Source organism: Neolamprologus brichardi, chromosome 12 (assembly GCF_056152115.1).
Source record: "Neolamprologus brichardi isolate AB-2024 chromosome 12, ASM5615211v1, whole genome shotgun sequence".
In the NCBI taxonomy this organism is placed as follows: Eukaryota; Metazoa; Chordata; class Actinopteri; order Cichliformes; family Cichlidae; genus Neolamprologus; species Neolamprologus brichardi.
In genome coordinates this window covers 22467523-22600787 of record NC_142115.1, presented here as the reverse complement: position 1 = coordinate 22600787, position 133265 = coordinate 22467523, and the positions used below count along the sequence as shown (strand labels likewise).

Genomic DNA, 133265 nt, shown 5'->3' with positions numbered 1-133265 from the left:
GACCTTACACACACACACACACACACACACACACACAATCACATATGCACATGCTTATGTCACGGAACAAATGTTTTCATTTCTCTTGTATAAAGAAAGAAAGCAGGATGGTGACAGACCACAAGTCCGTGAGTGTCTCTTACGTGTACGAGCGCTCTGTCACTTGTCCTCGCGAGTAAAGACAACTGCAGTGTTTGTGTTTTCTAACTCAAGTGTCTCAGCTGAAGAATTGCGGGGTGATTTTAAGAAATCCCCTCACAGAGCCCCTTTTTACCTCAAACTAAACTTGTGGGAGTCATTTTATTTTTTAAAGAATTTTAAGACAGGCCTTTTTAAATTTATATCACCTTAAACTCTACACTTTAAAATAAAATAGTTTAGCAGCCCTGTGCTTTTTTCATGTAACTTAGAGTATATTTATTGCAATATATGATGAATGATGTTTTGATTTGGGCTTAAATTAAAAGTTAATTCTTTATTTCACATTGGGTGGAGAAACTTAGTTTCCCACTGTCTCCCTGGAAAATCCTGCTAGAGATCTGGGTCAATTAAACACTATCCACTTATATAAAAATAAAACACTTAGAATTTGGGTATATATGACAACATGCTACTGAAGTCATCCTCCAAATGTATTTACTTATTAATTAATGTTTTGATCCTGTACTGTCTGGCAGCTTTTACAGTCAAAATTCTGATCTGAATGTAGTGTTGTGCCAAACACACTCGGGTTTTCCAACATGAGCTTTATAAATGTTCTATAGACTGCTTTTGCTCATGTATGTATTTCTTTTAGCTGTTTATTTATTCATTTCTATTAGTGTTAGTTCAATTATTTTACTATATGTGTCATAGTATCCTCCACATGTATATGTCTGTGAAGGTTCTCAGTCAATCTGGGACTCCCCACCATTTGACCTTAGAACTGAAGAAGCTTCTCGGATGAGAGGTGAAACGTCTTCAAGTAACTTAAAGAAGTCCAGACGCTTTTCTTTGCAAGCTCCTTTGACTCCACATGTATAATTACTTTAGTAGAGGTAAGCCCAAACTATAGGCTTACCTTTTATTTTATATTGGAGTTGCCTGCTATAGTTTTATATTGTGTTTTAGGTCAAAGTTAAATGGAGCTGCTTAAACAGCTTAATAGCCCAATGTATGAGAATGTATATACAATATTCCTTTAGTTGCTTTCGAACCCATATCAACATATCCATAGTATTTTGCATATTCAGAATCATGAAGAGATACTTATACAAATGCTTAACCAAATCCTTTGTAACCAAATGCGATCAAGCTGATACTGTTTTCCGTTTTATTGTATATTGCTTCTTATTGGACTTTCTGTTGAACTACGTGCAAAAGTTATTAAGTTCAAGTTAAGTTCAACTTTTATTCGCCACATGCAGTGGCAGGTTGCCCTGCAGAGGAATGAACCCGCCCCCCCCCCGACCTTACACACACATGCTGGGCTATAGGAGGACAGCATGAGAACAGGAAACAAAAAAAAACTCCTCTGCACAGAAAGCACATAAATGTCCACAGTACAACATTATAGAGCACGTGTCCAGCAACAGGGTTGGGTAGGGGATAAGGAGTAATCCCAGGCAACACAGCAGCCATCCTGCCACTGCGCCGTCTCACCAGCGTATACATTTTACGTCAGATAAAAACTTTGTTCGCAAGATTCAGATAATTATTTAATAAAAGCTAGATATTTTAAATGAGAATAAGAAAGTATTTCTTTGTGCCCCCCTTTCCCTGTTAATGCCCTACCTGGCCCCCTGGCAACACTTTGCTAGACCCGCCCCTGCACAGTTACCAGCTGTCAGCTACTCAGAAAAGGATCCTGGTGTTACTTGTCTCTCAGAAACAGTTCATAACTTCCCTTCAACTCATTCATGTCAACTAAAAGGTGAACCTGTTTCTCCATCACCTGTTCAGCTCTGATGATTCAGTAAGGACATCTCCTGGTTTCATCTTCATGTTTCCCTCTCACCACATATCCAAACCAACATCATGACCAGCAGCTTTACAGCTGTGGCTCCAGCAAACATCAGCTGATACTAGAAATTAATATTAAATTAATTCTAACAACAGCTGATCAAGCTTAAACGTGCTGCTGTTGTTTAGCACGACATCCGCTGGTTTCCTGTTTCTGGCGCAAAGTGGGCGATAAACAAACAAGATCATCAGCTGATCATTGATCAGTTTCATGATTGAAGTAGAAAGGGGGGGGGGGGGGGGGAGAGAGAGCGAGAGAAGAGAAGAGGCAGCTGTGCAGCGTAAAGACAGAATAACTCCAGCTGTGTGTCTTTTCCATTCTAGCTAAAGTCCGGGACAAACTGCATCTCTTCTCAGCTCAATACGAAACGAGTAATATTTTCTCTGAATGAGGGACCATTCCATTTTTAAGGAGCCGTTGGCAGCTCTACTAACTAACCTTATGAATAAAATAAAGTTCACTATCATTAACATCATAGCAACCGAACAGCTGTATAAAAACGTTATGCTAGCTCACGCAGTTCAAGTTATTGTAACTGACTGTAAAAAGTTAGCACAACGAAAATAAACTCCACCTAAACTTGGTTTATATCTGACCCAGATAGACTGCAGGTCATAACAGCTGGGTTGAACAGCTGGTTCCACTTTCTTAATTCTCCGATAAGCCAGGGCCAAGCCAGCTCCGATCAGCAAGAACCCTGTTGAATCCAGAATCCTCCATGTCTGCCACCTGTCCATCGTGTATCCGGCAGGGAAAGTCCCTCCAGGGCACTCGGGCTCTCCCGAGCCCAGACTTCTGTTGAGAAAAGGGTGTCAAGAGCATTCAGAGACCAGTTGATCAAATCCATAATTCTCTTTTAGGTTTTAGAGAACAGACTGTGAGAGAGTGTTCCAGGGAAAGTAATACACACAAGAGGCTAAGCAAGGACACAAGAGGCTAAACAGTAATTGTTCTAACAAGAAAACTTGTGAACAGTAGTGGTTTTAGATACGGGCCACACGGGCGGTTGCCCGGGGCGGCATCACGGGCATCAGTAAAAAAAAAAAAAAAAATTGCTTGTACTCATGCTGCCCCGACATCATGCGAGCGCATATTGGGAATGGCATAGGCAGTAGCGGTTTTAGATACGGGCGACACGGGCGGTTGCCCGGGGCGGCATTGTGGTGGGGGCGGCATCACCGGCATCGGCAAAAAAAAATAAATGCTCGTACTCATGCTGCCCCGACGTCAGCCAGCGCATATGGGGAATGGCATAAGCACCGATCGGTTTTCTATCGCCCATTTGCTGGGAGTAAGGGCGCCCTGCTGCTTGCGGCACAGGGAGGAGAGGGCGGGGCGGCGGGGGATTTTCTGACCGGCTGGAGCAGCATCTAATAACCAGCTCGCAAAATATAACAAAATAAAAACAAACCAACAAACACGAAAACACCAGACATCATGATACAGATCTAATTTGCACCGATGTTTTTTCGAAATTCTATACACGAAAAGTGAGCGCGAGAGCCCTCGGTGCGCCTGCTCGCTGCTGAAGTCAAAGTAAACTTTATTGTCATCTCCGCTACAGTCCAGTATATAGAGAGACGAGACGACTAGGCTCCAGTTACAGCAGTGCAAATAAACAAACAATAAATATAAGAAGAGTAAGAAAATAAATACACACTTTAGGACTCGGGGCAAAGGGATCAATAACAATTTAAAATTTAAAATTTACAGTTTGATGATTTAAAGTCTCACACACAAGCCGTCGAAAGGGGAGTGCTGCGCCAGAGGGGGTGTTCGCCCAGGGCGCCTAACAGGCTAGGACCGCCACTGCTTGTGAACTTAATGTTTGATGATAAAGTGAAGACTACTCAGTAGCCTTTTGAATATACAGTATACAGCTAAGATACTGAACAGGACCTGAGGAGCCGAGCTTGACGGATAGACCGCCCACAGGGGTGAGTGGGGAATTATATATATATATATATAAATATATATAAAATAAATGACAGTTTCCAGGTTTTATGTTTCAGTTCTTTAATCCACTCCTGAACTTTTGAACCAGCCAGGAGCACAAAAGCTGAAGGCCATGGTGTTTCAGGAATACTGGTGACTGTAGCATTATGAAAATTACAGTGATAACACATCTAACATCATGAGATAATATAGCTATATAGTAAGTTTCTACAAAGAGCAGAACATCTGCACAAAACACAAGGCCACAAACATTCATAATATTCCCAAAAGGTTGATTCTGTTCATCTGGATGGAGAAACGTTTCATCATTCAACATAATATTATTACTTATTCTGTTAGGTGACTTTTATCAAATTAATTTTCTTTTAAGCTTTCCATTTAAAAGTGTGTCTGGGGATCTTTCACTTGCTGGGTGAATATGTAAACAATACACTCCAGAGCCGCTAAAGCAGAGACTGAATCTGCACAGCAAAATCATTAAGGCAGTATTAGACAGCTGACAGTTTTCAACTACTGACTTTTTTTCCTCTTTGTTGCATAAGCATTGCAGGTATCAGATATTTGATTGCATTCATTTGCATTTTAAGCTCCTTTTACAACCTTCCACTTTTTCTAAAGCCTCATGTTGCAACCGCAGCTTCATCATTGTTAGTTTCTGTTTTCATTGTCACATTTATTTCATTCAAACTGCCTTTGTGGAAATTAAGCAGTTCAGTAGCAGCGTTTGCAGCAGACACAGCCAACAAAACCGTCAGTATGCATTTCTCCACCAATCAGTTATTTCTGAATCCATCGTTAACACTAGAAATCATACGTCATTGCTCAGACAACATAGATATTACAAGGGCAGAGAGCGCCCCCAGTGGACAGGTCAAATAGTCCCTCCACTCGGTGCTTTAGTCATTGCACATGAAGAGCGAAAATTTCATTTCATTTAATTGCATAGTTCAGTAATCAGTTTAAACAACCCGAGCACGAAGCAAAGCATTTAACATGCACACACAAACAGAAGGGGAAAATAAGGTGTCAACTTATCCTCTCTGCATGCCACCACACCGTGAAACAACTGATGTTTCTCGCCTTCATTAAAAACCTTAATGTGACATAAGCATAAACCTTAAACCCAGGAATAGATGTGCAACACAACATATAAAGGTTTATAATACTGGGAAATCCCTATATCCCAGTACCACTGTTAAGATACTGACTCTGTTATGTATTTTCTGTTTATCTATGGTCATTTGATAAACAAAATGTTTTTGTTATTATATTTATATATATCTTATTTTCACCTGGTGGGGAGTAGTATGTGTGTGATACTAGAGCTCTAACAGAGCCTGAGGGTCCTGTCAGTATCTTGGCTGCTCCTAGGATTGCATTCTTCTGGATAGGGACCTGATGTTCAAACTGGAATCTGCTGGAGCCACTCTTCCAATTTGGTTACCGCTCTTAATGCTCCCATTACCACTGGGACCACATCTTCCAGCTGCCTACTGGAAGCACCATATCTATCGCAACTACAGTCCTCTGCTCCTTGTCAACTACCTGCAGGCGCGCCTCCAGAGGAGAGTAAGGCAAGTCCAGAGGAGTCAGCTGAAAGGGACGAACAGGTTGATTAAGTTGATTAACACCTATGTTGTGAAGATTGTCAAATATCTGGGAGCAGACAGAAGCGGCTGACATCAAGACAAGAAAGCTCCTTACTTTGCATGGAGGGCTTCACCCCAAATCCAGCATCCTGAGACTGTAAGCTAAGCAGAAGGAAGGAGGCTAAGGACTGTGAGCATCAGAACCACTATTCAAGGTAAAAGAAAACTGGTCCATGAGAAGTAATAGCAGGCTTTGGAAACAGCTGAAATACTGTGCAGGATCTTTTAACTCCCAGGCCTCTGGTTGAGGACCTGAGCTTGAAGGATAAAGACCACCAAAAGGCCAAGTGAGGAATTCATATATAAATGTACATACCATATATCAGGGACGTTGCTTGGATGTCTGAATTTTTTTGGATTTAAAGTGTTAACAGCACCTTTTTATAAAAATAAGTTATTTATTATTTTTTTAATTTCTGTTTTCATTTTGCAGTACTTTGTTTTTTGAGTATTTTAATAATTACTTTTCTTTTACACCATTTTTGGGGTTTCACTGTATTCATCGACACTGACTTACTCTTTCCTACAAACTATTCTGTGTAGCGTTTTCAAATGTAAACTAGATTTCATTGAACATGAAACACAACATAATACATGAACCTCTATCATTTTCCTCTTATTGTGGCACAAGAGCAACAAATTGTAACCAGAGAAATTACAGAAAATGCACTCAAGAGATGGGTTCATATTTATGAAATAACATTAGCGGCACAGTCCTCACATTATTGTCAATGGAATGATGAATTCACCTATTGTTAATGTTACAACAGTAATATGCACTGTATACATATACAGTGCATATCTTTTACTAGATTACAATTTGATATCGCACGGACATAATAACCTCAGATCTTTTACTGGGCATCATGAGGTCGGCTCTGAGCAGCTATGTGATTTTATGTTTACACCATCGCAGAGCTGTGAATTTTTCTCTGTCCCCCTGATGTTCTCAATAACTTTGTTATGAGTGATGAATTTGTTTGTTGTTTCAGCCTACATGAGAAAATTAATGGATGTGTGACTGAGTGTGAGAAGTGTGTGAATCTGTGGCTCAGTGTGTCAGAGGTGGCGGCATTAACTTTCCTTCTCGACCTCCTCTCACGTCACCTGTGCCCTCGTCACTTTCAGAAAGATTTAGAATGGCTGAAGTGTTTTAGCGAACAAATCATCACCAGATTTACTTGCTTTACAGCAAGAGGTGGGAAGTAATGAAGTAAAAATATTTTGTTACAGTACTTAAGTAGACCCTTCAGGTATCTGTACTTTACTTGAGTATTTAGTAAACAGTTTTTAATGAACACTTTTGACAGTGTTACATTGTTAACAGTAATCTAGTCAGTTTTAAAGATTAACAATGACTAACACTCAGCAGTGTTAATTTTCTAACACTGGAAAATAACTAAAAATGCTAGTATTAGTCCAGTGTTAGAAATTAAATTAAATTAAGATTTAAACAACATTTGTATTCCTGCGTACTAATATAATTTTTATATTACATTATATTAGATGGCACAATTGTCCTTCACGGAGCTACTTTTTACTTTCTTACTTTAAAGACATTTCACAGCCTGTACTTTTCACTTTTACTTCTACTGTGTGTTTAGTGCAAGTATCAGTAGCTCTGCTTAAGTCCACCTCTGTTTGCAGCACAGCTGCTGAAGTCCCACACGTTGTTGAATTCTGCTTGTCGGACCAACCAGCACAGACACTGGTGTCAAGGTGGACCTCCTGGAGGGATGCTCAGCTGTGATTGGTTCCTCACATGTGACTAGTGGTTATGATACTGTAAAATTTGGTATCCTCTTGAAAACCAAGGAAAATAGGTAACTTTAACTTTTTTGGGGGCACTATAGTGGACATAGTGACTAGGTTGGGTTTCAGGAGGATACCTATCCAATAACAAGTAAATACAGGGCCAGTATTACCATTACCAGTACTGATACTGTCAACTTATAAAGGCAGCTTATGTAAGGGGAAGTAATACTTCATTACTTATGAGATGAACATATTTTAATGACCACTAAATCACTGTGATTTCTACAATCAATTATTAGCTACCACAGCAAAACACAGCTTTGAGCTTTTCATACCTTTTGAAACTTCGTTTTTTGAAGACCTGGAATTTCGTCTCTCTTTAAATCACTTGGATCAACCTCTGTTTTTAAAATGTGTTATAAACTAAAACAAGGAGACCTCACAGTCACCACACTGAACTCAGGTTCAGGGTTATTGAAATTGCAGGTGTGCAAATGTACACTTCAAGCGTCCAAGTGATGAGGAAATATGTTACCATACTTTTTTTTTATAATGTTACAGTAATTCTTCTGCAGAAATACCCTTCTCACTCTCTGCTATGTGACTAAATCTCACAGAGTAGAGACCAAAACCAATCAAAAATCCAAGTAACCCCATTAACGTCTGAGCAGATTTAAACATTTTCCACAACTCTACACATTGTTCCAGAAGAAGATGAATATGAGGGAAAAATATAAATATGTAAATATGTCTAAAATATTTAAAAATATACATATATTACGTACTTTATAAGATTTAAAATTATTGCAACCCTGCAATCTCTAAAGCTTGCCCATTCAGCAAACCAACAATACACACACACACACACACACACACACACTTTAGGTAACCCAACTATTCCCAGTAGACGGTGCAACAGTGACTTGTCCCATTATTAATTTATTCGATAATTTTTTCAGGTGAGCTCTGATCATTACAATACTTCAAACAAATCCGTGATATTTGAACTACAGAAAACGTTCTGCAAATTTTCTGCAGATACAAAAAACACAGCCAATATCAACCATCACAGTTATATTAAATTTTGACCTGATAATGTGGTTGTATGATGTAAGCCACTAGAGCGGGAAGTCAGACACATCCTGTGCCCCCAATCTTCCTTGTGGCTGCAGCTGAAACTATTTTATCTCTTTTACTCCACAGCTGGTCGGCTCATACAGCCTACTCTGTGACATGTACAAAGACATAAGTATTGGATTATTTACCACTTTTATTTAGGCTCATAGTAAGAATTATTTAAGACTGGACACAGATGATGATAGCAGTGAAGACAAAACAGTGACGTGTTTGACTGCCCTTAACTGAATTGTAAATAAGCAGTTAAGGGAGCACATGACCCAGGCGTTAACCTCACTGAGAATCTTGGGATGTGCTTTGTGTAGAAACACACAGACTCACTATCAAGATACACAACTGGGAAAAAAATCAGTGTAAATCTGGATGGAAATAAATGTCAAGACCCTACACACTAAGGTTGCTAAAACAATGTCTCGGCAAGTGTATCATAAAAACTGAACGTGATCCGACAAAACGGAATTCTAGCACATACTATGATCTTGAGTTTTACTTAGTTCACATAAATGAAGGTGCCTTGTTCTACAGATTTGTCAGTGCTCATTTAACAATGGGTTAGCTTGATATCACACTATGTGCTCTATGAAGTGGGAGTGTGGCTGAAATGTGAAACTTTTTGTATAGAAAACAGAAAGAAATGACAGTTAAACCCAAATTCTACAGCATAGTCTCAATCATCTTGTATGTTGGGGCTATTCTAGCGCATACTAAAATCTGGAGTTCAGTTTTATCAGCATAATATCATGGGGTTAATCACCTTCTTTGAAGGTAAACTGTTGTTTAGGATCAATGTCCCGTTCAAGATTTTAGGGGGATCCTAAAAAATTGTTTTAAAAAAACTTTAACTTGTTTCAAAAATGGTACTTGGTTATTTAAGCCTTCACTTTGGCCATCCTGCAAAAAAAAAAAAAAAAAAAAAAAAGAATAGAAAAAGGAGAGATAGGCTTATTTGAGCACATAATATAATAACAACAACATTACTGAGCAGCCTAAAAATTTAGTCATTCTGTTTAATCTTTCATTTTCACTTCACCTTCACTTTGTGCTCCTGATGACACACTAGCTTTAAACACCATTCCCTCTCATTGGTGAAGTGACTCAACAAAAGCTGCAGTTTCTTACCGTTCGGCACAATGAGAAGCCGTGATGACCCAGCGGGTGTTAATCAGAGCGCCTCTGCAGGTCATGCCCCCCTGAACAGAGTCTATCTGGACACGATACAACCTGTCCTCTTTACAGGATACTCCCCCAACAATCCTCTTCTCAATGTCTCCTGATGCACAACCTGACACGAGGAGGGAGAGATGGGTGAAAAGTGCACTCGTGCTAAATAATTTCTTGCTTTTAAAAACGTGAACGTAGACAAGAATATGAAGGAAAACAACTCACCAGCGAGCACAAAAACAAAGTCAAAGGGAAGCATCATCATGGTCCCTCTGGATGTGGATCACTTCAGGTGACCAAAAGTCTGATCCCGCGTCTTTTTTATAGCATGAACCAAGTGGTGTGAGATGCCTAATATGGCAGTCAAATGTACCGTTAGGTGGGAGTTGAGAAGATAGGAGAAATGGGAAGGAGTGTACTAAAATACAGGGTAGCGGGGTTTTGCATACCAGGTCTACCTGTGACCATTTTGTTATTGTCACAGTTATAATAACTGCTTGCTGATATGAGTTATAATTTTGCAAAACGTCTTAAAGGGCACCTGCTATTACATCAACTTTCATCTTTTTAATTTAAGACCACGGGAATAACTTTGATGCTTCACAGTTAAAAACATCCATACATCCCATATATTTTGATATAATTATTTTATTCAGGGTTGCAGGTTTGAAGTACATTTGCATAATGATGAAATTAGCACCACTGAGAAACAATGGGCTGTGAGGTCAGTTTCTTGATCATTGACATGCAAATTGTCATGACCATTTATCAATAACCACTGATCAATGACTGAAAGAGTCACTTGAACACACACACACACACACATACACACAGCTCTGATAGCTGTTAAACTACTGCAATATCGCAAACAAATGAAGAGGTTAAACACTAACAGTTTCTGTGTAATGTTTGAACTACAGAAAGTGTTCTGCTGCAGTGCTTCCCAAGATACAGACACACCCAATATCAAGATTCACACATACTTTACACTTTATATTGAAATTTGACCTGATAATGTGGTTATTTAATGTGAACCAATAGAGCGAGGAAGTCAGATATGTCCTGTGCCCCCAATCTTCATTGTGGCTGCAGCTGACACAGTTTTAGTTCAACTGTTTTTTCCCACTCACTGTGTTTGTGTGCACCGTGTGATGGTTGCAGGTGTGCTCAGCTCACCTCAGCTGTCTCTTGTAGGGACTTTCTATAAGGCTCATCAGAGGAACAGCTCAGGTCAAGTGTTTTAGAGGCAAGGTTTGGACATGTGTGGAGGAGGGATAGTGGATGAATCATGTTAATGATAGAGCTGCTAGGCACTTGGGGGAAAAAAGACCAGGGAGAAAATTCATGGATGTAGTCAAGAAGGACATGCAGGAGATTGGTGCAAAGGAAGGGATAGGATGAGCTGGAGGCAGATAATTCCCTTGTGGCGATCTCTAAAGAGATAAGCTGAAAGAAAAGATATAGGAGTTGAAATTCTGTGAGATGTTGAGAATTCTTTTTGGTTTGTTTGTTTATAGTAAATGGGAAAAGACTTTAGTGAGTGCTTTCTTTTAATGTTAACACAACACAACCTTGTGGGTTAGAGAGCTGACCTGTTATGATAAGCATTCAGCACGGCATTCCAATGCAAACCTACACCACTAGAGAGCGCAACACACCCACAGTTAGGCTTCATGTGACCGTAGATGCCGTCAGCCACAGGTACAACAAAAGTGTACAAATTAGGTTAAAAAAAAAGTCCAACCACCAAGAATGCAAATATACCATATTACGGTATATGCATAATAATTACATTTGTGGATACACCATACAAATTCAAAGTGCCAGTCATCCAGTTTAGTGATCCTCAACTTACACTTTTACAGTACAGCGTAACCCCTGTCCCCATGCACAGGTGGGGACAGGGGTTACGAAATCAATATCAATAGAAGAATCAATAGAAGAAGAAATCAATACATTTTTATGTTTATCTAGCGAGTGTAAGATTGTTTGGGATGTGATCACTCCACCAACCTTCATGGCATGCTGACACATTTCCTGACCTTACTTTACTTTCTGAATCAGTAACAGTAACATAGTCTTAAAACATAGTTTAAACATGCTCCAAGATGAAGCAAAGTTTACACTGGATTTTAATGAAAAAAAAAACAACTATAAAGAATATATTTAATGCTTCCACAGGAATTAAGAGGGAACATATCAGCCATCTGTTGTTACTGAAATGTGCTTAATTAATTAATCATCATCAAGTGTGACCATCTGCACAAAAATGTCATTTTTGGGAGTTTGCTGGTCTGGAGTATTCACTATAATCTTCCCAGGATGGGACACCCCAGCAAATTTACCCCAAGGTCAGACTGCACAAAAGCTACATCGCAGAAACTAGAGATCTCAATCAGCATGTTAAAGTTAATGACAGCACATTTAGAAAAAGACTGAACAAGAAAGACTTGTTTGAAGGTTTTGTCGGTCATGTTAAATTTAATTGCGAACACATTTAAGCGCCTTTTCTTCCAATCTTGAGGCGACTGCTGTTGTGATTGGCATTATATAAATAAAATGTAACAGATGAATTCAACTGGGCCTTGGCACAGCTAGAAGCATTGCTCACCAGGCTTCGGTAGGCGTGTGCAAAGTTTAGAGATCATAGAAGTATGGAGGCACCAACACATGCATCGTCTTAGTAGCGAACAATAACACTTTGAAATCAATTCTAAGACTGAATGGTAGTCAGTTTAAGGAACATACGTGATCTTGCTGGCATGTGCCAGATAAAAGCGGAATTACAGCATTTTGGATGAGCAGCCTCCGACTCACCAATGACAGACGGGCACATAAAAAGAAAAGAAAAAAAAGACTGCGGCTGCTTTCAGCCATGTGGCATATGGTCGCCTGCTCATTCGACTGAGCTAAACCAGCACCAAAATCAATACTTTTCTAATCAGTAGCTGATTGTGTGCACTTTCATCTTAAATAAGCTTATTGCATGTGTTTTTTTCCACTAGCTTAAACCTATAACTAAATATGTATGCATGTTTACAGTGAAGTTTTCTCCAAAGCCCTTCTGCAGCTTCACCCAGATCTGCAGACACAACTGTCCTGATGGAGACACAAGCTGGGACACATTCTTCAAGTTTGCCACACTGCAAGATGAGGTGAACTCCAGCTAGGTTGTTTGTTGCATTCAAATTCGTCTTTTGTGCCGCAAGCTGTTTCTCTAAATGTATAAACCAACCTTTGTAAATGTTATGTAAAGGTTAAAGAGCAGTGGACCAAGGACAGCAGCTTGAGGAACCCCTTCCTAAAGTTTTATTTCTGCAAGTCTAAAACTACTAATTGAAGCACATAAACATCAGTCTTACAATTTGAGAACCTGGCTTGTTAAACAAACTCAATCATGAGGCCTTCGACTTAAAATATTTTGATGAGCAGTGTTAAAGGCAGCAGTGAGACTGAGAAGAGTTACGACTAAAACGCTCCGTGAGTCATTCTCAATCTTCAAGCTTTAAATAAGAGCCGTGATTAGTTCTGAAACCTGACTGGTACTTATCTAAAGATATTCATTCAATTTTTTATGAACATTTTTTCAAATATTTTGCTGAGGAAAGAAAGATTAGAAATAGGTTTATAATTAGTTCTTTTTTGTTGAGTAGTGGTGCGATTAGAGCACTTTTGAATGAAACAGGGAAAATGGAAGCCTGTAAAGAGCTGATCATTTTTACTGAAGGATTTACACCTGTAAACTTTCATATGATTTGAGCTTTGTGACATATTACTCCCTCATGAAAATGTATCAATAGAGGAAATAAAAACATTTTTATTGTCAATAAAGGCAATGATTTTTTTAAAAAATCTTTCACAAATTTGTTCAGCAGTTCAGAATAAAATAAAATGCAAATTCCAACAAATCAAATTTTAATAAAAGTTAATCTAATTAATAAAAATCATAAAACATTCTCTCTCAGGCTACACATACTTTTGAGTTCAGTAAACAAAACTTCCTGAAAACAATGCAGTAGTTATCAAGGATTGCAAAGTTAGACGCTGAAACAAACAATAAAAAACATAAATATAATAACACAATCAAAAAAAAAAAAAATCTGTAACGTAAGTTCCCTGCAGATGGGCCAAAAGGGAGACAACAAGGCAGCAAAATTGCATTGATTAGTTTTGAGGAGTGCTGCTGCAGGAGTGATGTTGACTTATGTTCAAGCATGAGATAGTGCTGCTGCCTATCGACTATCATCTCTTAGTCCATGTTGCTAAAAGGATCAAAGCTATTTGATCTAGAATTTGAAATGAACAGTTGCTTCCCAAGCTCTGCACCTTCTGATTAGGTCAAGAATTTCATAATGACACTTTTTTTTTTTTTTAATATTTCAGTCATTTCAAGAAATCATGTAACTGATTTTAGACGGAAAATTATAGAGTAGACAAACTCCATCTATGGACAATGTTGTTGTATCCGAGAAGCTTTTAGTTTACCTGTGTGTGCTTCAGAGCTTGAGAAACAACTACAGGTCATACATTCCTCCACATATATTCAGTCTGTGCTTCTGCACTGAAGCTAATGCATTTAAGTGTAAAATGAAGACCACATTAATTTGGCGGCTGCACACTTTCTACCAAAAGGCAGATCGTGTGCTTTACAATCAACAGAACAAAACGATGGTACAGGATATTTTAGGTGCTTGAATTGAAAATAGAAGTTTCTGTGGGCTGAATAACACCAGCAGTCAAACCCATCGTCACACCAGGCAGATGAATGTCACTGCGTTAGAAACCTATTGTACTTTAACCACTCAAAGAAAGAAAAAAAAATTCAAATTGGCAAATGAAAAGTAGCCTAGGAAGAGAAATTTGCACTGCACGCGTCGGGATACTTGTAATGATAACCACGGTGTTATGAAAATTACAGTGATTACACTTCTAACACTGCCTATAATTGCAGCTCTTTAGTCAATTTTTCTATAGAGAGCAGAGCGCAGACAAACCTGCATACAACAAAAGGCAGAAAATAATCTGGATATAATTACACCTGACATCTAGCTAACATTACTTGACATTTGCCTAACTGCTTCCAAATTAGTGCAGGAGAAATAAAGCTTGAGGCGCCATCCCCGCTCCATGGAAATGCCCTTCATAATGTAACAGCAATTGTCAGACCCCCCCTTCGACTTACAGACATAATGCACAGTCCATTTAGCCCCGCAGACCAAAGACAGTCAAAATGTTAACCTATGATCAGGTAAAGAATGTACTACGTGTCAGCATTTTCCAGCAATTCCATTTCATTATAATTTAAAACTCACACGTTTGACATTATGACACGCTGTGATTGAAAATGTAGCTCCGAACAGTTTGATAATGGCGCTTTAGAACTAACATAATTATTAGCATATCTTGACCTCAAAATCATTTCTATGAGTGAGTTAAGGCTTTGTTCAACGTGCTGTTGAATCTTGTAGAGCGGCGGCCAGATGGAGCAATTCTGTGACAGAAATTACTCAGATCTTTAAACTTGTTGCAGCTTTTCAAACCTTAAAACCACTGAAAACTAGACAAACAGTGAAAGTCAACACGTCATTACAATGTTTGAATTCCAGGTATTCAGTTTTTCCAAGTCGACAGTCTTGAGACTTGAGTTAAATAGTAGATGATAAGAAAATATCAAATTAAAAGATTAAAGAAAGTCATCCAGGAAGCTACTTTTAACCAGTTTTTCATACAGTGAATTCTATTTGATGTTTATTTTCCCCCGAGCTGCTTGAACCTGTACAGCATTGTGGATGTAAAGCAGATCCTGTTTCCCCAATCTGATATCCGGCATCCTTCTCAAGCTGTGCCCTGCAACAAAAATACATTCAGAAAAAGATGCATCAGTGAACGAATGTGCCAACTGTTTCCTTAACTGTCTTTACTTCAGTATGCATGATGCACTGAGCTTTTCATTTTCATCTTGGTACTTATTTACTGATTTATTACTACATGCTGCTGTATCAGACTTTAGTTCCCAAGTGTAGCTTTTCCTTTTTATGTTTATTCATGGTTTTGTTTCTGAAGTAAAATGACTGGGCCTGGCTCCAGCCTGTCCATCTCCCACACTCATCACCACAGGATATTTACATAGAACTGTATCATATTTTCTCTGCTTTGTTGCTGGCTGCTTTCCTGATTCTGCTGAGCTCAGTCTGGATGCAGGGGGTTGTCTTTCAAAATAATTATTAGTCTCTCACTTTCTGAACTTCTTGACATGTACAGTTTTGCCAAGAAGTTAATATGCAGACCTTCAGCTTTAATCCAAGGAGTTTAACAAAAGTACTGTGAACTGTTCAGAACATACAGTCATTTTTATACATCATCTCCCATTTTTAAAGGCTGAAAAGCAACTGGATGATTGGCTGATCAACAGCTTCAGGGCCTGGTGACGCCAGTTTCCTTGTTATTCTACAAATAATTAAGCAAATATGAGTTTATTCTAAGTGTTGAACTTGGATATGGTAACTGTTCAACTTTAACTCTAAATATGAGGTTCATACAGATGCTGAAGCAAGTGAAGGAGTCCATCATTAGGTTAAAACCCTTAAGGAAGGCCAGATCAATAACTCCAGATGTCTCATCTTTGTAATTTGTAGTGGAGTAATACAGAATGGGTGGATGCTAAATAGTCGTTAAACTCATAAAATTAAGTAAACATGAAGAAAATCACATTCATATTGCTCTCTGAACAAAAACGTGTGCTTGATAGGACATTATTTCAGCAATTACACTGCATATCGTGTTGAGTCAGTGTTTTTTTCATCACGAGTATGTGAATGATACGGAGCAAGACAACAGTGTGTGTGTCTGAGTGTATACCTTAGATTTGAGCTAGCTCAGCTTGTTTGTCTGCTTCAGGCTCCCCTTCATTCTCATCATCTCCATTGTAGTCAGCCAGTTCATCCTCCATGACCTTGTCTACCAACAAGTACAACATGGTTATTAAAAAGAAACAAGAACTTTGTAAAATGACAACGTACATTTATTTTTGTAATGATCACTATTACCGGCCAATATGGCCTCAAAGTTAGATCATGATATTGAAAAAAAATGTCTAATTACAAAATAAATACAGAAATAAAATAAAAATACTGAACAACGCTTTGATGCCTGCAGCTTGGCATGGAGCGTTATATCCAGTGACACTTCAGAAGTCGTATTTTATCCAGAAATTTAAAGTAAAAAATAACTGCATAATACTTCTGTCTGAGAATAACTAAAGCGTTATAACTCTTCAGTAACAGCACAGTATTGTATAAAAAAGGAAAATATTTTCTAACTGGAATGTTGTATCTTTACTCAGGCTTTTTTAGCAAGTTGCTTACAGGCCTTCTTTCCCCGTGTATGAGCACATGCAGTCTTTGCTCTTCCACATCACCAGCTGCTACTTCTCCTTCTTGGTAGTACTCAAAAGTGCATTTTGCCTCAAATGAAGAAACAGTGTGTAGTGTTTCCAGTTTTTTGTGTTTTTTTTGTTTTTTTATACATATTTTGCAAAGTACTGTGCTTTAGTAAAAGTTGCTGAAGTAGCTTCCTTATTAGTTACTAAATCACCAGGGAAGGCTGACAATCAGCTACAGGGTTCATACACATTTTTCAGGGTCAAATTCAAGCACTTTTTAAGCACATTCAAGGTCAATTTTCAAGCTTTTCCAGCACGTTACCAAAAAAGAAGAAAGCATGTTTCACTTTGCATCACCTCAGTAAGACCTTGTAAAAATTTAAACAAATCATCTTAGGTCGACTTAAATGTCTTTTGTTCCCCTTTTGTTAAAAGAGAAAAATGCAGCACACAAAAATAGTGAAAAAGGAAATGGTTGCCTTACATGCATATAGTGTACAAACTCAAAAAACACATTCCTCTTAAAAATTAAGATGTGCAAATGTGAACAAATCAACTTGTTAGAGACCTTCATCTCCACTGTAAATAAACAACCCAGAAAACAAGAAAACTGCACCAAACACCAACAAATTAATGTCTTCTCATCAGATATTGAAGCTTCTTTCCTGTGTGACATAAAAAAATAGGAGACAGATGTTTGTTTGTTCTTTTGTTCTTTTTAACTAGTTAAGCACCCACGCCCAGAAAAATGGTAAATGGCCTGTATTTGTATAGCGCTTTACTAGTCCCTAAGAACCCCAAAGCACTTTACCCGTTCAGTCATCCACCCATTCACGCACACATTCACACACTGGTGATGGCAAGCTACATTGTAGCTACAGCCACCCTGGGGCGCACTGACAGAGGCAAGGCTGCCAGATACTGGCGCCACCGGGCCCTCTGACCACCACCAGTAGGCAACGGGTGAAGTGTCTTGCTCAAGGACACAAGGACTGAGACTGTCCAAGCTGGGGCGTGGTTTGGGAAAATAAATTAGTATTTAGCTGAAGTGTATTTTATTTATGTTAGTTCTTTTTTTTTAACTTGTAGTTCTAAATTGGAAGATTATTGTAATTTTGCAATATACAAATAAAATTATAATTTGTTATTTTTTCATTGCTCAAAATAAGCGTCATACTCGCGGAAGCCGGTGTACCCGGCGAAACGCTGTGCATTTATCGAGACTTTCAACCCCAGATAGGCCAATTATGGATCTTCGGCTCTTTGGGTCTTAAAGGTTGCTGACCCCTGCTTTAGATGAACAGAGTTTTTTAATTAAATACATATTCTTTAATAAATGTTCTCTTTTATAAAAAAGTAGGATAATTAAAAAAAACTTTTATTATAGCTCTATTGTGTAGAAAAAAAACTGTCTTGTTTTCTGTTGTCTGTTATATAATATTAGGGATGTTTGTGACAATTAATTTCTTAATCGGCTGGACTAACCAATAGTCCACAACTAGGAAACACTGAAATTTTAAGTTAAGTTTGAAAACAGTTAAAAAAAAAAAATACCCCATTCCAAAATGTCTTGTGACAATCTCATTGGCTTAGGGAGTGATGATGTCATAGGGAGATCTTAAGAATCTTAAGTCCTTTGATGTTTTTCCTTAAGTAGGGGTGAGAAACAGCAAGTTTTAGTTCGTTTTAGCAGCATCTGTGTTTGCAGCCTACAAAACGTTCACCACAGAAACATTTGGAAAGATTTTCGAAGTAATCGTATAAAAACTCCAACATGTTTCCAGGAAAAAAACAACCAATTCAAAAAGATTACGCCGCCTCTCCTTCCTGGCGTGGCCGGCCAATTTCCCCAAATGGCGTCTCATCCTTCCAAAGGGAATTAAAGGAGAGTAGGAAGGAAAACTACCTTCTCCAGAAAAAAATGCAACAAATTGAAGAAGCGAAACTTCAACTGGAGGACAAGTGTAGACGAATGGAAGCCCAAAATAAAGAGCTGGAAGACAGACAACAGCGCCAACCGGACATAAAAATTATTAATGAGGGCTGGGGAATCAAGTTTGCTCAGACCCGAGAGCAGATTGTGCACCTCATTAAAAAAAACAAGCAAAAGAGTGCAGAACTAAAAGAAATGACCAACCAGCTCCAAGACAAGAAAACGATGACTGATAAGATAGAATGGGAGCTCCAATACATGAACCGAAGGAATCAGCACCTCCAAAGACAGCTCCATGAAGCTGCGGAAGAAAAGAAAGAATTCCTCCAACAGAAGGAAGAGCATGACAAAAAGCAAAGAGACATGCAGCACGAACTGAAGAGCATGCAGGAAAAATACCAAATGCTGAAAGAAAGCCTGGATGAAACACTGCGCCAAAATAAAGACCTCCTTCAACAGAAAGAGCAACAACAAGAAAGACTGAAAGAAGGAAAACGTATCGTCCAGGACTTTGAGTCTAAAAATCTAAAACTGCAAGAGTTTTGTAATCAGCTGGAGGACAAAGCAACTAAAGTGGAAGAAGAAAAGGACAAACTGGAGAAACGGTGCTCGCAGATGCAGAAAAGGATCGAGCAAAATGCAAGAAACAACTCAGAGCTCGTTAAGGGGATTTTGGTGGAATTCAATAACTTGAAGCGTGAAAACACTCAAATGCAGGCACAAAAACAACAACAAGACAAAATACATGAAGACCTGCAGCTCACGCTCCAAGAAATCCAGAAAAAAAATGAGCAGTTAGAAGACAAGCACAAAGACATACAACAGAGAAATGCAGACATGCACAAGGACAAGCTGATACAGGAGGCAACATCCAAACAACTCAAAGACAAGCTTGAAGAACAACAAGCAACATTAGAAGAGGTGGAACAAAGATGTGAGAAACTTGAAAAGCAAAACACAGAAACAATTGATGAGTTGAGAAATCTCATCCTGGAGAAAAAAGCGCTCGTGGAAAAGTGCATGAAAAAAAAGAAAAAATGGTTCCACTTGTTCCGGAGGAGAGACGCTACTGCTTCCTCACCTGATGTAGCCTCGTCTTGCTCCACCTCTGTTAACCCCCCCAACCAGTCCCGGCAGTTGACTGTCCCCTGGTTCTGCCGGAGGTTTCTGCCCGTTTAAAGGCAGTTTTTCCTCCCCACTGTCGCCAAGTGCTTGCTCAGGGGGGATTGTTGGGGTTTTCTCTCCTCTGCCTTTATTCTTCATTTACTTGTTTAAATTCTTTCATTATTACTTCATTTTACCTTTTTTCTTCATTTACTTGTTTAACTTCTTTCATTATTACTTCATTTTACCTTTTTTCTTCATTTACTTGTTTAACTTCTTTCATTATTACTTCATTTTACCTTTTTCTTCATTTACTTGTTTAACTTCTTTCATTATTACTTCATTTTACCTTTTTTCTTCATTTACTTGTTTAACTTCTTTCATTATTACTTCGTTTTACCTTTTTTCTTCATTTACTTGTTTAACTTCTTTCATTATTACTTTGTTTTACCTTGTTTCTTTGTTTACTTGCTTGTTTAACTTTTTTCAACTTATCTAAATAATAAACCCATTGAATTTATCTTTTGAGTATTTTTCATCTCATCTTTCGGTAATTTTTCCAAAACATTTTCAAACATTCAGATCTGTCTTTTATTTTCTTCTTGAAACTTCATAAATCAGGGTTCATACACCTTTTTCAGGGTCAAATTCAAGCACTTCTTAAGCACTTTCAAGGTCCCTTTTCAAGCTTTTCCAGCACATTGATGCTTCTTTCCTGTGTGACATGAAATAGGAGATGTTTGTTTGTTGTTTCTTTGTTTTTTAAGTTAATTCCCAATGAAACTGTTTTATTGCTAACTACGTTGCTGTCTGTATTATTGCTGAAGTCCTAAATGATCACCTTTAAAGTGTTTGTGCTAATAACATCATGTACAGTCAGACAGGCATGGAGAACAGCACTGACTGGGAGAGACTTTGAATAGATCACATAGTTCAATTCAACATACTATAATAAGTATCTACTTAAAATCTATTGAATTTATCATCCGTCATATTATCACGTACAATTCAAAATTGTATTTTGTTCATCTCCCTTAAATAAACAGGCAGCCTTAAAGTATGAAATATTCATATACAAATACACATAAATGTGTGTACTGTCTCAGTGGCTGATTGTGCCCCACAGGCCTCAGTGTGAGCTTGAAGACATTCACAATGTTTAAGTAGTTTAATGTGCAGGTGCTGACCAGAAACACATTTTGAATGAAAGCCGGGGAACTTTGGTAGCACAGAAACAAGTGGCTATTCTTTGTGACCATATGGATCGGTCCCTCATATTACCATTATTTCACCCAAAGGCACCAAGTTAGCTGCAGCAATACACACAAATATAAACAGTACTTGGCGACAACTTTGCTTTTAGCCTTTAACCCTCTGGGGTCCAGGGAATAATTGGACGTTTTTGACTATATTTCACCTTTGGCAAGATAAAGTGTTTTTAATCTGTTAGTTTCTCATTTCGACATACTGTATCAGCACAATTTATCTAAATTCAGACAAAATTTAAAATACGAGTAGAAAGTGATATTTTTGACTGTAAAAACCACCAAATCAACCAAATCATTTTCAGAAATTCAAATGCAAATAGATGGACTGGTTCTTATATAGCGCTTTTCTACTCTTCTGAGCACTCAAAGCGCTTTACACAACTTGTGCATTCACCCATTCACACCCATTCACACAAGCACATTTCTCTAGGTGCTTTCTAGATAACATTCACACACATTCATACTCCGATGGATGCATCGGAGAGCAATTTGGGGTTAGTATCTTGCCCAAGGATATTTGGCATGCAGACTAGGGGAAGCCAGGAATCGAACCACCAACCTTCCGATCAGTAGATGACCTGCTCTACCACCTGAGCTACAGCCAGAAATTGTACATTTTTAAATAAATTGTCAGTTTTGCAAACAACAAAGTTATATGGTACCATTTACCTAAAAATGCAGCCAAGGCTCAGTTTTTTATATAACTACTTAAAACTACTTTACAGAAGAATCAGCTGTTCTGCATCAGATAAGAAGGCACAAAAATGATTTATGCAACTCCAAAAAATAGTTTGTTGTCCACTATAACACAGATGAGAACAGCACAGGGATAAACCTGCAGGTCTGACAGCAGGTGTGTCACTCAGCGTTTACACTGCAATCTGCCTTTGGTGGCTTTTTTGCAGCAACTGTGACGTTCACTAGTAGAACTGACACACAAAACAAAACAACAATTACATTACACACTAACTACACAAGACAACACACTAACTTGAGACTCCAAACACGGCAAACGTCACAAACCTCTCACGTATCAAAACTCTCTCTCTCTCTCTCTCTTTCGCTCACTCTCTCTCTCTCGCCGGTTACTCCTAAAACTTCCCTCTCTTCCCAAACAACCAGATGCCACATGTTGCCATATCATTTTTTGATTGGTCGACATGGTACATTTTTCCACCAATAGGGATGGAGTGTTTTTTCTTTTTCTTTTTTCCACTCACAGGTAAAGCGTGTTTGCTAACGCTCTCCTTAGAAAATAGTTTTTACCGTTTCTTTCCGGAGTAAACGCCACTGTTTTATTCAGAAATAAAACAAACACTGGTTTTACGTGGCCTATCAACACAATTTAACAACTGGTATACAGTTTGAAGTCCGCACGTTCAACCCAAGTTGAAATGGAGACTCTGGGTCCGTCGACCCCAGAGGGTTAATCAGAAAGCCTTAAGTTGGCTAGTTATGTATCAGGCTAATGTTTAAAGCTTTCACTTGAGTAAATTAACTCATATCACTGCTAATTAATGTTAGCTAAGTTCACAGCATATTCCATAATAGCGCTGCCATACTGCATCACACTCAGTGCATTTCAATCATTTCTCCAGCGAGTTTGATAGCAAAACAACAATCATAATTTTTTTAAAAATAGCATCTGTAACGTACGCGTACTGGAAAATTATTTACTAGCACTCACCTATCATGCGACTGGAGAGCGCAAACTCCGCCATTGTCGTTTTCCGACAACACTCATTACACCTACCTGTACAACCTACAGGTATGTTAGCGCACTCATCGTGCAGGGTCACACGTTGAAACAGACACAAGGCAACCAGGCAGGGAAATGTTGCTTTTACATTTTGCAACTCATTTTATTTCTCTATCTGATAGGAAAACTATTAAATCAGATAGTTGTTTGTGGTGAATGAAATACAGCTACACTTTCAAGCACTTTTAAGCACACCACATCTGAAATTCAAGCACTTTTCAAACCTTGAAAAGACAACATTAAAATTCAAGCATTTTCAAGGATTTCAAGCACCCGTACGAACCCTGCAGCTATTGCCTGTGCTTGTTCTGTTGTTGTGCTTGCTAGAGAACATAAATATAGCTATAGTGATTATATTGCGATATGACATTTTACTTTGCATAAAAATTTATACTAGGACTGCCAAGGGCTATACAATAAAGTTTGACTGAAGGACAGTGGTTATCTCTGGCATTCAGAATCATCCTTCCTACTGACATAAAGCCTGTCGAGACCAGAATGCGCTCACTCTCTAAATGCTTATTTGACACACATACCTATATTTTCATCCTGTTTGTTCTCCTGTGGTTTTTCTAAATCTTCTCCACCCACGACTTGTTCATCTGCGTCGTACTCTTCTGGTTCCTGAGGTTTCTGACCAGCTTGAGTTTCATCGGCCTTTCCTTGACCAATCAGCATCCCTTCCATTCCAGGGTCAGCTTCTGAAAGAACAAATCACAGATAGAATAAAATACATTTTAAAAAAAAGGTATAAAAGATGTCAAAATATAACCATATAAAACAAGTGCATTGTTTTTGCTGAAAAGCCAATAAGAATAGCCTAAAATCTACAGATAGATAATCTCTTGCTACTCAGTCAATGAGGTTGTTGGTAAAACATGCTGGCGAGTTTTCTCACACACACTCCAAGTTATAAATATATTAGCAAAAGAAATTATTATCATTAACTAAAACTAATCTTAAAAACTAAAACTAGATGTGGATTAACCTTATAGTTAACTCAAATAACAAAAAACACATGTTTGAAAAACATTTAAATGAACTGATTTTCCTGAATCTTGTCTCTAACATATTCCCTCCATAGACTAATAAATAAAAGACTAAAGCTAACACAGAAACTAAGCATTTTCAAACAGTTAAAAACTAAACTGAAATAAGAAAATCAACTCTGGATGCTAACTAAAATTAAAATTCTAAATGAAATAATAAAATCATAATTAGAAAATGAAAAACTATAATATAACACTGTTGCTTTCATACATGTGCACATGTACAGCAGCTTTTGTGGAGCGATCAGCACCAATATTGTGACACTGTAGGAAGAAGTTTTTAAAAAAATTACCTCTAATAAAAACGCTGTTACATAACGAAGAGGTTCTGTTCACTAAACTGAAGAGTTTTCTCAAATTTTAAAAACAGTAAGAGGAAGTGCTCAGTTAGTACTGGTTTGGGCCCTGTGGTAAAGTCTTTCCACTAAACAACAGGACGTGTGATTGCCAGGCAGGAAAACACAGCTGCTAATACATTAAATGTGTGTGACTATCCAAATTATTTACCTTCTGTCTGAGGATCTTCTTCATGAGCATTGATCGCCTCATTCTCTTTGTCTTCAATCAGATTATTCTCCAAAAGTTTACCAGTCTCTCCTTCCACCTCATCTGCATTGTCAGCTCCTTCTTGTGGCTGTTTGTCTTCCTGTTTCAATGCAGCAGTTGCATGAACAGACTCTGGCCCTGCTTTGGAGAGATCCTTTGATGTAGGCTGCTCCACTGGAGCGCTGGGAACTAGAAAAAAAAATAACAAAAAGCAAGTGCAATGTGAGGTTGTCCACTAACTATGCTTAGACACACAATATGTACAAGTGTATATTTCAGTTAAGCAGACTATTTATGTTTTTTGTCTTACTTATATCCACCATTATTTCATTTGTCAGTAGTTCATGGACTTTATTTCCTTTGGGTTGAGAGAGACTTGGTGTTTGGCTTGAAGCAGTTGCTGGAATTCCATCAGACAGGGCCTTGACTGATTTGTTGATTTCCACTGCTCCAACATTTTCCTGCTAAGAAATTAATATAAAATTCTGTGTCACAGCTCCATAGCTCTTGCCATGCAGAATTAGAGGGTTTTTCTTTTTTGCCTGGATGTGCAAACAAACATGAGCAAAAGGAACTTAAATTTCCCCATTTGCATGTAAAAACAGTAGTGACGATAATCACGTATGATAGGAAAGTGTTTTAAGACATTAAGATTTTACCTTGTCCTGATTAACATAACGGGGTTGGTGACAAAAAAACGGTGCTTTTAAAAAAAAGAAAAGAATCAGGTCCACCCCTCTGCCCAAGTCTCAATCATGTCGAAAGACTAGTGACTTTGCATCCTTTCACACGCTTTGCTGCTTAACAGAAAAGCCAAACCCACCTGTGAGGAGACAGGTGTATGGATGAGCTTCTGCATTTTCTTCTCAGCTTCAAGTTTAGCGGCAGCCACTCTCTCATTGCACAGCTCTTTCTGGGACAGCACCTGGGCGTTACACTGGGTCCTACATACACAACACACAGACGGTAAACAGTAGCATATTATAGTGACATGTGCAGTGATCATACCTTCTTTACAAACAGATGCATACAAATATAAGTGTGTACTAAAAATAATAATAATAATAAAAATAATAATGATGAATCATTTTCTTACATGTCATACATAAGTTTGTTATTAAGTGTGTTGATGTTGCCTTGGCAACTCTGCAGCTCTTTCTCAAGTTTCCCCAGAGCATCATTCAGCCAACTCAGCTGACCTACAGTACACACAAAGACACACATACACATACATGAAATTAACTTCACAGTTTTGTAGCGGCCATGTGATGGTTGTTAAGTCAACGCAACACTTAAAACAAATAAAGGGGCAGAAGCTAAACATTACGTTACCTTTGAGTTCCTGTATGGTTTTTGCACTGGAGGAAATGTTCTGCTGCAGTGTGGCCTAAACACAAACACACAACGCATGTCAATACTCACTTATCACACTTATTTATAGTTCATATGAAATTTTTCCCTGATAAAATGTTTATGTGGTGTGAATTGCAACAGTGAGTAAATCAGAAAAGTGTGTTCATTGCCCACAGATTCCCTTGTGACAATAGCTGATAGACAGCACCTCTGAGGTGGCGTTTGTGCACATAAAGGTTTTTTTGTCACCAGTTTTGTTTGTGTGCACCTTGTGTTGGCTGCAGGAGATCTCAGCTCCCTCCAGCTTGCTCTTATAGAGACTTTGTATGTTGCTGATCTGATCCTTTTGTTTCTCGATCACCTGTTCGAACTCCTTCTTCTTCTTCATCTCGTCTGCTCCACGTCGCACCTGGCCCTCCAGCTCATACAGTTTAGTCTGTGTCACATGAAGCAAGATCAGTATCACGTTACTGCTTTTTATATAGGCCACTTATTTAGAATTTGTCATGGGTCATGATAACATCCATATGAAGAGAACAAAATGACAGAAACGTCCTGGTTCAGATTGAGTCTTTAAGGGTTAACTATGCATATAGATATATATAGTTATACGTGCATGTTTTACCTTATTTCCTGTGTCAATTAAGCTAAAACAAGAGTCTTTCTTACCTTATTTGACAGAAATGTCTTGCCATTTAATGCAATATATTAAACAACAATAAAAACTGGACTGAAAAAAAAAACTAATTATTTGTCACCCTTACATACTTCAGATCATCAAATGTTAAAATTTGATAAAGATGCAGTTTTAAAATGATCAATTAACTGAGATTAACCACATTTTTAGGAATACTGATTCAACTGATTCAATGTTACTATTCACTATTCACTGTCAGACCTGTTGAATTAAGAAATCAGTTAAATAGAACCTATCTGACAAAGCGAAGTAGGCTAAAATATCTCAAGAAGCAACACATGTCGCAATCTAAAGAAAACTCAAAAACTCTTAACGGATGAAATACAAAGTCACTGACATCTATCAATCTGAAAAGTGTTACAAAGCCATGTCTAAGTGAAACACAGTGAGAGCCATTATCCACAATTGAAGAAAACTTGGAACAGTGGTGAACCTTCCCAGGAGTGGCCAGCCTACCAACATTAAAATGGTAAACATTACTCCAAGAGCGCCTTAAAGTTCATCCAGGAGGTCATAAAGGAACCCAGAACAACATCTAAAGAACTGCAGGTCTCACTTGCTTCAGTTAAGAGTTCATAATTCAATAGTAAGAAAGAGAGTGAGCAAAAATGGCATCCATGCTTGAGTTAAATAGTGAAAAGAAAATCACAATTAAAAAAAATAAATAAATTTAAAAAAAATCACTCAAAGGCTCTTCTTACATTTGCCAAAAGAACATCTTGATGACTTTCAGGAAAATATTCTGGAATACTTTATAATATGAACTGTGACTAAGGGTGTCAATACCCTGTTAAATCAAGCCTGACCTGTTACCCTGTTATTTTAGAGTACTTACCTTTAAGTATTTAAGTACTTAAAGGTAAGAACACTTGAATAATGGGGTAACAAGTCAGGTTTTCATGGGAAACAAAAATAATTACACTTTAATTACATTTAAGTACTATGTAAGTAATTTTAAGCAATTTGTAAGTAATTTTAGGTAATGCAAGAGTGAAGTTAATTAGTATTGCCTAACATCAGGTATTTTACAGGGAAGACGAAATAATTACATTTTAACCTCCTAGGACCTGGCTTTCACATATGTGGACATCACACTTTTGGTTATTTAAACCCAAATATTCAATTTTGCTCTACAAGGGCCTGATATCCACGTACGAGGACATTATACTGCTACTGTTCTGTTGAAATTTTAAACAAATATCCTCATTTGTGGCTCTCATTTTTCTTAGAAACAAAAATCTGGTAAAAATAAATAAATAAATAAAAATTGGTAATTCTTTGTTTTTAGATTCATTGGGCCCCGATGTAAGTAAATTTAAGCACTGCATAAATTATGGGTATTTTACAGAAAAGGAAATACAGCAAGAAATGTATATGTACTGTATAAATAATTGCATGTGTTGCATAGCTTCCTGGTAATTGTGTGTGAAAGAAAAAAGAATAAAGTTATAATTGGTGCAATCATTACAAGGTCACAAAGGCCTCCAAATTATGATAGTATTTATACTTTTTTTTTAAGTCGGTAAGCGAGAACAGTTCTTGGCACATTTATATTGGTAAAATAAAACACATGTAACACAACATCAAAGTAAGGACTATTAAAGAAAGATGTAAAAACAAACAAACATGTAAGCACGCAAAAGAAATAAGAAATGAGGAAGAGTTTGAATACTTTTTAACCCACCTCAAGCTCCAGGTTGCGGGAGCTGGACACCCAGTAGTTAAAGCCCAGAACCAAGATACAGGCGATCAGAGCGGCAATCATAAGAGGCGGTGACCTTACTCCACGACGCCCGTTCCCCAGCCCACCCATTGCTGTCTACCAACTGAAAACACACAAAGCACAGCCACGGTTAGCACACTTCCCCACACTTTATTTTCAAACTGCATCTTTTAAATACATCTTTTCTGTGCATTTCTGGCAAAAAGGTGGTGGTTTTGCAAGTTGGTTGCAGACACGTGAAAAAAAAAAGCTCGCTGTCGCTTGTTGCAGCTTTTGTGTCAGCAAAAACACAAAAAGCTTACACAGGAAATGTTATTTGCACATACATACAGACAACAGTATGTTGAGTGATTCTATTGGAAACAACACATACACAGCTTTGGTGTTATGTTTACAAATATTACACACCTGTACGGTGTCACACTAAACATACCCAGCACCACAAACAGCAAAAAATGTCCTCCAAAGTGGTGACTCAGTTAAAATGTTTTTAATTGGGAGGGGGAAAAACAAGCTAGAAGGACATTCCCAAGGACCAACGGGAGCTAAAATGCAACAACTACACATCAAAGAGCAGCATTACACATCACCGACGAAGTGCCGTATTGTCTAGTTTGTAATACATACTGTCGACGTAAATAATATGCGGATTCCTGCTTTTCGTGTTTCTCCTTCGTCAAACAAATGACCCAAGGATTGCAAAGGCGCAAAGAACTGTTTAACGTGTAACAAAATTAACGACCAGCAAACCTTCAATTTAACATCACGTTAGAAAAATCTGACGGCTACTACTAAATCAAAGCACAGGCCTGGAGCCAGGGTATACCTGTGCTGTGTTTGGCAGTATACATCAGAGCCACCCGTATCGTGACGGTGGCGATAACACGGAACTCGAAAAAAAAGGGGTCCATCGTATAATTGATTAGGTAAATTCAGGTCAACAGAAAGCAGGAATACTAACTTCGAATTTTTTATGTATATTGTTTATTAAATGTGTGACAAAGCTACATAAACGTGTAAAGAAATGGCCACATTTGTCTGTTTTTAAATTTGGGCCAATGCTAAAAGAAGAAGCGAAGGAACTCAACGTTGCAAGCTAACGCTAACATTGTTAGCAGCGCTGTTCCTTCACAGTTGCTGTTACCGTTTTTAGGTCGCTTAGCTAAAACTAGCAGCCGAACCTACTTACCGGATATGTCTGCCTGTCAGAAATCAGAGCCAATTTTATGAGGCGATATATGGAGTGACACCTCGTAATATATTCCAACAGCTTTTGTAGACGTTTTGTAACGTTGGACGATTAGCTTGTATCCATCATTGCCACACAGACAGCTCAGTCTGTGTGCTCTGCCTGCTGCCTAGGACTGAAACGTTCAAGTACCTCCCCTGACTGCTGTAAAAACAAATCATATTTAGTTTCACATAAATAAATTAATAGACAACAAAATCCCCCTAAAGCCCCAATTTAAGTATTTTGTAATATCAATTAAAAAACACAAATTATTACTTTTGGCTGCTGTCAAGTAATAAATACTGACAGACTGGTACTCTAGGCTACTTTAAGATCTAAGAATATGTGTTTTACGAAGTGCCTAGGAAGGCATCACCGGTAACGGTCTAACAATTAGAGGTTGATTAACGTAAGATTAACGTGTCATATCATGTTAAATAAGATTTAAATAATAAATGTAGGTATATTAAAAATACTAATACATATAAAAATAATTAAAAATCAAACAATAAAATATTATATTATTTATAGATAAACTAATGTAAGCAGGATAGGGATTTCTTTACCCAGCCTTTCTTTCTTTCTTGGGCATGATCTGAAGTATGAGTTTTATCATTTAAGTGGGAATTGTATGGGGTTAGAACGATGCCACCTTAAAATAAAACTGAAAAAAAAATATTGAAACTGAAAAAAAATATTGTAAATGAAATAAATGTACTGAAACATTTTGTATTGAAAGTGAAAAAAAATGATAGTAATAAAAGATTAATTGAAACTGTAAAATTTTTCACTTTCAATATTTTTTTTTTCCAGTACTATTTTAAGGTGGCATCGTTCTAACTTCATAGGACTGGTGTTGTTTTTTGGTCATGCAAGAGAGTGCTACAACTTTTCTCTGTCTATTTTGAGTTACATTTTAGTGTAATTTTGTTTTTTCTTGTGAATTGTCTTTCTTTTCTATGGTTTAATGGTTTTGAAACTTAATGAAAATGTTCATGACAAAAAAGAAACAAACTAATAATTATAATTATAATTATAATTTATCCCATTTGTCTTTTGACTTCTTTTGAATATTTTTTTTTTAAATGATACATGTGATATTTTAAAATTAAACAACATTTGTCTTGTTCAGATTGCATTAATTGATTTTTCAAGTTGACAAACTTTATGATTATGGCTAATTATAACATAAATATGGAGTCAATGCATATATTTCAACAAGAGATGTAAGATGGTGTGTTGAGAAGTATTTTCAGAAACTGATGAAGAAAAAATGAAATGGGGGACAGATGAAGTTAAGTTAGTGGATCAGGAAGTGCAGAGAAGTAATAAGGAGGAAGTGAGAGGAGCTATCAAGAGAATGGAAACAGGAAAGGTCCAGATGACATACCTGTGGAGGTATGGAGAAGTCAGAGACAGAGGGCAATGGACTTTAACTTGATTGTTTAATACAATTTCAGAGGATGCCTGAAGAATGGAGAACTGCACGGTACTTCAAGAACAAGGATAATGTGAAGAGCTGTATTAACTACAAGAATAATGGTAATAAGCCATAGCATGAAGCCAGAGTGCTTCATGTGCTATGTTCACCTTAAGAGTGTTGATGGAGATGTATAGAGAGGGTCATAAGAAGTTGCACTCTCTCAGCACTTACGATAAGGTTTCAAGAGAGGAATTTTGGTACTCCACGGGGAAGTCAAGAGTGGTAAAGTATATGAGCGTGGTGCAGGACATGTATGAAGACAGCGAGACAGTGGTGAGTTGTGTGGTAGAAGTGACAGATGGGTTCAAACTAAGGGTGGGCCTGACTCACAGATTCAGCGCTGAGCCCTTTCTTGTTTTTAATGATGATGGGCAGGACTTATGTTTGCAGACAACATTGTGCTCTATTGTTAGAGCAGGTGGAAGAATGCCTAGAGAGGTGGTGGTATGCATTGCACTAGCAAAAGTCAGGGGCCCAAGGTGGACATGGCAGAGCTGAAGATCCTCGAACTGGGAGGGACCAGGATGAGAAAAGAGTAGATGAGAGGAACAGCTCAGGTTGAGTGGTGTGGAGAAAAGGTTAGAGAGGCAATGTTTTTGAAAGGGAAAGTGGATATATTGGACAAATTATGTCATTAGGACATGCAGAGGGCTGCAAAAAATACACGTAAAAAACCCCCAAAAACAAAACTCTGTACACTCATGGAGTTACAGTATAAACCTCTCTCCATATATTTGCAAACAATTGTCTTGCAATAATTATCTATTTAAAAGAGAAAAAAAAAACAACCCTCAGGTCATAAAATAAAATAAACATTGTGACATTTGAAAAAAGTGCTATAAAGGACATCTTGGGATGCTGCTTTATATATTTTAGGCCACTCAAAATCCAACAGCAGATAAAGTACATGCAAAAACATTATGTTTTATTTATACAATAACAATTGAACAGTTCAAAATTGTATAAATAGATGCCTGGAGACGGCACCACATGAAAATGACGCTATTTAGCAGATACAGTTGAAAACAACTTTAAACATGTTTATGTTTTTGATATATTCTCTTTGACATTTTGCTTTAGGCACAGAAATTGAATTTCAAATTAAATAAATATAAAATCTATGCACATACTATGAGCTCTGTTATCCACCAATTTTATTATAAAACATAACAATATCAAGCATGCATTTACACATGTGTTAAGTTCTTACTGTTACTGATCGCTATGAATACCACCAAAAATGCTTGTGATATAAACCCTTTATTAAAGTTATATTTTACATCTATTAAACATCTTTACTTTTTTTTTTCTTATGAGTGAATTATCTGCATTCAGACTTCCCTTTGAAGAAAATGTACCATTTGAATCATTTATTCTATTTACAGCACATATTAGCTTTTTGATTTCCCTCCAGGTCCTTCATGCGTCACACGTCGTCAAACACGCCCTTCACTGGAGGTGACAGAGTGAGGTAACTTCCTGCTGTGGATCTACAGCATTAAACACAGTGACACAGTGCGACACAGAGGGACTGTTAGCATTCTTTTAAAACACAATATTATTCAGATTTATTTTAACACTAACCAACAATATTCTTGGTACTGAATGACATCATACCTTCTGTTGAGCGACTCGTCATCACTGGAGTCTTCCTGCAGTAAGCCCGTCTGCTGCTCGTCGGCCTTTTCGTTTCTTCTGGTAAATGTGACAACTGTGAATACAGAGAAGAAAAGATGCACAACACTAGTAAGCAGGTTGACTTCTTCTACAAGGGGTGGCTATAGCTTCAGAGATAGAGGTCATCTACTAATTGGAAGGTTAGTAGTTCGATGTATGCATTCGCAGAAAAACCGTACCTGTATGACTGGGTGAATGACACAAGTTGTATAATGAGTGCTTAAGTAGAGTAGAAAAGCACGATATAAAAACCAGTTTATTTACCATATAAATCATGATAATCCATCAAAAATCCATGTTTGGTGTAATTCAAAACAAAGGGGGAAAGGTGGTGACATGTTAAAAACTCTAGAAATGTTCTTCGTAATAATCATCTGCAGCAAAGAAATGACCGTTATCTACCATCTGCTAGATATTTATATATGTAGAAATATATATAGATGTAAAGCAGGCAGTTGTTCATGTGCAGCGTATTAGGTTCTTGCCACATAATTTGAATCAGATTGAGATCTTGAATTTGACTGTAATTTTACAACACTGTGATTCCGACTTGTTGCTGCTGCTCGGAATCATTATCTTGTTGCATTACCAAGCTACAACAAGGCTTTAGCTGTCAGACAGATGGCCTCACATTTAACTCTAGAATACTTTTTGTACAGAGCAGTTTGTGGTCAACAGGTGCCCAGGTCCTGAGGCCCAAATCATTACACCCGCACACCCTGCTTGACAACTTGTATGAGATGTTTTCTTGCTGTGTTTGGATAATAAAATGCAAACCAAAGCCATGCTGCCAGGTTCTTTTTAGAGAAAAGAGGCCTTCTTGTGGCAGCACTTCCAAACAAGCCATACTTGTTCAGTCTTTTGCATAGATTCCTGTATGATAAGTTCTTTTTACTTGTGTCATGTTCATAGAAACCTAAGAATAACTTCCTGTGGGAACACAGGGGTGGTGCTTCTTCCAAAGAAACCCAACCAGGCAAGCTGTAAAGCCTGTATGGATATGTATCTCATGTGGGTGAGGTGCCCTAGGTCTAAAATTATAGATTTTTAGTTTCTTGTATGAGCAGCAAGTTAGGTGGACAAATATCAATTTTAAAAAAAAAAGTGTGAAGAAAATATTAGATAGATGTAGTGATATGAGAAAGAGCTCTACCACTTTTCTTGATCTTTGTTACAGGCTCCTTCTGGTCATCCTTTAACTCAGTGTAACCAGCTCTGTTCCGCCCAGTGGCCCCATCGACACCATACCGCTCCCTCCACGCCTGAAGCACAAAACAAAGTAGGCACACTATACACACAAACCAGTAGAACCGGCAAGCCAATAGGCTGGATAGATCTTCTTGTCTTGAGCGACTAAAGAAAATATCTACCCATCTTCGATTCTCTCCATCTTCAGCTCTTTGTCTTTTCCTTCTTTCTACAGAAGAACAAATTATAAAACATACAGTACAAACATAACAAACATACAAAAAAACCCTTTTTCATAGGTTACTATAATAATGCATGAAAACATTAACTGTAAAAATCTGGATATGTTTAGCCGTCAAAACTGCTGCACAGAAACTTCAGAAAGAGTAAGCGATTGAACTTGTGATCAAATTACCTCTTTTGATGAGTTCCCTGCCTTCATCCACCAGGTCAGAGATCAAATCATCATCAGTGATGTACTGATGGAAGCCCAAGAGGTTCAAACAGCGAGGCCCCAGACTACAAAAAAAAAATGATTGACATACATACTGTAACACATAAGTTCTTATACTCAAGACAAAAACGTGATGGGTTTTTCAGAGCAGATTCCTTCTGCAAAATGGCCATTTTTTTGCTCATAATTAACCTTCATCTTAAGTGTATCAGAGTAATAAAAAGTATAAAACTAATAAATTTCTACCGTGCAATTTGTGATAAACAGGTGGGTAGTGTATAGCTGGGGTGATTTTAACCACACTGGATTAAATTGTTAAGTAGTATAAAATAAAGGGCGTGATAATGTGTTTGCAAATGTGTTTGCACTACAGATTCTGGACAAAAGCAGAATTCAGTAGAAAAGCTAAAGTCCTATCAACTCTACTTCAAACAATGAGTCCAACAAAAAATGAAAATGCTATTTTTAAGCATAATTTAAATAACGAGTGTTTTACACTTATACGATATTTTACATCATGAGTCACAAAACCATCAACGCGTCATGGATTATAGACAAGACAGATTTTTACTCTATTATGAGATAAACTGTAACAATGTTACTTACTCTAATAATATTATTAAAACTAGTTATTTGTTCCATAGCTTTCTTTAAATATATAGTTTCTAAGTTCTCATATTTATAGCTGTACTTATACATCTTAAATCAGCCATTGGACTATTTTTAGGTGGGAAAAATACACAAGAATGTGCAAAAGTTGTTAGAGATTGCTGGTTTACTTGTAATATGTAGCAAAGCACAGCAGCAACACCAGCATGGGATAATAGATGTAGAACCCATCTGATATAAATGACAGCAGCTGCATAGAGCCCATAATCTGATAAAAAAAAAACATAAAGAAAAGAAAAACACACATTTAATTTACAGGTACAAATGTCTGTGTGTGTGTGTGTGTTGATACGTGAATTTGTGGAACCCACAGAGGTGTAAGATGTCTGTACTCTGTTCTTGTGTGAGATGGCAGAGTCCATGTGAATCATTCCCAGAAAGTTGAGGCATAAAGGTGGAGTGAGACGGCAAAATAACCTGAGTCATACAGGGAAAAAGAGAGAAAGAGAGAGAATATTAAAATTAGGACAACACAAATTAAGCATACCAGACTGAATTGTGCTCCTGTTTGGAAAGTCTGACCTGTAACCTATTGTTCCATTGATATGAAACCAAAATGCAAAGATGTGTTTGACTAACTAACTTTCCATTTCAACTCACTTCATCCCTTATAGTGTAAATATGCTGCACATACATGCCACTGAACAGCAGGCTGTAAGCATCAGTCTGGTGATGTGGCACCAGGTAATAGTAGTTGAAAAATCGTATCCTGAAAACTGTGGAGTAGACGCACACGCACATGAACAGGATACCGACAAAGCACACCATCTGTTGGAGAGAAAAAGGAAACACGGTTAGGCTTGAACTGAAGAGAACAAAATAACCAACATGTTTATGTTCACAGCAGATTTCTGTTGGTTTTAAATAAAATAATAATGTGGGAGTCCAAGTGTTTGAAAGGGTAACTTTTGTTTCTTTCACCAATTTTCTGGCAAAAAGGAAAAAAAAACTTTAAATAAATCAAAATACTGTGTTACTCCTTGTAGTAACGTCATTCTAACGGGATTAACGCTGACAGCACTAATACATACTCACCTCAATGCAATGATAGTTGTACCATTTTTCAGCCAACTGAATAAAGACCGCAAACAGAGAAAGGACGGGGTGTGTGCTGAAGAAGGTGCACTCAGACCAGATTACTGCAGCGGAGAGTAAGCACAGGATGACGGCCAGCAGCCTGCAGAGGCCCTGTCTGAGCACACACTCCCAAAACCACTCTGAACACACACACACACAAACACAAACAAATATGCGTGTAAGTGCAAACTCACATTTATGTTATACAAAAAAAAGGCACATGACTGCCTAAAAGTTGCATGTTGTTTGCCAGACGACAAACAGTTCAAAAAAGAGAAATATTCTTGTTGCTGACTGAAAACAAACCACAACTTTCTATTATGGCAGATATTCAAAAACATTTTTAAGGCTGTATTAGATATATCATCAATGCCATAATAAGTTTTACTTTTAATACTCCATGTGGGAATCTAAGAACTCACCTACAGTTGGAGTGTAGATGAACCTACGGATCCAGCCACGGTGTGCTAAAGGGAAGCTGTGGGTGAAGTGTCGGAGCGAGTTGTTCTGGCTTTTTGCTACATCTTCCAGATGAAAGGCCTGCTCTAACAGGATAGACCACTGAACCTGAGTCTGATTGTGTCTCTGCACTGCGCTGACCACCTGAAAACACACACGCAAATACAAAACATACAGGAAAGATGGGCAAACACTTTTTACAGGCATTTTAATGTGTAATCATATTTTTTTGCTTTTTTTTTTTTTTAATTCACAATGCAATTTTAAAAAGAATTAATTACTTTTTCATGAAGTTTAACTAGGACTCTTTTGGTGGGAGGGGCATTCTGGTCCACACGAGAGATTTCCGCATTTATTCCCATCTCTTCTTGGTACTTTGTGGGACACTGAAGTGAAATGACACTCAAATGATCCCAGTGTACAAGCTGAAAATGCACAATATATGCATGAGGAAAAAATTGTTTGTAGAATTTGGTTTCATTTCTTACCTTTGTCAAAATTATGTCCACATACTTCCTTAGAAAGTGGTTTTGCCTGACAGAGGCATGGATGCCTGCAACCTCCTGTTAAAAAAAAGCAGATTATTTTTGTAAAGAAAAAAAATTAATATGCTGCAGTTTATTCTTTATTCTGTTATAAGTAAACCCTTGCCTCCATGACATCTGCAAGTTTCTCATCTGCCTCTGCCTTCTCAGTAGCCATCTTTGCTACCTTGAAGTAGCTCTTGGATAGCACGTAATTGTGGGAAGATGACAGCCAATAAGACCGTGGGATTTCCACCAAGCCATAGCCTAGCAACAGGACCAGGAGGAAGAGTCCCCAGGTGTTGGCAGCTGTAATCCCTATGGTCTGGAGATCCGCCCTACATGATTTAAAAGAAAGAAAGTAGATTATGCTGATTATGCTAACCAGAAAGCACAAATTGAAACACAGTGCATACAGTTCCAACTTGACTTACCAGGTCAGTTTCCACTTTAGCTGAACAGCCACATAGATGAGCAGAGCGATGAAGATGAGAAGGTATGAGCCATAATAAAGTGCATTTTCAATTAAAGCTGTTTTGATCTTTCCAACCACTGAGAAAGCTCCTGAGCGTGCATAAGACTGCATAAAGGGCAACAGCAGCCTGCATGCTCACACAGAGAACAGACAGAAAGAAACAGAGAGAAAAGGGAAGTCAAAACATTTTTTAACTTAAGGTAGAATGATGTGTAAAAAAACAGAAGAAGAATGAATTAGAGCCCAACTGATATAGGACTTTTTTCACCGATTATTGCTGATTTAATTAAAAATATCAGCTAATATTTTTTGGAGACGCATTAAAGATAAACACATTTCCTTAACATTTTTAATATTTAGTTAGTTAGTCAGACTCATTACTAAGATAATATGATAACTTTTTTTTCAAAACAGTCTGGTTTTAAATGTCACAACAACTCATTTGCACTCTGCCTAAGCCTGATCAGACCCCATAACCCTTTTTTCCTGAGTGAACATCGGCAGGTCTGTTTTCACATCGCAAAACTATGGCATCATAACAATGTGACTGGTCACATGCAATGATGAATCCAGACCAACAGTAACTATGATGATCCAGGACCAACACCAACACGGGGATATCAGATACACCTTTTGCCAACAGGGAGGATAGAGAGTGCCCTCTGGTGGAACACTTAGACATCCTGACTCCTAACATGGGACGCTTTATTTATAGTATGTTTATGGGTAAGAGGATCTTACCATGTAAGAAACTGAGAAGTCCAGTATACAACTCTCCAAAACACTTCGAGGATGTCATTTGGAATATAAGTCCAAGGCTCCTCACACTTGCCTGGTGGACTGAAGCGCACACAGAAGATTAAAGAATTAGAGAAAAAAAGCACACTGGAAGCCAGGTATAAAATTCTAAATGCTCAAAAGCCACATAATACATCTTCACAACTTTAACACAACCACACCTTGAATCCATAAAATATACACTGTATGGATTTTGTTGCCATTTCAAAATCACTCATTGCCCCTAAAAGGTTCAGTGCCCCCAAATTTCATGACAGATTTCTAATAAAGAATAGCTCCAATAAAATAAAACAATGTACGAACTAAATGCGGTAACATTTTTGTAAGGAAGTATTACTCCTGAATTCTAAAACTGTATTTCTCAAAGCTGCGAGAGCCACGAATGGAATTTAATTCACCTCCATCGTATTAGGGTGAAGGGTGAAATCTGAGAGATGACACCGATCAGCCACTGTGTTAGATACACTTGCTTGTTCACGCAAATATCTGATAGGAAGGCAAGAGTAAGTTGAATAACTACTCATTTGTGAATTTGGCATAAACAACATGAATACATGTTGTTTATGCCAACATGTATCAACACTTCAGGATGCTGCTGGCTGTGGTGTAATGCTGTGAAGATATTTTCTTGGCAGACTTTCGTCCCCTTAATACCAGCTGAGCATTGTTTAAACACGAGAGCCTACTGGAGTATCTCAAAAGGTCTCCACAGTCACCAGATCTCAATTCCATTGAGCACCTTTGGAATGTGGTGGAATGAGAAATTATAATCATGCAAGTGCAGCTGACAATTCTGCAGGAATTATGTGATGCTATCATGTCAGTATTGATAAGAGCGACTTCTTGAATCTATGCCCTAAAGAATTAAAGGAGTCCAACCCATTGCTAACTAGGTGTAACTAATAAAGTGGTCGGTGAGTGTATGTAACACATAAAAATGATGAGTACTGATATCATCTAGGGGAATTACAAATAAGTAAAAAAACGCTGATTCTTAACAGTTTTAGAACACCAAACAAAACAGTAGAGCGACTTGAACTGAGTGAATAAAGTCTGTTCAGTTGTAAGGCTTTACTTGGGCTTAAAGCAATCAAATACATGGAGAAGTCATGTGAAAGATGAGCAAATGAGATTATGAGATCCCCGTGGAATGCTGGCTCCTTTGCTAAACAAACACGGACAAAGTGGATATGTGCAGATCAGCAGATTATCTGCCGTGTTGTGTATAATGCTGCATGGCGGTGGAGCAAATCTGGAAAACTATGGCCCTATTTCTGATAAATCAAAACAAAGTCTTTACCTCATAGATGGAAAAGGAGACAAGTTGGCCTCACTCCTACTACTGGGGTTCGTTGGAGTTGCAGTAGTGGTGTTTGTAATGTTAGAATTGCACTGATTGTAGACAGCCTGGCAGAAGAGTAGAGTTTGCACAGTCAGGCAAACACATGTAAAAGTGCAGTGAACATAGTTAATGTAAGACCCCAGAGGTGAGATTTGTAAAAATAAACACACAGCTCAACCTTACTTAGAGAAAATTTTTCAAAAAGCACATAAAAATCTTACTCTTGCCCACCCCCCACCCCTGAAAAAATAAAGTTACACTAATAAATAAATTAATGTCTAGTACCATGCTGACATCAAGTGGTAGGATGAAGACGATGAGGAAGCACAGGTACCAGGACAGCAGTGTTCCAAACAGGACCAGCTTCTGCTGCTTCCACAGATCTCCATAACGCTGGAGGAGGTAGAGGGCCAAGAAAAAAACGACCACCACCACAACAGCCAGCGCAGTACCACTCATGATGACTTATAACAAGACAGACATCAAGAGCTCATGACAGCAGACTGAAAAGACCTGGAAACAAAGAGAAAGAGGTGAGTGGTGAAAGCAGACAGAATATCAGCTCTTATCTGCTGGATAACAGAGAGAAACAGCTTGACCAGTTGAGATGTGGGGAAATAGAAGTGACTAAAATTCAGTAACATAACACACTGCAATGGATTAATTAAAAGAAAGCTTTATTTATTTATGAGAGGAAAAGAAATGAACGAAAACCAGCAGAACCTTGAATTAAAACACAAATCTGAAACTCTAGTCTGCCCAAAGATATTCTTTGACATTTCACAAACACTCAGAGAGGTAAGCTACTCTGATAACGTTCAGACCGAACAGAGCGAACAACTGGCTTTTAGAAAGTTTTTCAAGTGGGATATTTTTCACATAAAAAAACCTTTGAATCCTGTTTTCCAGATGTTTTGGAGTGATAACTGCTGTTTTCAAGACGGTCATTTAGCTATTGTGGTTATGTTTTCTTTTTTTAAAATCCAGAAGCGATGATTTTCGATGCATTTCCGCGCCGTGTTCTCGCACTGTTAACAGTCAATGCTGTGTTTCATTTCATGAACAAAGTAGGCCCACTTTTTATATATTTTATTTATTAGAGCCAGACAGACTCTTACCTGTGGAGGGTTCATTGCCATCAAAAAGCACAAAAAACTTTCTTAACTTACAGTCACATCATATTTCCTGGACGGGAACCCCGACAGATGTATACAACCTTTGAAACTACGTTACGTAACTAACGTTCGGTACGCTAGCTTTGCTGGAGCAGCAGGGGATTCTGGGTATTGTAGGCACTAGTGACTGCTGAGAATTTCATCGACAACGTAACGCCAAGTGAATCATATTTGATACATGAGTTGTTATTGTTTTTTTTAAACTCATATATGCCAATTAATGTTTATTTATTTATTTGATACTCCATTTTTTTTAAAAGGGTAATTATTTCATGGTTCAGGCTTTAGAGTAGACACAAGTAACTCTGTATTTTATTAGCATTATTGCATCACTGGGATCCATACATACACGTACAGTGTAGACAGGTAGACAGATATGCTCATACAAATGATTGTAGGTTCAAAACCTGAGAAAGATACACAAATATAAACTTTTAAACTGTTCTAGTAAATTGAAAAAGGAGAAGAAGTAGCTTCATGTTTTTTGTAGTCATTACATTTGTAGCCAGTTTTTTTCTGAACTTAGTTCAAAGGACAGCTACATACTTTGCTAGAATATGTTGTGAGCTGACAGTACTATCTTTAAATATACACCGCGTTCCAAATGATCATGCAAATGATATTTTTCTCGGATTTTCCTAAATAGTCGATTCAAATGACAGCATGATTTTCGAGTCATCAAGCATTAGAGTATAATTCAAATGTTACTCAACAAACCTACCAATGAAAACAGTATGTTTTTCAAAAATAAAAAAACTTAAAATGCAGTGTTCCAAATTATTACGCAAACAGTTTCAAAACATTTTAAAGATTGTAGAGAATTGAAAGTGGTCATTTGTTGAATTTGCAGCATTAGGAGATTATATTTACTGAAATCAAAAGCTATTTCAATCAAAAACCTCTTAAAAGGTCAAGTTACATATTAACATAGGACCCCTTATTTGATAGCAGTTTCACATTCTTGCATCCATGGAACTTATGAGTTTTTGGAGAGTTTTTGCTTGAATGTCTTTGCAGGATGTCAGAATAGCCTCCCAGAGCTGCTGTTTGGATGTGAACTGCCTCCCACCCTCACAGTTTTTTGCTTGAGGATGCTCCAAAGGTTCTCAATAGGATTGAGGTTAGGGGAGGATGGGGGCCACACCATGAATTTCTCTCCTTTTATGCTGATAGCAGCCAATGATGCAGAGGTATTCCTTGCAGCATGAGATGGTGCATTGTCTAGCATGAAGATGATTTTGTTGCGGAAAGCATGGTTCTTCTTTTTCTATCATGGAAGAAAGTGGTCAGTCAGAAAATCCACATACTTTGCAGTGGCCGTTTTCACACGTTCAGGGGCCCTAAAGGGCCGGACCAGCTCTCTCCCCGTGATTCCGCCCCAAGACATGACTCCACCACCTCCTTGCTGATGTCACAGACTTGTTGGGACATGGTGGCCATCCACCACCATCCATCTAGACCATCCACGGTTGTATGGCACTCATCAGTGAACAAGACTGTTTGAAAATTAGTCGTCATGTAGTTCTGGGCCCACTGCAGCCATTTCTGCTTGTGAGTATTGGTTAGGGGTAGGGATGGGTGCCGGTATCCGGTGCACTGGTTCTGACATTTTTCCTGCGATGTCATACACTTTGGATTCTAGCAGCTGCTCCCCTAGTCTGATCTATTTGTCTGACAGAAACCTTCGTCATTGTCCCTTTATCTGCACAAACCCGTGTGTGCTCTGAGTCAGCCAGAAATCTCTTAACATTATGGTGATCACGCTTAAATTTTCGTGAAATATCTAAGGTTTTCATTACATGTCCAAGGCATTCAACTATTTCACACTTTTCAGCAACAGAGAGATCCTTTTTCTTTCCCATACTGCTTGAAAATGGTGGTCTGCTTAATAATGTGGAACATCCTTCTTTAGTGGTTTTTCCTTTAATTGGGCTCAACGGGCAAACTAATGATCAAAGGTGTCCAAGACTGATTTCAGTGATACAAAGAGTCCTGAGACACAGTTCCATCCATGAGTTTAACTGAAAAACAACTTATTTCATCTTTATGCCACTTAAACACAATTTGCATAATATTTCGGAATGTGGGGTAAGTAAATAGCAGAAATAACCGGAAAATCTTTGCAGTAGTGTCTTATAAGGAAACCTCACTCACCCCACTTTTTAGTACAAGATATAGGATGAGGAAAGAACAGAACAGAGTCAAGAGGCTGGAACGTGGAGAGAGAAGCAAGCATATGAATAATGTGGCCATAATTCAGCATAAAAAGACGTGTGGATTGCACAGCATTGAAAGAGAAACATAATGGTGTTCTGTAGAAGACAGAAACAGTTTTTGTCTCCAGAGACATGCATATTCTGTATAGCACAAAGCTACATAAGGACAGGCTGAAATATAACAAATGAAACAGAAATAAATGATGCTACTTCACATCATACTCCTGATTCTGAATTTAACAGAGTGATACAATTTATGAAAAATAAAATTCATATGAACTTCAAAATCTATTACAGGTTCATATACAAAATCAGCCACTGCTTTCTTGTTACAGAAAGACAAAATTGCTTCTTTTTTTTCATATTTTTTAATCCGACATACATATTTTTTCATATATGCATTCTGATATTCTGATATGATATAAATTAATTTCTGTCTGTCCTTGCAAACTACCTGTTAAATCTGTTGGTTAAAGTTGTGTTGGTTTGCATGCGCTTCTAATTGCAACACAGGCAAAAAATGCATAAATCTTAATTCTTGCAACACAGACAATTATTCTCTAAACTTGGTGAATCTTGAAAAAGAAAAACTCAAATCACTTTTTCAGTTATGTTTTCTTCTGATCGCATGCTCCTCTTCTCCTCCACCCTACTCCCTGAAACATTTGTACTTATATCCAGATAGAGGGCTGACTGAAAGCGACACAGAATGCTTTCAGTGCGTTTCAGTTGTGGAAGTACAACCATAAATAAGGGTCATCAGCGTACATGGGTCCAAGTATGTTTATGCACACAGCTCGGTGCTCCAGCAACAAGTCCATGTGGCCCAGCAGATCCAGACACAGATGTTCAGCGAGATTCACTAAAACGGCCCAGCCTTCAATTGCTCTGGTCACACCCAGTGCATCCAACAAAACTGACCCAAAAATGTCCAGAGAGGCTGGCCAGTCCTCTAGAAGACTGTCTGTTAGCTCCATTTCCCTGCGTCTCGTTTCTGCGGTGCAAGGCTTATTGGCCTGATTCAAACTGTTACAGCACAGATAAAACCCAGTGGCAGGTGCTTAATGAGGCCATCTGTCACACACCCCCACCCTCCCAATCCTAAAAGGATTACAATAATTAGGTGCATGACCATTCAAACCTGTTTGAATGAGATTCAATCCTTCAGTCACTGTAGAATATATATATGTCCTAATCTCATTGATCAGATACATTCTTCAAATCTGAGGCAGAGATTATCCTGATTATTATTATTATAGCATCACCATCTAACTGGAGGCTAAAGTTATGTATGTATATACTCATTAAAATTATTATTAATGTGTAATAAGTACATGTTTTCAGCAGGTTATTAAAATGAGCAGCTCGTATACTCACAGCAGATCATTTCTTAACCTTTTGACGGGACATTTGCTCATTATAAAGACTAACAACGTTTTACGTCACACATTTTGGACCTGTCAGCAATAATCAGTACTGTTTTTGTTATTTTACAGTTTTTTGTTTAGTTTTTACTTTAATAACAAACAAACAAAAACACAAACAAAACCAATGTTTTATACGTACTAGATAAGGGAAAAAAATGCTCAGGACCAATATGTCTTTAACCACTAGATTTAAAGATGCAAAAGAAATTGTTCCTTGGGTGAACTCTAACAGGGTGGATTAAGTTAGTGTTTCACCACTAGATGGGGGTAGTTAATTTGTTTCTGAAGGTTCAGCTTTGCAAAAAGAGAGAAACAGGATCAAGCAGATACACATTTTAACAATAAATAAATATATAAGAGAAAACAATCTACAAACATCATTTATTTTACATCAATTGAATTTAAGAGAATATAACTAATAAAACTAAAGCACTGTATGTGTGGTGATACAGTTTCATATTTGAATGCCAGGAAGCTGCTGCTCACACAGTCCCAATTGTGATTACTGTGGGGACAGTTTCTCTGGGGATCAGAATTATTTTACACCAAATTTCAGTGCAATCTAAATACATACCATTCAACAGAAACATGGAATACGAATGCAGTGACGCTAAAAGACAGTTCAAACCCCCTGTATGAAGATGTAATGAGGTGAGGTACTGGTTATCTCTTCTTCATGCTATTATCTTCTCCCATTGTTACAAGTCTCTTGAATCTTTCACAGGTTAAATTCACAAACCCGTGGTTTTGATACAAAAGACGGGCGTGGCGTTTTAATCTCTGAGAACTCCAAACACAATTTTGAAAACCTTGTCAGGTTTCTGGTCACACCCTTTGGCACAACAGTAAGCAGATTATTTGGGAAACCTTGTACACTGTGTTCTTGAAATGACTTATACTGAAATTATATCCCTGCCACCCGAGCAAGTTTATTCATGTTTACTCATTTTAGTGAGACATGTTGTGCTTTTGCTGGTTGCTTTTTTTTGTAGTTTAATAAGGAGCATATGATATTCAGGAAACATTGTTGAAAAACAGATTTTGGGCCCCGCTAGTGGAGTGTGGTGACACTACTGACAATTTTGAGAACCACTTTATTTTGGGGGATTTTAAAGGTTGAGCCAAGACCCAAAATCGGAATTGTTGTCAGACTGATGTTTGCATTCAATAAGCAGCTCTAATCTAGCAATTAGAAAAACAAAATTAAATTTCTCAAGTTCATGGGTGTAACTGGGTCAGCTAGATGATAAATTGCATTACTTTGGTCAAAACACTGAAGCAAAAGTTTGATTTACTTAGACTTAGATCCTCCCGCGCCGATCGGCGCATCGGGCGACAAGAGAACACCATCGAACTCGGTCTATTGCGGCAGTTGTTGCTTCATCCCATGACAGTTCGACTGAACGTAAATCTTCAAGGAAAGTCCTCCTCCATGTTATTTTAGGTCTTCCTCGCCGTCTCTTTCCATTCTTCGGGTTCCACAGAACCGCGACACGGGCAGGTCTTGGGTCCAGTAGCCGAAGGATGTGACCGGCAAATCTGAACCGACGCTTGGTGACTTGGACATGGAGCGGCTCTACTCCCACACGGCGATATACTTCTTCATTGGTAACGCGATCCCGATATGTGATCTTGAGCAGCCGTCAAAGACAACGTTGTTGGAAGATGTCAAGATGGCGGTTGATCTTTGCAGTTGATTTCCAAGTCTCCGCTGCATACAGTGCCGTCGGTATAGCGATGGTCTTCAGGAGCCGCAACTTGGTTGATAAAGGCAGTACGGTGGTCATCCATATAGGTCGTAATCGTTGAAAGGCTGCCCATGCTTTCCCAATTCTGCACTTAACGTCATGCTCCATGTCCCCGTCACTGCTAAAAGTGCAACCCAGGTACATGAACCTGTCCACCTCTTCTAGCTGCTGCTGCTGCTTCACAGTAACCGCTGTGTTCGATGGTGTAGCGTAACCAACTCGCATAATCTTCGACTTCTCACTGCTGATCCTGAGTCCTATCGGTGCTGCTTCGCTTTCCAAAGATGAGGTTGTTTTCTGAAGAGCCCGTGTTGGTGCAAGTAAGGCTATATCGTCCGCAAAGTCCAAATCTGTGAACTGCTGAAGGGGATCACGTCCGGCGATGCCCATCATGTTCGGTCCATTTGCTCGGCGCCTGACATGGTCAATGGCAATGTTGAAGAGGAATGGCGATAGGACGCAGCCTTGTCGCACACCAATATCAATGTTAAAATATTCAGTGATGCCATTGTCTGTTCGGACGCAACAACTAGAGTTGCGGTACAACGCTTGGAACGCAGTAACGAAGCGGTCGGGTACGTCGTAAGACTTGATGATTTTCCAGAGCGTGTCTCGATTAAGGCTATCAAAAGCCTTTTTAAAGTCAACGAAGTTCACGCATAGCCTTTGCTGGAATTCGAGGCTCTGCTCAGAAGCAAAAGTTAACAAGAACATAGTTTAGATACTCAGTTCTGGTGTTCACTTAGTGCTCTGTAATCTCGAGTGACAACACTTTGGTTATATATTCCTTTCCTGATTAAATAATAGTGCTAATGATAAACTGCAGCTGAAGATGTTGGAATTGTTGAAGAAAGAAGGTAAAAGAAAACCCACAGCTGTTTGTTTTAAATGCTACGCAACACTGAACGCGACTCAGAGAGTCATTCTAAAGTTCATAAATTTAGAGACATCAGAGTTGCTGCTATAGTTAAAGTATGACAAAACAGCAGCAATAAGTCACCTATTTGTCACAGTGCTGACAAATGACAGTTTTTGGTGTCACATTATTGTCATTATTGTAAAATGGCAACAAACAACATGCTGACTTGTTTCTGTTTCTTTCTTTGTTTTGTGAATTTTAATGCTCACAGAACACATTAATTTTAGTCTTTCTTCTTTTCTTCTTTTTTTAAGTCAAAGACATAAAGTTGCAACACAAAGTTTTAAGGTCTTAACTATGTTAGGCTTATTTTTAGTTTATAAGGTTTATCATTTTCTGGCTTAATGTGTAACTATCATTTTAACATTACAGTGGGTCAAAGTAGGGTTAACCATAACTGTTATAACTTTAAATACAACTTTATATAATATAAATGCTGTGTCAAAGTCTTGAGCCACACTTGATTGGTTTATATTTTGCATCCAAGAAGCAAGACATTCTTATAATTTTAAAAACTGGTCCTGAGCAATAGTTATTTCTAAACTTTTGTGCATCTAAACCATCTATAGCAGATGAACGTTATCTAAAAGTGATGTGGTTAAAAAATGGAGAAAATGTAGGAAAAACCTGACAAAGGACCTGAGAAATGCAGAAGGTCCTTCAGTTGATTCATCTACTGTTCACTGAAGCCTCAGCAGAAATGGTCTCAGTGGAAGGGTGGAAGCAATTCTAAAGGAAGGGAAATAAGTTTATCAAACTATGAAAAGCATCATCAGATTTGATTTGATGATCCACCACACAACACCATGTGGAAAGCATCTGATTGCTTCAAAGCATCAGTTAAAGCAGTGATCTTAAGAATGATACAGTAAAATTATACCAGGGTAGAAAAAACACACCATAGAACATTCATGGATTGGCATCCCCAGAGCCTGGACCTCAACATTTGAAGCATTGTGGGATCATCTTGACAAAGAACGGAACAAAAGTCAGTGAGCATCCAAAGAAGAGCTTTGAATGTCCTTCAAGAGGACTCGAAAACTATTCCTGAAGACTACTTAATGTAATTACTAGAAAGTTTGCAGAAGAGAGTTAAGACTACATTAAAGAATAAAGGTGGTCGTATCAAATATTGACCTTCAAGCTTGTTGGAATTGTATAAACTTATTTTTTGCCTTATTTACTGTATTTTCATGTATCTTTGCACATGTTTCAATACATGGCTACACCAATTTCCCATTTTCCTATTACAATATATAGAAATGTAGCATAAAATGGAATTTCCTACTAAATGTAAACTTGCTCAGAAATTCCACCATGGCTGACTAGCATATAATTAGATGCACGCAGTCTTCAAAATGTTCTTATCTATGAAAACACATCACCCTAGGGACGAGTACAAGATGTACTAGCAGTGTTGGGGAGTAACGGAATACATGTACCGCCGTTACGTATTTAAAATACAAAATATGAGTAACTGTATTCCATTACAGTTACCGTTTAAAAAGGTGGTATTTAGAATACAGTTACTTTGTTGAAATAAATGGATTACACGGTGGTACTTCCCTGTTTCATATTGTGGCGGGTCAGGACTGTTTGGGTTTTGTTTGACAGCTATGTTCTGTTGTTCCAGGCGGCAGCGTTACGGTTGCCATGGTTACAGGGTGACGCTCTCTCTCTGCGTGTTTCCTGGGTGATAGAGGCCTTTTTGTTGTTGTTGTGCTAAGCTAATAGGCAGAATGCTACAGGTATAGCGCTAAAGAATGTAGCATCATAGGAGGTGTAGTCTGTGCTGCAGGGAGAATGGACTGCCATACCCGTTATGTGTCTGTGAGGGAGGGAGGGAGAAAAAGGAAAAGTACGAGCTGTCATCGAGCAAAAACGGGAGCTGGAAGCATGTAAATATAATAATAACCACTGCAGCCAAGAAGAGTGCCTGACGAGCCCAGTTGTAAGTAGGGCTGGGTTTTTATAATCGATTTATCGATTAAAATCGATTCTGGCTTGGATAACGTAAAATCGATTCATTAAAATCCTGAATCGATTTTTTAATATAAATTTATTTTGCCCGAAATGCCAGAATCTCTGGTGAAATCTCACAAAATTTCAACAACCACCAAACAGCTAAGACAGTAAATGAGAGCAGGAACAGGGATTCTGCACAAAGACTTAAACACACAGCGCAACCCGCGGATCAGAATCAGTGAGATGTCGCCTTTCTCACCTGACGGCACGGACACGGTTGGGGCTGAAAGCCGACAGCTCGCTGATTCTGATCTGTCGGCGGGTCCGCGCTTTGTGTTCACGCCCTTTATGCGCTGATTCTAAAGCTGTTAGTTTTATCTCCCTCCAAACAATATTGACCGAACCAGCAGCAAAAGAAGATCCAAACTACACTTCACATAAACATCGTCATGTATTCACTCTGACTTTTACTGTTTTGCTTCAACCACGATGCACAGCTCTCTCTCTCGCTCTCCCCCTCTCTCTCTCTCTGTACTGTTTTCTGCATTATTCGCTTGCTTGTTAAGCACAAGTCTACCGTTGTTTACAGGCTGTCGGCCGATGGGTTTTTTTTTTTTCGTTTTATATACTTCCGAAAAGAAAACCTAATTTCTGCCGCTCAATACTGAACAAATTTAAACTTTTTAGAATTATGCAAAATGCAAAACGCTTAGCCGTGTCTCTAATAAAACTGCTGTAACTTCGGAGTTAATGTTCATGTGTTGATTAATGGTTTTCTTTCGTTTTTGATGTACTGCAGAATATTTTTATAAAATCCCAGGCCAGGAAAATCACCTTCATGTTTTTCTGTGCTTTATCCTCAGCTACTTTGACACAAAGGCCTCTGCTGTGATGCTCACACCTTTGATAAAGTCTTGCGTGTGTCAGCTTCCTTTTTATAGATACAAAAATATGTAACTGTACTGATCTGAATTATAATATTTCTGACTGTCAAAATTTCCCAGATTCAAATCGAAGTGAATCGAATCGAATCGAATCAAATTAAATCGAATCGTGGATCGAATCGATTCGGGACCTTGTGAATCGGAATTGAATCGATTCTAGAAATCAGTGACGATACCCAGCCCTAGTTGTAAGTAAGCTATTAAGACTCGACTGTACACTGTGTTCGTGTTTTCCTCCAAAAACAATAAGTTCCGTTGGAGCAGCCTTTCAACGCCTCTCTCTGTCTCTCGCTAGCAAAGTTGACCCAGACAACAAAGTAAAGCTAGTTTTCGGCTACGAGCCCGACACAGAACCCACGGTATTAGCCAGAGGTCCTTTACTACGGTTCGGAGCCGCGGACCTTCAGTAACAGTAATAAATCCCAGCAATAGTACATTCATGTAGTTGTAAACAGCATGATAATATATTAAGTAATCCAAAGTATTCAGAATACGTTACTCTCATTGAGTAACGTAACGGAATACGTTACAGAATACATTTTGGGGCATGTATTCTGTATTCTGTAATGGAATACATTTTAAAAGTAACCTTCCCAACACTGTGTACTAGTCTCCGATTTCTTCATCTGTAAACTGCTGCCTCATTTTTTGCTGTGCGGAAGCATTGCCTCATTTGCAGTCCTGTTTATCCGTGTGCCAAATACTGAAATGCTGTTTCTATGGCATGTCTGCTACTATTACTGAAGGTTGAGACTTCTTCTTCTCTTATGCTGTCATTAAACACTCTCTCCAAGTGTTCTTATCTGTATGCCTAGCATGTTATGACTCCCTACCATCACACTCCTCCTCTGCATCCTGTTGACGAACCACTGGGACAACATCCAGTGTGGCCTTATTGAGATCAGTGAGAAACGGTGTGTGAACATCTTCGCCTCCCATCTGAACAACTATGAGTGCGCTGAGACCCCTGGGTTTGAAGTCTGTAACATTTGATCCATGGGAAACCCTTGTGCACAATGATGCCGCTGAACAATGTGGCCCCAGTTCGGTGTGTCCCTGGAGGGCCACTGTAGACTGAAGATCTTATAACCTGTCCTGGATACATCACCCCCTTGGGACCGGACCACTCCCATCTGAAACTACTGGCCCAGTAGTTCAGCCAGAACCAGATAGAATTACACGATAACTGGTGCTGAGGCTGAAGGCATGATTTATATGTGTTTGTGTATAAAATACCAGTGTGTGAATGAGTGAGTAAAAATCTAAGCACTTTTGACATCAGATCTAAATAAGCAAGCAGCTTGCTCATGACATCACTTACTTCTAAAGTTACCAAATAATCTAACTTGTTTTTCTGTCCTTCTTCAAAAACTCCAACTCTTTGTGTAGCCAATTGATAAGAGAAAGCATGGATGATCACCGTTTCTTCTTTGTTCAATGGATTATTAATAAACAATACTTCTCCTGCTATTCCTGACATTATACGATTCTTCACTTTAATCCCAGAAAAACACAAGATGCCATTAAAACACATGGCTTCTTCAGTGAATCACCAGATCAGGAGTAAATCTATTTTCTTCCACATTCCTCCAATAATCTGTTTAAGAGAACTAAGATGAGACCACTAATTGGAGTGTTTGAGGCGCTGCAGTTACTTGAAGAAAGCAGTGATTCGTGCTGAAACAAGATGTTAGAAGGTTTGTGAAAATATTACACGATGAAACCCGTTCCAACCAATACTGTTCCGTTTTTCTGACACACCCCAGCTCAGAAACCAAAAAAAGTTAAACCCGAGAACAACAAAAATTTTATCAATCAGTATAAAAAAAAACCCATTTAAGGTGGGTTTTGCAGATGCTGGACTGTAAACCAAGCACACAAAAACCCACAGTCATGCTAATGAAGACATTTGTATACACACAAGAGAGAATCCAGACTCCAGAAATTTGCCACAATTATGTGTTTCTCTTTTACTTCTGCATTTTATGTCATGGCACTGATTCTTGTTTTCTTTCTTCACTTTACAAATTCAGCTCTTTGGTCCAGCCAACCAGCTTTGCCCTGTGACAACAAAGGAGGCTGTTGTTTGTTGTTCCCTGTTCGGTTAGCTGTGTAACGGATGCCATGTGGTTTCTCTGTGGTGAGCACTGGGAATAGTGTAAGTCATTCCAGATGACTTGAGGCTTAATGAGGAGAGAGCAAAAGTTTTGGTATGGTATTACTCCCTGTCACAAATTTGTGTCGCAGACAGACAACATTCAGCCATTCAGTGTGCTTTCGCAATAATTAGGAAAAGCAGTTCTACACTGTGACTAAAGTGTGAGCAAAGTGTAACCAAAGCCCTCATATGAGGGCTATAGTGAAACATTGACATTTTATATCAAACCAGTTACTGAAGTTAATGAACTACCATTATAGTATATTTTGAGTGTATAACACCTGCCCCCCCCCCCCCCCCCCCCCCCCCGAGAAAAAACAAAACAAAACAAAAAACAACAAAATGTTGGAATGCAAATGGGGAACTGTGACAACAGTTATTGTCCCATCTCTGTTATCTGTTCCCTTTGGTCATTATTGCTTCTGTTCCAAGTCATTTTACATAAGCTGCAAATATCAGTCACTGACCTTTATTTATGATCTTAAATGCTCTGTTTTTCCAGAAATATTTCTTACCTTCCAATATAACTGTATTGATAAAAACTCCACTGCTTCCACTGATTTACGTTTGTGTAAAGTGGGATCAAAACCTCCCTGAAAGTCTCAACAGAAATGAACATCATTATCATGCTTATATTTTATTAATGTACAATTTATCATATAGCCACACGTAGTGAAAGTGGAGCTGAGCATATTGGGTGGCTGTAGCTCAGGTGGCAGAGCAGGTCAGCCACTAATCAGAAGGTCGTGGTTCGATCCCAGGCTGCCTCCTGGCTGCATGCCAAATATCCTTGGGCAAGATACTAACCCCATGTTTGCCTACTGGTGGTGGTCAGAGGGCCCGGTGGCGCCAGTGTCCGGCAGCCTCGCCTCTGTCAGTGCGCCCCAGGCTGTGGCTACAATGTAGCTTGCCATCGCCAGTGTGTGAACGGGTGAATGACTGAATGTAGTGTGAAGCGCTTTGGGGTCCTTAGGGACTAGAAAAGCTCTATACAAATGCAGGCCATTTACCATATATTTTTCTTCAGTTTATCACATAGTCTTTACACAGATGTAGAAGGACCCAGGTGCTGTGGTGCCACTGAGTGGTCAGTAAGTCTTGTTTGGAAGTTTCAATCTGAACATTTTTGCAATCACTGTCTTGATGTTTTGAACCTGGATGTGAGAAGAGAGAACCGAGTGAGAGAACACTGAATGCTCATGTGGTAATGACATGCCAATCAAAAAGCAGGTGTACCCTGAAGTGTATCCTTTTTGACTGAAATATGTCCCCAATATAAGACTTTCAATGGAAAAGTCAACACTGAACTGTGTTATCTTGACTGGATTGGGTTACATCTGATGGTTCGGCCTTTGCCCATGGGGTTCAGGCAGGCTCAGCCTGAATGAGTCTCAGCTCAGCCGTCAAGCTGAAGAAGGAGTCCTATTAGGATTAGTTAACTTGTGTGGCTTCAGAGGCAGGTACTGGCAGGCAACATGAACTGCAGCTCTGGCAATAGCCAAGGCAACAAAACTGGGTGTAGGCAAAACTATTCAGCCTCAAAGCAATTCTGGCACACCATCAGACCAATCAAACAATTTATGACTGGGAACTGACTTCTTGTCTACACTGTATATGGTGGGAATGGCGCTCTACTGAACTCATCTAAGAACATAGTCGGGCAATAAAAGGAATACTGCTGAAACACCTTTTGTTCCGGAAGCAAACTTTAAAGATGGATGGATGGATCGGGCTCATGTATCAACATCAAGTATTAGCCTAACCTTCTTTTGAACACTTAGACATGAGGGCACAAGCTAGGGATTAACCACTAACACTACAAGTAATAAACATACCCAAAAGCTGAAAAAAAAATTACACTCTGCCATTAACATCTATTTATCACAGAGTAACGTGACAGAAGAAATTTGATTTTACACCAAACTTTACGCCAACCCTGAGTTTCACAATCTTGGTTGGTTATCTTTTATAGGGTTATCAAGCTTTAATATTTGGAACAAAAATAACGGTAATTATAGTATCAAATATCAAACCATCCTTATGAATTCTGAGGGCCTCAAACTCAAAAAGTTTTCAAAGTATGAAGGTAAAATTTTGCATTCCTGCATCAATTAGACTAAAGCAATTGTGCAAAAAAAAAAATCAGCTGGAAACTTTTTTCAGATTTGATTGATTTTATGCGGATTGATCTAATAGTAAGATTAAGACAGTCCTTGAAAAGAATCGCTGTGCCACCACAATGTCTTTTCATCAACCTCTCTTCACCTAAACAAATGTCTCAACAGTATTAATACAGTGCAATTAGCTGTGCTGACAAGACAGCTGCAGACTGTCTGTGAAGACATTATGGATCTGTTCAGTGTTTCTGAGTGTTCAGTGTTTCCCAGGGCATTCCAAAGGTGTATAATAACAGCACAGACAAACTTTTACTGTATTTCAAATATAATTGTCTGTTTCTTACAAGGTAATGATGGTTATTAAGGTATTCTAGTGGAATTCCAATGTTGCCAATAACTCTGTTTGCTTCATGCCTTTCTGTCTGCTTCATTGTGTTATGAATAAATATTACAGTCTGAAACCTCTCCAAGCATTTCCTCTTGTGATCTGAGTTGTGTGCTCACATGTTTGTATTTGACTAAAATATGTACCTCGAGGGGAACATAGTTTCCCGTTAGGTATCTTGACCACTTTCATTTCTTTAAAGTTTAAAGTTGTAGTTTCGTTGTAGTTTAGCTATGTAGAAATCAAAGCAGAAAAACATCCATTGAATGTGCTTGATAGCAAATTCTTCTCTGGTGTATCTACTGATACTATAGTAAGGCACAGATTTTTCAAATGCAAATATTCTTGAATTCATATGAAAAGCATCATTCGTCTAGATCACTGTGAATGACTGTGTATAAAATGTTTTACTGCTAAATTTGGTGTTGAATTACTTTAACCAAACTTTAAAATAGAATTCAGACTATCTGGATGAATGGCTGGAAAGAGGAATGATGTTTTTTGCGACCATGCTGAGTGGCTTCTGCCACAGATTATTGCAAGGCCACACATTTGATTAGCTTTTTCTTAATATCAAGGAATAAACAAAGTTGCAATCCATAAACATTTGCACCAACATCACATGAAGAAAGAGGGACAGTGGGTGTTTGTGTTTGCGCAGACTGACGGCTAAAACATTTCAGAACATTTCTGCCATACTTGGGTTTCCTCACTATGAGTCAGAAAGGATACCTCGGGACAAGCCTGACTCTAAATTCCTAAATTTCAGTGCCAAAATAAAGTCCACGACATTGCTTTCAAACCCCTGGGTCCCAAGTGGTAAATTTTGTGTTTAGGTAGCAGAAGTTCAGTAGCACTACAGTCAGCTCATTTTAAAAACAAGCGTCACTATTGGAACAGTCTGTTTTAGTGATGGGATTTCCGGCTCTTTTTAGAGAACCAGCTCTTTCGGTTCGGCTCACTAAAAAGAACCGGCTCTTTCGGCTCCGAACCGGCTCTTCAAGTTGTTTTGTTGGTTTAATTAATTTATTATTAACAATAATATAAAATTATGCACAAAAGGAATTACTAATGTAAAAAAGTGGTTTTATTTATATATGTTTAGATATAAATATATGTGGTGGCCCCTAGAGACAAAGCACGTACAAACTCCAAAACATGTACAAACTCCAAAACACTTTTCTAGCATGAACTGAACTTCCAAAACAGAGCTACCTAGAACACTTAAATTACACAATTGAAAGCATGTGTGTATTGTTTGTGTATTTATACACAAGCACTCATATATATTCAAATAATTTAAAAAAAATGTTCATTTACCTGTTACTACCTCGCACCAAATCCGGTCGTTGGTACTTGCTGGCTTGTGTAGCCACCAGGTAACAAAAGCTCAACACTGCGCCCGAGCATCCTGGAGCACTTCTGTTGTATTTTGTACTTGTTTTGAGTTTTTATGTGCTTCGGAGTTTTTACATGTTTTGGAGTTTTTACGTGTTTTGGAGTTTGTACATGCTTTTTCTGTAGGGGCCACTGTAAATATACTGATGTCAGACGGGACATAACCTAGTGGTTTGGAGTTCAAGATGCCCTCCACCTCCACAAGGACCGTGCGGAGGACCTCTTCTTGAAGGGGTTGGGATCCTACTGTAGTGTAGAGTGCCGTCTTGACAGACCTAATCTCCCGCTCCCACACTCCCCCGAAATGAGGAGCCGCTGGTGGATTGAAGTGGAAGACGATCTTATGGGGAGCCAGGAGCTTCTGCAGGTCAGAGGTCATGGCTGCAAAAGCTGCTTGGAGTTCCCTTTCTCCCCCACGGAAGTTGGTCCCTTGGTCTGAGTACAGCTCAGCTGGAGTTCCTCTCCTGGCAATGAAACGTCGAAGTGCCATTAGGAAGGCATCTGTATTGATGGAGGTTAGGACATCAAGGTGGACCGCTCTGATAGTTAGGCACTTAAAGATGATGCCCCACCTCTTCTCCACACGGCGCCCGATTTTGACCTCAAAGGGTCCAAAACAGTCCACGCCTGTCGAATAAAAGGTAGGTTTGTAAAAGCGGAGATGCGCAACTGGCAGGTCAGCCATCTTGGGAACAGTTGGCCGGGCTCTCCATCTGCGGCACTCAAGACAGGTCCTTTGAAAACGCCTAACTGCTTCCCGGCCTCTCAGGATCCAATGAGTGCGCCAAATCTCCGCGAAGACCCTCTCTGGCCCTGGATGACGCAGGCGACTGTCGACGTCCTGGATGAACAGGCGTGTGACTGGATGTGTCGGATCCAAAACTAAAGGATGGGAGCTGGTAAAGGTGAGATCTTCAGAGTGGCGAAGACGTCCACCTACACGGATGACCTCATTCTCGTGGTCGAACTCAGGGGATAGTGCAAGGAGACGACTGCTGCGACTGATAGATTTCCCCTGCTTAAGGAGTCTATGCTCCTCAGGGAAGCTCTCCTGTTGAGCTTCTGTCAGGACGTGTATCTCTGCTCGAACATAGTCATAAGCCGATGAAGTTCCACCGCCTTTGGCCACCCCATGCAACTGTGTAATAGCAGCTTCCAGCAGCTGTGTCCAGGTGTCATATTTGCTGAAGTTCGAGGTGGCGGGGTCAAAGGTGGTAGAAAATTCACAAAAGGTCTCTTTACGGAGCTCAGATGGGCCTGGAGGCTCAGCCAGGGTGCCGCTTGGCTCTGGAGGCCACTGTTCTGGACCTAGGAGCAGGAAAGGAGGCCCTCGACTCCATCTATTGGGTCTGGTCAGCTCGGGAAGGGACTTCCCATGGGTTATATCATCTGCGGGGTTCTGGGCTGAATCCACATAGCGCAAGGTGTGCGAATGACTTACTTCCTGGATCTCAGCCACGCGGGTGCAGACGAAGACCTTGAAGTGGCATGACTGGGACCTCAACCAGGTGAGTACAGTTGTGGAGTCAGACCACAGCACTATTCTCTTTATGTCCAGAGTGAGCTCATTTCTAAGGAGACGGGAGAGATGAGCTCCGGAGAGGGCACCACACAGCTCGAGTCTAGGCATGGAGAGAATGCGCTTAGGGGCAACACGGGAGCGAGCCATCAGGAAGGCCAGATGTGAGCTGCCATCACCTGTCACTGTTCTCATGTAGGCCACTGCGCCATAAGCCTGCTCTGACGCATCACAGAATATGTGAATGTCTCTCTCACTAACTGACTCCGTGATGTGCTTTGGGAGATATGGGCGAGGAAGCAGGACTTGTGCAAGGAACGGCAACTCCTCTTCCCAGGTTTTCCACTGCTGGAGTAGTTCTGGCGGAAGCTGCGGGTCATCCCATCCCCTCTGTTGATCCCAAAGGCGCCTCACCAGCATCTTGGCTCGTGTGGTGTACGGTAGGATAAAGCCAAGTGGGTCGTACTGGCTTGCGAGAACCTTATAAATATTCCGCATAGTGGGGGCGCCATGACTGATTTTGCGGTGTTTGTAACCCAAGGTGTCCGTGGGGAAGTGCCAGCTAAGGCCCAGAGTTGGCTCAGAGGTGTCTGATTTGTCTTGAGTGAGCCAAAGTTCTGCACTTGTGGATCTGAGGTCTTCAGGTAGGTGGCCAATGGTGCTAAGTTCATTACTGGCCCACTGGCGAAGGACAAATCCAGCAGAAGACAGGAGGGCTCTTAGCCTGTCCACTAGGTCCCGGGCTTCTTCAGGGGTCGGCACACTCTGGAGAAGGTTATCAGCATAGAAGCACTGTCCCACAGAGTGACGTAGCGGATCGTCTCCTTCCGTGTGGTCCCTGGCGTGGCGCTGCAGAGCAAAGGTTGCACAGCATGGGCTGCAGGTTGTACCGAAGGGGAGGACCTGCCATTCATAAATGGCCACCGGTTCCTCGGGGTGCAGATCCCACCACACAAACCGCAGGAGGGAACAATCCTCGGGAAGAAGGCAAATCTGGTGGAACATACCTTTAATGTCACCACTAAGGGCTACGGCATGCTCTCGAAAGCGAAGGAGGACACCAAGGAGCGATGCGCTCAGGGTAGGCCCAGGTAGAAGATGTTCGTTGAGGGCTTGGCCTTGGAACTGGAACGAACAGTTAAACACAAGGTGATCTTTGCCATTGTGTCTAACAAGGTGGTGAGGGATGTACCATGACTCATCTGCTTGAGCAACCTCAGAGGGGGACACCTTAACCACCGAACCGGCCTGGACCAACTTTTCTATCTCCGCACGGTAGATCTTAGCTCGTTCTGGATCTTTCTGGAGCCTTCTCTCCACACTTCTCAAACTGGGAATGACAGCGTTAGGGCTAGCTTTAAGGTGTGGCATGTTCTGGCGGCGAAGGAGCGGGGTGGCATAGCGTTGGATGCCCTCGACTTCTACACGAACTGTCTTCTGCTCTAGCAGGCTAACTGCATAGTTATCTTCTCTTGAACGGGTAACCACCTTGCCTTCTGGCACCGGGACAACATCTACCTGCCATAACTTCTCTACATGTTTGAGTAGCTCACTCACCTGGGGAGGAATGGCGGTCGTGCAGAGGCACTGTTGTGGCAGCGAAGAGGAACCTATAAGGCTGGAGGGACCCTGTAGTGTCCACCCTAACCTGGTGCGCATAGCAGCGGTACCACCCGGTGGACCAAGACGGACAGCTTCAGTTGGAGTGATGAGCTGTGGGTGGTCACTGCCAATAAGAAGGAGAGGTTTGACCTTCTTGAAGGACTGGAGAGGCAGGCCTCGGAGGTGTCTGTACTTCCGCTGCAAGGACTCCACCGGGTAGCTGTGCTCGGCTAGGTCAATACGGGTGGCCGTGAAGGCGTTGCGGACTTTGTACTTCAGCTTAGGTTTGCCACCAGGGCAGATCTCGAATGAGACACACGATCCATGCAGAGTTTGCACATCTTGCCTGATAGTGCGCAATGGAAGTGTCTCTGGGATGCCTTGAAGGTCAAGCTTCTGGGCAGCGGTGGGTAGCAGCATAGTCCTCTCTGACCCATCATCCAAAACTGCGTGAGTGCTCAAAGTCTTGCCATTATGGTGAAGGATGACTGGGACAACCTTTAACAGGACTTGGCCGCTCTCTGTAGGACGATCGAGGTACAGGACGCCCGTAGGATTCTCACCTTCTCGTGGGGGAGCAGACACCGGGCCATGTGTCTTTAAGGGCTTAGAATTCACGTCGTGAAGGACCTGCAGATGACGACCCTGACGCAGGCTGCAGGGTTTCTTGAGGGTACACTGTGCTGCCTGATGGGAGCGAGCGCAACACCAGCACCTCTTGTTGGTCTTTATCCAGTCTTTGAGCTGTTCGCAACTCAGCTTGATGACCTCCTGACACTGACTCAGGTGATGGGCACGGTTATCGCAAAAGGCGCAGTAGGGTTGCTGCCTAGCTTTGTTTGGAGTGGTACCTAGTGACCTGGGTGAGCTCTCTGCACTGTGAAGAACCGCAACAGAGCGTCTGCTTGGTCTGACATCATGCTTCTCTCTGGTGATCGCTGGAGTGGGCAAGCCGTCATAGTCCTGACACCAGGATTCGTACTTTAACCAAGTAGCCAGGTCGTCCAGGGTGTAAGCCTGACCAGAATGGTTGTACATGCACCGACGGAAATCAGCTCTTTGCTCTGAAGGAAGCTTACTAAGGAGTCGAGCCACATGGGAGCCACACTGGAGTTCGACCTCCCCATCAGGGCCTAAAGTCTTCAGCGTGCCCACGAGCGACTGGATGTGGAGAGAGAATCGCTCGAATGCGGCTGCATCCCCTCGGCGGATGTCAGGTGAGTCCATGACAGCAGCAATTCTTCTCAGGGCAAGCTGGTGGGGCTGCCCAAGCCTGTCGTTAAGAGCGTTCATAGTGTCACTGAGGTAAGCGTCCGCTATCAACTTTGCTTCCTCCAGGTGTAGGTGATCTAACAAGACTTGGTACCTGAAGAGCTCTGAACTCTCCGGGGGCAATAAGTTCTCTAGCGCCATCTTTAGACGAGCAAATTCCCCAGGATCACGGCGTGTGAGCTTGGGAATGCTTGGACGAGGCCCCCTGTAGGTCAAGAAAGGAGTAGATAAGGACGGAGGTGGAGCTGGCAGTGGTTGCAATGGAGGGGGGTGTGCTCTTGGAGGCGGCGCTGGAGGGTAGGTGGTCCTTGGCTGAGGAGAAGTGAACCCTGGCTTAGATTCATGTGGGGGGATGATCTGACTCTCCTGTGCAGCCATAGACTCCCTCTTCAGATCCTGGAGCTCTTTCATCATCGTATCAATGCGGTCCACAACTGGACCCTGGCTGGAGACAGACTCCTCCTTGAACACAACAGGAGGAGGTGGTGGAGGCCAGTCATCTTCCTCTTCAGCAGGGGGTGGCTGGAGATGAACAGCAGGGGCTCTGGGCGGTGGACTGAGCTGTAGACTCTCTGCACGGTCCAGCAGCTGCAGCAAACTAGCATGAAGGGCCTGGAAATTAGCCAGCCCGGCTCTCATCTGGTCATGCGACTGCTGGAACAGGAACCTTTCACGTTGTATATCTTCTAACTCTGCTCTCAGTGGTGTGACATTGTTATGACCCAGGTCATTGTTGCCGTGTGGTGCTGTTACTCGCCACGCCATACAGGAGTGGCCGGAAACACCTTTCCCTCAGCCAAGTCGTTTCCCAGAATAAGATCAATGCCTTCAATTGGCAGCTGATCTTGCACCCCCACCCGCACTGCGCCCGATACAAAGGGCGAGGTCATGGTAACAGTATGAAGCGGCATGCACAAAATACTCATCTTAATCCCCCACACCAACAAATCAGAGCCACAATACGACTGCTGAGAGAAAGGCACAATTCCACGCCGCGCTACAGAATGCTTTGCCCCGTATCCCATGGCCGTGTGAGTGGTAATCAGAGGGGTCAGATGGAGGATGGTGGGAAGAACGGGTGTCGCCTCCTGTCTCACTTTCCTCCTGGTAACCTGCACCAAGCCCGGGAAAGTCAGTCTCATAAGTTTCATAGCGGAGGGGACGACGTACATTACGCCGTGGGCGCGCACCAAGGGCTGAGAAGTTCTGAATATCATCCATCTTGTTAGGGTAGAAGCAGCTTACATCCGGCTCGAAGGACCATTAATGTTGGGTAGATAGCTTGTACTGGGAGGACTGTAAGGTGCTAGTTGAGGTTTGCAGCTACCACTCCCCAGAGTGTCGGCCAGAACACTGCTCAAGGCCCGGATGAATGTTCAGAAGGGAGACAATGAAGACACCGAGGACAGTGCAGACTCTTGTATTGACTTCACACAGTTGAATGTAACAGGGATTGTCAGAGGAGCAGGTATTCCATACAGGTTTAGGTGCGTGGGCATGGGTGTGTGTACAGTGGGGCAAAAAAGTATTTAGTCAGCCACCGATTGTGCAAGTTCCCCCACTTAAAATGATGACAGAGGTCAGTAATTTGCACCAGAGGTACACTTCAACTGTGAGAGACAGAATGTGAAAAAAAAATCCATGAATTCACATGGTAGGATTTGTAAAGAATTTATTCATAAATCAGGGTGGAAAATAAGTATTTGGTCACCTCAAACAAGGAAAATCCCTGGCTCTCACAGACCTGTAACGTCTTCTGTAAGAAGCTTTTCTGTCCCCCACTCGTTACCTGTATGAATGGCACCTGTTTGACCTCATCATCTGTATAAAAGACACCTGTCCACAGCCTCAACCAGTCAGACTCCAAACGCCGCCATGGCCAAGACCAAAGAGCTTTCGAAGGACACCAGGAAAAGAATTGTAGACCTGCACCAGACTGGGAAGAGTGAATCTACAATAGGCAAGCAGCTTGGTGTGAAAAAATCAACTGTGGGAGCAATCATCAGAAAATGGAAGACATACAAGACCACTGATAATCTCCCTCGATCTGGGGCTCCACGCAAGATCTCATCCCGTGGGGTCAAAATGATCATGAGAACGGTGAGCAAAGATCGCAGAACCACACGGGGGGACCTGGTGAATGACCTGCAGAGAGCTGGGACCAAAGTAACAAAGGTCACCATCAGTAACACACTACAACGGCAGGGAATCAAATCCCGCAGTGCCAGACGTGTTCCGCTGCTGAAGCCAGTGCATGTCCAGGCCCGTCTGAAGTTTGCCAGAGAGCACATGGATGATACAGCAGAGGATTGGGAGAATGTCATGTGGTCAGATGAAACCAAAGTAGAACTTTTTGGTATAAACTCAACTCGTCGTGTTTGGAGGAAGAAGAATACTGAGTTGCATCCCAAGAACACCATACCTACTGTGAAGCATGGGGGTGGAAACATCATGCTATGGGGCTGTTTTTCTGCCAAGGGGACAGGACGACTGATCCGTGTTAAGGACAGAATGAATGGGGCCAAGTATCGTGAGATTTTGAGCCAAAACCTCCTTCCATCAGTGAGAACTTTGAAGATGAAACGAGGCTGGGTCTTCCAACATGACAATGATCCAAAACACACCGCCCGGGCAACAAAGGAGTGGCTCCGTAAGAAGCATTTGAAAGTCCTGGAGTGGCCTAGCCAGTCTCCAGACCTCAACCCCATAGAAAATCTGTGGCGGGAGTTGAAAGTCCGTGTTGCTCGGCGACAGCCCCAAAACATCACTGCTCTTGAGAAGATCTGCATGGAGGAATGGGCCGAAATACCAGCTACTGTGTGTGCAAACCTGGTAAAGACCTATAGTAAACGTTTGACCTCTGTTATTGCCAACAAAGGTTATGTTACAAAGTATTGAGTTGTATTTTTGTTATTGACCAAATACTTATTTTCCACCCTGATTTACGAATAAATTCTTTACAAATCCTACCATGTGAATTCATGGATTTTTTTTTCACATTCTGTCTCTCACAGTTGAAGTGTACCTCTGGTGCAAATTACTGACCTCTGTCATCATTTTAAGTGGGGGAACTTGCACAATCGGTGGCTGACTAAATACTTTTTTGCCCCACTGTATGTGTGTGTGTGTGTGTCTGAAAGGAACAGAAAGAAAATACTACATTACTAAAGTGTTCACAACAATATCTCCAGAGTACATCAACATAAACACAGGCGGGAAATAAACTAGCATCCCCTTTAATACCATAGGCCATGTCATGGTCCTGGGTCGGTGACCCAGCGCTTTCAGTTGATGATTATCACTTTCTAGTTTATTTCTGATCTTGTATTGGTTGTTGGTGTTTGGTTGTGTTTATCTTCCCTACCTGCGTCTCCCTCGGTGCTCTGTTCATGTCCTCGTGTTGTTATGTAAAACAGTCTGTGTGTTTCCTGTTTTACTTTGTAGGGTTGTGTCTCGTTATGTCCATTAGTTCCAGCTGTGTCCCCTCCTGTGTGCCATTTCCTGATTACCTGGTGTGTGTATTTATAGTGGGTGTCGGTCTGTGTTCGTTGTCGGCTCGTCTGTGTTTCATGGTGTCTGTTCCTCGTCTGTGTCTCTCTGCCTCCCACCCCATTTGTATGATCCGGTTTGTTATTTAGCTCACCCAGTTTAGGTTTATGTTCTGTCCTGCCCTCAGTTCTGTTATTTGTACACTGTAAATTAAACCCTCACTCTTATCATCATATCGGCTGTCTGCATTTTGGGTCCTCCGTTTCCTCCACACCACACGGCTCACCCCGCCAGCCGTGACAGGCCATATATTACCCACGACTCACGCATAGACCCACTGAAAGAGCTAACCAGGTACACAGTTATACCCAACCACACGGCAGGAGAGTACGTTAGCTTAGCTTAGCTTAGCACCCGCTAGCAGCACAGACAGAAACATAGTCATTTCCCCCCTAACCTTGGTTACAGTCCCAAACACATCTTATTATCACATCCTCACACATCACCAACTTACGTTGCTCATTAACGCACACTTCTCACGGAATAACCAATTCTCTGCCGGTAATCTGGAGCAGAAAAGCTCAGGTGCTTTGCCCACGTTTCTCCCTGCCCATAGTCTCTCTCATACAAAGCGGTGGGGTGACCTCTACTGGCCACTCTAAAAACTACAGGTGAACTAACAACTGAACAGAATAAAACCATAACTACGGGGCCTTTTGTGCTAACTGGGCACTAACCATATCATTCAAATATATTGAATGTCGCAATGTTGGCAAAGAGAGGAAGTGATGTAAGATTTGCGCATGCGGGGTACCGATCGGGTTTCCGGTACGGATCGGGTAGTGACACCCGCTCCCACCGGTTTTAAAGGGTTAAAGAAACAGACTAGTGATGTGTCGGTGGCGAACGAAATGGCTCTTAGAGCCATTTCGTTCGCCAAGAAAAGTGCAAGAGAGAGGGTGAGAGAAAGAAAAAAAAAACCAAAACACGGCTCCCAATAAGGAGCCGGCTAGCGTCATTCACGTCAAAGACCCGGCTCTAAGAGCCATTTCGTTCGCCACCGACACATCACTAGTCTGTTTCTTTAACCCTTTAAAACCGGTGGGAGCGGGTGTCACTACCCGATCCGTACCGGAAACCCGATCGGTACCCCGCATGCGCAAATCTTACATCACTTCCTCTCTTTGCCAACATTGCGACATTCAATATATTTGAATGATATGGTTAGTGCCCAGTTAGCTCCTAGCATTTCTCAACAGCTCTGCCTCCTTTTCGACTGCCCGGGACATTTAAACAATGGATAATCCGTATACAAACAAATTTATGCTTTTCTCCTCAACAGAGAGTGTCCCCCGATTTAACAACAGCGCCGTAAAATAAGAAGAATGGCGCCTAATTACAGACTTAATAATATTGACTTAGCAATGTGTCACGTGAAGATTCATCAACCAGATTAAGTGTTTACTGACAATTGACAGTGATAGCAGACATCATCATCACTATTCCAGTCAATCCTCTCCTCACAGACAAGCATAAACACACTCGACTATCACTAAATCAAATTTAACACACGTTTGTAATGACGGCAATTCAGTTCACAATAGGGTTAATTCGCTCAGTCAGCAGGTGGCAGTATCCTCGTACACTGGGGAGTAAACTGCTATTAAACGAACAGAAGAAGAAGAAAACATCTGCACATGCGCGGTACGGATCGGGTAGACCCGATTTGTACGGTCTGACTTTGCACATGCGCAGTAAGGATCGGGGAGTCCCGATCTGTAACTATCTTTTTATTTTTCGTTTTTGTCTACATTGTACTGAAATGCTTCATTATTGCAAACATCTTAAGATATACTTATTAACATCTTAACAGATACTCTTACCCATAACCAGGGGCGATTTTAGCCCAGTTTTGGAGGTGCTTCAGCACCCCAAAATGAATCAAAGCACCCCCAAAGATGTCTTACTTTTTTTGAAAATATTTGCTGTTTGTGGGACACACTATTAAAAGTATAAAAAGCATACAGTACTTAATTGAGATGGAACATTTTAACAACAAAGGTATAGATAACCCCTCCCCCCTCCCAAAATGGTTTGTTCCAGCTCGGCTCTCTCCTACTTGCTTTAGCGCCTGTCACTACCCGATCCGTACCGGAAACCCGATCGGTACCCCGCATGCGCGAAAGGTGTCTACTTCCGGTCAAAGTGTTTTACGATAGTTACGGGTCAGAGTATCGGTTAAGATGTTAAGAATAATAAGTATATCTTAAAATGTTTGCGATAATGAAGCATGTGCAAAGTCGGACCGTACAAATCGGGTCTACCCGATCCGTACCGCGCATGTGCAGATGTTTTCTTCTTCTTCTGTTTGTTTAATGGCAGTGTACTCCCCAGTGTCCGAGGATACCGCCACCTGTTGACTGAGCGAAAGAACCCTATTGTAAACTGAATTAGCGTCATTACAAACGTGTGTTAAATTTGATTTAGTGATAATCGAGTGTGTTTATGCTTGTCTGTGTGGAGAGGATTGATTGGAATAGAGATGATGATGTCCGCTATCACTGTTAATTGTCAGTAAACACTTCATCTGGCTGCTGAATCTTCAGGTGAAACATTGCTAAATCAATATTATTAAGTCTGTAATTAGGCGCCATTCTTCTTATTTTACGGCGCTGTTGTTCAATCGGGGAACACTCTCTGTTAAGGAGAAAAGCATGAATTTGTTTGTATACGGATTATCCATTGTTTAAATATCCCGGGCAGTCGAAAAGGAGGCAGAGCTGTTGAGAAATGCTAGGAGCTAACTGGGCGCTAACCGTATCATTCAAATATATTGAATGTCGCAATGTTGGCAAAGAGAGGAAGTGACGTAAGATTTGCGCATGCGGGGTACCGATCGGGTTTCCGGTACGGATCGGGTAGTGACACCGCCGTTGCTGCCAGAGTAGTGATGGGATTTCCGGCTCTTTTTAGAGATCCGGCTCTTTCGGTTCGACTCACTAAAAAGAGCTGGCACTTTCGGCTCCAAACCGGCTCTTCAGGTTGTTTTGTTGCTTTAATTAATTTATTATTAACAATAATATAAAATTATGCACAAAAGGAATTACTAATGTAAAAAAAGTGGTTTTATTTATATATGTTTATATAAATATATGCGGTGGCCCCTAGAGACAAAACACGTACAAACTCCAAAACACATTTCTAGCATGAACTGAACTTCCAAAGCAGAGCTACTAGATCACTTAAATTACACAATTGAAAGCATGAAAGCATATGTGTATTGTTTGTGTATTTATACACAGGCACTCATATATATTCAAATAATTTAAAAACAATGTTCATTTACCTGTTACTACCACACACCAAATCCGGTCGTTGGTACTTGCTGGCTTGTGTAGCCACTAGGTAACAAAAGCTCAACACTGCACCTAGCATCCTGGAGCACTTCTGTTGTCTTTTGTACGTGTTTTGAGTTTTTATGTGCTTCAGAGTTCGTACGTAATTTGAAGTTTGTACGTGCTTTGTCTGTAGGGGCCACCGTAAATATACTTTTATTTATTCACTCCACATAAAATGTAATAAATAAATCATATAATACAAAAACAACTATTCACATTTCAGCTTTTAACTATTTAAATTTTCAGCTTTTTCCTTTTACAAATTTAAAGTGAAGCAACACAAAACACTGCAAACCACAACACAATTAAATATAAATTATAATATGAAAACAAAAAGAACATGCATATTCTCTGTCATATGGGCCTGCATGAATAAACTTTCTGAATCCTTTATCATCTGCAACTGAAAATAGTTGTGGATGATTACTATACCTTTCTAATGTGACGTTGTTGTCCCTGGCTTTCTTTCTCTCCCTCTGGCTCTGTTCCTGTGCTACTGAGTGTAACTACCGCCCCTCCCTCCTCTTCCCAGCGTAAAGCACAAGGCTCGCGTGCTGAGTGAAGCAGAAAAAAAGTGCGAGAGAGAGGGTGAGAGAAAGAAAGAAAAAAACCCATGCGGCTCGCGATAAGGAGTCGGCTCGCGTCGTTCACGTCAAAGAGTCGGCTCTAAGAGCCATTTCGTTCGCGAACGACCCATCACTATGCCAGAGCGATGGTGGCTGAGACACAGCGGAGCAGAGGTGGAAGTGCCTGGCTTAAAACAGGACATGTTAGCTGCTTAACTTTCACTTAACTTACTTAACTTAACTTTCAGTTACTCTTTATATAGTTAGGTAGGAGTCAGACCATGTTTCTTTTTAACTGAAAAACATTACACCAGGTAACCTGCTGTGTTGAAAGTAGGGCTGCCACGATTAGTCGACTAGTCACGATTACGTCGACTATCAAAATCATCGACGACTGATTTAATAGTCGATGCATCGTTTGAAGCTTTGTAAGATCACAAAAGACGCAGGAATAAGTAGTAGAATTTAAGAGTGTAATAACGGACTGAAACATAAGATGGCAGCACTGCATGTACAAGGATGCCAGCTGCCGTTAAACCCCGAAGAAGAAGAAGGAGCTGTGTCCCAGAATTCATAGCGCAGCCCAGCTCAGTTTCCAACAATGGCGGCAGCTAGTTAGTTTTAATATTACTCTTATTATTCTTTCTGGGTCACAAAATAAACGTTTAGCATATTTTCAGGCGAGAATGTAGCTGTGTAAACCTCAAATATCTGCTCAGTTTATCAAGACACCACATATTTTCAAAAGCGCTCCAACGTTTTCGGAGATGTCTGTTACCCACTAGCTTGACAGCTAGCCGGGGGCAAGGCTCTCTAGAGCCCATGAGAACACCGGACTCCGGCAAATCGTTTTCAAACCCACTGCGGTCTTTCGCTACTCAGGTTAAACATATATAAGTCACTTAGATAACTTAAAAATGTTATTGTTTGGCTTTTTTTGGTTTTTATTTGTTCCTGAGTAAATCGGTTAGGCTGAGATTAAAGTTATAGTTTTTACACAGCTGAATAAACATCAAGCAGACAACTGATTATCAGAAGTGTGAGATGCTAGAGAATATACTCCGGTGTCCCGTTATATTTTAGATGGCAAGGAGTTTATTAAACTTCACCGAAACAATCTGCAAATTTCATTCAAATTTAATAAACTATCATCTTTTCTTTATTTTTAGTTAGCACAGACCTTAAACACTTAGAGCTGTAAGCTAATGATAGTTATATGAGAGCAGATGCTGCTGGTGCAATAAGCTGTACGCTGTACATCCAATGGATGCATGATCTGATTAGTCGACTAATTGCAAAAATAATCGGTGACTAGTCGACTATCAAAATAATCGTTTGTGGCAGCCCTAGTTGAAAACGTGTTTTCCGCCGATGTTTGCTCTGTAGTAAAATTAGCGATATTTGACTGCCCTGTTGATCTCATTGAAATGTATACAGCCTATTTAAAATCTAAAACTTAACATTGTCCGTAGCCTGCTGTTGTTACCACTGTCCTGTTTGAAATGTAATGAGAGAAACTGGTTATTTTGCCATATGTGCATGTGCCGATATTGAAGCCAAGGTACTAACTAGCTAACTGACTGGATGCCCATTAACCTTATAACTCCTGTTGTGTGTGTGTGTGTGTGTGTGTGTGTACAGATTGTCAGTCCAAAGAGGGAGAGAGGAAAGGGGGGAACATGAGGACAAAGTATAAGATCAGGAAGTACCAGGTAAGAAAACAGACAGGGAGTACTAACAGGCAAAACAGTAACTGTTTAACTGGCAAAGAAAAAGAAAGACAAACAACTAATACAAACAACTCATACAATCTGGAAGTTGTGTTCTCCCTATATTAAAGCTGCTATACAGAATCTGCAAAACAAACTGGGTTGTCAGCCCTGGCACTGCATTACCATATTGAGCTTCAGTCAGAGGAAGTCACGGTTGCGTTAGACTTTATAAAGCTCAAGAGTGAGGCTGGTACCATTCCAGATATGTTAACATTGTACAATCTTCTGGATAATCAGATCTTCCCCAAACTGAAAACTTTCAATTGAAATCAGTTACACAGCGATAAAAAGAAACACAAAAAACTGTCAAGAAGCTGTTGTATTATAACTGCAATAGCCGGTCGCATGACAGCCACGGGAAGCCGACGGGTAAAGAGATCATTTTTTTATCGGATTACGTCGTTGAAGAGAAATTGTTCGAGCCATGTTTCCGAAGTAAAAAGAGGCGACGGATGGCCTGGATTACAGCCATTCAAAGACCAAATATAACGTCCCAGAACACTCCAGCTCACAGGTTAGTCTACTCCAAGCATTTCCACAAAGGTCAGTCTTCTGTTGTAGTTAATACATCATTTTTTATAACATAATTTGTGATATAGGTTACAAGCAAGTCTGGCGCTGAACAGAAATTGTGGTGCTATGCTCATTTGTTTATTGTGCATAAATAGTGAATTGTCCTGAGACAATATTGCGTTTCGCTTCTGTTATTACCATGGTACATTGACAAAAACATATACTTTTATTCACAGGATAAAACAGGTTTTTTTGTATCTCTAATTGCCCAGTATGATTACAGCATACAATATTATTGTCACTGCTACATTTCTGTAATGCGAACCAGAAATTATTTCCACTACTAATTAATTACCGTTTAGCTTAAAGGTCCTATTAAGAAACGGTTAACGAATGTGTATTTATGAAGACGATTTGTGAGACTGGTAAACTTATGATACGTACGATGGTCTTTCGTTCTACACGGTGCATTTCAAGGTCCTGTACCCATCCGTCGGTAAACTGTACCTGGGCTTGTTGCAGTGACCTGAAGTTACTAAACTTCACGAGTGTATGCACTCACTCCAAGAATCGTATAATTTTAAATATGAGCGTGGTGAAAGTTGGGCAGCATGCTAACGTATTTTGTCCACTCTGTGCTCGTAAGGGTCTGACCCTTTCACTCCTTTGATTTTTTTTCCTTGTATCTTTTCTTTGACTTTTCATCAAGTCTGTCTTTGTACAGACCGGCATTGTTATCCTTCGTTTTGTACATAACTTTTTTGGGGGGCAAAGAAAAAGTAAGAAGGTATTGGAACCGGAGAATGAACGTTTTGTGGTGCTGCAAATGCTTGCATTTGATGCGGTACTTGGATTTTTTGCCACGAGTTACCGGCATGCAATGCGCGAAAGTCACGTGGTCTGTCAACCGGAAGTGATGTCATTTTCGCGGAAATGTAGTTTTTTAAAACCATATAGCCTCATGAGCCTATACTGGTGTTTTTAAAAGTTATCTTTGACTTTATGACTTTCTGTGTCGTTTCTGGGATGCTTAGGACTCATATTGCACTGCTGGAAATAGTTTATTTTGATGCATATGCTGCTTTTTTGCAAATTTGCATTATAATATTTATTTTCGTTTTTCCTGCAGTATATAAAAATTGGTGTATTTCAAAAATAAAACTATGAAGACACTCAAAAGAAATTTCCTGTGGTGGGAAACTATTTTGTGCAACTTTTTTGTATTTACAGTTTTGAGAGATAAGCCTCTTAAATTTCTCTAACTAGAAATATATGTTAAAAAAACAAAAACGATTTTCAATTTTTTTGTAGTTTATTGCACTTTTTTGCAATTTATGTAATTACTATGCACTTAATGCAGACATATTATTAAAATCTGGGCTATAATGGTTGTATTGATGTATAGCAACTTGAAATGCTCCCAAAAATGGCACTACAGCATGTAAAAATATAATATAAGCTCTGGCGGACTTGGTTCTATGGTAGGTCTTAAAGGGTTAATGGCCCAAAGCTGAGCACCACTTGTACGCCACTTGGTAAATATTTACCTTCTCTTTTTAGTTTAACAAACTTAAAACTCCACAGGTTATTAGAAATAAAGGGCAGCCAACCGGACTTTGTACTCAATGGAAAAATGTGCAATTTAGAAAAGACAGGGGGGAAAGGAGAGAAAGAGATTTTTTTGATGGATGGGGCACTTTTATTTCTCTCTTGACTCATTCGCTGCAGGAATCTCCAATCAGGCTGAACTTATCAAGCGTGAAAAACCATGTGAAAGAGAGGCTGACAGAGACAGAAGAAAACAAGAAGGTTCTTTCTCTTTTTCCTACTTGGAAAGCTCATTATTCCTCAAGCTTCCCTCATCTGAAAAGCGACCCCCTCCTTTACCTAACTTCACTTTTTTTATTTTTAGTCCCCGCCTCACCTCCCCACAAGCCCACACTATACGAGTGACTAGCTAGTTTATCTTCTACTCCAGCACCGCCTCCATTCTCTCACTGGCTCTTTCATTCCCTCAATCCCACCACTCCTCCCTCCTTTCCTTTTTCCTCCCCTCTCCTTTTTCTCTCTGTTTCTCTTCATTGCTGGTTGTTCACGCCAGCCAGCTGAAAGCCAAAGAGCTCCTCTGTCCGTCTCCCACTGATCAAGCTTTAAGACACAACTTTCCTCAGAGAAACTGAGACTTTACTCCAAAGGAAGCATTCACTTGAGTCTAAAGGTACAGAAACAACTTCTACTTTTAGTATTTTCTACCAGTTTATGTGTTTGCAGATACATTTACCCATCTAACCAGAAGCTGTGTTTGTGTGTGTGGATGTGTGGGAAACTGTACACGTGTGTTGAGGCTAGTGTGCATAAGAGGAAGTTTGCAGCCCTTTGTATAGCAGCACATGGACTTGTCAGAAGAAAGCATGTCTCCAAGGAAGGGTTAAAATGTTTTCTTGTGGGATGGTGCTGCTAAATTATTGCTGTCATCTGTCAGAAGTTGCAATGGGATATTTTAATTTTTCAGTCTCACTTAAATGTATTTGTTCATCTGCTGTAGTAGTTTCAAAATATGATAGAGTCACTAACCTCTGTTATCTGATTCAACTAACTGCACGACTGTCTAATCTTAATAATTGGGTAACTTTTAAAATATTTTCTTCCCTCTCAACCAGGCAATTCCAAAGGAGAAGGCGTGACAGAGAAGAGAGCAACGGAACAAGTGAATCATCAGCACCTTTAAGGTGTTCCTGTCACAGCTGAGTGGAGTTCAGGTTTTCCCACATTCATAACAGATCACTCGCAGCTATGACTCAAAGCAACGGTGAGAACCAGCAGAAGACCCGGAGTGGTCTCAAACAAATCCGAGCCGGAATCCAGTCCCGATCAATAAAAGCCAGACAGAAGGTGGAGAACATGACAAAAGATGATGTGAAGGGATTTTTTACCAGAAATGCCTTTGTGATTCTCACTGTTGCTGCAGTTATTATTGGTAAGTGGGGGAGGATTTATTTTTTACTTCAGGCATGTTTTACATGAAGAATAAATCAGTTCATTAAAAACTGAAGATTACTTGAGTACACCACATAGCCCTCCTCTCTTCAAACTTGTAGAGTGCAGCACATTCTAAGCGTCATGCAAATAATCCATGAATTTGCGACCAACAGCTGTACTAAAAAAGGAGGACGAATAAACACAAACTCTCCAAATGAGAGAATACAGGGAACGTAAATTAACTTCTTAACTGGCCTTTAGCTGACCCTTTAACTGGCCTTTGGCATCAAGCCAAAGGTTAGCTCGGTGCTCTAACCTCTGACTCTTACTCAGTAGGATGTAAGCCGGGCCTGCCTGCTGCCTGGACATCTGCAGCCCTGCTAGAATTACACCATGCCACAACAAACACATTTGATTGATTGTTAAACTCCGGATACTCCTCACTTCAGGCTGCAGGGTCAGCCACCTGGGCTTGTCTGCGGATTACTGATGGAGTGGACAAACAGCTCATTGAAGACACAGACTTCACTGAAACCGAAGATGAAAACAGACATTTTAACAAGAAAATCTAATTTTAAAAATCAATTAAAGCAGGAGTCGCAACCATTGCGCAACTACTGGTGTTTTGAAGAGTCTAAACGGCACATCAAGTGCTTTTCACTTTCAACACTATAGCACCACCTACTTAGATTATCTTTTTTTGAAAGTAGTCACAAGCATTATAGCCTACTAATAATTTTAACTCATATTGAGGATGTATTCATCCCCGTGTTGGAGTTAAATCTAGGACTCTACTAAGCTCATGTTGTCATGTCAACTTAAAATGGTCACATTAAGTTTCTGCTTTGCTTCTGCTTCACACTGCAGGTATAATCCTGGGATTTGCCCTTCGGCCATATAATATGTCTTACCGTGAAATTAAATTCTTCTCTTTTCCTGGAGAACTGCTGATGCGAATGCTTCAGATGCTGGTGCTGCCCCTGCTGGTTTCAAGTCTCATTACAGGTATGGGCATCAAAACATTTTTAGAGCAATGAGGACACTAAAAGATACAGATGCATCTCCATGAAAAATACATAGACTACTCGCTGTCAGAACCTTGTTTTATTCTTGTTTTAGTCACAAGTACATCAGATTAGGAGGTCAAGGAACTAACCCCCATCAACAACAACAATAAAAATAGTAAAGTTTTAAGGGTTACTTTAAATCGCGAATGATGACTTAGAAAAGTCATTTATGAAAAAATGTCTCAAATGTCTCAAATAGAAATGATTTAGTTACTCTATGAGTAACTGTGTCACAAAGTTAAATACATCTGACACACCCAAGGCCACATTTTTAATCTATTATTAAGGTAAGTAACTTGTAGTCATTGTCTATTTTTGGCTTACCTCTCAGAAACGTACACTTGTATCGAACAACAATATACCCAGCACTTTACTCCCAATATCATAAACACATAATACTACCCTTTGTCTTAGCCACACATCCACAGCAGTAATTCAGAGTGCCTACTCAGCATGTCTCCACAGCTTTCTTCAGATTTTGCAATACAGTATCTAGTATAGAAATGCCTCCCTTCTACTAATGTGTGCTCTGAGTTCCTGCTATCCTGTTGTGGAAGTGCAGCAAAACATCAGTTTTCACATACGAAAAAGGAGCACATGACTCTGTTTTTATGGGATTTTATGCATGTGGATGTCTTAAAACCCGTCCGTGTTCATTTTAAGAAGCTGATAGTGTTGTTTGCTGTTTTGTGGCTTGCTGACAAAAATAACCCTCATGAGTGGCAGAGTGTGTTCACCTAGTGGTGCTTGTTTCTTTTAGGCCTCACGGTAGATGTGGTTAGGATGACCTCATAAGAGAGAGAGAGAGAGACTCAATCACATGCTTGATCATTGTAGTAATGCTCTAATCTTGCAACAGCATGTCCACAGCAGTCACAGTACATTTTGTTTTATTTGAAGCCATTCAGAATTTGTTTATGCAGCTCGTGTAAATTTGGTCAAATATTGCAGAACAAAAACAAATGACACAAAGTTTTCAAGTGTTTAATGCAAGTCAGACACACGCGAGTACTCGATTGTAGCAAGTGTAAGAATGAATAAAGTTATGGAACGTGTAAATTTCCAAAATACGAGTCAACAGCATTGACGAAATAGATAGGAGGGCCTAACGCCCAGTCATTGAGCACTGATTGGAGGGGATCGGAGGGGCCAGTCTCCTGAAGGGATGACATAGACAATTGTCCGATAATAACCTTCTTTGTGCTTCAGCAGGGCGCAACAACAGCATCCTCTGACATCATGTCACATGACCAACAGCATGTGGTAATCAAAAAAAAAGAAAAGAAAAAGGATTCTGCCTTAGTCACAAACTAATGCAAGTTATTAGACGCTATTCAGAACCAGAGACAGTCAAACACTACACTGCTGCACGTAGCCGATGCTGTAACAGCAAACATCATCTGCATGAAGAGATAAATAGTAGCACATGGAAAACAAATTCAAGTAACATTATAAACAGTATAACAATAATATGCAGAAATCTGATTATTGTAAGTTAAAGTACAAATACTTTGTTTAAAAATAGACTTTCGTGCATGTTCATACAGCCAGAGGGTTTTTTCTCATCTGTATTTGTCTCCTGATCATTCAGGTATCTTTATTATTTTAATGGGGTAAAGTTATTGCATTACAAGTTCTTTTAGAACACAGTTAAAAGGTGTCCAACTCTAGTTGAGCTGAATGTAACATATATTTCATCTTTAAGTATTTTCATTATGTTCTATAGGACTGATTGCTTTGCATATTTTCATGACTTTGAGAATAACATATTATAGAGCACAGGAGCCTCACAGTCATGAGTTGTCTTTTGCAAACCTGTAGCCCTGTGCAATATGACTGTCACGCTCCTAAGACTGGGTAGAAAAGGATTTGCCTCTGAATTGATCTCTTCTAAAAGTGAAGTAGAACTCCGAATCAGTTTAAAGACCTCAAAGGTATTTTAAACAAAACACAGAGGAGAAAGAGGACAGGCAGGAAGGAGAAGGCTTATTAAAGGAAATGTTTTTTAATGATAGAATAAGAAAGAGAGAATACAGAGAATGTTTCTCTTTTTCAAAATTACATTTCATTCAGTTTTTCTCTCTCTCTCTTTCTAGCTCTCTTTTACACGTACTCCACTCGCCCACTCACATAAACTAACCTCTCAATCCATATTGTCCTCAGGCATTTCATTGTGAAAGCCAACTCCACCACAGAACCTTTATGCAGCCAAGAATGGGCTGGATAGGAACAAGAGACATAGGCAGTAAAGAAAATGATGTGAAGGGATCATGAGAGGGAAGTCAGAGGAAGTTTCTGGAAGAGGAACATAAATCAAATCTTTCGAAGTGCGCCAGTATAAAAGTGTAATTTTACAAGGAAATAAAGTCCAAGAGTACCATTGCAGGTCTCATAAGAATGTTCTGCAGGATCATTTTCCTACTCTGTGCTGTCCTGCATGCACATAAGAATTTTAGCTACATGGAATAAAAAGCATTGAAAGGTACACGATCTCATCAGCTAAGTTGCAAGTTTAAAAACACCAATCTAAATATGAAGTGCCCCTTTCTACAAACCTACAGTCAATATGTCTATTTGCAGTTACTGCACTAAAAGTAAGTTGTTGGTATTTGTAGTTATACCCTCTAAGCTGCAGAGGTATTGACTGACCATAAACTGGCAGGTAAAGAATTGCTAGAACTGTGGAGTTTGTCTTTGCATTAAGGGCCGACCTCTTGGAATTGCAATGTCCTGCATTTCAACTTCCTCCCCAAGGCAGGCCTACTTTTGTATTTGATGAACATTGCCCATATGAAAAAAGAAGGTCATTGTCCTTCCTCTCCCTCAATCTTTCGTTCTTTTGAAAAGATGGAATTGGTACGGCTGTATCCGCTGTTGCCTGGACAACAGGCTGGAGATCATTGTGTGCGTCTGGGGCTAACTAAGTCAACAAGTTTTCCCAGGGCTGTCAGAAAGGGAATTGGGGGAAAGCAAGAGAAGGGGGTTGATTGGAAGGGAAAGGGTGGAAATGAAAGAGGATTGAAGCAATAAGATCAGTCTCCCCCGAAAAAAAGGGAAAAAAGGGGAGAGGGGTGAGGTGAGATGTGGGTTTGGAAAGAAGGGAAAGCAGGGGAGGTGTACTGGGGGACACTCTGAAATAAGGGGTGATGATGGAGGGGTGGCAGAGAAAGGAGGCGAAGAATTTGGGAGAAGAGAACAAGGAAGGGGAACGGTGAGGAGGGATGGAAGAGGATCAAAAAGAATCGGATAAAAGCTCAAGTCTGGCCATGTTAAGACAAGAGGTACAGAGAGGGCCAAAGCAGGGGCAATAGCTACACCCACCCACCCACGGACAAACAGAGACACACACTCACAATTGTGCTCTTTGTCTGAATGCCGACTGACATAATCCATTTGCTGGCATCTCACCGTAACCTTAAACATCACAACTAAATACCAAATTGCAACCTTTAACCCAGCCTTGATCTATACCCAGTTTTAACCTGACCCCTATGACCAAGTCTTAGCCCTCAATATAACTTTCAAGGCTGTGTCATTAAATGAGGACAGACTAAAATGCCTTCACCTCCAATTAAAACTCAAACTGGTTCTCACACACACACTGTGGTATAGACAGTATCAAAGTGACACATGCGAAAGAAACACATACATCTCCCATCACACAAAGCTTTCTTTGCCTTCCTCAGCTCTGAATAAAGATAATGGCCATAATAGGACCTGACACTTTAAAAATACAACACCACTATCGCGCCCATTGAAGCGCCTTGTCAGTTTCTACATCCAGCTCTCTGAATGGCTGTATTTCTCCTTGCTACCATTATCCCTACAAAGTCTGTTTAATGCTATTAGAACTGTGGAGGACAGTTTAGCCTCCAGGCGCTGCGACTCCCTCACAAATTCTTTCTGGCAGCCGTTAAACTTCAGTTATTCTGCAGCATCGATTTCTTTCTGAGAACCAGATATTTCTTTTAATGTTTCTTTCTGAAGCTAAAAATCATTTTGTTTATTAAGGTTTGCCTTCAAATGTGGGAGATTTTATTGGAAAGCTTGATATCTCCATATATCTGAATAATAATTGTGTAGTAAAACTGACATCTCAGATTTTGTGTAATTACCCAGTATCCAGCTTTTCTCACAGGAATGCACAATTTACCAGACATAACCTACTGCAGAGCAGAAATCAACAACTTTTTGGTAACTGGATCTTCAGTTGTTTGTTGTGACTCCTGCTACAATTCTTTCAGCATAAAATTGTCACATTGTGTTCTCGGCTTCCTAAGCCTTGCTAGTGGTTTAATGTGCTGCATACTTGGTTTTTTTCCCCCTTCTGTCACACAAACATTGAGCTGACGTTAGACTGCTTATCTGCAACCAACATCTCTGCACAGTGTGTACACACCAAACTAATGTCCGTGAGGACATGTAGAACTTTTTAGCAATAAAGAGAGTTCACGGAACGACGCCAGCTCTAGTTTTTAATTCAACTGCCAATTCATTTTTACAGAGTTTATCCCCCAAATTGTAATTGACAACTTGGAAAGTATGTGCAGTTTTGCGTATTACATTTTCCCCTCTGTGTGCTTTAGGTGTTGTTTTTCCATCAGGAAAGGTCAGTCAGATTGGGTTTCTTGCCACTTTTTGTTGTCACAGATAGTAATTCAGATAATCCAGATGGAGATATTTGATCTATTATTACAGCCTCATTTCCCAAGCTAACCGTATGCTCACAGGGATAGACTTTAGTGATGCATCAATAAAAATCCCTGGGCAGGATTACTGCATTATTCTTTTAATAGAAACCATCATAAAAACAGGAACATGCTCTATCTTTACAAACTTCACTGTAGTATTATTGCACCCTATTTAAAAAATAACCACATTCCTTTTATTCTACTATATACAGAAAGAAATAATGAAATATTACAGTCACGAACTCTGCGGTGACTAATTTACATCATGCCCAACACAACCTTTATGGCACTGTTTCTTCATTAGTATATAGGAGTTATTACAGCATGAGTCACTCCATGCTTCTTCCAAAAGTACAGCTGTCAGTGAATGTGTTCATTTATTTTTAAAACTCTGCTCATATGTTTATGATTTGTCATTTTGCAGGTATTGCTGCTCTGGACAGCCGTGCTTCTGGTAAAATGGGAATAAGAGCAGTTGTCTATTACACCACTACAACCATCATCGCTGTTTTCATCGGTATTGTCATGGTGCTCATTATTCACCCTGGAAAAGGATCAAAGGATGAGTTCTCCAAGCAGCAGCAGATAGAGCAGGTCAGCGCTGCTGATGCCTTTCTGGATCTTATCAGGTATACCTTTATGCATTCTGACCAAACAAGCGTTCTCACAAGATCACTCCAGTACAATGACTGAATCAGCAAAAATGAGGATTCATAGTCCCTTACTAATTGCCCTTTTGATATAGGTCACTGAGATGGAGGTGTTCAACCTGGGAGAAGGATTTTTAAGTTGTTTTATCTTTTAATGCTGCAAAATGCACTGCAAAATCACACAGTGGTCTTAATATCCTATACAATTCCTTTTTGATTGTTTGATTGTTTTTTTTATTTTATCAATATGCATTTGTAGTTTGTAATTTATTCATTCTAATTTTTAAATGTACTGATTTTGTTGTGTTTTGCAGGAACATGTTTCCACCTAACCTCGTGGAGGCTTGCACCAAACAGGTAATTTTTCCTCCACACATTTCCTGTTTTCTTTTACACTTACAGAAAATTGATTATCTCACAAAGATGTCTCACATCTGTACCTGAGTGCACAGTTAGCATTGTTTAAAAACTCACAGTTAGTAATCCTTTTCATATTGCCATTGTCATTTCTGACCTATGCTGCCGAAATAAACAGTGGTGTTAAATTCCAGGATTAACTCCTTTGGTAGCATCCTTATAAAAACACATTAGACATGCTTTATTTATCTCAGTGTCTGGTAAGGTGGGCATTGCAAAACGTTATTAAAATAGACAAAAAGTATTTTGGGACAGTGATGGCACACCCAGCAAGCCATTCAAACAAATCTCCACACAACACATGTTATCCTATTGTGACTTTTGCTTCCTCATTTGAACACAATTTAGATACGCTGAGTTTGTGGGTTGTTATATTTTGTGAACATCTGTGAAGGTTACTTTTTTTTTTCTAGAGTTGATTCCACTTTTTCGTTAGGTCTTGCTATTTTAGTGAGATCTGCAAAGATCTTGTCTTGCAGAACCTACACAGAGGACCTGAGGTCAGTCTGCTGGTCTGACCTTGGGACCTCTGCTCTGGCATCTCCGGCATCTGATCTTATATTTGCTCTGGCATCTTCTATCTGGGCGGTCTGAAGGATCAGACAGATGTGTTCCCTTATAGGTCATTCCATCTCAAATAAGCAAATTGTTAGAACATTTCTATTCTACCCTCTTTTATTTGCATAAAAATGTTATGGTCCAAAGTTTGAATATAATGAGTTCTGTGACATTTTATTGTCATAAATCAAACACTTTACAAAAGATATTTTTTGAAAATGGTCAGTCAACCCACTTCAGGCCATTTTCTTTGCACACTGAATCTGAGGCAATGTTTGAGTTAAAGATAAAAGCCTGAAATTTTCACTTGTCTTTCTTATCATCAAAATGAATCCAGATCTATAATTTGGGTAGATGCATCAGAAAATGTCTGATAACCAGAAGCTTGAAAAAATTCAAGCCTGTTAAGTCTAATATTTGTGCATGTGGTAATAAAAAAACACTGTAAAAGACAATTAGTGACATTTCTGAATCTTGAAAAGTATTTGATATATAAAACGAAACTATCACAGCAATAATTGTATATGTCGAGAACAAGTCCCATGTTGATTTGAGCTGGCCTGACCCTTGATCTGTCTTGATTGACCCCACTCATTTTAAAGGAAAAGTAAACCTAAGAAAGAATGTTAAAGACTATTGGGGTTAGGGTACATTTGCTTGTTGTTTCTCTACATTTTATCTAGAACAAATTTATCCAGATTTTAAACCATACATCAGGATCATCTGGCATCTTATTCCAGTGAAAACTTGCTGATGTCATACAGACACAGAATTCTTATCCAAATGCTCATTTTTAAGTTGTATATTACACATCAGTTTCATAGTAACCTTTAATGCTATCTTTAAGCTAAGCCATTTTTTTCTTTTTAATTATTTTTAATTACTTTGCCTAGATGTTTAGAAACTACTGTTTGAGAGCTGTCTTCTTTCTTTGCTAAATTCCAGTTCAAGACGCAATACGCCAAGCGAGTAGTCCATGTGACGATGACTATAAACGACACGTTAGTCGCACCCAATGGCAGCCAACAAATAGAGGAGATGATCCCCGTGCCAGGATCGGTAAATGGAATCAATGCACTCGGGCTGGTGGTGTTCTCCATATGCTTTGGTCTCATCATCGGGAACATGAGAGAACAGGGACAACCACTAAGGGACTTCTTTGACTGCCTGAACGAGGCCATCATGAGGCTGGTTGCCATAATAATGTGGTAAGTACCACAAAGGATGTTTATTGGATGGATGAATGCACTGTAAAATCTAATTAGTTCCCAGAACTCAAAAAAATTGAGGAAACTCGTTGCCTCAAAAAAATTGAGTAAAGCTTAGCTAAAAATGACTAAATTAGGATAATTTATTTATTTTGAGTACTCTGTACAAGCTCATTTGTTCCCAGAACTCAAGGAAATTGGATCAAGTTTACGTAAGATGACCAAGTTAGGGTAACTTACTCATTTTGAGTACACTGTACAGCCTTGTTAGTTCCCAGAACTCAAAAAAATTAAGGAAACTCGTTGCCTCAAAAAAACTAAGTAAAGCTTACTTAAGATGACTGTTAGGACAACTTACACATTGCAAGTCTGCAGTATTAAGAATAACTTGATATTTCTGACTGTACAATACTAATTGTTTACTTACTGACAAACATTTCAAGTTCAACTAAATGAAAAAACAATTTGTGGTAACCTGAATATGATTAAAAATAATTAACAACACTTTTTGTAATGATGTTAAAATCAGCCCAACTTTTATTTTCAAACACAACAAAGTATAACAGCCAACATACTGTTCTGCTGAACAACAAACAATTATATGCCATCACTGTTATAATCTCACAATGAAACAAAGTCTCAGATGTAATTATTCTGAAAATAAGTTTAGGCCTACCACAAGTTTGTTTTGTACTTACATTACTTATATAATCAAAATAAAATATTTGTTGTTCTGTCACAAGTGCAGTCTCTGATTTAAACAACACATTTGTTTTTCATTCCAACACATGAGCTGGAATGTTGTATTATTTTAAGGATGGCTTGTTTCCAGTCCAGGCATTACTGCCTGAATGACTGTCATGGATCAAGGTGATCCAAATGTAGGTGCAGAAGAAAGTCTTTAACTTCCCTTAAGTACAGTGGCAGTGGATGTGGGTTGGAGATGCAATGAGCTTGAACCTGCAGGCGACCATCTTCACTGACCACACCATCTGTGACGGAGGACTCATCTCTCCTGTTGTCCTGCAAGCAAACAATCATATTTTTTGGAACATGAACTGAATTGCTTTCTTAAAACATTTTTTTTCTCCATTTGGTATAAAACAGACTCCAATTTACACAATCTCAGGCTCCCTCCCCACCGGAGAGGTGACATTCAATGTCCCACTGTCAGTCTGGATAGGCCCGACCACCACTCAACACACAATAATGTCATTCAATTCAATTCAATTCAATTTTATTTATATAGCGCCAAATCACAACAAAAGTCGCCTCAAGGCGCTTCATAGATACAGAAAAAAACCCAACAATCATATGACCCCCTATGAGCAAGCACTTTGGCGACAGTGGGAAGGAAAAACTCCCTTTTAACAGGAAGAAACCTCCGGCAGAACCAGGCTCAGGGAGGGGAGGCCATCTGCTGCGACCGGTTGGGGTGAGAGAAGGAAGACAGGATAAAAGACATGCTGTGGAAGAGAGACAGAGGTTAATAACAGATATGATTCAATGCAGAGAGGTCTATTAATACATAGTGAGTGAGAAAGGTGACTGGAAAGGAAAAACTCAATGCATCATGGGAATCCCCGGCAGCCTATGTGTATTGCAGCATAACTAAGGGAGGATTCAGGGTCACCTGGTCCAGCCCTAACTATATGCTTTAGCAAAAAGGAAAGTTTTAAGCCTAATCTTAAAAGTAGAGATAGTGTCTGTCTCCCGAATCCAAACTGGAAGCTGGTTCCACAGAAGAGGGGCCTGAAAACTGAAGGCTCTCCCTCCCAGCATCATTTTAAAAAGGGCTATGCAAACATGGCCAATAACTTCCATTCTAATGATGTGCAAAATGATTTGGGGACAAAACAAATTTTGTTGTTAGAAAACCTGCAGACTTCACTATATACAGTGTAGGACCCTCTAAACTAAGTTTGGGGGATGTGATCTTTCAAGAAATGCAGACCAAACTGTTGTTGTTTGTTTACTTACACAGCATGTCTTGTAGAATTAACTGGAGTCACCAGCAACAGCATAGTGCAGTCATATCTCAAGTCTAATAACAGAAGACAGGAAAAGATCAGTAAAGAAACAACTTCCCCAAACCAAAGCACAAATAAAACAATAAGTAAAACAGGCTGATCTAAAGTATGATTAAAGTTCAGCCTGATTAATATAAATGTCACTGACAGTTGCTAATATATTGGAAAACCAAAATACTTACCACTAAGTTGATGTCTTTCTGTCCAACAACAGGAGTGCTGGTCCTGAGCCTCAAAGACAGTAAGAAGCAAGCACAGGGAGAAAAAGCAGAACATTTTTCAGAAACTGATTTGATCCTTAATGGCTGTGCAATCATTGTAACATAGAGTTTGCTTATGTTGTTAAATAAAGTCTAGATTTGACATTAATAGATGCCACAGATGTTCAAAAGCTGCCACAAAGCATGAAAAAAAAATGGACGTCTCTGAAAACATTGGAGCATTTTTGCAAATATGTGATGTCTTGATAAATTGAGCAGATATTTGAACTTTACACAGCTATATTGTCGCCTGAAAATATCTTAAAAGTTTATTTTGTGACCCAGAAAAAGTAATAAGTTTTTTACCTGAGCTCCTCCGCCATTGCCGCGCTTACAAGTACACACAGGCTCTGACAACCAGCCAACAAATGCGATCCTCCTTTTCCCCAGACTGCCCTTTCTGGGTCACAAAATAACCTTTTAAGATATTTTCAGCCGAGAATATAGCTGTGTAATGCTCAAATATCTACTTAATTTATCAAAATATCACATATTTGCAAAAGTGCTTCCACGTTTTCGGAGAGCTCTGTTATCCACCAGTGCGATAACTGACCGGGAGGTCAAGGCTCGATAGAGTCCACGAGCACAGCTAACTCCTGGCGTATTCTTTTCAACCCCCCTGCACTCTTTTGCTACTCAGGTTAAACATGATATATATTGTTAAGAGATATATTCTAAAACACTTCTTCAGCAGAGAATCAGAGAGGAGAAACACACAGATTTTCTTGCTAGCAAGGGCAGCCTAGAGTGAGACTCAGAGACTCGCCCTGAGGACTTGCCCTGGTCCTTTATTTATACACTTCAGTGGGTGCTTGTGTGGTGTGTGTGTGTGGTGTGTGTGTGTGTGTGTGAGTGGGGGAGGGGGGGGGGGGGGGGGGTCAGAGTGTGACCCCATAAATGACTTACCTAAAACTGCTGGTCTGGAAAGTCCAGCAGTTCATCAAACCAAAACCACTTAGACTGGAAACAGATATAACTAAGTTAATCCTACCGTAAAACAATAAAACAAGGTACGAACTTTCCCATGCTCCTAGGATGTGGGGGTGAAAGCCAGAACACCCTGGAATGTTACAGACTTCCTAGGATGAGACATCCTTTCAATAAACACAAATGGTTACATGTAGTATTCTACCATATACAAACTTACAGTATATCATTAAAAGATTATACTGACTACCAAGTACAATTTTCCATTGACATATATATAATTAGTTAGTTAGTTAGTTATGGCTATGGATTGAAAATACCCCCCACACCCCACCCCTAAGGGCTGCACCTCCCGAAGAATTTTGTCTGGGCTCTTATCTTACTTTTTTATTTCAAACAATCAACAGAAAATTTCACAGACATAGTTTTATAAGGTTTTTAAGGCTGTGGTGTTAATTTTTAAGTAACATGAGCCCAGCGGCAGCAGCAACGCTAGGCTAACACTAACTAGCTAGCAAGATTATAAACCTGGTGCTAAACTAAGAGAAGCCACAAAATCAGTTTGAATAAGAGTAAACATTTACTCACCAAGTCAGTGTATCGGGTAAAGATTCACAGCAATGAAAACAATAATATCTTGAGCTGACGCTTTTCCAGGTTTGCTCAACATATTCCATAACAAATGCACCATGAACATGCAGACTGATCTGAGAGGGAGGAGGACGGTAGTGACAGGGCATTTTCAAAACACATCTTTCATCCTTCCGCACTGAGAAGCAAAACTTCCATCTTACTTAGTTTCTCTAAGTTAAGACAACTCAAATAAATTGAGTTTATCAGCATTTTGGCATAAAAAGTACTAGTAACTTATTTAAATCGAGTTCTGATAACAAATTGATAAAAACTGAGTTCAGCCTATTTAATATTTTCAATTAAACACAATATTACATTTTACAGTGTGATGTGTTTAGCTTACAAATTCATAACAGCCATCTTTCTTCAGGTATGCCCCCATTGGTATCTTGTTCCTGATTGCTGGTAAGATTGTGGAGATGGATGACATTTCGGCTATGGGTGGCCAGCTGGGAATGTATACAGTGACAGTCATTTGCGGGCTGCTCATCCACGCCATTTTTGTCCTGCCCACTCTCTACTTCGTCATCACCAGGAAGAACCCCTTTGTCTTCATTGGTGGCCTGTTGCAGGCGCTCATCACTGCTCTAGGAACATCATCCAGGTAAAGAAGCATCATCCAAAAGACGTTTAATATTATTCGCTTTTGTGTTGTTTTAGTGATCTGGAAGCAGATTTTACATGTGTGACACTAATGTCTGTGCTATTCCCAAATGAGTTGAAAACAAACTGCAATAACTTTTATTAACATATCAATCAGCAAAATAAATTGTGTCAGATTAATAATATTAATAAATTAATTATTACACCGCCGTCTCTTGCTCTTTCTGTCGTCTTGCAGCTCTGCCACATTGCCTATCACCTTCAAATGCCTGGAGGAAAACAACAAGGTGGACAAACGCGTGACCCGCTTTGTGCTCCCCGTTGGTGCCACCATAAACATGGACGGCACTGCTCTGTATGAAGCCCTGGCAGCTATTTTTATCGCTCAGGTCAATGACTATCAACTTAACTTTGGACAGATTCTCACCATCAGGTATGTGCTGTACACTGCACTCTTTTATCAGATTTGTTTTGTCACAATTTCCCTTAGATTTTGTGTGCATTTACGCATGGTGTTTCTTAGCCACCAATTAGTTGGAGAGGAATAAATAAGTAGTATTGTAGCCAAGGGAATACATTTAAGTGACCCTCTTCAGTGTTATTACCATAGAATGACTTAATATGGGGACAGAAATTGAATTTCCAGGTAATTCGCTCCATCTGCCTTTATTTGTTTTAGTATCACAGCTACTGCAGCCAGTATTGGAGCAGCTGGAATCCCTCAGGCAGGACTGGTCACCATGGTGATAGTACTAACATCTGTAGGCCTTCCCACAGATGACATCACACTGATCATTGCCGTTGATTGGTTCCTGTAAGTATTGGCTTTATATTGCTACAAAAAAAAAAAAACACAAACAAAAAAAAAACTAATGTTCTTCTGTGCAGTCAGTAAAAAAGGGAGACTACGCCAGGCTTTTTCACAATTTAGCTGTGAAAATGTATCACTCACTGTACAAAGTGGAAATAGTTTGGTATGAGGGAGGAACTGGGAGGATTTAATTTTGAGAAAATAAAATGTAGTGCTGCTGTGTGGTATGAAATCAATCAATTTTGACCTAGAAGAAATATCTGTTGTGCCTTGCACTCTTGATTAGAGGATAAGAGGACAGCTTCCAGAGACACTCCTTTCACATTCCACGATAAGTAATCCATCTGGATTTGATTCAATCCACAACTATCTCCTGCGCTAGCCTTTTCTTCCTCCCATCTACTGGCTGTGTACATTCAGTCTGAGGATAGCCTGAAACAATTCTAAAATCATGCTTACAATTTTCTAATTAAATGTATTTTTATGAACACATGTCGGTGTGCTTTTTTTTTTTGTTAAGTTTAGCATCTTTTGTCCTGTCTTGCTTTGGTTTGTTCTCTTTTGTTTCATGTCTAACCTCCTGTTGTCACCTGTCTTTCATTAGGGACCGGTTGCGCACCACTACTAATGTCCTTGGGGACTCCATTGGTGCAGGCATAGTGGAACATCTGTCTCGCCATGAGTTGCAGAACACTGACCCCGAGGTGGGCAACTCAGTGGTGGAGGAGGCAGAGAGGAAGCCGTACCGGCTCATCAACCAGGAGAATGAGTATGAAAATGAGCATCCTGTCAGCAGTGAGACCAAGATGTAAAGACAGGGTTAAATTTGCTGCACTGCTTTGAACCACATTTTCAACTCTCAAAGTCCTTTTGACTTCTAAAGTTTTCATCTGATGAGATCGTATGATTAAACTCATTTACAGCTAGAATCTATTTCAGCCAAGTGAGTTTCACTAATGTGTGAGGCTTCCCTCACATCCCGCACACTTGAAGTGATTAGTAGCTTTGTGCTATTCCTAACAGTACTATATGTTATGCCAGAGGGTGGCAGCTGTTTACTATTAAGAATGAAAACAGAGCCCAGTGGTCCAGCGTGCATGTTATCCAACTTCTCCCAGAACTGTGATGACTAACCTTACCCACTAGAGGCCAGTATTGCTGTATCGGGAAAGCAGCCCACCTGCACACATTTTCTGGCTTTAATTGTTTTTCATTGGTTATGTTTATGAGAAATGTTGTTAAGTGGTAGTAAAAATCTATCAGGAGACTTCATGCACATGGACTAAATGGCCAACATTTTTCAGCCTCTTTGGAGGAAAAAGTGCTACTACAACTTCTGTACAGTCATTTGTGACTTTATTTTTTATGATCATTGTACAGATATCAGCTGAATGAATGATATATTTACAAAAAGTCATTTATCCCTTAACTATCCAAAGCAGTATGTGCTGTCAGGCAAACAAAGCTCTCTCTCTTTCTCTCTATAACTATCACCCCAATCACTATAATCATAAATAGTGACATACCAAAACTACTAACTCATGTTTTTTCTCTTTAAATCTGCTCAGCTGCAGATTCGAACTTTAAGTCAGTAGATTTTTTTAAACCAAAAAATGAGTCTGTAATCCAAATTTCTCTATAGCTTAACAGCAACCAACAAAACATGGTGCTGTTTCAATATAAAGACAGTAATAATGTGGTGACTGTAAGGTGGCACCTTCAGACTGAAAAATAATTGCCTGGAAAAAAAGACTTAAATGATAGGTTGGATGTTAAATTTTCATATTTTTCTAGAATACATTATGGTGGATTTTTCTGAATTCAGTTTGCTGTAGAAAGTACAATTGTATGTGTACTCTTCTTTGATTTAGATAGAGATCTAACAGATTTTACATCAGAGCCTTTTAGTTTAACGCTTAGCTTTACATTTGAACTAATTCAATATAAAGGACATATAGAATGCATAGCAGATTCTTTGTATAGAAGATCCATCTGAATATAATGTAATTGTATAGGGAAATGTAGATAAATGTGTATATTAATTGTAGCTTAAAATGGCAAAAGGTTACTTGAGGATTGTAAATGTAAAGACGCTCTTACCAAACTAACATTTCCTCTAGTTCCTCTTTACAAATGCAAACGGTGCCTGATTAAAGGACCAAATGTTTCTCTTTACACACTTGAGGAAAATGAATAGATCGTTTGTTTACAGTTCCTGGTGTCTCTCTTGATATGATTTTCTCATTAATTCACAGGTACACATACAGACACACACGAACAGGAAATAATGAGAGTTGTAGTTTTATCTTGCATGATTATTTTGTTTTTGTTCTGCTTTTTTGAATAAAAAAATTAAAATCTTTGGTGGTGTGTTTATTGTTTGCTCACGATTATCAGAAATGTGAAATAATCAGTGAATTCTTAGCTTTTGGAAATCGCATATAAATTGAATAAATCTTTGAAATCCACTTTTAGCGGTTGTGAACATACTGTCAGGGATGTATTTATTCAAGGTTATAGGAGGAAGAAAGCAGACCTTGATTCAGTTATATATTACATAAATTAAAATAAAACATTTAATCCTGGGCAGGTCTTAAAATAGGGCAAATAAAAGTTCAGATGAATTACTAAACATGGCCTATCAGATAGTGTCATTATTTATGTAAGAAAAAGATTTGGTCAAAAGGCAGAAATGGAGTATAAAAAAAGGAATTATTAGGGTAAGTAGCAGCAAGGAGCTGCTAATCAAATGAACTTGAATAATCAGTCATCAGCAAGTGTGAGGACCCCTATAAAAGCAGGTTTTGGCAGTTTGCTGGTCTGAAGCATTCAGGTGTGTGTTTACACAGTGCCCAAGAAGAAAGCCATCAGCAATGATCTTAGAGTAGAAATTGCAGCTGCCCATCACTCTAGGAAGAGTCTTAAGGCCATTTTCCAAAAATGTCCCTTCTTCTACAGTAAAAAATATTATTCACAAGTGAAAAAAGACAGGTGTAAATGTTCAAAAGAGTGGACATCCAACCAAATTCACACCACGTGGGACTGTACAGTGCTCAGTGAAATGGCAACAAAACAAAAACAACTACAACAACAAAGGTACATTTCAGACTCTGCAGGTCTCAGTTAGCATGTTCAAGTTCATGACAGCACATTTTGAAAAAGATTGACCACGTATGACTCATTTGGTAGGTTTGACAGTAGAAAGCCTCTTCTCTCTAAAAAGAAAGTGACAGCACATCTAAGGTTGCATCTGAATAAACCATAAAACCTCTGGAATGTCCTTTGTGCAGATGAGATCAAAGTGGAGATGTTTGGCCATAGTACACAGCATCATGTTTGGAGAAAACCAAACACAGCCTATGAACACACACAACTCATACCAACTGTCAAGCATGGAGGTGGAGAGCTGGTTATTTGAGCTTGTTTTGCAGCCACTGGTCCTTGGCACCTTACAGTTGTTAAGTGATAATGAACTCTGTATAGAAAAAGAGTCAATCAAGGTGTTGGCACAGTCAATGACCAGACATCAGCCCATTTGAAATGCTGTGGGGGGAGCTAATGAGAGCTGTGCATAAATATATGTTCAGTTATCCTGGACAAGACTGTGCTGAGCAGGTTAAACAGATTTTTGTAAATCAGTTAACATGCTTCTCATCCTAATGTAACTCAACAGACACACAAACAAACAAAAAGCAAAACAAAACAAAACCCCACACGTATGAAAAGGGAAGCGACGCAAAAAAAAGCCCCGTTAAATTTCATAGCCGCTAAAGTAAAGTTAATGTTAATGTAGTAACAATGAAATAATATGTTAACACTCTGAAAGAAGTATGCTTCAGGAGTAGTTTTACATCACTTATTAATCTAGTATTCTGATTCCAGTAAAGTATTCCTGCTTTGACTTTAACACTTTTAACACAGCCAACTGAAATTATTACAGACAGGTGCACTGTGTATATTTTTAAATGCATCTACATAAGCTACATGTATGGGGGGCGGCGGGGGGGGGGGGGGGGGGGGGGGTTATACTGATATATTTGTTGTAATTCCATCGGCTGTTTATTTTTCAAAAAATATATTAATAATTTGTTCATATGGGTGTCTGTAGTATATTTACTAAATCCAATTTTTTTTAATTGACTGTAAAGTAAACAGGCCACTGAAAAGAAACTTGTCTTACAGCGCTCCCTAGGGGCAAAAACACGAAATGTCGCATGGCATTTTGTTTGGCGCCGATGGAGGGAGTCACTCCTGAGATCTTTGGTCAGTCAGACGGCAGAACTTCCGGTCGGCATTTTGTTCTACGAGAGGAGAGCCTCTTGATGATCGCAACAATCGTCATATTTCTCATTTACTGTCGAAATTGGCTGCATTCATTGATTATGTCGGCGCAGACCGACTGAAACTCCGAAGAACGAATGTTTCCCCATGATTGTACGCTGAAATATTCACCCTTGAGTGACGGAAGAAGAACGAATCAGCCCGACCCGGATTATTGTTGATAGCTAGCAGGCTAGCTCATCGGCTAGTTGGCAAGCCACTAGAGTTCCTTCTGGAGGAGCTGCGAGAGAGAAGAAAGGGGGAGCTAGAGATACGGACACAAACCAAGCTAAAACATTCCCCTCCCTTTGAACGCAACATCCGAAGGTAAATATAATCACACATCTGTATCTTTAATCCAACTTTTAAAATTCCGACTATTATCAATAACGTTGATAAATGTTCTGCCGTGAGACCACCTACGGCGTCGTTAATCGTTGACCGGGAGGTAACGGAAGCTAGCGAACTAGCCAGCCAGGCTAGCTTAGGTGTGTTTTTGCTGTGCCGAGGCGCACGGCCTCGACTGGATGTCATTTGTCGAGCCCGAGGATTGGGCCGTTGCCACGGAATTAGGAGTCTGTGCCGTTTTCTTTACATCTATTTACAAATGCGCCGTTTCCTCCCCGAACAAAATGGAAATTTGCTAAAAATTCATAAACCCCTAGTAGCGCTTCCTTGTATTATTTGCATTGCCTTCCGTTTATTTGAACGAGCAGAAGCATTAGGAGCTAACTGACAACATTTACAGCTAGTTAGCATAACTGGCTAGCTATTAAAACACGACTATTGTTGTTAGTGAATGTTGGGCAGCTAGCGTTACTCATCTTAGCTGCTATACTCAGTGGTAACACTAGCTTCACGCTTAGCTTGAACGATCCAGACAGTCAACTTCTTGGCAGTGCAAAGGTTGGAGAGGTTTTGTTCGCAAGTAGCGAGCTGCCGCTTGCAGTTATGCTAAGATAAACATTGAAATTGATGCTAATATTAACTGCACGGGAGCTAACTTTTTTGCTGTTATTATTATTGCTGTTTGACATCTTAGGCAGTGTTTTGGGTTATTGGAGCCTTTGGCAGGGCTAGTAGTGGTTTTGGTGGCGAACCTGCTGTGAAATATTTTGACTATGGTTCGCGCAGAAACGTACGCTGCCCCTGCTCTTCCTTGCTTTGCTGTTTGAGTTAGGTATGCATGTTGTCAGATATTTTCCCCCCTGACCAGAGCCAGTACAGTTTCGTTGGCTTTCTCGAACTAGCCAGTGTGCAGAATGTGCACGGGGGCTGACGGCTTCTGGAGGATGCAGCCCCCACTACTACCGCCACCATCACAGTGCATCTGTTCCTTTGTGCTGCCTCCTGCCTGTCAGTCTCACAGCTGTCAGCCAAGCCCCTGCATGCATAGGGAAACCACTCTACCACTGAGCATGCTAAAGTTGCCGCGTGCTAATGCACCGTTTACAGTATCCGTCTGTCGGTACCCTGCAACAGTTTTGCCGCGCACGATAAGTTTTGCCTATTAGGGATCGCATGCTTTCAGTTCATGTCGCGTTGCAGTATGTTGTTTACATATTTGCATGGCTTTAGTGATGTGCGGAAGTCGATCAAAACTTGTTGCTCTCTTAGAAGGCAGTGCCACACACTTTTCATTCAATTTTACGGATAATGTAGTGTTAACGAGATGTTCATAGCAAAACAATAATGCAGGCACTGGCATTATTTTACTGTTTTGGTTTAGCTCCATTGGCTAGCTGTAAGCAGAACTTCTTTTGAAGTCTTTACAACTAAGAGTAAAATGCAGTTTTAGGTTACTGATGCAAAGCTATTGTCTTTTTCAGCAGATTGAAGGACTTTTTTATCTGAAATGTCAGTGAGTCCACAGGAGACTGCACAGAGTTCGTCAAAAAGGTATCATTAATTTATATTTGCAAAAGCTTAAACTACTTATCCTTTATATTGACATTGTTGTTATTTCCTGTCTTGATTTTAAAAATAGTGTAAAGTGCAAAGTATCTTGTCAAGAGGTTGTGATTAGATGTGCTAAAAACATTTCAGTTGCATTTTTTCTTTGCTTGTGTGCCCCACACACACATTTGTCAGAGGTTAAGAATCTCTAACAAGCAAAGGGATTTCAATCCAAAAAAAGGGCCACAGGTTTTCAAGGTTTCTCACAGCGAGCTGTATGGTTTGAAATGAGTGATGTTTAGGTATCAGGCAATGTAGTTAAATCGTAGTAATACAAGAAGAATCCCTATTCAGATTAACAGTGCTTTTGGTATTAGAAATGGTTGTGGCTCATTTACGGAAATGCATTATCTTGAGGCTGTATAATATTTAAAAACGTGTGGTGAGGGGCAGTCATCCCATGTCAGTCTTAGTCCTTTCATTTAGCTGAGTAAGGCAAGCTTATAAAGTTTTGTTGATGTTGTGCTATTGCATTTACACCCCTTCCTCAATATTTGTTTTTGTATATTTTGCATTTCTGCTCTTAGGAGAGGTGTGAATAAAATACAATGTCACATAAATCAGTGGTTCTCAAAGTGGGGTTAAGGACCCATAGCCAAGTGCTCTGCCAAATACATTTTACAGAAAATATTGTTCTGTGTCATTTAGAAGCATGGATTGCATATTTACAGTTGGGAATCATTTGCAGTATGTTCGCATTACTCCCTGCCTCTTAAGTGTTGTTGTTGTTGTTTTTTAACACAGCTACAACTGTTAAGATTTGAAATTACATTAACCATTATTTACCTGTAATAATAGGCTGGAAAAAGGTAATATAGCAAGAAAAAAATATAAAGTAAAACAAAAAGGAGGACAGAACCTGGCAGATGTTAAAATGTAACACCGTTTATGTTCAGGTGCTAATATCTGTTGCAGTTACAGTAGGCTCGATCATTTTATGCGCTCTCTCCCTCTCTCTCTCGTTCTCTCTTTTTCACCTTGCACTGACAGCAGTGTGTGTGTCTGAAGTGGTGAGAGCTACACCTAGGCCTTTGTCACACAGCTGTTTGACACACACACACAGTATGTGGTGGTGCAGGTGGATAATGCCCTAGTAACCTGCAGCAGTTCTGGGTTTAACAACATTTCTGTTGGAAATCCAGCTTCACTTTCTGTGATACTTGGGAGACGGGAGCTGCTGGTAGCACCCACAAATGTACAAACAGCTGACTATTGAATAGCACTCAGAAAGCACTATTGCCTAACCAGATAACTCACTAGTATTACTTAGTATTATGTGGGGATTCAGGAAAAAGTTGTAGTGTATTTTTAGTGTGACATGTATGTCATGTAACAATTAGTTGTGTTGATCTGTAACTTTGTGACCTGAGGGCTATACGACAGAGCAAGTACACACGCAGACACAAAACTAAAATTATGGATATCCCAATAGTGTCTGGCAACTTTATAAAAAAAAAAACTTTTGTTAAATCAGGCTTTTTTTCACACAAAAAAATCTGACTTTGCACATGTTTTCATAAAGAGAATATACTGATACGCATTATGAAGAATAATCACGAATTGCAAACAAACTGCAACGTGTCTGCAATTAAGACAAGAGAAGAATATCCAGTTGTATGTGCTTATTTTAACACTCAATGCACACTCGGAGCTTGTGGTTTTTTTCTGAAGTGAACACCTTACATTAGAGCTCTTAACCTTAAAAAAAGTGATATATTTAACATGATTCCCAGGAAGTGCATTTAGGTTCCAGACTGTCTCATGTTATAGTACAGGGCAGTGTGGAAAGCACTTTAGTTAATTGACTTAGCAATTAAGTTTTTGTTTTGAATCATCTGTGTAATAAACACTAGTGGAGTGAAATTGAGTACTAAAAATGTTTTTGCATCACAGACTGTATGCTTGTCGGTTTGTGATGCGTACAGTTCGTGCTACTGTACCTGCTTGGCTTTGTACGATGGCAATACCAATGAGCGGCTCATTAGTTTTGCATATATAACGTGCTGTCTTCCCTCAGTTGAGAATATCTGTCAGCGAAAGGGTTGCACATGTTGCAACCAATTTTAATCAGAAACTTTGAATATAAAAATGAGAGATTATGAAGCCAGATTTAAAGAAAGCCACCCTTGTGACATTGAAAACTTGCCACACACACAACATGCCTCAGTAACCATTAATCACGCCTTGTGGTACATTCCTCAGGATTCAGTTCTCGGTGCTTTTGTATCTGTGGGGGCATTTCTTCAGTGACACAACTAACCTGCGCTTGTACTAGCTGCATGGCATTACTAAATGCTGTGAAAAACGTAAGATCATAATTGAATAACCAATGAAGAACACAGCATTTTATTTTGATTGACACGCTCTAGCAGGACATTGATTACAGTGCACACCATTGCCACATGAAATGTCAGCATAAAGGCAGACAGAAAAAAATACAACAAATATTTGGGTCTATTTTTATATTTAGATAATATGACTAATTATAGCATTTTTGTGTTAAACCATTTCTTTGTATACATTTTTATGACCATTAACTCATTTTGTAATTCTGTACTGCAGCAGTTCTTTCTCTCTTTTCTTGTCCATCACTAAAGCTGCTTTTGTCTTTCTCTTACCGACCTCCCTGTCTCTGCTAGGTGCCAGGAGATGTGAGGACGGGTGTCGTCCATCGACCCCCTGATCTACCTGTGTATCAACACACTCCCCCACCCTCACCTTCAGCATGAATGGGGATATGCCTCATGTTCCCATCACCACTCTTGCTGGGATCGCTAGCCTCACAGACTGTGAGTGTCACATAGTTATGTTACAAACACAAGTTTTCACAGTTCTGTTATGTCTTCTCTCCCAGTGTTAAGTCCTAAACTGCATCATTCGGTCTGAACAGATGTAAATGTGCAATAGTGATTACATGCGCATTTTGTTTTGTTTTTGTTTTTCCCCCATTTACTTCTGCGTCTCTAAACTTTTCTGAGACCTTATGTCCTGTATTGCTCACATTTTAACTCCTAAAATGTATATTTGCTGAAAACTCTCTCTTCTTGTATCAGTGTTGAACCAGCTGCCCCTCCCTTCTCCTCTACCTGCCACCACCACTAAAAGCCTCCTATACAATGGGAGGATTGCGGAGGAAGTCACATGCCTACTGGGCTGTCGGGATGAGAATCTGGCCTCCCAGCTAGCCCATGGTCTGAACCAGGTCTCCACAGAGCACATGTAAGTATATAAGTGTCTGTAAGACAATATGCTGTCAAGATGAACAAAGACACAAGGCCAACTAAAAAACAAACAAACAAACAAAAACCCCAACATGTTTTCATGGAAATATTTTGGCTTTTAAAGCTCAGACGTCAGGATAACTTGGCTTTAAAGCTGATTTAAAGCAGAAGAGATGCTTTGCATTGCTTAATTCTTTAACTAATTAAAACACAAAAGATTAATTTTTAATGAATCGGAGAGATGAAAGACTACCATGAATGTTAATGCTTCCACTGCGGGAAACTTTTCTAGGTGCAAATACTACACATAAAAAGCCAAAAACGTATGTACTGGAGAGAAAACCATTTGTGTTCTCTCCAGGTGCTCCAGTTTCCAATCCAGTTCAAAGATGTTCATGTTAGCTTATTTGCTGATTCCGAATTGGCCATACAGTCAAATTTCCTTTGACTGCTTAAAGTGTATTCAGCATTTTCTTTCTGTTTTTGACATTAAATCTGACACCTTTCTAATCTGCCTCATTGTGTTTTGATGTGAACTCATTTTGTGTGTTTTCAGAGAGCTGAAGGACAACCTGGGTAGCGATGAACCAGAGGGAGATGCACCACTGTTGCTGCAGACCATGCTGGCCAGGAACCCTGGCATCTTCAGGGAGAAAAGTATGGGCGCAATTACCTGTTGCACATTAAGTCGTTATGTTACTAATATAAAAACAAAAAAAATCAAGCTTTGTGTATATTTTTTTCTATAAAGGTTATTCATTTCAATTCTCAATTTTGTTTCTAAACAGATGTCATGCAGCAGCCAATGGTACAACCTTTTAAGATGAATTCCATGCATAGCCCTGCCCAGTCTGCAAACTTCCAGCCAGCTGCGATTTCTCCCAATCCACCAAGGCAAGATTGACAAGAATCTGGTTTATTCCAACTTTAAATTTTAAATGTTAATTAAAGCACAATACAAATACATCATGTTTGAATTTAAATAAATGTTTGGGGTTTTTTTTGTTTATGCAGTGTGCTTCTTCTTATTTGCTGTCCTTACATTTTCTCTATTCTAGCCGGTTTGTGACACCTCCGACGGGTTCCAGTAGCCGGTACATGGGCCAACAGAACAGTCCAGTACCCAGCCCATACACTCCTCAGAGCCCTGCCACAGGTTACATACAGCAGTATCCCCACCAACAACCACCCAGCTATAACCAACACCAACAGATTCAACAAGGTGAGAACCTGTGTTTAATGTTAATGCGCATGCATGGAGACTCAGAACTCATCATTAATTTTTTTCTAATGTTAAACTTGCAACTATCTAATCTTTGTTTGATTTCGTCAGCCATATCCTTAGCTTTGTCTTCTGGAAACTCTGTTCCCTTTGGATTGAATAATAAGCAGGGGTTTGACTGAATTCACATTCTTCATACATAAATTGAATGTACACTTAAGTTCTCACATCAGATAATTGTGGCTCCTATAATTAAATATAATTTGTTGAAATATTTATGTTTTGTATTTACAAGGCCATTGCTGGTGTACACAAACATTACCTTTTTCTGTTAATTCTACACGTGTGTGTGTGTGTTAACAGTGTTGTTCGATTCTCAAATATTGTTGGCTAAGCGCCAACGAAAGTTTGGTGCTTATACACAAACAGGTTGACTATACACTGATTAGGTACACATTTTAAACTGTGTGCATATTTTGTGTTGGTCTGTCTTGTTCTGAAATAGCTCTGACACATCTGGGCATGAACACTGGACCTCTGGGTGTCCTAGTGTTTGACACATTTGGTCTGTGGTTTGTGGGGTGGAGACTGTGGATCAGCTGTGTTTTGGTGCATCGAGATTACATTCTTCGTTTATGCCTTGGAGAGTTATTATAATTTAGTATTTTCTAATTCTTTTTTTTTATCTTGACATTTTTCACAATTTAGCGTAGTTTCAGTTGGTTTCCAAAATTACTTTTTGTTTCAGTTTAGTTTTTATTGTTTTAAAATGTTTCGTTTATTGGTTTCATTGCTAGTTTTAGTCGTTTTGATTATAACTGTATGAAAGGCATATGTCAGAAAAAACCTTTTGAAAGCGGTTTCAACAAACAGCACAGCCTCATCAGGCAATTTGAAATGTAGTTTTTTTTGTTTTGTTTTTAAGTTGGATTAAAATTAAGGATAGCTTCTCCAATTTTTTTCCAATATCTGTTTTTTATTTTTAGTTAACTCAAATCTTTCTTCATATCTATTGTTAGTTTTTAGATTAGTTTTAGTAAGGTCTAATAACCTTGATGGCCTGGGCTTTTATTCACCTTCTTGTTCCATACTTGAACAGTATTTATGGTGTAGTGGGATACATTGTCTTCCCTGGGGAGGAAGTTGTTGGGGAGTGCTATTACAAAAGGGTGCACTTGAAGTCAGAACTCAAGTTTCTCCGATCAATTGTAACAAAATCACGAGTTATTTACATGTCAGCAGGTTTACTTGTAGCTCATGAGTATTTGTATATGAAACCTAACTTCTGGTTGCCTTTCTATATGGTCCTGATGGTTGAAATTATTGATTCACTTATTATTTTGCCTGATGAAATCTCTTTGAGGAACTTCGAAGCATTTAAAAAAAAAAAAAAAATCACTGGTCATATGCATACTTACTTATTTTATCAGCAATTTTTGGGTACACCTCCAGTTCAAAAGAATTGTATTTATTTTGTTTTAATCAGAAATGTTTGTATTTCCCTACTAGTGGATAATAATAAAATAATTCATTTTTTCTTCTAGTGTCTGTGGCCAGTCCCATGGTTCCAGGTGGGATAAGAAACATCCATGAGGGCAAAGTAACAGGGCAGATCCCTAATGCTGCCAACCACCACTCAGACAGACATGGTACTGAAGATTACCTGAACATTGTACATCGACTGGGAAATGAGGTACAACTGACACCATTTTTAAATAGATGAATGTGTATTTACTACATACCACAATAAAACCCTGAATATATTTATCTGGTACAATTTATTTAGGTCTTAACAGTAGCTGTGTTGATATAATTGAGAGCAATGTTGAAAGTTGATTGTAAAGGTGTTACATGCTAACTTGTGTTTGTATTGTCTCTCTTTTGCAGGAGGGTGATTCTGCCATGAGGAATCCATCTTTTCCTCTGAGGTCTCCACAGTCAGGGTGCTCCCCAGCTAGCAGTGAAGGAACGCCCAAACGTAAGGACACTCAAAGTGGAAAGGAGGCACTACAGTGCATACACTTTGCTTACCTTTTCTTCATTATGGCAGAAGCTGCTACATACTCTGAAACACTGCATTTAGGCTGTTATCCTTCATTGGTGTTGTTAGTAGTAATCAGAGAGAGATGTTTGGATTTGTGTAGTTTAATGTTTTCTGAAGAATGTCACTTTTTCACTACTCTTATCTCCTCTTCCTTGTGTTGCTTCTTCACAGCGGGTTCTCGTCCCCCACTGATTCTCCAGTCACCACCCCCGTATGCACCCTCACCAAGGGAAGGAGTACCTGACCAGAAACAGCAGCTACAGCAAAGAAAGAAAGTCCCAATAGTAAAAGAGGAGAAAGATATGTACGACATTGTTAGCTCTCCAAACAAGGACTCAACAAAGCTCACCCTCAAGCTGTCCAGGGTCAAGTCAAATGAGTCGGATCCCCCAGGTGAGATGTTATTTTTCTCCATCAGTTTCATAGCTATTTGATCTACTAGAAATGCTGATGAGGTACATTGTGATGCATCATTTTAGATCAACAGGACTACCACCACCCCGTTTGAATCCAACCACGTAAAGTGTTTCTGTTAATATCTCAGGTGATGTTATGCCAGGCATGGATCAGAACTCAGACAATATGGAGGCAGAACTGGGCTTTCAGCAGGTTCCTGTTCTCCAGCAAAATCTGGGAGCGCGGCTGCAACATCAGCAGCAAGTAGGTGGTGCCAGTGGACTTCAGCCTCCCAGTTCCCCTTATGATGAGGCAGAGCTGGATGCACTTGCTGAAATTGAAAGGATAGAACGAGAGGCTGCTAGTGAGAAGTGCTCCAAGGAGGTGCAAGATAAAGGTGTGTAAGAGAAGTTCACATAGAATTAACATTTACATATAACTCTACAGCTAAAAAATGTTTTGCTTTGAATTATAACATCTTTTCATGGTATTTAATTTTAATTACTTGTCTCTCTCTTTACAGACAAGCCACTGAAGAAGAGAAAGCAGGACTCCTTTCCCCTGGAACCAGGTGCAGGGGGACCAGGTGGGCCCACAGGTGCCCCGGGCAGCGGATCAACAGGAGGGGGCAATGCTGGCAAACTGACTCCGCAAGAGGCCACTGCAGCTGGGAACGGTGCCAGCCGCCCTCCCCTCATGGTGAGCATCGACCTCCAGCAGGCAGGCCGAGCTGACGGTCAGCTCGACCCCTGTCTGGCTGCCCCTGTCCCTGCCCTTGAGGCCCAACGCTGGCCTGAAGAACCAGCTAGTGGGCCAGCTGCTGTGGAGGGTTCTGACACAGTTTTGCGATTGAAACCAGATGGACGACCGGAAGTCATCAAGAACAGGGTCGATAAGCATGACAGCAGGAGAGAAGGTCGGGAATCCTCAAAGCACAGACATGATGAGAAGTCCTCAGACAGACGTGGAGAATTGCCCAAGTCGTCAAACAGGGACCGTGAGTCTGACAGGGATAGGAGGCATCGGAGTGAGACTGGCCGAGACAGGCGGTCCCCTGATTCTCGCTCCCGAAGCGATCGAGATAGGTCTGGCTTCAGGGCTTCCTCCACTGGAGACCCTGGTCGGAGCAGCAGTAGACAAGATGGTTCCAAACTCCCCTCGTCAGCTTCTGGTGCTAAACTTCCAGATTCTTTCCCTGCTCAGCTTCTGGGAGGGCATAGTGGCGCACTGAAGAACTTCCAGATCCCTAAGGTGATCTGGGCTGACCCAAAACAAATATCTACCCACCTACCAATCATTCAGCTGTCACTGCCTGCAATCTCACAAAACCAAATCATACCATTATACACTCTTTTGGTTTTAGTTTCCCATTTGTAAGCCTTTTTTTATTCTCGGTGTTGGTCTTTAATTTCCTTTAACACATTAACCACACTTAACTGTCTTTTAGAGTAGAAAAAGTAGAGGCAATTATTTTGTTTATCTTGTATGAATGAAAGCAAGCACATTTAAAGAAATCTTCCACTGCTGTTTTTTTGTGGGGGGATTGCATGCAAGTAAATCATTTCTGTAAGCACTTCACCTGGTTGAGTGTGACCCCTCTGCCCAAAGGATTGGTCCTTCCTGGCTAGTCCTCTGTTTGGTTATGTACTAGGCCTGACTTTCCTGTCCATCTTGACTGGCGATGCCAAAGAAAAAAGGCACAAAATGCTTCAATTTCTATGCTTAAATTATCCAGACATAATCAAACTATATATGCACTCTCTTCAGATTAGAAGTTCAAATGGTTGAAGTTCAAGAGCTCTCTGTGGTTAGAATAGAGGCGAGGCTAGAGGTGGGGCTGGACAACACCAGTGGTTCTGTAGTGAATAGACATCTGGAAGTTCTTAGTAGTACTTAGCAATGATTTAGCTGGTAATTGACAGAGCATGTCTGTCTATGGTTGTGTAGGAAAGGCTGTCAGTGCAGTGTTCTCTAAGAATTTATGACTGTCCTCATAACGGGTTGACTATGAGGACAATCATGGGAAAAATCATGTTGTAAGAAATTTTATGCCCAGATTGTTGACATGACATTGAAGATCAAGAGTGGTACGATGACTGAAATGATGTTAAAATTAGCTGGTTAGGTATTTAAATGTTATTCAGTTACTAAGGATTTGTGGACTTGACAAAGCTTCTTAAATATATTCTTAATGTGAACAAAGGTTGCATCAATGAGCTGCTGCTCACTCCCACTTTTCACTTGGCACAATTAGCACAAATTACTTGTTGCACTGCAAGCACAATACAAGTGGGAACATCCAAAAGTTTTGGTTAGTCACTCCCAATTAGAAGTGGGACTGCACTGCAGTGTCGACAACACGATGTGTTCACTGTTTGTTCTACAAGTTAAGACCTGGATATTTTTGGAAAAACAGTGGAATATATCTTTGTGCTTTGCTATCAAGACACTGGAAACTAACATCAAAATCACCAATTTCATTTCAGTTTGAGTCATTATTCACACCTTATTTTCTGTTCTGAATGAAGCCCATGTTTTCTTTCTAATTGTGTGAAGTGTGGAATATATTGATTTTTGAACTTGACTATACTGGATGTTTTTTCTCACTCCTATCTTATTTTTTCCTCCCAGATCAATCGTGACAAGGAAGGCAGTGGATCGACTGAAAGTCATATGTGGGGCCAGCCAAAAGTTAAACTGGAGAGGCTGGGATTGGTGCAGGACTTGGAGAAGCGCCCCAAGCCTGTAGTGGTTCTAAAAAAGCTATCAGTTGACCAAATCCAGAGGATCATTCGGCACAGCAAGTCTGGAAAGAACCGACTCTCCTCAGGAAAGTCCAGCAAAAGTAAGAAGCTGTTTTTAAATTATATTTACAATGTGTTTTTTCACTCTATACCAGTGGTTCCCAAACTTTTTTTTTGGTAGGCCCCCCTTTATTTTACAAGAAATTCAGTTATGCTTCATCTCCTGCTTTGCGTTTCTGTGGGGGCCCCGTGCTAGCAGTGTCCAAGCGTTTGTGGTTTTTTGCCCCCCTGCCATGGCTCTGCCCCCCCCCCCCCTCTCAGGGGGTGGGCCCCACACTTTGGGAAAGTCTACTCTATACAATGAAATTATTTTGCTAATAATTGTATAATATTATTGTCAAATTATCAGGTGGTATGGACCCAGCAGTTTTGAAGGAGCTGCCCCCAGAGCTGCTGGCAGAGATCGAGTCTACCATGCCCTTATGCGAAAGGGTAAAGGTGAACAAAAGGAAACGAAGCACAGTAAATGAGAGGCCCAAATATGCTGAGGTCAGCTCCGATGAAGACTATGACGCAACTGGAGAGTGTGAGTCAATTCATTCAATTCTAACTTATACCAAACTATTTTTTGCAGGTTCTTTTACTAGATGTGAGAATTTATTTATTTATTTTTAATTTAGCTTCTTTTTTCAGAGTTTAGGCCTTATTATTTTATGCTAAATCTCTACAGCTGCAAGGAAGCGGCAGCGCAGAGAGAAAGACAGAGCTTGGGAGTTCGAAGATAGGGAGCGCAGAGGGTCAGGGGAACACCGGAAAAGTGGGCACAGAGACAGCCGCCGAGGATCAGGGAGCCGCTACCGAGACTCATCTGAGGAAGATTCGCCGCCTCCGAGCATGAGTGAAGGTCTGTAATTTAAGTGCTACAAATGATCTTTGTTTCCCTTCTGAAACATGTGTAGAAGAAGAGATTATTATGCCTTTGTTGGGTGTTCAGAATTAAATCAAACTGCCATTTTTGATTGTGGAGTTGGGTGTTTAAATGCATAGAAATAAATGCCACCTTAATTTTGCTTAATAGTATCAGGTAAATCTGATATGTGAAAAACTTTTTTCTTGCACCCCCCCCCCCCCCCCCCCAAAAAAAAAAAAAAAAAAAAAATCATTTTTTTTTTCTCACACTTAGTTGCCAGAAAAATGAAGATGAAGGAGAAGCAGAAGAAACGGAAAGCTTATGAACCCAAGCTGACCCAAGAAGAACTGATGGACTCTTCTACATTCAAGAGGTTCTTGGCAAGCATTGACAACATACTGGAAAATCTGGAGGATGTGGATTTTACTACTATGGGTAAGTATCAGTACTGAGGGTATGTTGGTTTTCTTATATTTTATTAGAGTTTAGTCCTAATATATTGGTTTATGTTTTCTAGCAGGAGACGATGATGAGATACCTCAGGAATTGCTGCTTGGTAAACACCAGCTGAATGAGCTGGGTAGCGAATCTGCCAAAATTAAGGCCATGGGCATCTCCAGCAGGGTACTATATTCTATTTATTCATAAAAAAACATCATTTGGGATGTTGTGGGTTTGTAATGGTTCTTCAGATGTAGATCTAAAAACCAGTGTCTGTTCTTACAGATCCCATCAGACAAGTTGGTGAAGCTTCTGAATATCCTTGAAAAGAATATCCAGGATGGGTCCAAGCTGTCCACCCTGATGAACCATGTGAGTGCCCTTCCTCCCTTTTCCTATTTTTCTTATTCTTTCAGCATTACCTAATATCTGGAGTATATTTCTCCCTGCAGTGATGCACTACGGAAATCTATATACAGAGACCATGAACAAAACATAATAATGCTGACATAGCTGACAATCATAAAAAATACTCCAGATTTCTTCCTGAAATACATAATAGCCCTCCTCATTCTGACACTGGTTTATTGATGTAGAAAGTGTTCACATTCTTTACTTTTTAACCACAGGATCATGACGCTGAAGACGAGGAAAGACTTTGGAGAGATCTGATAATGGAGAGAGTCACAAAGTCTGCAGATGCCTGTCTGACAGCTCTGAACATTATGACCTCAGCACACATGCCGAAGGCTGTCTACATAGAAGATGTCATAGAGCGGGTGCTGCAGTACACCAAGTTTCATCTTCAGAACACACTGTATCCACAGTATGATCCAGTCTACAGGGTGGACCCGCATGGAGGTACAGGAAGAATTCTGCATTCATTTTTCTTTATTAACTTTAGAAACTCTTCATAAACTTGACATTAGTAGTAGACCAAATGATAAATAAGCCAGTGCCAGTTTGACAAATCGAAATAGTTGATTGCTTTATGAAATCAGGAGCAGTTTTTTTTAGCTTGCAAAATTATAGTATTTCTTAATTTAAGATTTTTAATTTTCTTATTATGTTCATTATCTTTTAAAAAATTAACAGACTTCTGTTGTTTTTATAGGTGGCATGTTGAGCTCGAAGGCAAAGCGTGCAAAATGCTCCACGCACAAGCAGCGTGTCATAGTCATGTTATACAACAAAGTGTGTGACATTGTCAGCAACATCTCTGAGCTCCTAGAGATACAGTTGCTTACAGACACCACCATCCTCCAGGTAAACGCTAAGAGTGTTGCACTTAGTACATTAGTTTAAGTCAGACATGCAGACATGCATTGCATTTTGCATGATTTCTCATATTGTGCATTTCCCGTTCTTCCAGGTTTCTTCTATGGGAATCACTCCATTCTTTGTAGAGAATGTCAGTGAGCTTCAGCTGTGTGCCATTAAACTAGTTACAGCGGTACGTCTGCACAAAAATTCAGTGTTTATTTAAAAGCATCCTTTTAGGGCATTTGGTCCAGAATGTTATTTTGCAATTTTTATCTTTTTACATTTTTTTTTTTCATATTCTGCTGTATACAGGTGTTCTCACGTTATGAGAAGCATCGGCAGCTGATCCTTGAGGAGATCTTTACCTCTTTGGCCAGACTGCCCACCAGCAAACGCTCCCTCAGGAATTTCAGGTAACCCATTTTCACACTAATTCACATAAATTTGAGGCTATTCAGAGTTGGCAGGTTAATGCATGAATTGAGAGCTTTGAGAATTGTCTGACCATCAATGTAGAAATAAAAATTGTGCAGACGTTTTTTTTGTTTGTTTGTTTGTTTTTTACTGGATTGTGCAATGCTAGTAACTTATGATTTATCCTGACCTTCTGTGTTTTAGGCTGAACAGTTCAGACCAGGATGGAGAACCGATGTACATCCAAATGGTAACAGCACTGGTTCTGCAGCTGATCCAGTGTGTGGTCCACCTACCCAGTGACAAAGATGTTTTTGAAGAGTATGACACCAAGGTAGGTGCACAAGCTGACATGAAAACCCATACAAACATCAGCAAATATAGTTTTATTCAATACAACATGCAGTCAGACACACCATTTGCTCAAGAGCTCTTTTTTGTTTTCAGGTGGATCAGGACGTGTTGATAACAAACTCTTATGAGACGGCAATGAGAACTGCGCAAAACTTCCTCTCAGTCTTCCTTAAAAAGTAATTTCAGATTGTTTTCTTCCTATTTATACTTTTTGATGACACTGTTGAATCCCTTTTGTCATCAGTCAACATTGTGACAAACTAGGAACGTTTTGAAGTAGCTGTAACTCTATAGGATTTTCCAGATGTATTCTGCCAGCTTGTTCAGCCGTATTAAAACTTCTGTCTTAATTCTGATCGTTGGCTGTCTGACCTTGATTATAATTGTTACCATTAATCATTTTTCATTATGCTCTCAGATTGGTCCAGTTATTTTCCTGTTATTTATCCCCTTTCTTCCTTTTTTTGCCTCCCTCAGGTGTGGCAGCAAGCAGGGAGAAGAAGATTACCGTCCATTATTTGAGAACTTTGTCCAGGACCTACTTTCAACAGTGAACAAACCAGAATGGCCTGCTGCAGAGCTGCTGCTCAGTTTGCTTGGGAGACTGCTGGTTAGCATGACTAAGATCTTTCTTTAAACTGGAAATGCAAGTATTTTTCTCAGTGTTTCCGAGAACAGATGATCCAGATTAATAGCAAGAGATGACTTTGTTAAAAGTCATGGAGGCTCCAGGAAAGCAAATGCTCCTATTTTATACAACATTTTCAAAACATTTGTGTCACAGTTGATCAAACTTGACCTCTGTGGTTTATGAAAATCAACTTTATGACAGCAGTTTTTTTTTTTTAGTTTGGCTTTTAAAAGAGAGTGTTCTTGTGTTCATCCATTCCTGTGCCTTTTTCTCCTATTAGGTACACCAGTTCAGTAATAAGCAGACAGAAATGGCTCTGAGAGTAGCATCTCTAGACTATCTGGGCACAGTGGCTGCACGTCTGAGGAAGGATGCAGTGACAAGCAAGATGGACCAGAGATCAATTGATCGTATCGTACAAGAGGTAAAAGGACAGCTTTGCATTTAATGATTTAGGATACTGTTTACTTGTTTTTTATGGGTAAAGAAATGAGTAAAAAGCAGAAAATGTGTTCTTGCTTGATGATTCCTACCATTTGGCACAATAAACATATTTTCCCACTTATTCTTCCCCGTTTAAAGTCTCAAGGCAGCGATGAGACCCAACAGCTACAGAAGGCTCTGCTGGACTATTTGGAGGAGAACGCTGAGACAGATGCCTCACTGGTGGTGGGTATTTTCATTAGGTTGAATGTGGTGAACTCTTTAAGGTTTAGATATAAGTTTCACATTGCATTTGAACTGGCTTTTGAGGAATCTGTTGGAAACTACCATATTAATAAATCTTTCTTCTCTTAAATAAGAAGACATATCTTAAATGGTTTAAAACGGTATTTGCTCATGTTATCTCTGTGTGCAAATAAAAATGTTCCTTACTGCAAGTAATTATTTTCTTTGAATGCTATGAATGTAATACTGAGACCTGTTTTGCATTCTAGTTTGCTAGAAAGTTTTACATTGCTCAGTGGTTCCGCGATGCCACCACCGAGGCTGAAAAGTCCATGCGTAACCAGAATCCAAAGGACGAAGACTCTTCAGACGGCCCGCAACATGCCAAGGAGGTGGAAGCTACCGGAGAAATTATGCAGCGTGCTGAGAAGCGCAAGAAGTTCCTGCGCAACATCATTAAGACCACGCCAGCTCATTTCACCACACTGAAGTAAGAATGTGCGATATAGCAGCAGTGTACTTTTTTTTTTATTTGCACAAGTGCAGTTGTGTGACTGTGCAAATCTGTAACCTGCTTCTCAACAGAATGAACTCTGACACTGTGGACTATGAAGATGCCTGTTTGATTGTGCGTTATTTGGCCTCTATGAGGCCGTTCGCCCAGAGCTTTGATATTTATTTAACACAGGTAAGAGTGTGATTTTCTTTTTAGCAAAAGCATTTTAACCCCCCCCCCCTCCCCCTCCCCAGAGAGAAACATAAACATTCTTTGTTCTTTACCAGATTTTACGAGTCCTTGGAGAAAGTGCCATCGCTGTAAGGACTAAAGCCATGAAATGTCTGTCTGAGGTCGTGGCTGTTGATCCCAGCATACTGGCAAGGGTATGTCTCTATCTCTGTTTATAGTAGCAAGTGCATTAATTGTTAACATTTTTTTTTTACTGCACATGATGCTGTCTTAACTTATATTCTTTGTATGGCTTTGCCCTTTCAAAATTTACTTCATTCTTCATTACTTCTTATTCTGCAGCGTTCTGTTCAGAAGGTATCTTGTAATTCTTGTAGACTGATTGCTCTCTTTGTCTGCAGTCCGACATGCAGCGTGGTGTCCATGGTCGTTTAATGGACAACTCCACCAGTGTGAGAGAGGCAGCTGTAGAGCTGCTGGGCAAGTTTGTGCTCAGCAGACCCCAACTCACTGAGCAATATTACGACATGCTCATAGAGAGGATACTGGTAAGTTGTCCAGTTAGTCACTTATTCCCAGTTATGCTGTGGTTTGCATATAGGTGCTAAAGGTGAAAAAGCAAAAAACACAGCTGTGACTTCACATGCTAGGTCCATTGTGTGATGATGTCCACCACACCTTGAGTGTGACATTAGGATGATGGGTTTAGGACTTAGTGCATTTGTCAGAATAGCTAACATTTTTCAATTCTGTACCAATTGATTGATATGGACATACCTGATGTTTTTCCATAGATAATGAGGAAATATAGCATTAGAATTATTATTACTATAATTATTTTAGCTTTTACACTGTTTTGGCATATTCATCATTGTACTGTGGGCTTTTAGTTGCTGTGTTTTTGCTTGGCCCTTCACTTGTGCTTTCATTGTTAAGCTGTCCCTAGCGCCTGCAGGATCGTTTACACAGATCAATACTAGTAATACTCATATTTCTGTTGATGAGCTGCATACATGTAAATATTGTTTTTCTCTTGCTGCTGCACACTTCTTCTGGGCTAGTAATGCGGTTGTTGGCTTGTTTTGTGTTTGGTTGGGGTTTGTTTTGTTTTGGAGGGGCGTACACCAAGTGTACATCAGAAATGTATTTGGAGAATCCTAAAAAAATGGTTAATAGGGCAGTTTCGGGTTTTCTATTGCGTGAGTTATTTAAATCTGTTTTCCAGCAGCAGTTTAAGATTTTAGGATTAGAAAGCACATGTGACAACATGCTGTTAGTACTAAAATTCAGGTGAACTCAAAGTCTTTCTAGTTACTCTCTGTGCTTAGCATCTGAGAAGTGAACAGTTGAGATTGTTGTCCCTGTTGTCATGGAAATGTTCAAGTGGGTTCATGAGAAGTTCACTCTTCATTACAGTCTTATTCTGCCACCTGTTGGTGAGAAAAATGCTACTACACCAAATGCATACATTTCTCTTATAAACATTGTAGGAGCCTTTTTTAAAATTCATTTTAAAAATGATACTTCCGTTTATTAATTTAATTGCTTTTTATTTTAGGACACTGGTATCAGTGTGAGAAAACGGGTGATCAAAATCCTCAGAGATATTTGTCTGGAGCAACCGACCTTCAGTAAGATTACTGAGATGTGCGTGAAGATGATCCGCAGGGTCAATGACGAGGAAGGAATTAAGGTATGGATCTGCTTACAGATTGTTGTTAAGACGTGCCTTCCATTCTTCATAGAATTCTTTGTAGATATTTATTATTTCATTTTTTTATTATTGCATTTCTTATTTATAGAAACTGGTGAATGAGACATTCCAGAAGCTGTGGTTTACTCCAACTCCAGCCCATGACAAAGAAACTATGACCAGGAAGATTCTCAACATCACTGATGTGGTACATTTAACTGAATTACCACTTTGTTGAATGATTTAAAATTATAAATGTAAAAAAAACAGCAGGGTGTCAGTTCTCAACCAGTAGTTGATGATTGCATATTATTAATCATTTCCTCTGATGTCTTTAGGTTGCAGCCTGTCGAGACACCGGCTATGATTGGTTTGAACAGCTTCTTCAAAATGTTAGCATTTGAGCTTCATTATATAATAGATATTTGTTTTGAGATCTGCTATTGTTTAAAACCTTATAAACCTTTTTCTCCTTTCTTTAGCTCCTCAAATCTGAAGAGGACGCATCATATAAGCCAGCCGAAAAGGCTTGTGTTCAGCTCGTCGACAATCTGGTTGAACACATCCTTAAATACGAGGAGTCTCTTGCAGGTATGTTTGGATATATATTGGTTATATATTTAAATGTAAACATATATCCTTGCCTAAGCATTGTACTTGTACTGTATTTTTGCATGCATTTTTAACTCCTTTTCCCTCTATAGAGAACAAGGGGGTGAACTCAACACGGCTAGTGGCGTGTATCACCACCTTGTACTTGTTCAGCAAGATCAGCGCCCAGCTTATGGTCAAACATGCTATGACCATGCAACCCTACCTGACGACAAAGTGTAATGTAAGTTGTTTCAAAATTACTTAAATTTTTTGTTCTTGAAGAGTTATTAATGTGATAATGTTTACTAGTATACTATACTATAACTTTATATTGTTGATATGTAAAGATAATTCAGTTGTTAAGTTAATGATTCGATTGAAAGGGAGAAGGAGTACTTTCTTGGAGTTGATTTTTCCTAATATACTTTTATAACATTCATATTTTGTTTCCCCTGCAGACTGCCAATGACTTCATGGTTATCTGTAATGTGGCAAAGATTTTGGAGCTTGTGGTTCCTCTGATGGAGCACCCCAGTGCAACTTTCCTTGCAACCATTGAAGAAGACCTCATGAAGCTCATCATCAAATACGGCATGACGGTGCGTGGCAGCAGTGTTTTAACAAGTTTATATAAGTTTGACCAATTTAAGTATATAAGCTGTAATCAGTTTTGTTAAAGAGGTAACATGATGGTTTATCTTCCTGTGTTCAGGTGGTCCAACACTGTGTGAGCTGTCTCGGAGCCGTTGTGAACAAAGTCACACACAACTATAAGTTTGTGTGGGCTTGCTTCAACAGATTCTATGGTGAGAGATGCTAATGCCTGGAGTAATAATGTTTGTGTTTTATAGGGATAGCATAGCTCTGCTGAAGTGCCACCTTAATCCATTCAAAAGCCAAAGAAATGTAACTATTTATATCCCACTCTTTCTTCAGAAGAGTGGATTTAGTTTAGCCACAAGTTCTCCAAAAAACATTGCAGAAGGCCTATAAACTATAAAATTCCATTTTAAGCAGACAGAGATTGAATGGAATTTAAAAAATTCCATTCAAAATTTTTTTTCGTCCCTTCTTAGGTGCACTTAACAGGCTGAAGGTTCAGCATCAGGAGGACCCAAACGACACAAAGTTGGTAGCAAACAAGCCTTTCCTGCTGCGATCCCTCTTCACCGTGGGTGCCCTGGCCCGACACTTTGATTTTGATCTGGAAGAGTTCAAGGGCACCACCAAGGTAGGGTAGTAGTTAATGATTAATTATTGATTAGAAATGAACATTTCAAATGAAAACTGAGTCTAACTTTGGATTACAGCTTTACGTCCAGTTATCTTCTTCTTTGAGGATCTTGTCCACAACCACGATTGGCTATGATGAAGCAGCCCATTATGCAACTTTATGATTGCTGTTTAAAAAAAATGTATGAAAATGTCTGCAGTTTCATAATTATGTGTTGACATGTTGTCAAGGTTGTTATCAAGGAGAAAGTTCTTGAGCTGCTGCTATACTTCACCAAGCATGAAGATGAGGAGGTTAAGACCAAAGCCATCATTGGCTTAGGTAAGAACATAATGTTTTTTTAATGTGATTAGACTGACTCCAGGACCTACAGTGTCATTTTACCAGCTTATAGGACTATAATATAAAGACCAGAGATGAGCAAATGATTCCCTGGCCACAGCAGGTTGAGATTATATAGAAGGATGTGTCATTTACTTATTTTTACATGTATTTGATCTTTGTTATTCTTTTGACACAGGTTTCCTTGTGATCATGCATCCCAGCCAGATGTTTATGCCTGAGGTGAAGTCTTTGTATAATGGCATCCTGGCTGACAGTGGCTCCTCAATTAACCTCAAAATTCAGATCCTCAAAAACCTCCAGACATACCTTCAGGAGGAAGACACGCGGATGCAGGAAGCAGACAGAGAATGTAAGTAGATTTCTTTTTTTAAACAGCTTTTAGACGTCATCATCTATGTTCCACATTGAATAATATGCTTGTTATAACATTTTGTCAATTCAAGTGATTTTATTACTTCACTGTATAAAAATGAACATTGTCTAGAAGGGACAATCTGTATATTTTATGGTTTTTTGTACTTGTAGGGAAGAAAATGTCCAAACAAGAGGATCTGAAGGAGATGGGAGACATCTCTTCGGGGATGAGCAGCTCCATTATGCAGCTTTATTTAAAGCAGGTGTTGGAGGCTTTCTTCCACACCCAATCCAGCGTACGTCACTTTGCTCTCAACGTCATAGCTCTCACGCTCAACCAGGGTCTCATCCATCCTGTACAGGTAATTGAAAGCAAGAACTTGTCACGTGTCATTATTATATCACTATCAATAAATAATTGTTGTGTTTGGTCTATTGATAGCACTTTTTTTCCTCAAAGTAATTTTTGTATGCAAGCATCTTAAAGCTAACCAATATTCATTAGTTTGTAGTTATTGTAAAATCATTAGTTACTTTCATTTTAATCTGTTTTCTCTTTTTTTCATGAACAGAAGTAAAATGCATATGCATGTGAACTTCACTGCTTTTATCCTGTCTGTGTAGTGTGTACCCTACCTCATTGCAATGGGAACAGACCCAGAGCCCAGCATGAGGAACAAAGCAGACCAGCAGCTGGTGGAGATTGACAAGAAGTACACAGGATTCATCCACGTGAGTTGATGTTTTTAATTTTTTTGCATTCCAGATTTAGGTCTTACCTTGTTACTTTTTTGGGTTTTTTGTCTTCTTTTAACCCTCTTTACCTTTAGTACAAACAGCTGCAAAAAACAACCAGAATAACAGTAATACAGTATGGACAAGATGAGCCTTAGATTTATGTGACTAAAAAATCCATCCGTGCATTTTCTTAACCACTTGTCCAGTTCAGGGTTTTGGGGTGCTAGAGCCTATCCAGGTGTGTCAGGGCGAAAGGCAGGGTACACCCTGTACAGATCACAACATTTATTCTACCCACTGCACCATTTAATGCCAGAACAGTTTCCAGTCTCTTGAGAGATCATGTTCTGGATCTTCTGCTGTAAAGAAGATCAAAAAACATAACATTCAGGATTTTGGTCTAATCTAATGATAAATGTACCACAGCCATTCATTTATTCACTTTTTTTTTAAATAAAGTGAATGTACGTGATACTTTTTTTTTAAAGGAACATTATCAGTACAATAATTGTCCCAGTAGTTATAGAAATGCTGTGTTTCTAACACTCGTCACCCAATATATTTTATGACAGATGAAGGCAGTTGCTGGGATGAAGATGTCATACAGTTTGCAGCAGGCCATTAATTCATCTCGTAAATCCATCATAAGAGGATTCAGACAGGACGAGACCCACTCGGCACTCTGCTCCCACCTCTTCACTATGATCCGGGGGAACCGACAACACCGGAGGGCTTTTCTCATCTCGCTGCTGAACCTTTTTGATGACAGTGCTGTGAGTTAACCAGCATTCATCTTTGCACATGTTATGACTCTTTAGTGCTAAATGGTGTTTCCTAATTAACTGTATGCAATGTAAAAATATACTTTGAGTTCTTTGCTTTGTGGTAGGTGTAATAACAGGTGTGTTATGACAACTCTTAAGGTTAGAACTAGCCTGACATCATTATGCAAATGTAAATTAGTCTAGAAATGCCGCTGGTTACAACTAGATAGAATTACAATAAATCAGAACAACACAATGTGTACAATAATACCATATTAGGCCAAATGTAAAGAAAGAAAAGGGAATCCAGACAAATGAAAACATAAGCTTTCAGATTCCTCTGGTTGCTGAGCTTGGATAACACTGATCTTAAAGGAAGACCTTTTTATTAAGCGACAAATGCTGAAGTTCAGTCTACAATATTACATCTTTTCTGATTTCACTATACACAGTTAACTTTTTATGTATGAGCATTTGAACTCAAATTGGGTAATATTGCACTGTTATTTTGTACCAAGCGCTAACTTTTGATCAAGCTCCACATTTCTTGTCTTTCTGCAGAAGACGGACGTAAACATGCTCCTGTTTATCGCAGACAACCTTGCTTGTTTTCCATACCAGAGCCAGGAGGAGCCTCTCTTCATCATGCACCATATAGACATCACCCTGTCCGTCTCTGGCAGCAACTTGTTGCAAACCTTTAAAGAGGTGGGGAAGACCTGAGATGTATTCTTTTTTTTCTTTTTTTTAATCCAGAGAATTACACTGCTGGAACAAAAAAAAATATTAATAGATTGTCCTTTCTGTCCAGCTTCTTCTAAAGGAACCAAGACGTAAGGAGAAAAAAGTCAAGAAAGAGTGGAAGAACACATCAGATGGAGAGGATGATGAGGAAAAGATGAACTGCGACTCTTGGAGGAGTGAAGATGCAGAAAACAGCAATGGTGAGGACAATGAAGACACTGACGAGGATGTGGTACGACGGCCAAAAAAGACGAAAAAACCTGTTGCAAACTCGGAGAGCTCGGAGTCCGAGTCTGATCTGGAGGATTTGGATGTGGACGATGTGGAGAAAGTAATGAGGCTCCTCCCAGATAATCCCACAGGTCTCTTGGACTTTGCAAACGCAGTTCAGGGCATTCTGCTTCTGCTGGTGCTCAAACAGCATCTGAAAAACCAATATGGATTCTCTGACAGGTTAGTAATTGTGGATTGATTTAACAAACTCAGAACATCTGCCAAAATGGGACCTTGTGACTTCTACAACTGGAAAAAATGTTTTGTCTTCCAACAGTAAAATCCAGAAGTACTCTCCAACAGAGTCAGCCAAGGTGTACGACAAGGCAGTGAACAGAAAAGGCAACATTCACTTTCACCCGCGACAAACCATCGACTTTATCTCCAACAACATGGCTCACGCCACGCTGACAGATGGTGTAAAGAAGCAGATAGTCAAACAGTATCTAGATGTAAGTAACAAAGCTTAATCAGCCTGACTAAAGTGTTTTGAGTTCACTGGTTTATATTATTGTCTGTCCTCTATTAACCCCGATTCTTTTGTCCCCGTGATAGAACAGAGAAAACTGACTCATAGTGTGTTAAAACATTTATATTTCTTTTTATTCAATTATCTTCCGGAAGAGAGAGACCCCTGCACAGCTCAAACCCCAGTTGCAAGATCTCTAATATTTTTAACTCAACATTTGTCTTATATGGTGTAATTTCTGTACTTCAGACGTCACACACGTCACACACAGTTTCAAACATTGCTTATATGGAAAGTTCCTCTTTTCTGTGTCTTTATCTATTAATATGCCTGTGCACTAAAACTTCCTGTTTTTTAGTCTGGCTGAGCACTTAGTTTGTGAGTCAAAAGTGGCCTTGCTCTACAAGCCTTCATTATTAAAGTACATAAAACAATATAATAGGAAAATAAGGATACTAAGGATATTGATTTCATGACACCTCTAAGCAGTTACATACACAAGTTTAGTGTAGAATTTAATTATCACACAAAAATGTTTTTTAATAATTTTTTCTTACTTACTGAACTTACTAAAATATGAGTTTTACCTTAAATTTGCGATTCAAACTAGAGATGGCACGATACCACATTTTATGTCCGATACCGATATTATAAATTTGGATATCTGCCAATACCGATATGAATCCGATATAGTGTATTTTTTAATCAATAAAACTGTTTTTTTTAAATATCTTGCTGCATTTTGTATAAGTTCATACTCAAGTTAAAAAAAAAAAAAAAACCCACTAAAGCTATTCTGTTATGGCTGTATGCAAAAAATACACTGCACCCAAAATATTTCATAGTTCAGCAATACTGATCAATCTAATAAACTTAAATCTGCACCATCCTCCCTATTCTGGTATTTTAAAGAGTACTTAGCAGAAATATTAAGCAACCTAAGTAAGGGTTGCCGACTCCCAGCAAAAAAAAAAAAAAGGGAACCACCCACACCCTCGCAATGCTTAATCGGCGTAATCAACTTTAATTTAATGCACGTGATAAAAAAAAATAAAGGCACAGAAATAAATTATTTTTCCACAATAATTAAGTAGATTCAACATCTTTCTTCAACAGAATTGCAGACTGCACAGATGGTATCTTCCCAAAGGGAAAAGTACTATAGCTTACTAGGGTATATTAGACTTAACAGTTACTATATACAGTAATGGGCTTCTATACATTTTACATCAGATTAGAACTTTGGGTGTAAGATTCAGATAATTATTTATGAAAAGCTAGACATTTTAAATTACAATAAGAAAGAAAAGTATGTCTTTGTGCCCCCTTTTCCCTGTTAATGCCCTATCTGGCCCCCTGGCATAACCTTGCTAGATCCGCCCCTGCACAGTTACCAGCCGTCAGCTACGTAGAAAAAGATCCTGGTGTAGAAAGCAATATTAAATAAATTCTAACAACAGCTTATCAAGTTTAAAGGTGCTGCTGTTGTTCAGCCGCTGGTTTCCTCTTTCTGGTGCAAAGTCGGCCATAAACAAACAAGAGAGACAGGAGTTGCGACAGAAAAGCCGATCAGCTGATCATTGATCAGTTTCATGATTGAAGTAGCAGCAGGAGAGGGAGGGGGAGAGAAGAGGCAGTCGCCCCATATATCGGTTGTTAAGCTTAATGTGCGAATCCTTTGCAAACATTCAGAGATGGACTTACCCACTTGCTTTACTTCTCTCTGGGATCACTTTCTCGGAGATGAAATGCCGGTTTGGTAGGGAGGCTCCAAATGCTCAACCAGACCGCTGACAGGTCTCGCACGCCACAGCCGCTCTATCACGTGACACATACTGCTCCGACGTGCTATGGTTATGAGCTGAATTACGCCGTGTCGCAAGTTTTGTGAGGTGCTTTCGTGATATTTAATGGATTGGATTACATTTTTTATTTCTCTCCGATATCCGATCCAGTAATTTAGGTCAGTATCGGACCGATATGTAATACCGGATCGGTCCATCTCTAATTCAAACAGACTGCAGTGAATATGAGTTTTGCCCTTTATTCAATATTTGGTTTGCAGTGTTATAACTGCTGATTAGCCTGAAGCTTCGTCTCAAAGTTGGTTTCTTGTCTTTTTACTTTTCACAGTTCAAAGTTCTGATGGAACATCTGGACCCAGATGAAGAGGATGAGGAGGGGGAAGCATCTGCCAGTGCGAACATCAGAAACAAAGCCATAAATGCTCTATTGGGAGGCTCCGGCCCCCTGTCAGGACCGAGTCCGCGCAATCAGGCCGGACCAGAGACGGATGATGATGATAGTGATGGTGACGAGAGGACCCCAGGGGTGAGATAAATGGATACACACTCTTTTTGTAAAATGCTAATTAAAAGCAATTGAGGAAATTAAGGACATTTCTTTAAAAAAAACTTTTTTTTTTGTTCTTTGCTCTCTACAGTCCTCTCGAAAGTCAAGGCGAGCAGGTGACTCCTCGGATCCTGGTCGGATGAGTGAGACAGTGGAGGTTATGGATGTGATTGCGCTTTGCTGCCCCAAATATAAAGACCGGCCGCAGATAGCTCGAGTCATCCAAAAGACCTCAAATGGGTACAGCATCCACTGGATGGCTGGTTCGTACTCGGGGCCCTGGGCAGAAGCCAAGAAACGTGATGGCCGAAAACTGGTGCCTTGGGTGGACACTATTAAGGAGTCGGACATCATTTACAAGAAGATTGCCTTGACCAGCAACCACAAACTGAGCAACAAAGTAGTACAGACTTTACGCTCACTGTATGCAGCACGGGAAGGAGGGGCTAGCTAATGGCTCCAATGTGGTGGGGTTTTTTGTTTTGTTTTTTTCTTCTTTTTTTTTGGTTCCCCTGTTCCATTTCTACTTTATTATAAATCCTCCTCTTCACTGCTCCTGCTCCTTCTCCTCCTCCTCAACCTGCCACCTCCAACAACACAGCCAAACTTCACTGGATTCCTACCCTCCCTCTCTCCTTCCTCATTTTTGTAAGAAAACACGAGGGCAAGAATATTTGACACTACATACTTTTACATGAGTTATTCTTGCAAAAATGACACAAAACATAAGACTTATATTAGAGGGACTGCTCATGTTTCGTTTGTGTACAAGTTCAGAGGATAGAATCCTGAAGGCATTAAAGGAATAATTCATCCCGATTATCCCTTAAAAGGCTATCAGAGACGAGACCTGGAGGGAAATGTTTTGTCGACATTGTTGTGGGAGCTCCTTCGCTGTTGTGCAGCAGATTCTAGTCGCTCATTTCTACTCCCACTGTATCATAGTTTAACACGACAAAAAATTAAAATGTTTATATCTCTGAAGACAAAAAAGCTGTAAAAAAAAAAGAATAAAACCTTAAGTGAATGTTGGAAATTAGTCTTTTTGATGTTCTTATTAAAGTGTTTTTGGAGTTTATTATACTACTAGCAACCGGATGGTTTTTTCCTTTTAGCTTTTAGATATTTGAGGAAAAAAACAGATGACAAAAAACAAACAAAAAAACAAGAATTTTTATTTTTGTTCACTTTTATTTGTCCATGCTGTACAATGGCAGAGTCCTCTGAATATAATTTATTCTATTTCGAACTACGCATGCAGTATATGTGGCCTATTGCAGGAGGATATTTTGTAAATGTAGATTTTGTTGTATTAGGTCACCCTAGTAATAAGAGGAAAGGGGATTCATACCCTTTTGGTGGAACAAATACTGCAATAAATTTTCTACTTCTCTTTGTCACTTGTCTGCTCAAACTGTTGATCCAGTCTGTTCATCTTGCAAAAGTGAAGAAAAACATTGGACGGATATGACTGAGAGTCTTTACATGATGTCAGATTATAGGTTTTTTGTCCAAAGGATGATCATTTTATCACAGTTTTTTCTAAAGTGTGCATAAGGTGATTTATAGTATAGTTCTTGATTTTGCTGAATCATATTATACAAACTTGTCAGGCAACTTAAGTATTAGAGTCGAAAGTTGTCAGAGGACTTATCCAGTAATATGAATATTGTATTTGATTAAGTCTGGGAGATAAATATTTTTCTTATATTTTTTTAGATCTCATCCTCATGTACAAATGAAGCATTTTTACATGCATATGAGAGTGCTGCTGTCCTTACATTTGATAAGCATATATACACTATTCCACCACATCCCAAAGGTACTCTGTGGATTAAGATTTTCTAACTGTGGGGGTCATTTGAGTGCAATGAACACATGTTCAAGAAAGCAGTTCGAGATGATTTGCGTTTGTGACTTGGTGCATTATTTTGCTGAAAGTGGTAAACTGGTCATAAAGGGATGGATATGGTCTGTAGCGGTACTCATGTAGGTTGTGGTGTTTAAACCATGGTGGTAAAAACGGGCTCAAAGGGTGACAGGAAAATATACTATACACTAATACATTAGCAGCATCATGAACACTTGATAAAAGACAGGACGGCTCCATGCTTTCATGTTTGTTTTTTTTTATCAGAAATTCTGACAACCAACTTTATCTATATAGTGCCAAATCACAACAGTCACCTCAATGTAAGAAAAGTACCCTACAATAACATGGACAAAACTTCAACAATCAGATGACCCCACCCAAGCACTTGGCAATGGTGGGAAGGAACCTTTGGCAGAACCAGGCTCAAGGAGGTGCAGCTGTCTGCCAGACCACTTGGAGATGAGTGGAGGGGACAAGAGAAACGGCACGCTATGGAAGAGAGTCAAGTCGTGTTGTAATCTATAATAGCTAATTACGTTTTTTAAATAAACGCAGAAAGTGAAATGCAGCGAGTAAAGAAGAAACACTCGGTGCATCATGGGAAGCCTAGGCCCTTTCCAATCTTCTGTTGTCCAATTCTGTAACCCCCTTAGTATCCTGTTCTTAAGTGATAGCTGTGGCATTTGGTGTTGTCTTCTGCTGTAGTGTGTAACCTATGCTGTATAGACTGTCTATGCCAACAAGCTTGTAAATAGAAAAAAATAATATTGAGTTGAACTGAGTTCCGTTTGCCGCGATCCACAACAGTTCCGGTTTTTGTGTGGCTTCTTGGTAAGGTTGCTCTTCTGCATACATTTCTTGTAACGAGGCAATGAGTTACTGTTGCCTTCCTATCATGCCGAAGCAGTCTGGTCATTCTTTGACCTGAAATGAACTAGGCATTTTCTCTGCTGCTCACTGGATATTTTCTCTTTTTGGATCATTCTCTGTAAACCCTACAGATGGTTTTGCGGGAAAATCCCAGCAGATCAGCTGTTTCTGAAACACGGAGCACCCTTTCTGGCACTATCAATCATGCCGTTCAGAGTCACTTAAAGCACCTTTCTTTCCCATTCTGATGCTTACTTTCAACTATAGCATGTCACCTTGAGCGTGTCTACATCTAAAATATCTAAAACCTGCAGGACAGGCCTGGAGTTCCTGAATCCGATCGAATCCGTAGACGCGGCATCAATCCGAGCGGGACATTCTTGGACTAAATGGCTCTCCGTACTGCTGTGATGTCACCACCCTCCAGTATTTGTACGTTTTTTTGGCGGGGTGGGCAAATCTGCTCGGAAGTTTTGTTCATTTTGTAAACACAACTGACAAAAATGGAGCGGTAAGTTAAACTTTGGCCAAGAAAATAAGTGTCAAACAACATTATGACAAAATATAATGTTTCTGGTCACCTAAGCTAACGAAGTTCAAATTCATTTTTTGTCATTGTTTGCGGACGTTAGCGACCGTTAGTTTAAACGTTGTCGCAGCAGTTAATTCAACGATGTTCACAACTATAACACTATTTATCGAGTAAAACACGACTTATTCGTGGTATTGGGTTAGGTCTAGTGAACTTCGAGTCTCTGAAATATTACAGAAGTTACGGCGCTAGTTAGCAAACAATGCTACTTCATTACGTTCCTGAAGTGTATGTCAACCCTAACGGAGAGTTGTCATTCATTTACAAATGTGGCCAACATCCTCTCCTTAATGGGCGGTGTTGTGTACTCGGCGAACAGTTGTAAATCACTAGAGTGTCTTTCATAAAACATTTTCCCATTTTGTGATACTTTCTCCAGTGTAAGGCTGAGTCGAGTCAAAGGGAGCAGACCATCGGAGCAGTCGCTGCGAGTGCAAGACAGCAACAGGATGAGCTTGATGTACACGACGCCTCAGAGGTTTGTTTAAAGAAACGTGACCTGTAATAAATTCAGCTCTACAATTACACTACTTAGTTCACTCATCTATTTGATAAACAGCTGATTGTTGTAACCCAATGCTTTTAATAAGGGGTTGTCTCCACAACATTAAATTAACATAGCTTAATTTGGACCACACAGTCTGTTTAGAAATGCGTTGTGACAGACTGGGACTTATTGGTTTGGGTAATCTTATATGATATGATATTGTATACATGGGGTAAAGCAGGGATGGGGAAGTTATATTTATTAACTCATGAAGAAAGATGGCTCACTAGGTATCAGCAAATTAATCATTCAAGTTTTTAAAGTTTTTTTTTCTTTTTTCACAGTAAACAGCCTTCATTTGGAAAGCTCAACATACCAAAACCGCAGTCTGGGACCTCTGAAAGACGGACCAGTTTCTTTGGTCCGAGGTATGTCTGAATTTTCCAAAACTCGGTTACACTGTTACTACAAAATGACTACTTTTGTAAAATCCTCAGGTGATTGGGCTTAGATATTAGCTTAGATATTAGAAATTTGAAAATAAAATGAAGATTACAAACGTTCCTGAAACAAGTAAAAAGTGGACTAAGTTAATTAACCCACTCAGGGTAAAATTACTTTGACATATCTTAAATTTAAAAAAATATATTTACGCTTTTTCTTTTAAAAAAAAACAACAACAATTCTCTGCAATGCCTTGATTTAAGTGTGAATATATTGTAACTCTCTTTGTAAATTAAAAAATAAAACTGTTCTTTGACATTTTAACAGAACTAGTGGAGTCGGCATGCCTCGCAACAGCACCATGTCGGGGTTTGGAGGAACTGAGAAGATAAAAGATGCTCGACCTCTACACGATAAGTCTTATGTTCAGCAATGCATCAGGCAGCTGCACGAGGTAAAAACATAAACTGTGTCTGTGTAAGGTGGACTGTGAAATAAGGGACTGCAACATACACCTTATTTCATTTACCTGCTTAGCATTTTTACCATACCTCTGATGGATACATTTACCACACAAGGGGTCTTAAATGATTGCAGAATAAATTTTTGTTTGTAATTTAACAGTGTATTTCTTTCATATGATCTAGTTCTTGACAGAGCAGGGTTACCCGGGCACTTTGTCATCCAAGACCCTCCAGTCTCCATCCACCAAGGAGTTTGTGAAGATGTTTGAATTCATCTACTGCCAGCTAGACCCAACCTTTGAGATGCCAAACTCAAAAGTTGAAGAGGAGGTTCCTGCTCTCTTTAAAACCTTGGGGTAAAATGTGTAGTGTTAACAGCTGTTGTTGTTGTTGTTAAACCCCCTCCCCGCACTTAAAAGAAATAGTTAAAGGATATATTATGAAATATCTTGTCTCATTTTCTGTAGTTTAAGAAACTTTCCTGACTTGCTCTGTTTTGGCATCTTGTTTAAGGTACCCATTCGTTCTCTCCAAGTGTTCCATGTATTCTGTTGGAGCTCCCCATACCTGGCCTCAGGCTCTGGGGGCTCTCATGTGGCTTATTGATAATGTCAAGGTGAGAAATGACATTAAATCTTCAATGGATTGGACATTGGACCGTTATCGTTTAAAACAAAGTTCACATGCACTAAATATAAAAATGCCCCACAAGAAAATGTGGAAGCTAAAGGTCAGCGTGTTTTCTTTATTTTTAATGTGTTTCTGCATCAGATCAACTGGAGTTTGAGCAAACAGGAGCTGCTGTTCAGTGACTTCAATGAAGGCGAAAATATTGAAGAAGGTGCTGAGTTCAACAAGGTACAGGAACTTTACAGTGTGAAAACTATGAAAAATAAAATCATGTATACTGACAGGTTAAGAAAGTGGTGTAAGCCCACTTTATATAGTTACTGGCACTCTACATTTTGTAGCCAATCATGTGTCGTGTCTGTGTTGTTCAGCAAAGCTAGTGTGATTATTATATTGTAAGTTTGTCTTAATGTTCTTTCTTCATATGTAGCTCTTCCTGGACTACACAGCTGAGACATATTCCAAGTTCATGCAAGGTGATGACACATTTGAGGAAGAAGATGAAGCATTCCTCGTTAAACTAAGTAAGAACAACATCTCTGTGTAAAATTATTCTCCGTACAAAAGGAGGGAATATGTAATTGTCTGTGGTTGTTTTTCTGTCTGTTTTTTAGCAGTCTGGTGTCCACAGTCGTCAAGATATTATTTTTTAGATTTTGTCGATACCAATAATAGCTTGAGCTCTTTTATTTGAGTGAAAATTGGATAAAGGTCACACTAAATGATGTGAAAATTGGTAAAAAATGTTATATTAACCACTCTTTATGGATCTTCTTTAAACTTCACAAAAATATACTTTGCCTTGGGGGACATGAGTACTCAGGTTAGCTAAGCATTTGGCCTTGATTTTCCTGTTAACCCAGGTGGTATTCTTAATTCAGTGACATTTGTCTAGACTGCACCTACAAAAAGGCAAAAACTGTGTCTGATTTAATTTTCCTGTTATTCCTTTAATGCACTGCACCAAGTGCTGTCTGAAAGGCTTTTAACGAGGATAGTGTTTGCTTGTGTTCACAGAGAAGCTTTACAACGTTGACGAGGCCCTGCTGGCCACGATGGAGGAGAAACACAGAATCCTTACTGATGAGGTTGAAAAACTGGAGAAGGAGAGTCAGACTGTAATAATTGTTTTCTTTTTTTCCCTGTATTTTGTCTTTAGGCTGGAATGAATTGTGTACCCAGTTGTGTTGACGTGTTCTGTCTCCTCCTGAGCAGGACCGTCTGATGACAAAGAGGATGGAAAAGATGAAACTGCAGGCAGATCTCAAGAAACTCCAGAGCTATCGTGCCAGCTTGGACTCTTTTAAAGACAACCTGGAGAAAAAAGACTCAGAACTGAATGCTGAGCTGGAGACTTCTGGTAAATAACACATTTGATCTAACCATGTTAGCAAGCCACGTCTTTGGCAGAAAGCACTGGATTCTGTGATTATGCGATTATATCTGGATTAGTCAACTTAACAATGTTTGTCTTTAGAGTTACTTAAATTAAGCAAACACTGCACAGTATTCAGGTTCAAAGTGGTAGATGGTTATTGAAGGTAAGATAAGAGTGGTGTGGTCAGTGGGAGTAACTGACTCCTGAATATTAAACATATAGTGAAAAAATTTTGGTTATTGTTTTTAGTCAGCCACCTGGAAACTCTGAAACATGAGAGGAATGAACTGCAGCACCTCCTGCAAAATCAGAAGTTTACTCCAGCTGATGTTGAGAGGATCAACAGAGAGAAGAGGGAACTTCAGCAGACCATCTCCAGTCTCACCAAGTCTCTGGAGAATGCTGAGCAGCATAAGTGGAATGAAGAGATTGCACTGGCCAAAGTGAAAGAGAAGGTACTATTTACATCTTGTATATGTGCAAAGAGGGGCAGCTGTAGTCCTGTTTGGTTAGCTGGTTTTGAGTAAATGTTTACATTTTAGGAAAATATTATTCAGTGCATCTGTGTCAGTGTTCTACCCGTTTTATAGTCTGGGTAGACTGTTGACATCAAACATTCATCATCATTTTAAAAACAGTATCTGTGGTTTTTACTTTTTTCTCCCTTTTTTTTTTCCATCAACACCAATCCTCTGTGTTCCAGGCAGAGTTGAAGCTGGCAGAGTATCACAAGCTGGCACGTAAACTGAAGCTGATACCTATTTCTGCAGAGAACGCCTGTGGTCACGATTTCGAGATCCGGCCTTTTGAATGCGTAGCCGGCAGCATGGTTCAGTGTAAAACACAGATACAGGTGACTCCAGTTAATATTCTGTTTACGCAGCTTTTTACAAGAGCAAATCTTAAGAAATTCACCAGACACAACTTACTTCCCACTAATTAAATATACTTCCATATTCAGGTTGTAGCTTTACATGATGGTGTTTCTGTGTAATTGTTTTGATCAGATGCAACTAAGAAAGTTGGTTGGAGATGTTGAGGAGGAGAACAGTCGATTAACCAACATGAAACTCAGTTTGGAGGAGTCTTGTGAACAGGTAACAAAAATTTGATAGTGCTGTATCATATCTGTTTCTGGTATTTGTGAAGTAGTCACATATTAACCTGTTTGCATGGCAGCATTTATAATTTGTGTTATTTTTGTCTGTTAGGTAAATTCTATCATCACGGATAAGACCAATGATCTGAAACAGCTGAGAGAGCAGATCCGCAAGCTAGACGAACGATTGGAGGGAGAAAAGCAGGTATTGTCCCGTATTCTGCAACACGACAGTGAAAGTTTCCACTGAACAAAATTATACCCACGTTAATAACATATAGCTTTGTAACTTCCAAAGAGCTATCAACGCTTCAAACTAATAAACCCATTCATAGTGGAAAAAAGACACTTTCTCCTAGGAGAGGGAGGAAATATTTTTTCTTCTCCTGGGCAACAACCTAAGAAGAAAATGCACAATAGTTTTTCATAAACATGTTGCCATGTTGTATGTTTGTATAGGAGCTGGCCCGAGAGGAACAGGAGTGGGCGGCAGAGATGGAGTCTGTGGAAAACCACCGTAAACTTCTTGAGAAGAAAGTTAATTATGGTTATGACGAGTCTGTGCAGCAGCTGAAAGCAGCACAGCAACAGTAAGCAACAACAATATATGTACCATATTTCCATTTCTTCAAGATTCTTCTTGCTATAGAGATTGACAGACCACGTGACTTTCGCGCATTGCTTTGTGGGTACCCGTGGCAACAAAATCAAAACACTGCATCAAGCGCTAGTATTTCCAGCACCGGTAATCATTAATTCTGCGGTTTTAATCCCTACTTGCATTTTATTTGGCCCCAAAACAGTTATGTACAAAACGATGGAGAACACGGCAGGTCCGTACAAAGACAAACTTGACGAAAAGGCAAAAAAAAAGTGTGAGGAAAAAATCAAAGGAGGGAAAGGGTCAGACCCATACGAGCATACAGAGTGGAGTAAAGACGTTAGCGTGCTGCCCAACTTTCATCACGCACATATTTATTATTATATGGTCCTAAGTTTTAGTGCATACACTCACAAAATGTTTAGTAACTTCAGATCCCTGCAACAAGCCCAGGTCCAGTTTACTTTGGTGATTTGGACTATTCCATTTCACAGCTGTTGTTAATTTTTTTTCCCTTTATCTCATGTACAGGCAAATGCAATCTATTTATCATTTCAGGTTGTAGTATTACACAACATTTTCAGATCTAATAGAAATAAAATGAGTGTTTCGTAATTCATTCAATTTATTGTCTTTATTTATAACTGGCATTATTGTTTCATTATATTATAGAATCTTACAAGAAAGAGGCAAAATTGTATTCCATTAGCTGCTTTGGTAAAAAAAACAAATCAACAATGCAAAAAAAAACAAACAAACAAACATTGCAAAACAACATACTGGAAAACAGTTATTCATCACTTGATTGCTTCAATACAACCCTTCGGCACATATATGCGGGACTTTTCGTGGCTGTTTTGATATCGCTCTCTCTCTTAACCGATCAAATCTCGCTGTGGTAGCAGCTTTACACTCGGTATGACCCAGGTTGATAGAGGGGGCCCAGTCTGGATCGCATTCCAGCATTTTGTAGGCTGGTTTTCCTACAAAACACAACAAACATTAGCCTGCAAAGCCACAGTAAACAAAGCAGCATAGCGCAACGAATTCAATTCAAATCAATATGAGACTTATTTGTAACCGACATCTACAATTATGTTATGATAAATTGCGTAATAACTACAACAGAAGACTGACCTTTGTGGAAATGCTTGGAGCAGACTAACATGTGAGCTGGAGTGTTCTGGGATGTTATATTTGGTCTTCGAATGGCTGAAATCCAGGCCATCCGTCGGCTCTTTGTTACTTCGGAAACATGGCTTAAACAATTTCTCTTCCACAACGTAATCCGATAACAACCGATCTCTTTACCTGTTGGCTTCCTGTGGCTGTCATGCGACCGGCTATTGCAGTTAATAATACAACAGCTTCTTGCCATTTTATGTGTTTCTTTTTATGGCTGGGTGACTGTTTTCATGTGAAAGCCTGCGTGCGCTAGTACCGCTTGCCACTCGTTCCCAGAATCCTTTGCTGTTTTACCCCTGAATGACGTCACATTTTCAATCTCTATATATTCAAAATCATCACAAGTAGTCCTGTATATACAGATTCATCATCATCATTTAATGAAACAAATGTGAACTTTATTGTGAATGATGTGTCTGTTTATTCCAGTTGATGAGATTTAAGACTTGTTTCTGTCACAAGGTACCACCTCGTGCTGCAGGAGACCAATGAGGAGAGGCGAACAGTCGCTAACAACCTGGCGTCTGTTTTTACCACAGCTGCCAACCACTTGTCAATTACAGAGGTAACGTTCCTACAGCTTTCTTTGTCTCAGGACATGAGCTTAAATTTACACAAAGCTGTGAGTTTCTGACGGTACAAAACATTCCTTTTACATCAAAGTAAAAGGCAAAAGCACTATGATTTTAGGTTTCCCTGCCGTTCTTCCCCAGAAAAATCACAGCTATAGGACAGATTAGATTATACTTAAAGTGTTTGTGCCTTACATTTATAACAATGGATAATACTAATACTGAACTTCAATTTGATTTGTACTAAATGCATAAGAAAAAAATTTGTACAACTACAAAGAATCTGTATAGAATAACTGAACTATCTAAATCTGTTTCTGAATTTGTATTTTTGTAATACTTTTATATCTTACACGTGAATTATACTTCTGCATCAGATCTACATTGTAACTTGCGGCATAACCGGAACCCCATTTTAGTCCTACTCTGCAGCCTGCTACATAACCTGATGTGCACCTCCTGAAAAATGCAACTACATGTTGGGTCAACGTATAACTCAACCCCTGCAATGGTGTGGAAGGTTTAGGTGTGGGTATATAAGTTTCCGGTTATCACGCAAGTTAGGATGTGCATTTCTGGCAGAAGTCTAAAGCTGTAGACCCCAGTCACACAATTCTAGAGAGACCAGTCAGTGAACATCTGGCAACATGTGGCTAGAAAGGGAAAATGTGTGTTCCATAGCAGGTTGCCAGTGATTGCTGGAGTTTAATGGCTGTCCCAAGTCCCAGTCACACAAGCCTAGAGATCTGTCAGTGACACCCTGGTACCCAGCAGAAAATGCTGACTTGTGTGGAAACACTTAAATTATTCGCCAAATTGTAATGAAACTGAAAAGTGCAAACTGGCAATGGTGAATGTAGAAGAAGCTGCACATCGAGAAATGTGTTGCTTTCAGCTGTAATGCACAACTTTTGCTTTGAAGATTAAATTCTTCATTTTTCAGTTTGCATCACTTTTTTTTTTTTAGGTTTTATTACAGCTTGGAGCATAAATAACAAGTTTTTGTGTATAAATTAGCATCTTCCATGCAAACTACAGGCAGTCACAGCAATCCACTGGGAAAAAGCAGGTTTGTAGTGCAGCACCTTCTTTGCAACCAATTTCTGGAAATAGCCACTTGCAGGCATTGTCGAAAACACATTTTTCTATGGCAACGGGGGGTTGCCAGGGTCGCCGACCAGTTTCTAGGCCTGTATGGCTGAGGCCTTAATGTGAATCTGTAAAAACGCAGCATGATTATGCTGCATATTACTTTGTACCCTCACCGCTGTCTCCTGTGCTTCCTCTACAACAGAAATGCCTGGAGGATCTGCACAGCAGAGTGCAGCGGATCTGCTCAAAGGCTGTTGAAGAAGACGAGGCTGCCATTCATAAGCTCCAGGAAACTCTTAAGGACTTCATGTCCAAGGCAAAAAATGTATAAAGGTGGCATGAAGATGGCAAGCAGAGATGATTTCAGATGATTATAAGTGTTTGGATTTCCTGTTATTTGTATTTTCAAAGTGTTCAGATCTTAGGACAACAGAGAAATGGAGTTATTCATTTGGACTTGACAAACTTTGAAAGAATATTAAATGGGTTAACACATTTTTACAAATCTGAATGATTAAAAAAGATTCCAAGTTATTGTTTTTTTTTTTTCTTCAGTAGTTGTCCATGTTTGTGTATTTCCATATGTTTGTGTGTTCCGTCTTTCTATATAAATGTTATGTACACAGTAAAGCTTAATTGAAACCCCCAACTTTTTTATTATTGTAGTTTGTTTGTTTGTTGAGGGGTTTTTTTTTAAATTGAGTATTTTTAGATAATTATCGTAGAACCTACCAAAAGGAGAAACATGTCTTCCATCTCATTTGTAACACAGCCTGATCAGCTTTCCAGACTGACCAGCTGTCTCACTTAATGTGTGACTGCATCGCGTTGTTTCCGGTCTCGCACATTGAGATAATGTCCTGTGTTATGATTGGCTATAATTTATCAAAGACAACCTGCTTGAGTCGCACAAGCAGCTAAAATAACAATTGACATTTTTAAATAGTTGGGATGGGGAAGGGGGGGTTACATAGATTTGCGATACTGCAAATAAACTTTTAGCTCTTAAGTTATTTGATATAATAAAAGATGAAAATTGAAAAGAAATGTAGCGCTTGTCCTGTGCTGAATCTGTAATCGACATGTAGAATTTTAGTCCTCATTGCGATCATGTACCTCAGAACTGTTATGTTGTATTGAAGCCACTAGATGGCAGCACACACCACCAGCTGCTCAAAAGTTTCAAGTTGCTTCTCACTAAAATAATAATGATTTTATATAATGGTGGAAAAACTGAATTTATTACCTCCATATTCTAGTGAACTTCAGAAACACTGACAGCAGATTTTTATTGTTGCGTTCTCTCTGTCTTTGTGTAAAGGCAATTTCTTCAATACTACAATAAGTAATGTTAAGTCTTTATTGATTTTTTGGTTAATCAATATGGATAAGATAAGGAAATGAGCATGCATACTCTGTTTATTTGGATGCATTTCTATTTTACAAACATTTTAAAGCTGTGAATTTCCAGTCAGATATCGGGTCCGGAAATAATTACTTAATGGACAAACATCAGAAATAGTTTCCATTTGTGTCAGACTCATTTATTCTATTTTTTACCGAGCACATTAATGTATTTAGGTTCCACATTATCAGCCAAAGCCCATAAAACTGACTGGATCATTAGTAAATGAAACGTTTGTTTCTGAAGTGAACATTTTCTGCTCTTCTGGCAGAAGCATTTATTGCAAATGCTGAAGCAAAGTTGGCAGTGAGGACACAAACAGGAAGTGGTACATATCTCTCACTGCTTTCTCCAGAAATGGTCAGCATAGCTTAATGTACCTGTTTCCAATTAACTACATACTTGGCATCCAAATATTACTTTTTATTTTTTTGCATCGATACTTAGTCCAGATATTGAATCCAGATACCCTGTGGCAATCTGCATACTTCAAACTGTGATTCTGGTTTACTTTAGGTTTTGAAAACACATTCTGAGGAGCTTTAAATCTTTTTCTATGGTGTAATATCGCTCGCGATCCAGGATTTGTCAAACTGTCTCAAAGCTTTAGCGTTTATAGACTCAAAGGATCCTTCTAAAATAAAGATGTCTGTTTTTCTGATTCACTCTCCCTTGCTGCACATGGTGGTGTTGATTTATGATTTCACACAAGCACATCTTTTTCCAGTTCTCTCATGTTGTTGTGAAACCGAAGCTGCATGTGTTGTTCCTGGTTTGTGGGTGTCTTAGTGAAAAACTAACTAACTAAAAAAACTGTAAAAAAGTGAATGATTACAAGCACCAAAATTAAGAGATTGTTTAATTGCAGCAAAAAAACAAAGCAGTTTAATCTGACTTTAGGGTTTCTTTCTTTGCTTTAATGGTTCTGTAGCTGCTGAAAAAAGGTGTAACACACACACATCTGTGTGTTTTACTTTTGGACTTGTTGCTCTAATTCTGAGTGATGGTTAGTTCATTAAACCAGCTGGTTAATTCAATATCATATGTTTTTCAATTGTTTGAGTTAAAAAAAAAAATGGTTTAGCCTTTAAGATATAATGGTTTCCTGCTTTTCTTTTACATCTAGGTTTTGCACATCCTTGCAGTATAGTTATTATAGCTTAACCAATTTATCAAATATCTGCAAAAAAAATCAGAAATTAAAACAGTGGTTTGTTGCAATCGCCCAAAAAATTCGCCACCCTTTAACAGCACAGATGTCTGAAGTATCATCCACGGAATTTGGGGTGACACCGAACCCTGAAACTCCACATCGTGTCAATACAGTAAAGTCAGAGGTGGGGTTTTTGTAGAAGGGAACGTTTGAAAACCTTCAGCACAACAAGCGTGAGAGAAATGTTTTGGCAGATGTGATAAGGAGAGATGAGGTGATTGTGAGGGGCTCCATGGAGAGAGGGAATGAAAAATGTGATGGATAACTTCCACTGCTTGCAGAAACAATCCCAAACTGAGCGTGTGTGTGTGTGTTGGGTGGGGCGAGGTAGCGGAGAGAAAGTTAACAGCCACAGAGGCTTAATTCAACTAAACATGAAAGGCCTCGGCGTGTTTATCTGATCCCATACGGACAGGTGGCATCCATAAAAGCCATTTTACAGGACCCGTCTTAGCATGTGTGAGAGAATGAATGTCATGACTTGTGTATCTTTCTACCCCTGGAGGGATGACTCGGCGCGTGGGAATTTGCGTGCTTCTTTCTCTGCAAAAACCTGTGCTCTGTGTTTGTTTTCATGCTTCTTTATGCGTTGTGTGGTGCTTTCGTGAGTATGTGTGTGCATCCATGTTTACTCCTTTACTGGCTGTGGCTCTCAGCCTGTGTCGACCTATTTTCTATCGTGGATTGTTTCAGTCAAAGATGCAAATCCCCCATGAATTCTTAATACACTGTATGCCCTGGCTCTCACACAGGGGAAGTCAATGTAACCTGGGTTGAGTGCTAAAGCTCAACACTGTCTGTCTCAGTGAGAGTGTGTTTGTGTCTAGCTCACAGGGCCTGTGATTTTGGGAGACATGTTAGAAGGATTGCATACGATGGTGTGGAAATACAAAGGTTATCCTGGTGTTTCCTATAGAAGGTGTGTGTTGTTATTTCGCAAGTCGTACAAGACTTCCAGCGGGTAATTCATCATACCAGAGACTTGGAGATGGAGCAGAGCACTGAGGTGTTAATGTGGAGTCTTATTAGGGGTTACTCTCATCCATCCGCTGCTAGTATGATCTGTTCTACAGATGTGGGAAAATGGGTGCTGAGAAAAGGGGAAAAGAAAGAAAGAAGCATGCTCTGCCTTAAAACGCAGGCACACTCGCCCTTCTTTTCTTTTTCCCTGCTCCCTGTCAAAACACCATTGTTGTAGCTGAAATCTGTCTTCCTTAGACCTATATTATGACTAGCTCTGGCATTTTGATTTCTGTTCCA

General features: G+C 39.6%; 5 protein-coding genes and 1 pseudogene across 13 annotated transcripts; 4 read left to right on the top strand and 2 right to left on the bottom strand.

Annotated features, from left to right (window-relative positions):
• Window positions 1–13558: 13558 nt before the first annotated feature.
• Window positions 13559–29855, bottom strand: golm1 (golgi membrane protein 1). 4 transcript variants are annotated; one of them, XM_087849182.1, is made up of 11 exons: window positions 29663–29855; window positions 28435–28576; window positions 26322–26489; window positions 26033–26087; window positions 25797–25899; window positions 25524–25644; window positions 25011–25164; window positions 24662–24889; window positions 23642–23806; window positions 16519–16617; window positions 13559–15507 (listed from the first exon to the last, which is right to left on the bottom strand). In XM_087849182.1, exons 2-10 carry the CDS (start codon window positions 28561–28563, stop codon window positions 16520–16522), a joined length of 1221 nt encoding a protein of 406 aa, XP_087705308.1. In that variant the 5' UTR covers window positions 28564–28576; window positions 29663–29855; the 3' UTR covers window positions 13559–15507; window position 16519. The 4 variants fall into 4 exon arrangements, with proteins under 4 accessions (XP_087705308.1, XP_087705309.1, XP_087705310.1 ...); XM_087849183.1 differs by having other exon boundaries at window positions 25011–25161; XM_087849184.1 differs by having other exon boundaries at window positions 25806–25899.
• On the top strand, window positions 18742–20118 carry LOC102791029 (uncharacterized; annotated as a pseudogene).
• Window positions 29856–32042: 2187 nt separating the features above from the next.
• LOC102799978 (G protein-coupled receptor-associated protein LMBRD2B-like) lies at window positions 32043–41213 on the bottom strand. 2 transcript variants are annotated; one of them, XM_006789733.3, is made up of 18 exons: window positions 40969–41213; window positions 40136–40363; window positions 39809–39915; window positions 38452–38550; window positions 37670–37837; window positions 37363–37573; window positions 37200–37274; window positions 36993–37097; window positions 36675–36855; window positions 36211–36392; window positions 35810–35943; window positions 35487–35592; window positions 35286–35383; window positions 34468–34571; window positions 34235–34281; window positions 34018–34126; window positions 32805–32898; window positions 32043–32677 (listed from the first exon to the last, which is right to left on the bottom strand). In XM_006789733.3, exons 2-18 carry the CDS (start codon window positions 40307–40309, stop codon window positions 32614–32616), a joined length of 2058 nt encoding a protein of 685 aa, XP_006789796.2. In that variant the 5' UTR covers window positions 40310–40363; window positions 40969–41213; the 3' UTR covers window positions 32043–32613. The 2 variants fall into 2 exon arrangements, with proteins under 2 accessions (XP_006789796.2, XP_006789797.2); XM_006789734.3 differs by having other exon boundaries at window positions 41020–41213.
• A 31123-nt stretch (window positions 41214–72336) lies between these two features.
• slc1a3a (solute carrier family 1 member 3a) lies at window positions 72337–89629 on the top strand. Its single transcript, XM_006789731.3, has 10 exons — window positions 72337–72651; window positions 73094–73410; window positions 74280–74417; window positions 79595–79799; window positions 80135–80177; window positions 81741–82003; window positions 86224–86457; window positions 86695–86889; window positions 87136–87270; window positions 87872–89629. The coding sequence occupies exons 2-10, from the start codon at window positions 73227–73229 to the stop codon at window positions 88077–88079; spliced, it is 1605 nt and encodes a 534-aa protein (XP_006789794.1). The 5' UTR covers window positions 72337–72651; window positions 73094–73226; the 3' UTR covers window positions 88080–89629.
• A 1723-nt stretch (window positions 89630–91352) lies between these two features.
• nipbla (NIPBL cohesin loading factor a) lies at window positions 91353–119136 on the top strand. 5 transcript variants are annotated; one of them, XM_087849180.1, is made up of 49 exons: window positions 91353–91914; window positions 93417–93486; window positions 96183–96332; window positions 96597–96762; window positions 97321–97421; window positions 97553–97658; window positions 97823–97986; window positions 99531–99679; window positions 99874–99964; window positions 100202–100423; window positions 100575–100823; window positions 100950–101677; window positions 103058–103271; window positions 103580–103756; window positions 103901–104074; window positions 104354–104515; window positions 104601–104704; window positions 104807–104893; window positions 105151–105382; window positions 105636–105787; window positions 105894–105974; window positions 106097–106197; window positions 106403–106532; window positions 106646–106728; window positions 107030–107162; window positions 107464–107607; window positions 107766–107852; window positions 108122–108342; window positions 108438–108540; window positions 108636–108734; window positions 108942–109088; window positions 110099–110233; window positions 110343–110441; window positions 110572–110625; window positions 110716–110824; window positions 110938–111068; window positions 111286–111426; window positions 111540–111633; window positions 111904–112058; window positions 112292–112382; window positions 112582–112755; window positions 112932–113122; window positions 113385–113492; window positions 114071–114271; window positions 114824–114970; window positions 115074–115459; window positions 115557–115731; window positions 117882–118079; window positions 118192–119136. In XM_087849180.1, the coding sequence occupies exons 3-49, from the start codon at window positions 96269–96271 to the stop codon at window positions 118552–118554; spliced, it is 7623 nt and encodes a 2540-aa protein (XP_087705306.1). In that variant the 5' UTR covers window positions 91353–91914; window positions 93417–93486; window positions 96183–96268; the 3' UTR covers window positions 118555–119136. The 5 variants fall into 5 exon arrangements, with proteins under 5 accessions (XP_087705306.1, XP_087705304.1, XP_087705303.1 ...); XM_087849178.1 differs by having other exon boundaries at window positions 91354–91914; window positions 93420–93486; window positions 104598–104704; XM_087849177.1 differs by having other exon boundaries at window positions 91354–91914; window positions 104598–104704.
• Window positions 119137–121215: 2079 nt separating this feature from the next.
• Window positions 121216–130359, top strand: ndc80 (NDC80 kinetochore complex component). Its single transcript, XM_035907261.2, has 17 exons — window positions 121216–121354; window positions 121815–121913; window positions 122267–122350; window positions 122694–122820; window positions 123014–123186; window positions 123344–123446; window positions 123602–123688; window positions 123891–123984; window positions 124478–124578; window positions 124676–124820; window positions 125088–125293; window positions 125542–125691; window positions 125846–125935; window positions 126050–126142; window positions 126397–126527; window positions 128186–128288; window positions 129590–130359. Exons 1-17 carry the CDS (start codon window positions 121347–121349, stop codon window positions 129716–129718), a joined length of 1923 nt encoding a protein of 640 aa, XP_035763154.1. The 5' UTR covers window positions 121216–121346; the 3' UTR covers window positions 129719–130359.
• The last annotated feature ends 2906 nt before the right edge of the window (window positions 130360–133265 follow it).

What these genes read in the sequence shown, in the direction of transcription:
- nipbla (XM_087849179.1), top strand. Translation starts at nt 96,269, where the DNA reads ATGAATGGGGATATGCCTCATGTTCCCATCACCACTCTTGCTGGGATC. An exon ending in TCATCAAATACGGCATGACG is followed by an intron (nt 111,427 to 111,539) that starts GTGCGTGGCAGC and finishes TCCTGTGTTCAG; the next exon opens with GTGGTCCAACACTGTGTGAG. An exon ending in CAAAGCCATCATTGGCTTAG is followed by an intron (nt 112,383 to 112,581) that starts GTAAGAACATAA and finishes CTTTTGACACAG; the next exon opens with GTTTCCTTGTGATCATGCAT.
- ndc80 (XM_035907261.2), top strand. An exon ending in TGCTGAGCTGGAGACTTCTG is followed by an intron (nt 124,821 to 125,087) that starts GTAAATAACACA and finishes TATTGTTTTTAG; the next exon opens with TCAGCCACCTGGAAACTCTG. An exon ending in TGGAGGAGTCTTGTGAACAG is followed by an intron (nt 125,936 to 126,049) that starts GTAACAAAAATT and finishes TTTGTCTGTTAG; the next exon opens with GTAAATTCTATCATCACGGA.
- LOC102799978 (XM_006789733.3), bottom strand. Translation starts at nt 40,309, where the DNA reads ATGAGTGGTACTGCGCTGGCTGTTGTGGTGGTGGTCGTTTTTTTCTTG. An exon ending in CTAAAGTGGAAACTGACCTG is followed by an intron (nt 37,574 to 37,669) that starts GTAAGTCAAGTT and finishes TAAATCATGTAG; the next exon opens with GGCGGATCTCCAGACCATAG. An exon ending in ACAACTATCATTGCATTGAG is followed by an intron (nt 35,944 to 36,210) that starts GTGAGTATGTAT and finishes TCTCTCCAACAG; the next exon opens with ATGGTGTGCTTTGTCGGTAT.
- golm1 (XM_087849182.1), bottom strand. Translation starts at nt 28,563, where the DNA reads ATGGGTGGGCTGGGGAACGGGCGTCGTGGAGTAAGGTCACCGCCTCTT. An exon ending in CCCGCAACCTGGAGCTTGAG is followed by an intron (nt 26,490 to 28,434) that starts GTGGGTTAAAAA and finishes CATGTGACACAG; the next exon opens with ACTAAACTGTATGAGCTGGA. An exon ending in TGAAATAATGGTGGATATAA is followed by an intron (nt 24,890 to 25,010) that starts GTAAGACAAAAA and finishes TTTTTTTTCTAG; the next exon opens with TTCCCAGCGCTCCAGTGGAG.
- slc1a3a (XM_006789731.3), top strand. Translation starts at nt 73,227, where the DNA reads ATGACTCAAAGCAACGGTGAGAACCAGCAGAAGACCCGGAGTGGTCTC. An exon ending in GGTTTCAAGTCTCATTACAG is followed by an intron (nt 74,418 to 79,594) that starts GTATGGGCATCA and finishes GTCATTTTGCAG; the next exon opens with GTATTGCTGCTCTGGACAGC. An exon ending in CTGGTTGCCATAATAATGTG is followed by an intron (nt 82,004 to 86,223) that starts GTAAGTACCACA and finishes ATCTTTCTTCAG; the next exon opens with GTATGCCCCCATTGGTATCT.